Here is a 144,179-nt window from a genome sequence, read left to right on the forward strand (position 1 = left end):
AAATGTCAGATGTCAAGATCAGACTGTCATTTCATTCAACACTGTTTGGCTGCTTAGCTTATGTATTTGACCAACAAGACACATGTTGACTAAAGTACAAGACAAATAAGGCTTTATGATTAACCAATGTGTTCTGTAGGGCTAGTGGGACATTTACACTAATGCAATGTCATAGATATAGATAGATAGATAGATAGATATCATAGATAGATAGTCATCTGGACATACTAACAGTAACAGTTAACATGCTGCATAAACAATTCTTTATCTTTGGATCTTCGTTAATGAATGGTTAAAAGAAAGACTCTTTAAATATCGCTCTTTCTACATTTCCCATGAACAGCTTCAACAAGAAGAGATATCCAAAGCTTGACAGGCCTGCCCTCCCCATGTTAAGGCTGCTTAGCCATAATTTGACAATCAGTGTTAGGAGGAAGTGTTTAGCAATTAGTCAGTTATAGCCAGTGGCCACAAGTGGAATCGACAGTTTGCAAAAGACAGCATTGGCAGTTTCATTCTTGATTCTCAAGTAACACAGTTAGTCTTATAATTATGCTTTTTGCTTCTGAGAGTTTATTCCATTATGATGCAGCATTAGGAAGCAGCAAACAAATTGAGGTATTCCACCGTTAACAGCAAATATTTGTCCTTGTTTTCCCATTTTGTACACAATCTCCTGCTCCTGCTGTACAGTCTATTTTTTACTTTGTGCTTTCTTAAAACAATGTCTTACTTTATATTCACTTTTTGTGTTCAAGAAGTACTTGTGGGGAAAAAAATGATTTGTAATGTATTTTGTTCTGTTTGCCCTCCACCCACTGACTCAGCAAGTGTTCTTGGCTCATGCAATCTCATTCACATAAAGATGGAAAGAAAATTTAATGGGGAGAATAGAAACTCCTGGAGTTAATGAGAAACATTTGAAATATGCCCGATAAGCGGAGGAAGACCTGTTATACTTCTCAGTTTTCCACTGGCATTCATTACCCAGTGTATTCAGTCAACCCAGCTTCTCATGCGTGCCTGTGTATTCCCATCTGACACTTGTTGGTTGATCGAGTCCATTAGATTATCTCTGTTCATTTCCTTTTCTTGAGATTGGGGAGTCACTTCTGTCAGCAGCAGCAGGACGGTTCAAACACAATGGGAGCGCCGGATTTGGCTTGACAGGGCTGCATTTCATTTTCAGGATCAGGGAGCTTCACCTGACGCAAACACCACCTGGGCTGTTGGCCGTGCTGTTTGTGTTCACCTGTGTCTTGCAAGAAAAATAAAAAGCCGCTGCTTGTTTCCTTGTTACATGGTGGCCAGGAAACACGGGGGCTTGTTGAAGCAAACAGAATGCAGATGCTTGTGGTGTGGGAAAAAGCAATGTGGATAGCAGAGGCACAAGCAGATGAAGGGATGGGGGGATAACAAGCTCTTTGCCAACCAGGCAACCATGAGTGCTATTTCTCTGCTGGAGTGAATGCAACAGGCCTGGGTTTTTCAGCCTGACTACTGGAGCATGTGAACACACATCTTCCCCACCATGGGAGAGGAGACTGTCATGACAAAGCCAATGTCTTTGCCTTTTTTTTTCTTTTACTGTCCTTTCCTGCTCCTCATCTATGTCTCTGTCTCATCCTGTCCTCATTCCTGTCTTGTTTGTGCTTGCTCTCTGTTTGGCTTTCTTTATTTCGCTCCCATTGTATATAACACAAGGTGACATTATTTCCCCTCTTTTTTTCAAAATGGAAAGAAAAGCATCTTGGTGATATGTAGTCAAGGCTGGCTGTCGAAGCTTGGAATATTTGCCACCTTTCAAGGAAATCCTAATTGAAAACCCTGGCTCTGGAGGTACAACAAATGAAAATGAAACCAGAAATGAATACAGATGTGATCTCATATGTAACCGTAAACAGCTTTCTTGAATGGTGTGTCTCAATATGAACAAACAAAACAGAAAATTGTAATATTCCACTTAAATTTATCTTTTGTGTATTAAACTTACCCCCTGTAGTGGTGAAAAGTGGAATTAGGAAGTAGCTCCTTCACAGATGGTAAAAATAAATAAAAAATAGAAACAGCTCCTGCAATTAACTTCATGCACTTCCTGTCACTAACCCTGTCTGCTTTTTGCAACACAAAATGTGCAAATTTTACCAGGTGAAGTCTGCTGAAGTCACTGCTCATGGTGCAGTCAAAGTGGGCAGTCAAACCACCAGCATCAGGTTAGGCAATGAGTGAGCTAAGACAAGGTCATACAGTATATGACGTAGTGAATATTTTCATTGTTTCTGGCCACCTGATCTTCTTTTAACGCTGTTTTTGACTTCTGCCAAATCCTGAGTAAAATATCTTACTCCATAGCTGCTAATTGTTCAAAAACAAATTAAGAGCCAAAAAATGCTGTAACTCACCTTTTACAGTTATTATAGCTAATGTTAGCAATTAATTGCCAATTTATGCATCCAACAAACACACAGCAACATTCACTTTTAATCACTTGGTCATATTTCTGGCCACCTGACCAAACTTATGGCATACTTACACCAGTCCCGGTTACCTTGTACTGTGCCCGTGCTTGATGGTCCCCCTCCCCACTTCCCCACTTCTCTATGCTTATGTTACACTAGCTTGGGCAGGGTCAGTGTTCACTGTGGATGCATACTGTGTCTGAGTCCAACTGATCTGTGCCCCAGCCCACCTCTTCAAATCCAAGATTCATTCTCCTCTAAATTCGGCTTTTGATTTCCCCCAGTTAGTGGGTAGCGATGTCAGTCTACTGTTCGTAAGATTTCTAAGTCGGATTTGTGGGCTGTTGTGCTAAAAGATGTTGGCTGATAATTCTCTGTGTGTTTTCAGCAGCATTTCAGATACTCATACAAATATTTCATATTGTTTTGGGTCAGTGAGAAATTAATGGCAGCTGGTAGAGTTTTAAACCTCAGCCTCCATGCAGTGTATATTACAGTTTATTATGGTGGCCATGCTGACAGGGTGGATCTCCTCTGACAGCCTTATTTCCCTTTTGTGGAGGTTTTTGTAGGTGCAGATCCGAGTGTGAATTGAGAGCACAGCCCGAGCTGCCACGGCTCTCCCGCTCTGTGACACACAGACCCGCTGAATGCCAGCAAGTTGGTGTGTCATTAGGATTCGGATCAGGATGCTGCTTCAGTCGACACAAACTGAGGTGAATGAACATGTCTGTCTGCAGCGAGACGTTTCTCTTTCAGAACCTGCTGTGACACGTCTGGAGGGAAATTGCTGAGAATGACCTCTGTACTTGTCTGTTATCTACACCTCTTCTCAATCTCAAGTATTTACCTAGATTTTTTCCCCTCCTCTTTAAGGGCTCTCTGTTTCGAGCTTCTTGAGGAAGAATGAATGTCAGTTTGCTCTCATGATGAGCTTTGCAGAGGCAATATTGCCTGACGCTATATGAAAGATGCCACGAGTTCATGATAAACTTTCAGTAACATTGATTATTCACACAGATGCAGAAGATTGTCCTTGAAGAATGACTGTCTCTGCAGTGTTGGCAGCCAGTGTCACTAACCACCAAGTCATAATTTTGCTTGCGTGCAAAATTGCATCTGCAAGCATGACAACATTTTCAACACACTGTATATCAGTGAGGATTAAGACAATTTATATATGGAGGGTGTATGCGGTGGCACCGTGCTCTGCAGTATCTCCTCGTGAGGAAATATGAGAAAAAAATAAAATACCTAAAAAGAGAGTAGGGTTGATAAAAACCTGTTACAGTAAATTATTCGAAGTCTAACCCTCTGGAAGACAAGTTCTAAGCTGCAACTCAGCAAGATTGCCATTCCTCCCCCGTAATCTATTTAACCCTCAGGGAAACAGGAGAGGTATGGGCTAAATTAGTGTAATCTGAATGAGGGGTTTCTTGAATATGGTGGTTTCAGCCAGTGAGGGAATGTATCTGCCTCTAGCTCCTGTGGCCTGATAGACAATGAGGATATGACCATCTGAATCAATACAGCCAATCCACCATGATTAGGTCATCCATTAGTTCACTTGATCTTTCGACCCTCTTACATTGCATCTGATCAAAATGTAATCACTCAATACTCGCTGGACGATTAGTCCAAATCCCTGCTCCTCATAGAGGAAGAGCAGGAATGTTTTGATGCAGCATATGCAAAATAAGCTGGGCTTTTGTATTTTGGTCATGGTGCCAGAGTCAGGGGGACATCAACTCCCCGGCCTTGTCCCTTGAACATCAAGGCCCCTCTGCTGCCTCTGATCCCCAGCTCTCTGCAAACCCCTGTGAACTCCATGTTGTGAAATGCATGTCCACATACTGTGCGCTATGCTAAAAACCCATACTGGCTGAGCTTTGCTGAAACAAACACTGCTCCTGATGTGTCTGAGCTTAACAGGGAAAAAAAAATCAATCAACAGAAAGAATTAAAATAAAATAAAAAAACAATTAAGGGGGGCATTTTAACTTGTGTGCAAATGTCTCTGTGCAATTATAGAGTGGAGAAGAAGTCAGAGATGAATTAGAACAACCACTAAATGGAATTCAGTTTGAGGATAAATCAGGATCCCACTGTCAAGATCACGGTGTGAAAAAGGTCACTTGCTTTGAATCATTGCTCCGCCACCACTAAAAGAACCCGAAGGCCGACGCAGCGTAGTGAATTCTATTTTCATAAACTTAAAAAAACTTGAATCAAAATTAATTGAACTGGGAGTGTGAGGACATTTCCATATTTCACTGTGGATTTTCTTACCGAATCTGCATAATGAGGAGAACCAGATCATGTGTGGCTATTTCATCATTATTCTCCTGTTCTTGTTTACTGTGCCCGTGCCCCTGTTTAGTGTTCTGTCTGGGTGCCGTTGTTCTGAAAGGCTAACATATGTTATGACAGCTCTTTAGCTGTGAGCACAGCAACATGTTTTCTTTAAATGTTCACTGGGGAAATCAATACCTTGTTTAGAGCTGAAATTGGCCAGTCAATGTTACAATCATCTGTTTCCAATGACAGTGAAAGGCAGTAACTAGAATTAGAATGTCAACTGTCCGTTAGTGGGTCAGAGATTGACCAGCAATTAACATCATTGATCAATTAATCCACTTATTTTGCTTTATCAGCCCATATATGTCAGTGTTTTATGTTTCAGTTACAGTAGTAATATCTAACCAGGTGGAACTTCTGCACTTGCTGAGATGCATCTAGTAACAAATATTATGCAAAAATCAAACCTGGTTGTCCTTGGAGGTCATATTTTATTAATGCTCCATAAGCTGCTACAGTAACACATCCCTGTTTTTCTTGTTAGACTGTTAACAAAAAAGACCCATCAAGTTGTGTGTCACAGGGGAGCAGATAACTGTAGGCCAGGTGAGTGGAGGTCAGAGCATCCTAATGGGTGGTAGTGGTGGTGGAGGGGGGGAAGGGTGAAGGAGATGTAATGGAGGCACGAGCGGTTAAATGCCGGGGCCGGCCGTGAGATCCGGAGGGAGCAGGATGCGGGCCACATCACCTCGGGCATCTTCTGACCGCGGCTGATTGATGGGGAAGAGCTGACGAGCCAAGCTCCCAATGTCACTCTCCAATTAAATAACTCTCACCGCTGAACCCCCCCCCCCCCGCAGCCTCACTCCTTCACACTCCTCTCCCCTCCTCCTGCGATAAACCTCCCCTTTTTCCTCCCTTTCACCTCTCCCTCTATTATCACATACCCACTCTCCCTCTGCACTCTGTCTCCATACATCCATTAAGTTGAATTCTTACTTAGTCCGGCTTTATAAACTCTCCTTCCTTCTATCTCTCCTTCTCCATCCTTACATTCCCTCTATTCGCTCCTCTTCCTTTGCCTCCAACAACATTATTCTGCCTTTCAATCCACTGGAGTTTACTGTAGCTTATTATATTCTACCTGTGCATTGTCCAACGTCTCTAATTTCAGCTTTGCTAACTGCTCTTCCAGGTATGACAGACAGAGGCTGCTCTTTCTATTAGTTTGGGTCAGTGCTCCTTTCCTAAATGACAGAGCAGGGAAGACAAAAAACAGCAGCAGCACTGTTGTAATGTATTCTCTCAAAAAAATGCACTGAGCATGGAAGAAAATACAAAGAATGCATAATGCATCTGTAGCTAATGCCCTGGTTTATATTTCAAGTGAAATATAATGTAAAAACAGATGTATATACTTTGAAAAAAACACCTGCATGAAAACAAACAAGTTCAAACTATTTACCCTGGCAAGGCTTGAGGAGAATGTTTTTATTATTAACCAGATAGTCTGGTGCATGCTGTATGTTTACTGTCACTAATTAGGAATGTAACTAATACTGGTTCCTTTCAATGGTCTGTGAGCATAGAGGTGCTGTAGTTTAGAGAGAGGGCCCGGCCTCATGCTGCATTCTTCTGTCACCTCTGGAGCTCAGTTTGCAGCTAATTGGATGAAAAACAAAAACTGGGAGACACACATGCAGAAGTGCATTAGAAAAACTGGATATTTAAAAATTCTGTTTGGAGAGTGTGAATTATGTAGGAAAAATCAAATTAAACACAGATGTCAAATACTGTAGAACCTTGAATGAGAATATACATAAGACTCAACTTTTTTCCTCTTTTTTTGCTCAAACATCAAATGTAATCCTCTCTTGATTTCTTTGAGGATTTAATTAATTCTCAAGGTGAATGTGGGGATGCTAAATTCCTCTCACTGGTTGAAGGTGTCAAGTATTTTGTATTGATTTTCTTTTCACCAAGCAAGGCAATCATTTAGCAGTACACATGCCATCTGCTGCCAAAAAACTTGGCAGGTTTGGAAATTCGGCTCTTCATTCCCTCTGCCAAAAACGCTGCGTGTGTTCTCTGGCTCCCTCCTCGCCAACTTATTCTGGTCAAACTATTTCGATGGGCTCTCTCTCTCTTTCTCTTTCTCTTTCTCTCTCCACTCCAGTCGGCGGCGAGGAAGATTTGGCTCAGATGAGAGCGTTTTCCTGTCTCGTCCGGCGCCGCTGCTCTGACTCCTCGCTCGCTGCACGCGTCCCCCCACCCCCTGTTGCCTATGTAAAAGAGAGAGAGGGGGAGAGATAGATACATACCCGAAACCCTGCAGCTGGGGTTCCCTGCACAGAGGCAGCACTGCGTAGGATATACGAGAGAGAGAGAGAGAGAGAGAGAGAGGGAAGGAGAGAGAGAGAGTCAGACTTGCCACATCCCTGCCAAGGGTGAGCATTTTACGCGCGATTCAGTCGCCGATCTCCAACAGCCCCTCTCCGCCACCAGGACTAATTTCATCATGAAAACTTTTAAACTCTTTATTTCGACATAAGCTGTTTTCCTCCGTTTGATGCGTGGAGAAAAAAAAAGCTTCAACTTTTACCACCAGACACCATCCGTGCGGCGGTGAAGTTATTCCATCTTCTTTTGGTGAGTAGTGATTCCATTAGATTTCAAAGCTCAGTGAGGAGGTATGTGTCGAGTTTTTTCCATCCCCACAACGCGTCTCAGTTCATTTATGGTCTGCTTAGCTATTCTGTGCATTTTTGTCCCGCCGCTTATTCTGTAATTAGTATTCCGTGGACACAGGTTTCCTGCGGCGTTCGCTCACTGAGATGTTTGCTGTCGGTTTTTTAGTCTCCCCCCCGATTCCCCATCATGTGCTTTATTTGCCACCATCCTCATCCTCCGTCCTCATCTGCTTTATTTCTCCAAGCCAATGAAGTTGTTGAGATGTTTAATCGATCTGTGTTAATGATGCGAGCTGCTGTTTTTTTTTTTTTTATTGGGAAAACGTCTCCCATTGATTCGGGAACAGGTGCGTCCCTACGAACTTTTTTTCTCTTTCGCAGGTGTTGACAGTTAATGCGCAATGATTGATGCTTAACAGGAGGGTTAAAGCAGTCAGGTCACATCAGTGCGCAAAGAGCCGACGAGAGTGGGGGTGTGGGGGGTATACCTGCTGATTTACACTGCAAAGAGTCCATGTCAAAGAGTCTCTGAGTGCAGAGCTGATCTGCACAATCTTCTTATTAGTGAACAAGTGGAAAAACTGCACCCAGACTGCAACATGAACTCACTTTCAATCATATCAGGAATTAGGAATTTTCTAAAATTAAATAATCTGCCCTTTTCATGTTGTGATACCCCACATGTCTCAGGAAATTTGCAAGCTGCAGTGGGAATAAGTGGAAGCATCCCAAAAACTAAGGACAAAAAAATGACATTAGGGGTCAATACACAATAAAACATCTTATAAAGATGGATATTTTTTGCAAATGCAAGTTTATTTTCAGCAACATGCATTAAATTATGTGGGTTCCCTGACTGTGCAGAATGATTTACTGGTGCTCCGTGTAGTTTCTAAAGCTCTATACTCACCACAGTGATTGGAATATACAGCATGATTTAGTATTTAGCATCAGCAGTAATTATCTGAACATTTCTTGCTGTATTATCATGCTGCTGCAGGGTAGGGAGGGATATTTTTTAATCTCAGTTTAAAGACTTTTTAAAAACATTATTCCAGCAACTCTTTCTAAAAGAAAATTCATTACATGGACAAGACTGTTGCTTTTTAACAGGGGAAAATGAATCAAAATGAATGACCTTTTTAATTTACTGTATAGTTGCTGTGTGGAAGACAAGATGGAGCTTCATTCTGCAACTCTAGCATATTTTCATGAGTGATTTAACATCAACAAAAAAGGCACATTCCTGTTTTTGTTCACACACAGGTCTTCTAATAAACTACATAAGCAGAGGAATCACTGTCATCTACAGCTAGACGTCTCTTTACAGATGTTGCAATGTGTCTCTTTTTTTTCCGCGCATCATGAGAAACGTACACAGTGTCAGTCAGCTTCAGATCTACTAGCAAGGGATGCGGGATGAATTCAAATGACTGTGAGATGAGGTGTTAGAAATCAGTGAGTATTGGGAGACCACCCTTCAAACCAGAGGACTGAGGTTCAAGCTCCTGCGTCAGCAAGACTCTAGCCTTCGTGTACTCTGAGTGTCCTTGAGCAAAAACGATGAAGACCCTCCAGCTCTTCTTGTTGTCGCTCCATGCAGTGGTTGACCCTGTGCTCTCATTTCCGCAGAAACAGACAAACAAGGAGGGGAGATCAGAAAAATCAATGCAGTGCGATTTTATGTATATCTCATTAAAAACAGAGCTTCAAATGTCTCTAAAACACATAAAAGAGTTAATTTACATGCTGTTTTCCTTCAGCAAATTATTCTAAATCAAAGAGAATATACTTAAATGACTCTATAAACTGCCTTTATCTAGTGTTTTAAAACCATAATTAACACTTTATGTTGTATACTGGCCCATAAGTGACTCTGCGCTGAACATGCACAATGATCGAGGAGAATATGGATCAGAGGAAGCATGTGATTGGTTACAGAGCACTGTAGCACTGGTAATCCTGTTGTGAGACTGGCAAATGGGATTAGGACACTGTGTGTAAGAGAAACAGAGCCTGGGGATGACTGGGAGGCTTTACATTCACAGCTTTATCTCATATTTTCACTTAATTTAACGTCATCACTTTGACACTGGCCAACAGTGAAGTCTGCCCCCTCCTCCTCCCCTCCTCACAGCAACTGGAATATGGATTCTGACCATTTTGAGATGCTGATACTATTTGACAGAATCAGCCAAACAGTGATATTTTGTGCTGATATCTGAATATTTTTAAATGATAAGAAAAAAGTGTTTTTTTTTTCTTTTCTTCCCTTTTTTTTGTCTCTGCAGGGTGGAAAAGCAACTGAAGCATTTAGAGCATTTGGCACCAAAACACTGCCAGTGCTTTAAGGCAGTGTGACCCACCCCAGCTATTCAACAGAGGGGTAAAACTGCCTTTAAATGAAGAATAATAGATAGTTTGATATCTGGTGGTGGAAGCATATTCCCTATGTTTTCTCACATTTGTGCAAATCGTCGAGGTTGCCCTTTTTTAGTTACATTTTTCCCGGTTTTTGGCTGCACATCAGACCTGGTTTTTTACCTCTGCACAGTCCGAAACACTACTCCCACCCAGTGAGGTGATTCATCACACTAACCTGGGACATCTTCATTTGGTTTTTGCCAAAGTTTCCTCTGTTTTGTTGTCACGTCGTTGAATGTTTTCCTATCGGCACTACGTTCCATTACACTCTGCTTTCTGTCAATCACCTGACCCCAACAGGAAGAGGAAATGGGAAAGCGGTCATCATGAAACACTCCTGTCACATCCATCTCTTTGTTTTGCCGGCAGAGCAGCTAATTTCAAGCTAGATTTGACGCTGTGCGCTTTAATTTTTTAAAATGATAAACCATTCAAATGTATTGAATAAATGGATTTCGCTGCAGCACGAACTGCCTCGTAATTTGAACAAATCAACTCGACAGTAAATCAGCAAAAACTCATTTAATAAAAAGCCAATACCTCTCTTACTGGGGCAGACGACTGCACCCGCAACTACATTAGTGTTATCTCCTGCTGTCTCTATGTGACTCCCATCTCCTCTAGTGTTTAGTGAAATGAGAGGCATTAACTTGGCCGCTTGTCTCGAACTGACCCTGCGCCGATCTCCTCTTCCCACAATACCACCACTGCAACCTGCCTTCACAACTCGTGCTGCCCTGCAGCCAGATCTGCTCCACTTTCCACCTCTACCATTAAATTGCCATGCAGAGGCAGTGACTTTGAATCTGTGTGTAAATGTGTGTGTGTGTGGACATTCATGTGTTGTAGCCTTAGTGTGTGTTCTTGCTGTGTTCTCGTTCACATTAAGGGCTGCAACTTATGATGTGGTTTAATGAGCAGATTGTTATTTCGAGTCATTGTTTAGTCTGTCAAAAAATGGCCATCACAACTTCATAGTGCCGAAAGGGACGTCCTCAAATGTCTTGTTTTATTTGACAAAAAAGTCCAAATACCCAAAAACATTTACTCTACAGTGATACATGGTAAAGAAAAGCAGGGATTCCTTTCATTTTAGAGGCTGGAATTAGAGAATATTTGGCATTTCTTTGACTATTTTTGCTTGAAAAAATGGCGATTAATCGATGTTCAAAATGGTTGCTGGTTATTTTTCTGTGGATCAACTAACTGATTAATCAACAGATTGTTTCAGCGTTATTTGTGTTAGAGGCAAAAGCAGATGAGGATGAGTGTTTCCACAGCTTCATGGCTTCTTGGATAGAGCTTTGCCTCACAGGGGGTTGTGTGCTTTTTTGCTTCTTGACTGAAAGTTCCCAAAAAAAAAAATCAAGAATTGGAATATTTGGTGGTGATATTTAATATTTTCTCACATGATCAGCTTGCTTCACAATAACATGTCTGCAGAGGTGAGAATCATACTGTTATTTATTTCCGCGTTAATTATTAGCACTGTGGGTACTGACTTCGCCATGGAGGAGTACATTAAATCACTTCCACAGGATGTGTTGGTGTGCTGTTTTTTTTTGTGGTGTGTTTTTTTGTTTTTTTTTTGTTTTTTTTTTGTTTTTGCTAGAGGCTCGGGGGAGGGGGGGGGGGACAGAGAGGAAGTAAGAGAAGAGAACTGGAGAAATCTGTGTGGGAAGAAAGAGGTCACTGTATGCCAAAGCAATTACCTTCCTCGTCCGGGACCCTGACAATACTCAGCATTGAGGAGAGAGAAAGAGAGAGGTCAGCGAGGAAATAAATATACGTGCGGGCGAGCTCTCAGTTTTCTAAACGTCTGCTTTCAGAGGACCTCCCGAAGTTTAAATGCCATTTCTGAGCCAGTATCATCCCTGAGATGTTGCATAAATTTGCCAGAGTGCTTTGCTGCACATCATCCCTTCAAAATATTTATTGAGGGGAATTTGTCGAAGTCATTGTTACATATCAAATTAGACAGATAATACTGGCAATATTATGAAGTTTGTGTAATTGCTTAAGTGCTCATGACTGCCAGGATGTGTTGTGACATGAAGAGCATTATCTGTCAGGAGCTGATGCTTTTTCTCTACTTTGACAAGTCCTCATGTTCTGGCATCTTTGGCAATGTGTGTGTAGGGGGGGTTGGTGGTGGTGGTGGTGGATCTGTCACAGCATGACGACGGCGAGGGAGACAGATCCCCCTCGCATGCACCCGGGCCGGCAAACAAACTGCTCGGGAGTAGAGGTCAGGAGCGCTCGGGCCATCATGCTGCTGACAGCTCAGATTTATTTTTAATCTCGGTGATGAGAGCTCGCCACACAGATCATGTGGCTTGTTAGCGTTGAGTGGCCAGTCCCCCTTCAGCCCCACCCGCCACCATTATGCCATGATCTTATACAAAAGGAAAATGTGACAAAATAATGACCTTGGTGAGGTAAAGCCTGGATAATTGGGAGCCAGCTGAATGGCGTTTGATTGTTATTCCGCGCAGCCACTGTTGTTTCATTCGCTGTGAAATCTCTTTTGCTTGTGTGCTTTGAGAAGCCAGGTCATTTTCCCCTCCATCTTACCCTTATTAACATTTTGACCTCACCCAATTTCTCTCCAGTGTGTGTAGGTGAGAAGTGTGCCTGTGAAGGACGTTATGTTGATTGTATTTACTGTCTATTCATTTCTGACCAATTTCTTTATGATTGGTGAAAAATGTCATTATCATTGCATCAGCAGGCACATCACTTGCTGTCTAAAGTGACAGCGGTCACACAAGCAATTTTGCTGACAGTACTTTCTCTCTTCTCTCCTCTATGTCTTTGTCTCTCTCTGTCCCCCCACCCCCTCCCTCCCTCTCTCTGTTCTGATAGGTGCCAATTATACAGCCCTCCGTGTTGAAGCCTCCCCCGGTCGCCATTGACCCTGTTAGCCAGCTTTAATGTCAACTCCCTGGCTCCAAAGTGGAGGGAATTACCCCACTTTTAGTCTCCAATGAGGAAAAAAGAAGAGCAACACAGCAAAATGCAGAGCTTGACTCTTTTTCAACCCATGCGTTCTTTTCAGGGTCTGACTGCTCTTGCTTTCTGGTGAAACACAGGGTCAGGACTGTGTGGATAAGACCCTGAGGGTTTTGACATTTCAGCTTTTCTGCCTTTTTTTTTTTTCTTTTTTCTTTTCTACATTTTTGCTCCTCTGGCCTCAGTGCCTTTTGGAGGGGGGCCCAGATGATGATGGGGTGGTGTTGCTCAGGCATATGCAGAGCCCTGGCTCTCCTGGCACTCCTGTCTCCCTTGCGGGAAAGGGGCTGCTGGGGGCTGAATCCCAGCTCTGGGGATCTGGAGAAGTCCCCACACTCTGATCCAGACCCCTGGGAGGTCCTGCACAGGCACAAACGCAGCTGGGTATGGAACCAGTTCTTCGTATTGGAGGAGTACACAGGAAATGAACCACTCTATGTTGGCAAGGTAAGTGATCTGTGGCTGTCAGCATTAGCATGGCTTAACAGTGTATTGTTCCAGACACAAGAGAGTGCATTTGCAGAAACAATAATTTTTGACTGAACCTATCTCTAGTTAAAAAAAAAAAAAAAAGCCAAAAACAACAAAAAAACTTACCCTATTTTTGCAGATCTGGTGCCAGGTTTGGTGCACCTGTACAGCAATACACATATCAATAACCTCTTAGCATAATGACCTGCAAAATCTGGGACACAGCAGAGTTTTACAGAGTTGTATATATTCCCAGTGCCCTATATAATGTTAAACAAATGAAAAGACAAAACGCAGACAGTGTGGGAAGGTATTCTCTGTTTCATTCCAGCCAGGCTGAAGTATGTGCTTATACAAATGTGCAGTTTTAGTTTAGAGGCCGATGTTTGACATGACAAGGTAATTTGCATTCTAATCAGCAAGGTATATATATTGCTGAAATATGTCTTTGTCCAATCCAGTAGGTGTTCTGCTAAGGTACACGCAGATTGAGCAAAGTAATGCATGTTTTGGCAGGTATATAAGTATGAAACCCTCCCAATGACATTTAAAGCAAGGCGCAAATGGCATAGTTAACGTGAGGGCACATTGACATAGTGTCTAATCATGCATTTATGAGATACAGCAACACTGCTGTTCTGCTATGGCTCACATTTCCTCAGGTAAAGACCAGTGGAGGGAGAGGGATTTAATTACATTTATAAAATGAAACTTTATTCAAAAGCAAAAATGTAAATATGTGTTATATAATACAGGATACAAATGTGCTTATATGTGCTTAAAGCTACACTGTATTGTGTTAATATACACATTTAATACACAAAGGCAATTCAGAGTGTTTTACAGTACAGTGATTGTATTTTTTGAATGTACTTACCTGCATATCAGCATCTTAACATGTTACTATTTCAGGTGGTGATGGTGAAGCTATTAACTACTTTATATATGACTGAGTAGTTCAATGTAAAACATGTAACTGTACATGTCAAAAAATGTGTCATAGTAAAAAGTACATTAATTCCCACTGAAATGTAGTAAATGTACAAAGTAGCATAAAATTGAAATGGTCAAGTACAAGTAAATCAAAATGTACCCAGAGCACAGAAACTGCACTTTACATTCTGCTACTGAAAATAACCAGTAACTATAGATAAATGTCAAGGAGCCAAAACAACAACCTCAGAACTCTACTGTAATTTCAATCTAATCAAGATCCACAGCTTGTAGTTTTTTTAAGATCAAATACTAGGCACAAGTACCTCAACATGCACTTGAATAAATGTACTTAGTTACATTCTACTACTGAAAGTAATTATCAATTATAGGTGTCAAATAAGTAGCTGTACAAGGTTGAAGACAATTGAAATAGTCAAGTTACAAGTTACCTCAAAATGTCCTTCAATACAGCACCTGAATAAATGTACTTACTTACACTCCACTACTGGAAGAACTAGTACGTAGAGTAGAAGAGTAGAAGAAGAGTAGAAGAACAAAATAACATAAAATGGAAGTAAGATACAGGCACAAGTACCTTGAAATCTGAATAATTATACTTAGTAACATTCCACTAGTGGAAATAGCAAAAAAATACAGATGGCAAATATTATATGCAGTTTGATTTAAAAAGTGTGATTTCCCTCTGAAATGTAGTGGAGTGGAGGTAAAAAGTAGCATAAAATGGCAGTACCTGGGTCAAACAGGTACCTCAAATCTCGGCTGTAATACAAATCTAATTAATCCACAACTTCATGTCAAAGTTGGCTGTTGTAAAATCGTTTACAACACAGGGTTTGGTGTGCGCAAATGTTGCTCCTCTGATTTCAGAACCACAGTGTAAATGGACAGCTCCTGCCTGGAGAATGGCTCCAGTGTGTGCAGTGTGCAGGGCCAGATGGGTCTTGGATTGGTCTCCAGATCCCTGTTATCTTGGAGAATTTTCTGGTCTTATTATTAAATTAGTTTTCATCTTTCCGCTCATCTGCAGGATAATCATCTCATCTGCATGTATTTGCCGGGTCTGCTCTCGCAAGCCCATTTCCTTGCTGTCTCTGAACTGGATTATCGTCTCCAGCTAGAATTAGGATACATTTGACTGTCCTATTGTTCTCCTCTCTATTTTTGCCAGAGGGATGCTGGAGGAAAGCATCTAAATCAGAATGAGCATGTTTGTGACACTGCTGGAGTTCAGCTAAAGGTCATTTCTTGTCCGAGCATCAACGGTATCTTAAAATACTGCCGGACATCTCTTACATCTGACTAGTGGAGGGAGAGTGTTTTTGTGCTTGTGAACATCTGTACTGTGTTCTCTCATTCAATTGTTTTGTCCTTGTCCTGTGTTGCTCATTTGAAAGTTAAAGAGGAGAGGCTAGTACAGTGGAATTTCGAGTGCCTCTTTCCTTTTACACATGCTCGTGTCTGATTGCTTTTCTTGTTAGTAAATCCCACAGGACGTGAACAGACTGATTACTTATTCATAGATGTGTAGAGATCTGCTTATCCACATGGAATATACACAAACTAATTTGCCAGCCCTTTTCTAACAGGTAGTCTTTTTGTTTTTTCCTTTTATATATATTTATGACTTTATCGTGGAAATACCAACAGTCTAGGGCACGCATAGCAGCAGGCATGTAAAAAGTCAGACTGGCTACATCTGTACATCTGACCTCGTGCCCAAGCTCAGTCTAACCCTTTCAGAAGTATGAAAAATCAGATTCATTTACTCCCCGCAGGCTGAGCAGGCTGCCTGGTAGCTTGAGAAGCTGTCATATTATTTGCTCCCTTAGATCATAGTTGTCACATAGTGTGTGTTTGTTTGGTATCACAAGGGCATGCCGCCGCTGTAAAAAGTCTGGACGGGACACCCTGACCCTCGTGACTCAGTGTGAGCGACATGGAAGGTCCTGCCATGTCAACAAAATGACCTTACTAGAAATGAATTCTTTACGTAGCTGCTGCTGCAAAAAAAGAGAAAATAGATGCAGGTGAATGTAGTTTTTCATACTAAGCTCTAAAATTTAGCAGGTTATAGGCAAAAATGCCCAAATGACGTTACCAGTAATTTCTTTTGTCAGATGTATCTGAGTATCTAATATGACAAACAACAGGAACCTGTGTCCAAACAAAGGCACAGTCGCTGCACAATTGTGGTCATTTGTTTGGCTGGAAGCAAAGGGAAATATGATACAGTCAGTAGGAAATGGGAAGTCATCACTTTGGCCCTGGCTGCTCCCTTTGCATCTGCATTCTGCTTGGCTTTAATGCATTCTGTCAGATTCTGAATTTCACAACCAAATGTCTCATTATGCCTTGGCACTCTGCCTCGGGTAAGTGTACTGGCCTGGAATCAGCTGCAGTCGCATCAAGCCAGCGGAAACATACATTTAAGAGCCTCAGACTGCTGAACGGCCCCAGCCGCAAATTGGTGACACATGTATTTAAACATGCGAAAAACACTGGAGCAACTGATCCACTTAACAAACACTTAGAGGTAAACATGATGTGATTAAAGATTTCTGTGGGATATTCATGTGACTAAATATTTTCAGGTGTTGAAACATACCAATTTCTAGATTCTGCTGAGTAAGTGATGTTAGACGTTGTGCCATTTTGTGCCTTGTTAAGGTGGCAAATCAATGTTTAGATTTTTGCTTTGTTAAGGTACCAACTCTCCTCGCTTTACACTTTGGATTCAATAACTTTTGTTAAGCTACTGCTACATGCTATTACGGTCTGATTTTCATAGATCTGTTTATGTTGAAGTGACTGGAGAAATTCACAGCCTCTGAGGTCAGAGTGCTGCTCCCCATCACGGGAGGTACAAGTGCACAGACACAGCCCTTATGCTGAGTCTCACTTATTTATAGAGATGTCTTCAAAATTGGCAGTCTGACTAACCATCCGAGTAATGGATGGACTTATTTCACCTTATAATTCAGGCAGCATTCAGGCGGTATTAGCACAGGCTCTCCTGCTACACTCGCAAAGGGATTTCTTCCTGTACAAATAAACGAACCTGAATGAGGAGCAAGAAAATGAAAAACATCTCTTGATGGAAGAATCTTTCATAGCTTGTTGTCAAATCTTCAAGTGTGACTGAGGTAAAAAAAAAGGAAATCACTTGTCTCAAACACTGCAGCGCAGGAAGCAGGAAATGTTTTTTTTCCCTCTTTGCAACAAGTGTTAGCATTTAATCATATTTATTGCAACAACCGTCAGACGTCTTTGTGAGCAAGCATCATGAGTAATTTCTGACCTGGCAGCAAGAACCTGGTGTTGTGCTTGACAGTAATTCAGTTTAATAATCAAACAATATGCATCATGGGCATCAGGGATAGTCCCACAGATAATTACACCGGAGCGAACATAACATGTTACTATGCAAGCTACTTCATTAGCATTCTATTAGATGTTCACTGTCAAATGGGTTAGAATCATAGAGCACAGGGTGTTGCTGCAAAGGTCAGTCTCAATAGCATCTGCTCACTCTCGCTGGTGCCGCAAACACGTTGGTGCAGCTGGGGGAGTGGTGGAGAGCAGCATGTCGAGCCAGAGAGGAGGTGATTTAAGCTGACAGGGGGGACATCATACACACGGTACCCAGGGACAAGAGCTCACAGAGGGGGAGAACTCATGAGGCATCCTGGGGGCCTCTGGGATGGTGGGAAAGCCTTTATCCAAGCCAGGGAATCAAAGAGGATAAAAACAGCAGCGTAAACTAGACTAGAGGGTAGTTATCAGCAGGGCAGGGGAAAGGACAGAGGAGGAACATTGTTTACACTTGCACTCTCTCTCACATATAGGGCCAGGGCTGGAGTAAACATTGGCAGGGCAATTTTTAGATGAAGTCCAGTAAAGTTCAAGTCCAGACGGAGGTCAGGACAAAGTCAAGACCGGCAATAAAATGTACAGTACATTTCTTCCAGATACTATAAAGTGTAACAGTTTCAACAGAGAAGTAGGTCTGTTTACACGTCTGCAGTCTACCCTCCATATCCAGCTAATTATTGCAAAGGGAAAATATCAAGCTATGGGCTCAGTCACACTTCTAATTCAGTTCTACTGAAGCCCATTCATCTTCATCAAAGTTGTAGAGTTTTGACTTGTGAATTTGCACTGTTGGTACAAAAATATAAAGCCTTAATGCATCTTGTGTTTGCAAATGGAGCAGTGTTCCATCATCCCTCATTGTACTGTGTTACACCACCAGACTACACTTTCAGATTTTTTGACACCACAACCTGGTTCAGGTTGGGAAGGGGAAGTTTTAGGAAATGAAAACACAAGTCTGATAAAGAATTAGAGGTGCTATATTTAAGTTTTTGCTACTGGTACATAGCCAATGTTCGCATTAATGGCCGTTTGTGTACTCATCTTGAATAAATTCAGCATCAAACTTCATTGCTTTACTTGCTAAGAGCTGTCTTCAGCTGTGGAAAGCAATGCCAGTGTAAACTTGTTTTGCTTCTATTTCCATTCTTCTACTGAGTTTAGAATGCTATTCAGATACCTTTGGCCTCTTGTAATACCACTTTGCAATAGTGAGTCACCGTAGTATTCAGTCTGCCCTCAGTCCAACATGAGAGGATGAAGAAGTAGCACCACCCAGATGATGTATTCCAACCTCTTGTCCTTTAAACCAATGAAGGCTAAAGTAAACAGCTGTTAATGCTAACATTAGCTATGTAGCAATAGTATAAACTTACATATAGCATCTTTAATAAACTTTTATTCTCACATGTCATTAGGACTGAAACAGTTTACTGATTAATCATTTAGTTGATTGACAGAAAATTTATTATAAATTGTCATAGTCAAATAATCTTTTTAATAAATATTGGCAAAAATTGGCATTTTCACTCTTTTCTGACATTTTATTGATTTGACACGTAATGAATCAGTTAGAAAAAAGAAATTAATCAATAATGAATTAGTCGTTGGCTTACATGTCACAAAGGTGCTAAAACCTCTCACATGAAAAATGGTGTCTAAATTTAGCCAAGTGAAATACACCCTCACAGGTGTTTTCTGTTACAGTGACTGATTAGAGCTCCAGTCAGGTGGAAACTGGGTGGAGCTGTGCTGGGAATAATGTGATGATACCAGACTATATACACTACAGCTGTCAATCAAGCACAGTTCGTGGACGCCCACAATGTCCTGTGAAAGGTCCATTGAATCACTGAATACACCTGAGTGTGCATACTGTAGGTCTGCAGTGGCTTTCAGCTGATTCAGCCCATAAATTCAAAAGCCACATTTTCTCCAGTGAGTGGCTTACATTCCATGTCACTTGAAAATTCACTCTAAATATGATAAATCAGAAAATTAAAATGTTGTTGCCCAGATACAGTGCATAAAAACAGTTCCACATTTTAAACATGGTATCCTTTGCAATAAACGAAGAGATCCAAACATTTTGCAAAAAATAGTCTTGGTCTTGTACATTGATTTACTTCTCATATGTTTGCACTTCTTACAGAAGCTGTTTGTCTTTTTGCCAAACTTAAGTTATTATTTAGAGCTTGGATTTATTCACTCTCCCCCTGTGTCACCCTGCAGCGAGGTTCTTCAGATTTATGTTGGTCTGATGATGGCTTGGTAAAAACAGAGGTACATCATTTTGGCATTTGGATGTACTGTATAAGATAAACTTTCTTTATTGTAGCAAGTAATATTCTTACTTAATTAAATATTAAGGGCTATGGTGAGCAAAGGGAGTTGTGAAGTAGTTTGAAGTGGTGTATTTTATGTTTTGCTGTTTGTTTCCTCTTTTTTGTGCCTTTTTTGTCTGGATATTTGGTTGCTGAAGTTTCCTGAAGTGCTAATATATTGAATTTTCGACACCCCCAACAGGTCTGATCTTGAATAATTCAGGAGAGGTCCTCAGCCTGTGCTGAGAGTGTAGACATACTATGAATACATACAAAAAGTTAAGTTTTTAGATCTCTCTATTTTTTCCTCTACAAAGTGGATAACAGGTGGCCTGGAGACTACTGTGTTGATATCAACCCTTCTTTGCTACTTCAGTGAATAATGTAAGCTGAGCAGGGCTCAACTACATACAGACAGTTCATGTATTACCAAGAAATTGGTTAAATGTCTGCTAGCTGTTCCTGCTAGACTGTTTTATAGTTTAAAGAGGTGGGAAGACCAGTTAGCTTTTCTGAAATGTAAAACTATATTTAGTCAGTTGGAAAGCAGAGGGCATGTTATGAGAGGCATTAGGAGAGAGATGTTGGTTAGGAATTGCACAGAGGCTACTTCACCTCAAAATGTAATGAGGCATTATAGAATGGTGCTCATTTTTCATGGACTGACTAATTACATTTCACATGGATATCTGTATGAAATGAAAGCTGTTTGCTCTAAATGTATCTGAAGTTGGCTTTCATATAGCCTGATACACCAGAAGACAAGAGATTTGAGGCATTGCAAATGTTTCCTTAAGATTACCAAGATATTGAGTTTCCCCATCTCTATTATTTCTCATTTACTGCAGGCTCCTTCAGAGAGTTGCTCACTGTGTCAAGTGTGTTTTGAGATTGATTCATTATGTATTACCCTCTGCTGCGTATGGGACCCCAGGTTCAAAGTCTATCAAAACGCCATTGAATTTGACTCTAACAAACACTGAACCTCCATAGTAATCTTATTATTCTCCACTTTCAGCAGTAGTCTAATTTCAGGAACATCCATCTGAGTGAGAAACCAGGTTTCCTTTTCAGGTTGCAGGAGGAAGAATAATCTGGTTAACATGGTGAAATTTGTGAAGGTGAAACCTGATTACTTGACCATGTACAATATAACCATATCCTGGTTTCTTGGTGTTGTTGCATGTAATGTCATTTTGGAAGGAACATACTACGCCAACGGTTGAAAAGAAAAGACTGTGTAGTAGATCAGCTAACTGGAAAATCTGAATCAGAAATTATGATTTGGTTTTTAGAAAAATGCATTTACAGTATATTATTATATATTTGTGGTCAGAGGGGAAAATAGATGCAAATAGGCCTACAAATTGGCATGAGGTTGATATTCAGTATATGTATTGTATTAGCAATCAGTGAACTCCCACACACCTGAGTTAGTTGTAACACTTTAAAACTTAATAATGCCATTTGCCAGTTTGTGAAAGCTTGTTAGCAAAGCAAACAGATACATCTAGTATAGGAATGGATAAATGGTTGAAATATGCAGCTTCTGCCACCACTAATGAAAGAGTTTGTTGCAGTACTTCAAATTTAACCAAACTGACTGAAACAACGCACAAAACCTATAACCATGAAATTTATTCTATGAGGTTGTAGCTAAATGCAATGCAAATATAATTAAGCTAACATGCTCACAATAATACTAACCTGCTGTTTTTTAGCAGCTACAGCGTAATGTTTACTATATTCATCTAATTTTAGTTAAGCACTTAACACAGTGTGTTGGTGCTACATGAAATGTTAGTACAGTGCATCCCCAGTGCACCATGATTATCTGTTCTCATGGCTATAAATCCAACACTTAGCAAGGGGTTTCACAAAAAATCCAAAATGTCGACCTGGTAAAAAGAGATATAGCCTTAACATAATATAATAATTCCAGGCTCACTATGTCTTGTATATAAAAAATAAAAACCATTTTTATATAACTAATTAGTGCTGAATAACATTCAGTCTAGCGTTAAATAAAATCCATTCAAATGAACACATTTGGAACATAATGGTTGGTGTAGGTGAAGCGGTACTTGAGCTCATTTGATGGAGCTGTGAAGGTACATCAGGCAAAAAAAGGTTGGGAAACGCTACACTAACCCATCTCCTATTGGCAGTAATTATTAGGAAAGTGGTTGTTAAGATTAGGATGTATATCAATGGTAGAAAGCCATAGTAATAATATCCATGCACCCCATTTACAGTAGGGTTGTTCTGACGTCAGGGCATTTTTAGGAAAGGGTAGAGGGAAATTCATAAATGAGTTATCCGACTTTCTCACCTTAACCTGATTACGCTCAGTAATCTGCTTTTATGTGTGTGTGTGTGTGTGTGTGTGTGTCCATGTACATGTGTCCAAATTGCAGCTCTGCTAAAGTAACCTGAAACCTTCTACCTCCTCTCCTCCCCCATCCTCTCCACCCATCCACATACACACATACACTTTTTATTCAACCCAACCCCCTCACTCTCCTCTAGACATTTACCATCCAATGGATGAAGGGACCCTAATATGCTAAAACCGGGGATGCATTGGCCACCTCTCACTGTAATTAAATTCAGTCATAATGAATCATAGCCCCTAATCCTAAAACAGGCTATATTTCCACAGGGAGTAGAAATGACCTACATGTACTGGAAAAGCTCTTAGTATAGCCTTTCTACTACAGCGTTCTTACTTGGCATCTGCTTTGAAAGTATGACAAACACACAAAAACCTCACTTTGAGCTGTGTTGAACATAAATGACTAGTGAGGCATGCTTATTTCCATATCAGTACTGTTCATTTATATATATCACACAGGGTATAGTAAATAAAATCAGGTAGCTGCTTCAGAAGATTCACAGAAGTTTGTGAGTATTTCTTAATAATGTGGTCAAGTCTTATTTATTTATTTTAACTTTTTGGTTTCAGCTAATGTTTTGTGACTTTAATAGCAATGTGATGTGCAGTGGCTCATTGCTCTGTGGAGAAGAATCTGTGCATAGTAACACAAGGCAATTAGGGTATTGTATGAGCCAGTCATCGAACTAATGTTGGTGATTCACAATGGCGCCTCTGTACCTTTGCTCTTGGAGGTGTTTTTTATCATTTGCAGAGCATGTTGGTTGCAGCCCAAGATACTGTCACTGCTTCATTGTGTAAAAAATACACTTGGCAGCAGGAGAACACACAGATAATACGTACTTTGTTTTTCTGTTTTGAATGGAGACAGATTGAGAAGAAATAGTGCAGTGGATCCATTAATTACGATTTCTATCTTTGTTTCGCATGTTTGAATTATTGTGTTGAATTCATTACTGTGATTTTTTTTCTTTACTTAATTGCACATAGTCACTTATTGCATTGTAGAATGTAAAATTTCAGGTTTTAATTCAAGCTTTTATTCTTGCCTAATAATGGGCCTTTGCTATCAGTCATGTTGTACTGGAAAACAGATTTTTCATCTAGACTGATTGCATGGTGTTTTTTGGTAAACAATAGACTCTCTCCCCTACTGCATGACTTTCTGTTAGATAACAAGACTAAGGCTCCATATACACATGGTATTACCATGTATATCTGTATATGGATACATTATCTGAACAATCAATGGGTCTTTGCATTTACATCTGGTATGAATAAGCATTCTTACCCACTATTCTCCATCATCGTGATCGTAATCTTAACAAATGAAGAAATTAGGTGGGCTCGTGAGCTGCCAAAAAACAGGCCATGTCCCATATCAAGGAAGGCAATAAATCCCTTTTATGAGCAAAGACTTGGTCGCTTCTTCCACTACTTATAGTTTACTCATTACCTAAGTGTTTCATGGCGACCAAACCCATAGTTCTGCAAATATTTCACAAAAAACAAAAACAAAATGTCATCTTCATGGTAGTCCTAGGTAAAATGTCAGGGGATCACCAAAATCAGTAGCATTCATCCTCTGGGAACCATGAAAGTCTGGAAAAAAATTCAATCCATTCAGTAGTTGATGGGGTATAACAGTCTGGGGCAAAGTGTTCCCCCAAATGACAGACTAACATTTCCATCCTTAGAACCATGCTGCTAAAAACTATACATCTACTAACTAAATGACACTGGATCATGAAAATCTAGTTAGAGAAACTCACTCTGTTCAAAGGTATTTCATTCAAAGACTAACCTTGACTGCTTAACAATCTGGTAAATAATCAGAATGCAAGAAGTGACCTTTGCTGCTCTCTTTCCTCATCTGAGGTACAGGCACTGCTGTAAAAGCATAATTACTTGATTCAGAACTCGGATGCTCCAGTGAACAAAACTAACCCCTCTCATTACTGACTCCACATGACTGATTTTGGAAATTTGATCCAGTTAGGATCGGACTTTAGGAGCCCAAGGCTAATCTATAAAAAAAAACATAACCACAATAACTGTATTGAAAAGAGCCGGTGGCTGAATCAATTTCTGCTTCTTTTCATCCTCTTACCACAAAGCATTCATTCAATTTCAGGGACAACAGAGATATGTGGATCTTGTTTGGTGCAGAGCATGTTTAGTAGTATTTTTTCTTTGCTTTTTGTGCTGGACTGTAGGTTTTCTTTTTATGTCCATTAAAAACCAAGGACATTTTCTGAGTGAAAAATTTAAGCATGTCATTTGAATTTTCATTAATATGGCAATTCTCATAACTATCAACAAAGGTGTCTGTGATCCCTACCTCCTATTTTTGTTTTCATTTCCCTTTCTCTCTTTTTTCTACAAGAGTGATGCTCCCATCAAAATGTAATTTTCCACACTGAACTTTGGTTGATTGGTTAGGTCCTAAAGTATGAGTAATGCAAACTAAAGGTGCAAGACAAATTATTTTCCCTCCATTCAGACCAAATCTCATTCCATTTTATTCCATTTCTTCCTTGGCAGTGGATATCACTTTGACACAGCCGAAATTCTGTTAAATTTAGTGGCTCCAGAGAAGTTTGAGGGATTTCTGTGAAGATATCCAGTTCTTGGAACCCAGCCCATTCATTTTCTATGGAAGAGATGAGTTCGTAGTCTGACAGTGTTAAATTATGCCGAGGGGCTAAGGCTATGCAAAGACTATGGGGTGATTCAGAGATGGATTGGGCTATGATCTAAGGTTGTTATTGAATTTGGCTCCTGATATCCCTCAGAATGAAGAATGGAGTCAGGAGAGTGATTTGCTCTTTTTCTTGGTGCAAGACTAAATATATTCACTACTGCAGGGATTGTGTACACATCAAAAGTCTTCCTTCCCAAAGGCCCTCTCATGTTGGGGTTTAATAAGGTATTTTATTGTTTGAAGTAGTACTGCTTGTTTGAGTTGTTTATAATCCCTTTGGATCGTAGCAGCAGCGTTGGTAGTGTAAAAGAGATGGCATTATCCTTGTGTTTTCTTTTCTTTTGTGCTGGTACCGGGCTTCGGTTACATTTTCTAATCCAGGTTGGCTTTTTTATTCTCTCCCCAAAGAACTAAAGGAAGGCTTGAGTCACAAGGCTCAGGGTTCTTATTATGTTCCTCATCTGCAGTGGTATGTGATGGACATGTGTGCTGGTTTTAGTATGTGGGTGCTACACAGAGAATGGAATGTAAATGGAAAGCTGAGACAAGGTAAAGATGCTTTCTGTAATAGGGATATACAGTATGTGCAAGTCAAGGTGATCAAATGAAGAAACTTATGTCACGTAACTGCAGTCCTTGGCTGTCTCATGGTAGAGTGTGTTTACTCCACTGGATTTAGTCAGTGCGCAGTTGTTTCCCGCTCTTGTTTTTTGCAGCCCTTAAAAAGTTGCAGTCCTCTGATCTCAAGAAACATAAATCCAGCCAGTTCTTGCAATGTTTTTGAGACTGTGCATGTTTCCAAATTAACTGGAAACAATCTGGCCAGTTTAATCAATCACAACAGGGTCAGCGTTCAGAACCTCCTGTACGAACCAAATCAAGGCACCAATGCTGCAAACCAGCCTCCTTGTAACTATGTTGAAAAATGCAATTTTTTTATCACTGCCATGTGTCATCTCAGTTACTATTTACTAATAGTATGTTACTCTTTTCTGCTACTGTGGCTACTTACATAATTATTATCTTAGTTTCATTTAATTGATAAAAATAGGTCGAGTAATTCACAAACAAAGCAAAGATTAAAGTCGAAAAAGATGTATACTTCTGTTTTGCAGGAATATGCACTTTCTTCTTTCTTATCCTCTTAACTGTCTGGACTTCAAGATGGGGCCGAGAACCATTTATAATATTTACTGTGAAATTAATGCCTCATCAGTATTGAAGTTTATTTAGTTGTGAATTAAGTGTTGACTTGTAATTTTTAAATAGTAGTTGGCAGCAAATTAACAGAAAAATGGTACAGTTTTTTGCAGATTCAGTCATTTTGCAGCACAGTTATGACAAATACCTTAGTTTCAGATCTTAAAAGATGACTAAAAAGAGAAATCTGCAGGCATTTTTAAAAATTCACTGAATCACTTAAGTCACTCTGAAGTTATAATACCAACCAGTCCTTTATTTCAGCTTCTCATCTGTGAAGGTTTGCTGCTTTTCTTTGCTTTTTGTGATAATGAACCAAATGTTTTTAAGTTTTAATGAGACAGAACTTGTAATTTGATGGTATTACCTTGAGTTTAAAAATTTATATTAAGCATTTTTCACTATTTTCTGGATGAAAACATAGGAAATAATCATCAGATTGATAATGGTATAATGTGGGAGAATCATTCCACTCAGTCTTTAAATATTCTCCTATACATTGAAAACTTATAGAGGGCATGCTGCAGCACATAACTAGATTGGTCAGAGCTCAGGGGGTTGATTCCCACAGGCCAATCTAATATGAATTGGTACAGTTATAAGTGCAGTTTGACTTCAATCAAAGTCCAGCAGAGCAATATGTGCAAGATTTGAAATAGGCTCAGAAAAATAATATAATCCTAAACTGTTCCTGAGCTGAAAAATTCCTCACCTCTCAGAGCAAGAACAGTGGACAGCAGCAGCACATGATGGAGACAACACTGTCTGACTGAATCTCCAACTGTTTTGATAACCAAGTTAAATCGAGTTGTTCAAGTCATTTTTCATGCAAAAATGCCAAATTCTGCTTTCTTAAATATGAAGATTTCCGGCTTGGTTTTGGAGTCAAGACAGAACAAGATATTTGAAAACATTACCTTGGACTATTATTCTATTGCTAATAAAATATACTTATTTGTTAGCATTTATCCTTTTTTAAATTGTCCCTGAGATGTCTTTTTGTGTCAGGAATATTCTCAAAAATCCAATAATAGGCTCACAAAGGCTTACCGCAGGGAAGGCCTTTAACAAAAGAAAACAAAAGTTGTACTGTCTACATTGTCTGTCAGCTGATATACTTTGACTGTATAAATGTCCACAACAATAGATTCTTTTCCACTGTGAGAAACCTTGAAACCTAGAAAATGGACCTTGTTCTCTGTTTTTTTCTTTGTTTTTTTTCTACATAGCTTATCATGTTATATGTGGAGAAAAGATAGCTCAGTGTGATGTAGGGGATGTGTCACATGGTAGTTATTTAAGAGCCTACCATCAGCACACACTGATGTAGTATGGTGTGGACATGCATCAGCTCATGTTGACTGTGAGCTATAGGCTTTCATGATAATTAGCTGTGGACTGTAATTGTAGCTGGGTAAATGCTCTGTGGGGTCATTTTGTTTTATTTCCCTTAAAATGATCAAATCTATTTCACATCAATTAAAGTATATCATATAAAGTGCTCTGCCTGACAGAAGGCTGTTGCAACATTTACATATAGGGTGCAGATATACATGTGGTGAGAAGTAAAAGCTTTTGGTGTCTCTGCTCTTATGAATTTTACCATCCTTTCTGAGTCACACTGAGTGATGTGCTGATTTTTACTACATGTAAATGAAATTATTCTTTTCACCTCCCGAATTAGCACACTAGGTTAAAAGTTTGTGAATTTAATCACATCTGTCATGAGCTTCAAAATCTCTATCCACAATCTCCACGGATATTAATACTGACAAGATTTAATGCAAAAATACCACCCTGAGAGACTTAAAAAAATGTCTACAGAAGATTACATTTACAGATTCCCTTTTTATTATTATTTCTTTAAAGATCTAAAATATCAACCGTAAATGTCAAGAGAAATCAATAGACCAGAATACACTGCATCTACAATACATGCTGAGTCTTGCTCTTACTGTACAGATCTCCACCTACATATGAAAGACATACAACAGTTTCAGGTGTGCTGGATTTGCATTTTGGGAAATGTAGGAAATCATTTAGTGAAGCAGAAGATAACAAGGCCAGCTGGGATTAAATGGAAGAAGTTGTTAATAGTATTTGCACTGAACATTAATAATGGATAATGGATAATGGATGATAGACATAGTGTGAGTATATGCTTTTGTTTGACCTCTGCATTGAGTGAAATGTGTGTGTGTGCTGCATGTGAATGTATTGAGGTGCAAACATGCTGCACTTTTACCCCAACTCATTTGTATTTGTCAAACAGAATGAGGAGATTATTTAAATTATTAGAGACACATTACAGCTGATTTACTAAAGGAAAATCTACAGGATTTATCCACACAGTATTCAGTGCTCAGATAACCATGCCCTGTTAATGGTCCTCTCTGTGGTATGGTGGAGCACATTTTGAGTTATGATATCTTGTTGAAAATTAGTTGTACTTATCTCAACATAACTGAGCTGTCTCTAGTCCCTCTCTCTTCAACCATGCTGAAGAGTGTTAGGCTTCCCAAAAAATCTGAATCAGGCCTTTATAATTTGGTTTTATCCAGAATGTTAGAGACAAAAATTGCTTTTGGCAGATGACCTGCTTATAGTGGAATTCTCAAAGGTAATCAGATTTATTTATTTATTTATTTTTGGTTCAAGAGGATTTACTAAACAGAATGATGTCAATACTTTTCCCCAAAAGAAAGACTCAAAATGATTAACTGATCATCAAAATAGTTGCCTTTTAATCTTCTGTCAACTGACTGATGGATTAACTGACTAATCATTGCAGCTCTAGTTGAAAAATCAACTTGTCATCACTCTCTGGTGGACAAAATATGTAATACGTGATGTGTTGCAAAAAGCCATCACACACAAAAACATGCTTCATGTTTACCTTATATGTAAAATCTTTTATTTATTTGGTTTGTGGTAATGCACTTGTCCATCTACAGATGTTTAATTTCACAAAGAAGGATTTTATTTGACTTTACTACAGAATAATCTATGCAGATAGTTGAAATTTTACTCTTATTGTAATTACGAGGTCAAATGAGAGCATCTAAAAGGACTAACAAATGCAAAAATATAATTTTCCATTGGTTTCTGTTGGGTGAGACCACTGAAGGATTACTTTTTGACTTGAAATAGCTTCTTTCATGTTAGCAAGGGAATGTTTCACTCTGTTTCAGATAAATGAGAAGATGAAATGTAGGTACATGTTGCCAAGTCATCCATTTCTGGCTTGGAATTAGAGCCACGGACCACGAGGAGTCATGACATCCCTGCCTTGCCCAAACTTTTGCTGACTCTTCATCTCTTGGCCTCGGGGTCTTTTCAGCAGACGGTGGCATATACAGCAGAGATGTCACGCTCACTCTGGTGCTGTCTGGGGTACTTAGGGCGACGGCACGGCGACAAGAACACCACATCGGTTTCCCACAAGCAGCAGATGAAATCAAAGTTGACTTGTTCTTGACAGCGAGATTCCCAAGTGTCGTGTGAGCAATAGATGGAGCACAGTAGCCCATAATACTATATTTACACACAAAGGAAACACATGTACTGCACAAATGTCCAGGGTATCCGCACTGCTTAGTGTTTTCCTTCATATGTACTGGCCAGATTTTCAGGTTCAGGCTGTATAAGGTGAATCAGTGAATCAGAGGCTGTACTAATGCCATATTTATGTTATGGTATATATGGTAGAGATGGGAAAGATTCCTACATCAGGGACTTGTGGGCACGTCATGTCATGACCACCGCTCCACCACTCTGATTACAGATTTGATCACATAAGGATTAGAATACAGTGGATTGACAATATAAATTAACCATATCAATTTAAACACCAAACACTGAATGCTAATGTGAGGCATCTGTATTTGGTTGGTTTTCAGGTTCCTCCTTATTAGTAAGTTACAAGTTAGATATATCTAAGCTGCCAGAAAAATCTGGATCATAATTTGGAAGTAGATGCAAACACTATCAAACTCTATCTGTCAACTCTATAACTCTCACATGACATGAATGAACACATTAGCATTCATTACTAGCATGGCTAAAAACACACAAAGAGACACAGATATAAACTCTTCAATATATTTTATTTACCTTCCACTAGCACTTCTAATTGACAACTTCCTGGAAGTGTCTTAGTACAATCCCATTCCCTAAATAGCACCCTTCTGTTCTTTCTAAATACGATACTCTGCTGATTTGCACATGTCTAAGCAAATATGATATAAGTGTTTGGAAGTTTAGCCCTCTGAGGGCGCCTGTTTCTCAGCTGATGTGACTGATATATTGCTCTATTAACACACCAGCGTCTGTCTTATTGGCCCAGAAGATGGAGAAACTTCACAGGCTCATCAGAAAACCTCTTCACGCTTTAGCTATGACTTTTACTAAAGGCCACTTTCAATAAATGTCAGGCTCCAAACATTGGTAAACAGTTTTAGCTCTGATCAAATTCCGGAGGGGTGGTATACACGGCGAGGTTGCCATGTCTGTAGGATTACAAGGGTTCCACTTCGGAAATGGCACATTAAACAAATGGAGCATTTCCCACTGGTGATGGCAGTATTTATTCCCACCACTGAAGAGGCCTGCCCTTTCACTTCACGTCGCGCTCATCCAAACGTTGAACTCCTCCCCATTCCATCCCATCACTGATGAGGGCTTGTTTCACTCTGGTTACAAAGAGCAGTTCTGGAAGGGAAAGCAGCTCACTCATAACTGATGAAATCTTTATGAGTTTTTTATTATAAATCTTTTTGGCACTTCTTGCCCCCTCAAAAGAAAAGAAAAACAGCAAATTTTCACATTTCAGAAGCTGGAAGTTTTGCATTTTTGCTTGACAAACGACTGAATTGTTTATAAACATCTTTGCTGATTAACTTTCTGTTGCCAATCAATTAATTAATTAACTGTGGCAGTTCTAGTTAAATTACATTCTCTTGATCTACTGTACACACAGGATGAGAAAGTATATGTCCCCTACATCTCCCCTTGCCATTTTAGTGTAGGTTTGAAGCCAGACATCTTTTCCTCACTATTAATACAAAGAGCATGACATTTGCCATGTAAGAAATACTGATCTTTTTATTCACCATTATTTCTTCCCCACTTTGATTTATTTGCTAGTTTTTGGATATTTCAAAACTGGCAACAGAATGCAGATTTAAGTTTAGATGGGCAAATATCAAATTGATCTTTTTAATGTCAGTTTGAAGGACAAAGTTTTTTAAGTATATGATTGGGCTTGTTTGCCTGTATTAGAGAGTAGACAGTTGAAAGCTGACAAGAAATGACAGGAGACTGAGATGGAAGATGACATGCAACAAAGGTCCCAGGCCAGACATAGCAACTACATGGCTAATGTCCCAAACCTGAGGCCCATACAGGGCCAGGACGCCCCAAAGAAACAGTTTTGTCTGTTAAGAGTCATAAATGGTTAAGTCATATCAGTCCCCAGTTCTAGAAATGATTTATGGGTAATAATAAGGTGGTTATCATTCTCCTGATCCACATCTCCAATATTTGGATTGTTCATTGTCCTTGTCGGTCATCTTCATCCATGTATTGTAGGTGACTAGAGCCTGAGAAGAGATTATTGATGTCACTGTCATCAGGCGGTCACCTCAGAGTGCTCCCAGCGATGAGTGCTCTTCACTGAACAGGTTTTTAATCAAAATAATGTGTGTCAGACACCATCGAAACCCGTTTGCTGTAGAGAGCCTGAGTGCATGTGAAAAACAAGAGTAAACAAACATGGGCAATTATGCTCCCTCTAAGCATTAAAAAAATGACATGAGAACAGTGTTTGTCAAAATCAATAAAGAAAAAAAGGTTAGTAGAGGAATTTAAATAATGATGAATACTGTGGGCTACACGATCAATTTATAGTTATAATTTATTTTTTCACATGAATAAACCCTTTCTTTGTGACATGTGTTTTCTTAGACAATAGATTATTTTTAAGGCACCTAAAAAATATCTAAGCAGACATTAAATGCATAATAGATGTTGGAAATGATGATGTCATTAGTTCATTGCTGGTATTTTATCATAAACCAAAGCACTGGACAAATAAAATTTCACGTGATGATGGCACTAGAGAAAAAGTAAAGGGATCACTAGAATTAGTAAAATTCATCCTGAGGGGAAAATGAGTGTACCACATCAAGTAGTTGTTGAGACATTTCAATGAAAACAGCAAATGTCAATGTTTTGTTGACACTAGAGCAACAGTCGAAGGATTACCAAAGTCATAGGGACTCATCCTCTGGGAATCATGAATGTCTGAATCAAAATATTTGCCAATCCATCCAGTAGATGATAAGACATTTGACACAATAAGTGAACACTTTGACCGGCTGGTGATGCAACAGGAAATGTCAGGGGGTAGCCACAGTCTTCAGGATTCATCCTCTGGGCATCATGAATATCTGTGCCAAATTTTGTTGCAGTCTTTCCAGTAGTTGTCAAGGGATCACTATGAAAATGAAGATTCATCCTTTTGAGAAAATGAATGTCTGTACAACATCTCATGCCAGTTAATTGAACAGTTGTTGAGATTTCAGTCTGGACCAAGGACTTAGTGGAGTGACCAACATTTTCACTCATAAAAGCCATCTGCTGGCATGACAAAAATCTATTGGATAGATTGGTCATCCCTGCACAGATGAGTTCTGTGTATATCAAGTGCTCTCCCAAAATCCCTTCCCACCCAGTTGCACATCACTTCACAGTTTAATTAACGCAATTCTGATGAGTCTCAAGAGTGCCATGTCATCTCAATGACCCCAAACTACCTGCAGTGATTTAAACGTCCAGGAATTCCTCATGATTATCAGTCAATAGAGCTGATAACACCTGTAAGATGACTTGAAAGACTAAAACAGCAAATGCAGATGCACAAAAAATACATAACAATACCCATGTTACTGCAGTTATTTTAATGTTATCTGTATACAAAGAGTAGATCTACAGTTTTAGCCTCCAAAAAGCAGTTTTAAGGCATTTTAACAAACTGCCAGGGCCTTTTTCATACGACAGCCAATGGGGAGCGGCTGCAAGACAGATGGAAAGCAGCCACTTTGGAAGGGCCTGTCATCTTTGTTGGCAGAGGGGAGCACTTTCTAAAGTTGTTGAACATTTTTACTTTTTAGAGGACCACACAAAGTGGACTGTGAACTGCTGTTGTTGTGAGTGGAGGAAGAAATGTTATGGTTTTCACCTGACATGGTTTTCACATTACAGTAAGATGAAGGATGGTAAAACAAAGTACAGAAGTTTGTAGTACTTCTTTTGGAGCTGTGGCGCTCTGCTGTGGTGATTCTTTGACTGCTGAATACCTTTTGTGAGTCACTTTTTTCATACTTTTTGTACAGTATGTGATTGATATTCTCTATGGAGAGCCGGAACAAAATGAGGCTAACCTTACTCTGTCACTCAAATGTGAAATGAAATTCTAAATCATGAAAAACTGCACAAACCACCATTAGAATCACAAATGAATCACTTCACTTTGACCTGGAGGGAGGGCATGTTTAGCAGTGTTAATTACTTTCTTAACATGTATGTTCTTTGACATTATTTCCACCTTTGATCTGGCTCTATGAAGCCTTCAATTCCAACAACACAGATGTGTCTGGAGAAAAATTAAACATTTGTAGTATTTTTTTCTTTTAACTCAGGAAAGAATCAATGCAAAGCAACTCTCAATAAAGGAAGGAAGAGTGAGAAAGAAAGCCTTCAGTATATGGTTAGAAATGCCTGTCACAACAGGCATATACATAGACAAATTGATGCAAAGCTATTTGGAAAAAGTAAGATGTCTGTCTTACATCACTAACCATAGGATTGCCTTTTTTCTGTCTTATCTCATGTTCAATATAGGTTGTTTTCAGGCTCTTCTTTTGCTTTCACCTCTCTACCAGACCCCATGTGTAAAGTGACATTTTTCACCTCCATATAGCCATTATAGAGAACAGTGGAAATGCTGTTTAAATACCCTTCAGACTGACTGACATTCCCTTTGAAAGAGCTTGGTCATGGTCCAATTTTGGCTTTGTTAACTTTACACAAAATTCTAACTCTACTGAAACGCCGACCGTAAGTGCACCGATTAAATGTATTATTCAAACACATTAGAGGGCAGATAAGTTGACCAAAGTGCTGTGCAAACGTTATAGATTGATTCTCAGCTTTACATTTTAAGTAGGCAATCATAACGTTGAAATATAATGTGTCAAATTCTCATAAATTAGTAAAAATATTCATAATCCATGACTCAGGATGATAGTCAATAGGAATTTTATAGAAACACAGTATTGCAATTAATTCAGTGAGTTGAAACTCTGGATGAGCAGAGTTGGAGCCTGAAACTCTAAGCCCTGGACCAGAGGTTCAGAACAGTATGTCAAGTGATATTTATAGCCCACTGTAGCCTCCTGTACTGAGCTGTATATCCTGCACTTGCCCCTAGCAGTGAAAATTAGTTTTTTTGTCACTTTACCAGGTTTGTATGTGGTTTTGGCATTGTACAACTTCAAAGCAATGTCACCTGAACAAATGTCTCTAGTTTTCTTGGAGTGTACTTTGCAAACATAGTAAAGTTCTGTGATTGATACAGCTTACACCACTTGACCACTGGCCCTACAAAGTCAGAACGATTAGTGACATAGTTTGATTTGAGTCAAAACCTGGGAAAAGTTATCTTGAGTAAATCTTTATCGTTTAACTTAATCAATTTTCATGTGTTTGATTTATTGGTTATGAGGCTGTTGTCAGCTCATAGTTGCTGTCAGTTTCACAAAACACTTCACAGATGTCACTCATTAGTTGTAATGCTGTTCTATAATGAGCATCATTTCTGACAACTTCAAAATTCTGATAAAGTGCTTTTTTTCTAGGTGGACCTAAATTCTACATGCCTAAATAAGCCATCACAAGTCCTGACTGCCTCTACTGACATCAAATAAATCTTCATTTTCAAATGAAGATTTATTCTGAAAAACACAATGTGCAACACATCTATATGTGAAGAGATGAGAAACTTTAGTAGATATCTCTTCAATGCAGTCAGTAGACGTCTTTGGGATAATGTCAGAACTGTTATTTTTTCAAATTCTGCCAATAATTTTAGTTAATCTTTGAATGTTTTAAACTAATATTCTTATACTATTACTATTATATACTGTTATTCTTATAGTACCTTTAACCTGCAGACAAGAGAATTAACTGTCATATGTCTAGTATGCAATGATGATTTCTTGTATCTTGTGTATACCGCCTGATATGGAAATACACTTTCCTTCTCACTGTTCACTTTTTAATTTAGATCCATCCATCAATAGGCTGTCAGTTCTAGCCTGTACTCACCTGCACATGAAAAAAACAAAAAAACAACAGTCCTCGCACCGATAGCATCTGAGGATCCTTTTTTTGTGACAGAAGAGCTTTGATTCCCTCCCCCATAATACTTTGAAAGGGATGCCTATTCCTGTCTTCCGTTTATGTTCATCTCTGTGATGAGGGCAGCTGAATGCCACACACACACACACGCACACAGACAGACAGACACAAAATAAAAAAATAAGTGAAAGCTTTGCCCTGATTGCTAGCTTGATTACTTTCATTGATGTGGATGACAGATCGGCATGGTGGCAAGGCTGGCAAACCAGAAAAGGCAGCGGGGCACCAAACTGAAAGGCCTGGGCAGGACTCCTGCATGTCTTTAATTAACATGTGTGTGTCAAGGGCCACTCCAAACATGGCCTTATTGTGCTAAACTAAATTAGGAACACTTTTGGCCACATTTAGAATGCATTTAAAAGTTCTTGTTGGGCAGTAGATTAGCAGCTCTGATTTGATGGATGCTTGATCTCTTGCTGTGAAATGTACATGTGATGTGTGTGTATGCATTATGTGCAGTATGTTGTTAGGTGCACTGGTACCACACTATTTGTAGTATTCATATTGGTATGGATGCAGCTGCTTAGTATTTCTGTTCAACATTTGAAATAGAAATGTTACCATGAGTGTTACTGCTGTTCTGCTGTCTTTCACTGTATCAAACAATCATCAATCATTAATCAAAATATTGTCAGTTATTTCTTTTAAAACCTGGGATGTGGTTTGGACTCAAGCAGCCTGTTTTTTGGCTGTGTAACTTCTACCATCACAAGACAGAGGCTGCTCTATTGTTTTCTGTCAGATCTGATCGTTTCAGAAGCAGAGCCTCTTATGCTCTGCAGGCTATGAGTGCATTATATTTCAGGGTTATACTAAGCACAGGCCAACGCATGAATCCATGTAACTGATCCAGATTGATGTTAGTTTTGGATTTAATGGGGGGGGGGGTTGCATTATCAATCTTGACTAAAATTGTTTAGGCCTATAATAATATTCATTTTCTTCACATGGAAAGAGAGCCATTATCTCTTTGGTCAGCCAGCAGGTGCAGATTTTTGTCTGATGGAGACAAAATGTATAAATGGCAGTCATACAAAAAAAAAATCAAATCATTTCTGACTTTGATTGAAAGCCGGTTCTCTTATGTGAACAGTTGCCACGTAAGAGAGAGAGAGAGAGAGAGCAGTGAACTCTGCTGAAAACTGCCTTTCTGCATTTTCATATTTATCCCCCCAAAAAAGATCTATCTGCACTCGCTTTGTATCTTTTTGTGCAGGTTTAAATCTATTAAACTGCCTTTTTGACTCATTTTTAATCAGCTTATTATGGCTGGAAAACAGAATTCTTCCTTATTCAATTTCAATTTTCTTATTTAGTAAAAAAATGTGTTGCTCTTGAATTTTTTTCACTCTTTAAAATGACACTTCAGTTGCTTTAGCTTATATTTCAGCTGCTGTTACTGCTTTAACTGAACACACATTTGTAATGCTTTATCTTCAACTGACACTTGAACTGCTTTCATTTATTTATTTATTATTCATCTATTTATTATATTATTATTTAAACTTACAATTTAAGCTTGAAACTGAAAATTTCAGAAACACCTGTAATATTTCAATTTGACTAGGTGTATTCAAGACTAGTTTTTAGTTCTTTAGTGTCTGCGTGCAGTATGTCCAGGACTGACAGCTTATTGTTAATGGACCTCGATAGTTGTAGTCCTGTCTTTGGTTTCTTTTTGTTTTTCTCAATCCGGTTGAGCATTGGCTCCACAGCATGGTTTAAAGGATCTGCTGTTAATGTCTTAGTGACTGAAAGCACAGGGCACCCTCTGAGGTCCTGTAAAATCTGTGCCTCACTGGGTCAGAGCTGTTTTGGACTAATGGCATATTAGGCAGGTGGTCATAATATTTTGTCTCATCAGTGTATGCCTTAATTCTAGAATCTACTCATCTCATCTTAATTACTCAACTCCATATGGCACTAATCCAAACAAATACCATAATCACATGTCCTGTTTTTGTGTGTTTGTATGTATGCATATGTGTGCATAATCCATGTCTGATTAGCTTGCATATGACAAAAATGAAAATCTTTCAAAGCACAGCGCCAAAGTGCTTTATAAGGTGATAAAACTCTGATACATATTGAAATTTACATTTAGAACAAAAGCCTACAAATGCAAAACATGAAGAGTAAAAAAGACATGAGAGAACTTGAGGAGATAATATAATAATAAGATAATCCAAAATCAAAATTAGAAATCATTTATAATTATAAGTAGAATAAGGATAAATCTGTGTGTACAGATCCCATGCAACTGCACACCACTGTGTGTGCTAACAGTTTCTACATGGTGGCTGCTAATTCCCCACCTCCCAGCTTGAAATGAAAGAGGAGAGGCTGAGCCACTGAGCCTCTCTCAGAGCACAGCACCATGGCTACTCACCAGAACATGGCTGAGTGAATAGATGAAAAACCAAGCATGTCGGGAGCTGATGTCAGTGACAGCTGCACTAAAGCCCCCCCATCTACATTTTTAGCTCTTTTTGTGTCGCAGAATGACCCGTCTTTGCCCCCTCTGCTCTCCTTCTTTTATCTGAGCTTCATGTATGTGTTATTTAATGAGTCTGGGCTCCCTGCTGGCTTTACATATGGCCCATATTGTCCAATAATATTTACTTAAATTCCAGTTTTTTGGGGGATATATGGTCTATGATTTACACTATGGGAAGGATTATTGTGGGCAGGTTGTGCACCATCTATTTCTCAGGGAACATTGTCATTGTTTCACATTTTATTTTAGGGTTGTTTTTGATACATACTGCACTACCTAGCTTGTAGAGACCCTGTTAAGCCCCGCCGTTCAAGCTGCTCTGTGAAATATCTTGAGGGCGATTGTTGATTAAGGGCTCTTGAGCAGTGGCAGAGGCTGTTTTAGTGTACTGGATCCAAGATTGCTCACAGGTTGCCTGTAGGTATGGACTTTTGTATCCATTTTGGATTGTGCACAGTCCATTGAATAGAAGAAATTGTACTCAAGTCAAGAGAGACGTAAATACAAAGCTGAAAATGTGTGTTTTGGGGTGTGTCTTTTTATTTATATTTATTTTTGGTCTTATTTGAGGCCTTTATATTTTTCTACTTCTAGTTTTGCATAGAGCCAAACCAAATGAGCGTAAAGAGAAACAAAATAGAATTAACCAACCAACACAAGTTTTCATGTAGCACAGAGTGGCAAAAATGAAAATTCAAATGCAAGAACAATCTGAACACACTGTGCCGTAGTTATAGTGATAGGATAAGCATGTATCAGTGGGTTTGTTATGGGTTCTTTCATGCTTTTTACCCTTCTCCCTCGCTACAAGGTAAACAAGCAAACACAAAGCTAACAGGCTGGTCCCTCGAGAACTGCCTGCATACAAAGTGATGATAAGTGTCAGCACTGATTTCAGAAGGGTTCATGTTCAGATCCCACCCCACCTTCACAATCCCTGGGAGTGCCTTTGAGCTACACCATCGCAGAGTGCCGTGCTGCATGCTGTTATGCTCACCTCAAGGGAAGCAAAGAGAAGAATTACAGAGGAGTATTTACATTTTTGCAAGTGAAGCAACTATGGTGTTCAGTAAAAGTAATAAGAGTTGAAACTTCAAAAACCACCTGAAAATGAGCAGCGACGGTTTTAAAATGGGTTAGATTAATGAGCGAGAGAAGTATTTGACCAGGGTATACTTTTAATAAGCCCTGCCAAGCTATACATATTTTATGTAGTCCTCAGTGCTGATGAGATTTTGAGATAGGAATATGTGAAGCCAGTTGCTGCACTATTGTGTGTCCTATAGCCAGGCAGAGAGTGGGAAATGGAGCAAACCAAACAGTTCACTGAAAAGACCACATAGTGTGCTTGGCCTCTGACCTGGCTTGCATGCTTTGTGGCCTGTCAGCTTTGTCCTCCTTGTCCATGGCATTTACTGGAAACAAACCGCCATGGATGGCTTCCTCAAGATTAAATGTTGACTCTCCCCACGACTGACAATTTCCCTCAAGTTTGCTCCTGACAGCAGGAGATGGCGAATAAACACAGTGAGCTCCGTAAGAGGGGTGGCATATGCATGCTGAGGCTTGAGGACACAGCCAATGCAATCATCGTGCCCCTAACATGGCATCCATCAGCCAGCTGATGGATTCCATTAATAAAAGACCTTTCTTGTATCCTCTGTTCAGTATGTACTCCTTCAGCGCTACCAATATAATAATATTGACCTAATCATTCTCTACCCCTGCAGCACAGGCTTAGAACCTGAAATACCATTGTTATTTATCCCGTAATGAGATGTTGACATTTACAGATAAATTGAAAGAAGAGTTTCAGCAATAATCCTTTGTGACTATGTTGTATTATAAAAAGTAATGCCATTCAGTGCTCTACACAATAAACAACAAGAAGGGACAGTATGTAATTGAAAAGCATTGTACACTCTTGTTCCTTTTTGACAGTAAAAAATAATCAGAATGATACATTTCTTAAATATTACAAATCTCTAGAAACCTTTTAGGCACAGTGTATAACTGGGTATCATGCAGTGGTAGGAATACAGGGAAGAACTCCTGAACCCGAATGACATGAGGAAGGTCTGTCTGCAGACTTGTTCTAAGCCTTAGCCATCTCCCTGGCAGAGGTTAGTAGTAGTTAGAAAGTGCCACAGCTGCACGGTGCTGGGGGTGGAGGAAATTTCGCTTTGAGACGCAAAAGGCTCCGGCTGCTTTCTGGCGCTGGTAACACGCCTCTTCAGTGTCACTTGGAGTTCAGGAACAGTGCCTCAGGCTCCTTTAGGAAACACAGACCAATCTGACAAGAGTGCTGACAAGGAGGTACCAACTGATTGACAAATCTCAATTTCAGAAGGAGTATTGTGGTTTCTGTCCAGCTCCTGGAACAGTTGATCAGCTCTTCACAATTCCATGGAAACTGGAGCTTTCTTTGGAATTTGTCCATCCAGTTTGCATGTGTTTTGTGAACTTGGAGAAGGTTTATCTTAGTGTTGCCCAAGTTTTTTGATCATTTGCTGGAGGATTGTGAGGCATTGGTGCCATCTAAACCAATGAAAAAGCTGTGTTTGGATCTCCAGCTGTGCTTTACGAGCATTCTTATTGAAGATTATGCATTTTCACCAAATAAATTTCAAAGCACAGTTAAGGGGTAGGGTGTAGAACATCCAGTATCATAACCCTGAGTAACCATAGGGTCTCAACTGGGACAGAAGTATTTTTGCATAAAACATTTCCAGTGCTGCTTTGAGGATCAAACTCCCACTTGCGATATGCTACAAAATCTCTTTTGAATCTTTTGGATTCATTTTATATTTACATTCTCAAGATTTCTTAACAACAAACAAGTGAACTAGAGGTCCAAGGCAGAGTGAAAGCTGGCCATCATAGGGAGGGGGAAAACGTGACATTGTTCAGTTCTGACGGAGTATATCAGCCTCTTTAGGACTGTATCGCCCCTCTTTGAGGTAGTTCTGTTGGTTTTATGGGGCATCCACCATGTCTTGAGATGGTTTACACTGACAGTTCTTTGTTTGTTTTTCAGATTGATTTATAGGTCGAATTACACAATATTAAAGGGGCACTCCACCATTTTTACCGAAGGAGTGCTACTCCACCCATGAAAATGTGTAATATCTTTTGTGGCTCTGGAAAGAGTTTTCTAAAGTTGGACTATAGCAAACGTAGGATACATTGTTTTTGGAGCTTGACCCATTTTTGAGACTTGAATTGGGATAGCTTGCAGCATCAGCAATCAGCATCAGTTTTGACTATTCTTTTTTTTAATCTGCTGCAATACTTTATCCCCAGAGTACCCCTATTAGTTTGTTATGTTTACACTGTGATCACTGGCAGTGTGAGACTTTACAAAAACCATTGTCTTAGTGCAACAGGCTGGAGTGAGCCTGGCTTGCGAGTAAGCAGGTAAGCAGCTAGCCCAGAAGAGCAAATTTTAACAGACAAATACTCAGCCCAGTCTTTCCTATAATCGCTGGTTTGGAGGCAACAAGATTCAAAATTCTTGGTAGGAGAAGAATTGTGGAGATATTACAGCTTCAATTGAAGCTTTATTCTGTGCACATTTAACACCAAATATCAAGGATCAGGAAAAAACATTTCCTGAAAATATCCACTAAAAGCTCGCTCTGCATACTCTGCTGTTAATTGAGGTGTTCTGTCATGTTTGAGGTGATAGAGCAAAGGCAGAAATATGCACTCTGCTAAATGCTGACAGTTAAAAATGGTCCATCTGTCCATCTTTAAATACCAACAATGGCCTTCCCCTAAGATATATGACAGTTTTTGTGTTCACTCTGATGTTCAGCACATTGAAGGGATTGATGGCCATCAGACAGCTTTGACTTCAAAAAGGATTATTCAAGGTTGGTTACTTGTCATAGTAATTTTAATGCTCCAAGAAGCTTCAAGAGTTCTTTCTTTAGAGTTGTTCAAGGATTATTTTTTGCAGGTGTACTTTGAGTTGGGGTCTTAAAGTCATCTTTAAACTCGTGACTTGTTCTTCTGGGATTAAACCTCTGTCATAAGCAGAGGGTTGTTGTAGTGACTACAAAGGTTCACTGATCAAAATGTTGCTTGTCAGACTTCTCTGTAGACCTGTACGTCTTTCTATGCATCATTATAAATTCTATTAATATTTTTGCCTATTCTAGCTACTCTAAGAATCAAAACTTGAATTTCATAGGAATTATTCATTGAACTGAAAAGCTTTATTTTGAAGATGTGAACTCGTGTGCCACTAGTTTTAGAGAAGGATGGTTTATATGGCCATCAAAAAGGATTGATCTGACAGCATGGCTCTTCGTACATGACCTCAACTCTTACTATTGATTCTCAAGGCAAAGATCTAAGGAATCATTTTTGTCATCAGTAGAGAGTCTTTACATGTTGGCTACTCTTAATGGTAATTAGAGGGAACTGCTGAAAACATTTGAGCTTTAATATACAAATGTCATGTAATACAGTATGTCACTGAGATATTGCACAAAGAACATTGACTTCTTTCTAGCAACTAAACCATCTGTTCTCCTTTTTATGCCAGAGGGCAGAAAATGAATGAAAAGAAGTGCAACATGGAACACTGAGTCTAGCTTTCACTCAACAGAGCATTCACTCATTGCTATTGAAGTGGTGGTTTGAATATTGTATTCTTCACTATCTAAGAACTAACTACACCTGACATCAGTATCATAGCAAAGTGGTTGAACATAGTAGAGTGTCTTCTCTGGAGCAGGTGTATATTTTCTGAGTGCAGCTTTTTAAAGCAGATTTTGAAAGTTTTCTTATAAAACTTTGGCAAAAATGTAAATGATAAATGTTTTCTGAGGACTCATTTGACCTTGACATTACTAATGATAGATTTCTGGCTGGAAACCATGAAAACCATGGGCCCATTTGGTGAATCATTCATCATTGTGTTATTGATTCAAACACATTTTGTAATAGCTGTAGAATTTGTTTTTTATGTGAGATGAGCTAGTTTTTGCTGGAGGTTTTAATGGAAAAATTGTTAGTTTGATCATTTATAATGACCATTACATTAGTTAGCAAATCACAGTGGCATTGCAGTAAATGGCAGCATTTCATTTCATTCCATTATTTGTAGCCGAATGCAAATCACGATGGCAGTTTGTAACAGAATTCATTCATGCATAAATGGTGCATGTTTTGCTCTTTTGATCCAATTTGGATGTTTGTCTAACACACATGATATGTCTTTGCTTGTGTTGTTTTTATCAGCCTGACACAGAAGTGAAAATTCACATGGTGTAAATATTAAATATTTCATACAGCATTTACATATTTTAGTAGCATTTAATATGAGATATTTATACAGTATATTAAATTAGATGAGTGACAGGAAATATACTAAAATAAAGCCAAGTTTAAATTCCAGTTCAATCAGTTTAGCTTGTTATCTCTGAATAGGTGATGTGAACTATCTCTTTTGTGTAATCAGTATTTAATAATAAAAGACGGAAGCCCTCTAGCCAGTCTAGCATTACCATTAAAATATTTAGGTTATTTTTGCTCCAGTAGATTATTCACTTATATACCCACCATTACACTGATGTTGTCTTTTCTTCCAACAGCTACACTCAGATGTGGATAAAGGAGATGGCAAAGTGAAGTATGTGTTATCTGGTGAGGGCGCCACCTCCATCTTCACCATTGATGAGAACACAGGAGACATCCATGCCACAAAGCGGCTTGATCGGGAGGCACAGGCTTACTACACCCTCCAAGCTCAAGCTGTAGACCGTCTCACTAATTTACCCGTAGAGCCCAAGTCTGAATTTGTGGTCAAGGTCCAGGACATCAATGATAATGAGCCAAAGTTTCTTGATGGACCGTACTTGGCAGGGGTACCAGAGATGTCACCCTTAGGTAAGCCTCCCCATTTGTCTTAAATATAATCTCATAACGACTCCCCCTTTTTTCCAATATGTTCTCCATCCTTGCACTTTATCCTTCTTTTCAGCTCTCTCTCTCATACTCTGACTTTCTCTTTGACTTGCCCTCGCTCCAACATCTGCATTTGATAATTTTCCACCTCACTGAATTTGTCTTCATCTCTCTCAGTCTTTAGGTCATGGGGGGAATCGGGAAGTTTGCAATATTAATTTGAATCCAGGGTGTTCGCTTTGTGAGACTCAATACATGCTAATCACAGTGGGCATAATTTAAACTACATGAAGTTCTTCTTGTACATGAGCCCCACATCAATTGAGGTCCAGGTTATACCACTTGGATTTGGGAATCCATTAGCCAGAGCATGCAGCTTTATTGGCTTCTTTGTGCTTTTCACCAATATGCTGATACATAAGGCCATGGACTCTTATCCTCTTGAGGTCTTTGAGTTTTTAAATTTGATTTAGTTTTTGAAAGCATGATGATGTACAAAGATTTTCACTGCTTTGATGCCCTTGGAACTTTAGACAAGGCAAGCCAATTCAAAGTAGTTCACAAAAGATATTGTGAAATAACAGAAAGCAAAAGCAAAAGGGAAAACAAATAAGAGGCCAAAAATGTGCAAAAAAATGAAGCAGGCCAAGATCTAATCATGACCAATGATGTACAATGATGTTTAGGTTTGCAGTGTTGATTAAAAGTAGTAAGTCTCAAGTGTTCTGAAAGTTTCAGATATGTGCAAATAAGTGGACAGCAAACAGACGAGTGGCAGATACCCTGAGAGGTCTGAAGGGTTTATATTGTGTGTGGAAATCAGAAATATATTTAGCTTGTAAAAGATAAAGGTAATTGTAAACAGTATAAAGTTATTTATCAGGTCCATTAGAGTTATTAATTTGATATACACAAAATTTGTACATTGCAATTACTGACATCATGTTCAGCTTTCTGACCTCTAATAAGTGCAGTTCCAGTTACTCATTGATTGGTTAACAAGACTCTGAAACTTCTATCTATCTATATACATATATATATCCTTATATATATATCCTTTAAATTGTTTGATGACATGGTTATTAACTTAAAATAAGTAGATTTCCCTTAACTACATTTACAATCATAGGTACAAGACTTTAGCCATTCAAAATATCATCCACTAGTTACCCAGGTATTTCTCCAAAATTACAAATGTCAACCTCATGGTGGCACTGGAAGAAAAAGTCAGTTCGTTCATCCTCTGAGGATGTCATTGCAGTCTGTCTGCTAGTTGTTGAGATATTTCAAACTAGTCTAAAGTGGTGGGCCAACAGACTGAGAGACCAATAGGCCATATTGCTGTTAAAAGCATTATACAGCCTAATATAGTTGTCTGAAGGACTCAGCAGGTCATATTTCGTTGATTACATTAGCATTTATTACTGCAGATATTTTTTTATCTGTCTGTTATAAATGCACTCCTTGAGGAAGTCATCATATCAGACCCTGTCATTAACTGCCTGCATGGTCAAGATTTCCTCTAAGGTTTTGAACGAGTCAAGCTCAAGCTCAAAATGGGAGTAAATGCAAATGAGCGACAACAACATCCTGAGGCCTTTCAACTTAGCAGGTGTATTAGGAACACAGCTGGAGTGAGAGAGAATGACCTCCATATTGATAAGCCATGGTCTGTGTGTGTTTATATAGACATGAATATGGCACTTAAATCTATTTTATCAGTTTATCAAAGATGGTTTAAGTTATTTTTTCTTTCTAAGCATGACTTAAATTCTAAATTTTGGTCAACAGGAAATAGGTGGTGCTGAGCATTAAATGCTTTCAATATGCTGTTTCATGGTGGTTTTAGTCAGTCAGACACAGTGTATTGTAGTGTGAAGTCTGATGCATCTTAATTTACATATTTATCACCTCACATATGCCAGCACAGACCTCTAGGCTTAGAAATGTTGATGAATGACGCATGTTTAAAAACTGAGTCAAGCAAACTTAAGTCCTGAATCAGCCTCAAAGGCCACAGGCATTCTTTCCACAAATTGGGCTCAGACTTCATGCTAGCTAGTACTTACACATACCTGCCTGCTGAAAGTGAAGTGTGTCTGAAAAATGTCTTATACAGACAAATAAATTTCTATCCATCCATTATCTTGCCACTTCACAGTGGCAACACAGTAAGCTGAGCAGCACATACATCCTTAACTTCCTCCAGCTTCTCCTAGGGGTCCCCAAGGTGCTCCAAGGCATGCTGGGAGCTGTGGTCTAATCACAAGTTAGCTGTGACTGATGGGGTGGAGACAGACATTAACTTGGCTGTCAATACACAGAAAAAAGTGATATGGCCTTTTCATTGGATTTAAAAAAATACAGGCACAGAGTTTGAGATAACTTCAAACCTAGATATTGGTTTATGTGCATGATAAATCACATTTATTTTCTCTCGAGGTGTTCCATCCAGTTATTGATTATTTCTTGAAGCTTTTTCAGGTCATGAACTTTCATAGTCAAAATGCAGTGGCAGTGGTCCTCTGAGGAAATAGGAAATAAAACATGCTATTTCAAATATTTGATACAGATCCTGTACACAAACAGAAATTGACTATGTGAGGCAGTGCAATCTGCATAGTTCATTATCAGAATTGAGGCCTAGCAATCAGTCCTCTTAGTATGTTGAAAAGATGTAGATTTGCTACTCAAATTATGTCAAATTCATTGCACAATCAGCATAGCTTTATTAAAATATGCAAGAGAAGGTACAACAGGCATCATTAGCAAGTACCTGAGAATATCTTTAATGAGTGACTTAAGAATATATCTTCTTTGAGTTACTGAATTAGAAGTGCATCCACTTTTATACTGTCAACATACTCTTGTGCCTGTCTATAGAATAAAGTGAAATGGGAGTTCTTGGCTTTTTTTTTTTTAAAGAAAATTTAGTAATTCAAGCAAAACTCTATAAAAGTCTATGACGTTGCCTTACAATCTTTCCAGAATGTATAGAACTCCTTTTACATGTGTAGAGAGACTGAGAGATGGAGTGTCCGTGGTCATGTGGTAACCAGTGGTGGGAGTGTGTGCTCTGGCTTTGAATGCATTTTTTAATATTAAGGGGGTGCTTTTAAGCTAAAATAAGGTGTGAAGTTGCTCTTCAAACTTGCAATAACTCCAAATCCAAATTTAGCCTCTTTCTGAATTTAGGGATATTATTCAGAATTTAGGACATGTGTACACTACACATCTCAATTGGGGTTTTTACGGCAGTTTGCGACACACAGCCTCTCGCCTGTTAACGATCAGCTGTGTGTCTTGTACATAGACCAACAAGATAACAGTTGACAAGGCTGGAATATAGATGTATGTCCAGAAGAAAAGCCCACATTTGTGGACAAAAGGAGAAACACACCTATATTTTAACATTATGAAAGACTTGGATATCAAGTGGATGTATGAAAGGGAAGTGTTTACGTTAATCGAAGTAAGCATGGCTGCATATAAACAGGAATATTAGTGGAGGATTCTTTTTCATTAGCCAGGTAAACAGCCTAGCAGGAATATTGACTTTTTTGGAATAAGGGTAGTTAAACAAAACAATGAAGTTGTGGGCCAGAAACCCCCCAAAAATGATGCTATAAAGCTCCTTAGAGCTGAAGGAAGCTGCAGAGTCAAGTGACAGTTGTCTGTGGGTTAATGAGTTTGTGTAACCCCTTACATATATAGACTACTACATATATGATCAATTGTTAATATGTATATTTTTTTTATTCAGGGCTCAGGGCTCTATCAGTAAAGTATATGCAACCACACTGTACTTCCATACACCCATAAACACTGAGAGCTAAAAAAAACTAACTCTGCGTCTCACCATCAGTACCTCAAGCATACGTGGTACTGTACAGATGGAAATTAGAGTAAACAAAGGTGTTTATGGGTTTTTCAGAACCTTCAAAGTCAAAGTGAAAATTTGAGCAGGCGTACAGTCGGAGTGGGAGTCGTTCCAAGGGAGTGCTTACAACACAGGCACGGAGATCTCTGAAGGATTACACAGCCGACTGTCAACGGGGGGTACAGAGCTCAGGCTTAAGGAACCAGAGGATTAGAGTACAAGGGCTTGGAGTCTCGTGTCCAACCCGAGATAAGACAGCAACTCGGTACATCAACCACAGAGGAGGATGCGTTCACACAACGAGCGCCGAGATGCAGGGTCACCCTCGCCACTTTATTTACTCTGCCAGCTCCTGTGAAGGTCTTCATCACAAGTCGTGAGAACAACAGGAGAATAATGCATTGCCTTCCTTTGTAAATATCTGCTCAAAGCAATTATCAATGCAGTAAAGAACAGGGAAGGGCCAAGCACCTCTTGTCCTCAATAATTCCTTTATAGATGTCTTTAAATCATTAATGGTCACAGCTCTGCACTGCTGATGAATGGGTTCAATTTAGAGGAAATCATGAATTTAATTAATTAAAGTAATTAGAGGCAGGGCTCGTCCATACACACGGAGACCTTATGGCCCGAGGATCTCTGAAGGCTTTTGTCTTAATCACGGCTGGGATGTCAAATAAAAGACAAGAGAGCTTGAGGACAGTTGGAGGTGTGACAATCGTGAGCCTTGGCTCTGTCCCGCTGCACAGCGAAGGGCCAAAGGAGCAGTTTGAGGGCTCATTACAAGCATAGAGAATGTAATGTCAACCCAAGGCCACAGCTCTTGAATTTACTACTCACCAGCCAGCTGTCATTGTTCCTGTCTAATTCATGAGAGTGGAGATCAAGGATGGGATGGTCGTTTAATTCTGGAAATTAAAAAAAAAAAAAGTGTTCCTCTTTAAAAGTTGATTCTAATTATTTTCTCACTGTAAGTGGAGCTTTGGGGTCATGCTGATTTTACTTTGCATTGTGGGCTATGAAAAACACTGTGGCCACTTTATTAGGTACACCTTTACAATCTAATGCGATCCAATACAACTGCTCTGCCATAACATCTGTCTTCATGAAAAGGTGTTATTATACTGGACTACATTATATTGAGAGGTATTTCTAATTTTTTAAATATGAAACACCTCTGTTTAATAGTGGCGGAACAGCTGTGTTGGATTGTATAATATACAGGTGTACCTAATGAAATGGACACTGAGGTGCTGTGTTAAAACACACATAGAAAACAGCAGGAAGCTGGGAACTTTCTTTAAAAGTGTTGTCATTCATTTTTGCTCCTGCAGTTGCAAATGAATGTGAATTGAACTCTAAGCAATAATCCCTGCTTATCTGAAACAGCGGGGAGCAGGTGTGAATGTGCATGAATATAATCAACTTAATCAACGTTACCTTCTTTGAATACTCATGAAGGCAATGCAAAATTACTGGACCTAAATGAAATGTTTAAATTTATTTATTATTTTTTTATGTATGTTGCAGTTCAATTTTCAAGTTACAGATAATGGTTTCAAATTTGTTCACCTTCAGTCACATGAAAAATGATTTGTATTTCTACATGCAGAAGATGGCCCTTCATTTGAACATACATGCAGTATTTTCATATTAATATATAGAAGTTGTAAGTTACTATCTGGGTCACAGTCCTCACAACAAACATATTTTCAGAAATGCATATTGTTCTTGACAGCCTTTATATGTGAGTGGCTGAGGAATACCTGTCTCCCATTCAGATTAAGCATGCCACATTTATTTTCATTACTGGCAGATGACAGTTGCTCACCCAAGATACAGAATTGATTAGGAAACCTGTTTTGTGCACAGCTGTGGGGGAATAAATAAAAAAAAAGTGAAGATCTGATCCATCACATCAATGAAGATGGACAAATATTGAAGGGACACAGACAGGGCAAATTGAGTAGCAGATGACAGCCTTGTGGAGCAGAAACAATCTATTCAAATTTCAGATTGTTCATTGCTTTTTTTTTTTGACATCCAGCTCACCCAGCTGGTATTACTTTTCATTCCTGATATTATTGTTAGAACAGGATGTTTGTTGGACTCACAGGGCAAACAACCTGTAGGAAACCACTAAAAAAAAAAACCTTTAAAAGCTGTGCTCCATCCGAGTCCATATTGAATGTTAATTTACTGCCGTGCCTTGTGTGAAGTGATTTTAACTATCAACCTGTAATAGAGATTTAGACGTCGCCTGAGTTCTCTTTCATGCAGTCATCCTTTGACCTTGGTGTTTTAAACTACCTGTAATATAACCTGTCATGACTAAGAGGTGATGATATAATCTGGGTGTCCTTCTCCAACTGGCCTGGTGATAACTTCTCCAGCTTCACCAAGCTTTTTTTTTTTTTTCATTATATTGTTCACATCCAGGGCCAGAGCCTGTTAATTCTGCTTTACAGCCAGAATGGAAGGACTCTAATCTTCAATTTCCATGATCACTTCATTCTGTAAAAAGCCTGTAAAATACATCTCATGTTAGAAAGTGAGATTTTTATTAGGATGTTTGCTTCAAAGTAAAATATCACCAACTTGTAAGACAGCACTTTGTGTCAGATGCTACAATACAAGCTCAAACTAAGCCAGATACAGTAGTATGTGCAGCTAACCATTAAAGTGAAATATTCAAGCATAGGCCAGTTATTTATCTCACCTGGAAAAGACAAATGGAAAATGGTGGATCTTCATTTTCAAGGTTATTTCAACAATGTCTGTTGTTGATGATTTCACCCTTACTGTAGGCGTCATCTTTAAGACCAACTCTGACGTACAGTCTAACAGCAAAAAATAGCCTGCGCCATAATGGTTGTTTGTGATATTTCAGCTTTTTATTACATGGCTTTTCCTCCCAGTTATCAGATGGATATCAATTCTCTTACCTAAAATTTGCCTGAAAAAAAAAATGTGCCCGTGAAATGAGCCCAGTTGGAGAAACAAGGCTCATTTATACCATAATGAATGACCTATTGAAATTGATTGGCACTGATTGTCGCTGATTATGTTTTTCTCTGTGAAATCTTCAAACGCTTCTCTGCCTTACCTTCCAAGCCACGGCTGTCAGCTCAAGTCACATCAGCCGCGTTCAGTTGGTACATTTAAAGAGAAATGCATAAGGAGTCATGTCTGATGTCTTCGTCTCTGCCTCGGAGGGAGAGTGGGAGAGGACAATACTCCACTGCACGCTAAAACAACAGTTGTCAGTTGTCAGCAGAGTTCTCAGTCGAGTTTGAAAACAAATTTCCTGCTTGTAGGCTGGAGGGAAGTTTTGGGATTTTGGAGGGGGGGGACTGCTGGCCACTAAAACAAAACCAGGCTTTATAGCTTGGGTTTTATAACTTTATCTGCAGCACTCCACTGCATAATGTCAGTTTTTTCCCTGAGACTAAGGTGACATGGCAATAACTAATATTCCTCCAGTTCAACATAAAATAAAACATTTATTTTACACTGTAGTAACAGATACCTTCCCTTTCTATCAAACCTGAGCTATTGTCATATTTTTATGGGTAAATGATGTGCCCATAGTATAATACTAGCACATGGACTTGAACTTGTTGTATGGGCCTGTGTTTTTTAACATGTTGGTTCTCCTTCTTCCTTCTTAAAAAAAAACAAAAAAACAACAGTATTTCAACAGCTATTAACAGTGTGTGCATAAAAGCCTAGGCCCAACATCAATTTGTTTTTACCCCTCAACAGTTTGCAAACACTAATGCTGAGTAAGCACTGTATGGATTCGGTCTGATTTTGCAATTGGTCGGCCATGACAAATTTTGGAATCAGGCCAGATTTCGATGAGATTCGTTTTCATTTAAGGTGTAGTTTGAGCAAGGTCCTGATGCTTGATTAATCATTTGAATGACGACTGTGGTCTGGTTCCTGGACGACTGTTGAATATCTGGCATGTCCCAAATTTTGGATGACTGCTCTGCAGCATGAGCACACACAGACTGATTTATCACACGATTACTGTCAAAAATCTGTAGCGAGCTTGTTTTGGTATTATTGGAGATGTATTTAACATGTTACCTTATGTGACAGCGCTTGTTCGTATAGTTTCTACGAAATTATAAACAAATAAATGATGATAATGATTTAGTTAATTAATAAATCCCCGAATAAGTGTGGACTAGGCCATAGTTTACAAGCAGCATTCTGAAGGCTGCGAGTTGCTATGGAGATATGAAGAGACAAGTTTGCAGCTGACCCTGAGACAAGAAGTGATCAATAAGAGGAGAGAACAAAAACCCCAGTCTGTGATTAGTCTATTGACTTGTCTGCTGGCCAGTGAAATGAGCTGCATATTTGCTATGACAGCTGATGTAACATTTGTCTAATATTTCAATCAGCAACATCAAACATGTCCAAGCTTTAAAATCTACTTAATTTAGGCATTAAAATAACTCTTCAACTTAAGGTGTTTTTTTTTAAGTTGTTTAGTTTAAGAACTGTTTATATATCTTAGTAACATTTTAAAATGATTTCAAATTAATATGTAAGTTAAAGCCCCATATACAGCATAAATTATGATTACTTTTTTAATAAGAGGCTTTTCAGATAAGGGTGTATTTTTTTATTCTATCATTTAATAGATGGATAAATTAAGGGATGTCTAGCTACCATATCAAATACCTTAATTTCAGTGTAAATTAAGGATTAATTAATTCTATTTTAATTGATTTTTGTTTATTTATAATATTACATGAATTTTAGGCTCATTACATCCTTTTTGGATTTGTAATTTGTGTTGTTTTTGGTTAAATTCAATTCAGTTTCACTCTCCTAAAATCAGTACAATTCATTCACCCAACTGGAACACTTCATTAAATCAGACTGATCTGCCTTTCACTACCAGAACCAGAATTTAACAGAGCGTCCTAAACAAACAACATTTAGGATGTCTGTGCTACAAGACTGCAAACCTGCCTCTTGCCTTCGGATATCATTTTGTTTTCATGGTTACAGTTTCCCTTCTGCAGATCAACATCCTTTCCAGAAGCACTTTGTGGACCCTTAGTCAGTAACTGGGAGGTTACCATCTGTTCATGTTAACAAAGATTTTAACCAGAAAATAAAATGGTGAGCATTATTTTTTTTAGAGAAGAAAGGAAAGAAAAAATGTTTTCCCAACTGTGTCTTTTCTTAAAATTCTGTGTCATGTGTCATTTTATTGAATTTGATACAACACAAAGATACAGTGTCCTCCTGTGACATTGCTGGAGGGCAAATTTAAACTCTTGTGAAACCAAAAAAAGTTGCAATATTGGAATCAGTAATGATATGAGATACATTATAATTTAGCTTTGTCTTTTTTGGTGGGGGTGAAGTGCCTCTTTAACATGCACAGATGGGTTGCAGAACCCATTTGGCTGCCGACTTAGAATCAGCAGATTGAAGTTACCGGAAAAGATGCTGCTAACTGATCTGCAGGACACAAATAGAAACAATAGCGACAAAATGATCTCTAAAGGCTAGGAGTTACATTTTAATCCTGCAGCAGACACACTGCAAACGATGGCAACAACTGATAGTGTTATTTGTTTAATCAGAAAGAGTCAGTATACAGCACATGTCAAATCTTTGGTGCTGCTGAAGGTTTCTATGAAAAACTGCTTTAAACTCAAACATTTTGTATAAAGATTCAACTCAGTACAAAACTAAAGTAAACACCAGTCCAAACAAAGGAGGACTAATGACTAATGAGATTATTTACTGCCTCAGAAGTTACATTTTCATCGCCTTTTCCCTTTTTCCCCCTTTCAAGTAGAATTTGTCACACACTTAGTTGATATGATGACTATTTCCACATTTAGCTCTGTTTGACTTGGCTTCTGGATGTTGTCTTGGAAACTAATGAAAGGCTGTCTGCCCACAGGAACCATGGTAGTGCAAGTGGCAGCCACAGATGCAGATGACCCAACATATGGGAACAGCGCCAGGGTGGTCTACAGCATCATCCATGGACAGCCGTATTTCTCAGTGGAGCCCAAGACAGGTTTGTGCAACGTTTTTCAGTCCAACGTGCTTGTGATTTGTCATTTAAAGGCCCTAAAAACACTGTCTCAGTCAGATTTTTTACAAAGAGTGATGGGTGACTACATGAGCACACGATTTTTCTGCCAAAGCTAGAACAGTTTTGTTTATTCCACATGAAAGATTTCCGTTTGTTTTTTTTTGTTTTTTTTTTGTTGTTGGTGCTGCTCTGATTGGAGGCAGGGCTCAGTGGGAAAAGGTGATGTCTTGTACTTCCATGCACCAATCAGAGAACAAGACTTGAATCCATGTGTTGAAGATTGTGTAAGACAAGACCCCCTTTAAGATTTAAAATCAAGTTTTTTTGGGCTTTGTAATGTAAAGCACATTAAGTTTACCTGTAATGACAGAAGAAGATTGCCTTGTCAGTAACATAGCAAGATCCATTTAGACATATACCGTGTGTTTGCTTATATTGCTAAGATTAGCCACAATAATCTACTGGTCATACCACAACAAGTAAGGCTGTAGCTGCAAAACAAGTGTGTGTATGGAAGTGAGCAAAAGTATGCTCTATTGCTTATCATTTCAGATTTTCTAAGAAGAAAACTTTTATTTTCAATAGTGTCACTTTATGCATTGCTCATACTAGAGAATACACTCTATTGCCTTCATGCCGACAAAGACATTTGACACCTAAATTTTTCAATCATCAAATTAAAGGACTCAATTTCATACAATGCAGCTGACAACCAAATACTGCACATTTCATTACTTAGTGTAATAAAAAATAACAGCAATTAAATTAGAAATCAGTTTAAAAAGGACCTTAGAGAAGTGCTAAAATAAGCTGCATGATAAGATTTGAGGATGTTTGTTGACTTGTAGGCCGTTTTATCCTGAGAAGTGCAGTGGCAGTCCTCGCTACATCTTCATAGCTGGCTCATTAGCCACTGCCCTGCTAAGGCTCGGCTACTTCATGCAAAGCGCTCTCGCCAGAAAACAGAAAAATATGGGCCATCCCATAATATCAGGCTTCATCCTCTGCTTCAAGAGCAACACATACACACATGCTGGGATTTTATGAATGTAGTTCTAATTCATGAACTGGTGAAAGCCACTGCAATGCAGGGATTTATGTTGTTTATTTTTCACACTCAAGCAGACATAGAAATAAGAGGGAGGCTGGTGGGAAAAACTCCACGGTGACCCGTAAGGTTCACTGTAAACATTCAGTAAGCCTAACCACCGGAAGAAAATGGAGCAGTCAAGAAAAATGAATGTATATAACAAGAAAGGAAATGGCTCCGTAGTGTTTTGGTGTTATGGATGTGGTGTCTGAAGAGAAAAAGATGTTGTGAGCATCAGAATTTCAGTACATTTGGCTGTGAAACCTGCACAGTATCACAAAATTTCTATGTTGTTTTTCACTTTCTAGAGACCTTCGACTAATGAAGCCTCTCGCTGCAGCTTTCATTAGGGATCATTTCCATGTTTCCATGTTTTGGGGGCTAGCATTTACATGTTTTATACACTCCAAATGAAAAAGTTCCTCATGGATACTTTAAGCTCTGACAGGTCCACTGGGACCTCTCTGAGGCTGTACATCTTTGAATTTAAGGGAAATATTCCTCTTGGTTCCTTTTATAAGCTAAAACATTTGTGGGCCAATTAATGTGATCACCTTCCTGAAGATGAGTTTGGTTTGAAACTGTGAATTTTTACCTCAGTGTTTTTCCTCTTTTCATTTTTAAGCCATCATTAAGCAAAAAATAGTTGGTAATAATTTGACTGAATTAGAAGATTGACTCATCACTTTACAGTAGTGGGTCTTTTATGGGTCTAAAAGTTTTTCCACCAAAAGTTACAGGAACTTTTACTTTCAAACTACTGATGTCCAGGAACCTTCACAGAGGTAAAAGCCTGGACTTTGTTACTGGTCCATCAGTTTTAAAATCAATTTGGCTGCTCCATCCTAATTATTCTTTGTCAAAAACTGTAAGTAAAACAATGTATTTGCAGAACTACAAGCTCCATCCCTAAAGTTCCTGAATATCCAGAAAGTACTACCCCCAGTGCAGGGACGTTTTTGAGTGTGAAACTATCTCCCCAGAATTTAGTTTAGACCCTGGTTCTTCAGTGAAAAACGCAGGTAGAGGAATTGAATTCCTCAGAAGGTTCATATTCCTGCGGTGAAAATGGTTTCAAAAGAGTTGCCTGTTGATTCTGGAAGTTGAGCAGTGTGGCAGTTAATTGGTGGTTTGATTCCTGGCTCTCCCTGCCCACATGTCAACGTGTCCTTGAGCAAGACAATGAACCTTTAATTGCTCCCGACATGAAGGAAAAAGTCAGTTTTCATAAAGGTGTCTGCCCAGTGATTTTTAGGTTTAAGTGCAGAAAGTTGCTTAGTATAGCTTTAAGCGTTAAACTTAAAGCACACAGATAAATCCCACATCGGTACTCTCTCTGTAGGACAATGGCTGGTTTATTAACCTGTCACACAAGCACACACACACACACACACACACACACACACACCTAAATGTGCACTCAGATACAGCCCTTGGGCCCCTGCCAGCGCCTTGGCTGTCTGCTGCCCATCTCTGCCTGACCATGACCGATTATACTTGGCTCTCTGTCCGTCCACGCAGAAGGTGATTGGATCTCATGGTTATGAGATGCAATATTGGTGTCTGAATTGAATAGCATGGATGGCCGTCAGAGAGGTGTGACTCTATGTGGGACTTGACGCAGGGAAGCATGACGACATGCTCTCTTGTTTGACAGGGTTAACGTTAATACAACCTAGTGTAAAGAGTTCTTATAAAACAGTAACTGTGTGTCAAGGGGGAAATGCTGTAGGGTTTTATAGCAGCATTGATGCTGTCTCAAAGTCTCTGTTGGTTTCCTGATGAATTTCCTGGAGATTTTTTCTCTTACATTGCTCCTTGAAAAAGTATGACACACAACTGTAATTGAGAGAAATATTAGAACGTGTTCACTCAGTTACCTTTGTCTTCATTTTCATTTAGTTACCTTTCAAGAAGAACTACCTTGGGGAAATAAAAATTTATGCTACTGAAAATGCTCTGCTGGTTTCCTGTAAAAAAACAAGATCCTGTTGTGTCATCAACTTTTAACACTGCCGCACCTTTTACAAACTTGCCACTAACAAACTACATTTGTTGATCCACTGTTAGATATTATATCCTAATTTATTACTTTTTATTTTAGAAGAAATTAAGAGTTTGGTCATGAAGACCTTGAAATTACAGGGCTTCATTTATCATGTAGTGTCCAGCAGAAATTTCTAGAACTGGCACAGGACTGATGAAAATTTGACCACTTGCCTCTGGGCATTCAATGATCTTTAACAAAGTTTGCCAGAACACTTGAACCCATCGATGAGTCTCAAGTGAGACTTCATGACACCAATACCAATTAGAACGAGAGCAGACATTTACTTAAGTGATGTTCAAACAGCATGTCTGCCCCATAAAGACCCCATTACTCTCATATCATGTTTTTCTTGGACCCATTCAGCTTGATGACAAGAGCTCATGCTTTCACAGCCTGAGTTAGTGGTGTGTTTTTCATTAAGCTAAGTGGATTCTTTGAATCCTAAAGTTTATATTTCAAAAGCCTTAATGGGTTATAATTGCTTAATGTAAGTGGCCTGTGCTCTCTTACAGTCGATTGTGATGCTAACCAGAGTTCATTTCTGCTACATACGTACTGAGAGGCAGGGAGGATGAGACACGATACAGAAATGTCATCAAATAATGCCAGTCTGTCTACATCCTGTCTTTTGTATTGAGCTGTCAGTGGGCTTAAAGCGTTTGTCGTGGAATCTTGAGATCATAAAGCGTGGCAGTAACTTACATGTAGATGTAGACATTTGTTTTCATCTTGACACTGTTTTACTGATTCTGATTTTGTATCACAAAGAATTTAGTAAGGATATCTGTGCTGAAATATGTCAGTTGTGACAACACACAGCGTGCTTGAATATTTAACTCTAAACTATATGCAAGTCTTTTGTTTCACATTTCTTCCTTTGTGTAATTTATTTGCCAGATGATTGTATGTAAATTTTACAGGAAGAAATTACAGTTATCCTTTTACAAATGAGAAATGTAATTCATAACCACTACACCATTGTGCAATTAAATTTACTTAGTGGTTTTAATGCTGCAGCCTCACATGGTCTGGTATGACTAGTAGCTTACAATGTTAGCAATGTAACAATGTTAGCTAATGCTAGCATATAGCATTTACAAATGTCAAATCCTATGAACAAGAAATTTGCATTTTTTGATAAGGCTTCACAAAAAGTAGTTGCTGCAGCGCTAAAGCCCCAAAAGAGTGAATTGAGTTTTATAACAAATTAATTTAACGTTAACTTTTTTCTTTTTTCACTTTAAATGGCATATATTCTACAAGTGTTAAATATTGTGTCCACCTTCAGTGTTGGCTGTGAGAGGAACCACATTGTTTGTGTTAACTGTTAGTTTTTAACATATTGTCAATACCATGTGTCTTACAGAATACACTCAGGGGGTGAGACACTAGCTTTTAGACAGTGGCCTAGGATTGAGTGTTGCAGGATGAGCGTTGTTCTTCTGTCTTTGCAAGTTACTAATTAGTCCCATTTGCAGCACACGCTTGGGCCATAGCAGAGGGTGACTTTGACAAAGTGCCTGGGCTGAAATACACTCTAAGCTCCACACTGCAATACTGCACTAGCGATTAAGTGGCAGAGGGCTAATGGTCAGAGGGGGGAGGAGGATGCATCTGACCCAGTGTTAGGTGGGTAGCATCCTGGCTCTCTTTCGTCTAACAAGTCTCTTTACTCTGGTTCTTAATCCCAAATTGAATCTACAAGGTGCCCTTGGGAAAAGTACTTAATCCGGAATAGCTCCAATAACTTCCAAGCAATGCATAATGTCGACAAATTACATAAGTTGCAACACCTAAAGGTGTTCCGTTAAGACAGCATTTTGTAATATATACTGATTGATAGCTTGTAGTTTAGTTTGAAGGTGAAGCTGAAATGGTAATGCTGTTAAGGACTGCATTCTAATTGATGGCAGGCTCAAGGAGGTTTGAACAGCTGCCTTCAGCTCCATACACCTTGGCGATATGGCAAGTCCTTTACAGACAATTATCCACGCACATTAACACTGCTAAGCATGCATGCATGCTCGCAAACCTCAATGGGTGGAATAACAAAAGAAGAATTTAGTTAGTAGGAAATGCCAGGTGCCTGAATGAGAGGATTAATTACATTCTGAAGGGGGTATTTAAGATGTAACATGCCTTGCCTCTCAAAGCAACACGAGTATGACATCTGAATATGACAGGGACTCAGGTGATAGAAGGCTAGACGGACTGAGCTTTGTCTCAGCCTGAGAATCTAATTAAAATGAAAACCTTCAAATAAAGGAAAATGCCAGGTCCAGTTCTCGTGTGCTCTGTAGCTGCTCTGGCTCATCGCATGTGAAATTTCAACACTGAGGTCAAGAGGAGACGGGCTTGATGTGATCAGCATGTGATTAAGATATTAGCATGGCCTTTTAAAAATCTTGTGTGTCTTCTTTAGCTCGATCCTTAAAGCTGTGTGTCGTTGTGGCTCTGTGCGAGATTCTTGTTGTGGCGGCTGCACTAAATTGAGAACATTACAGCTGAAGGCGGGATATAAATCTGTCTGCCTCCTGCTGTTCAGGCAGGTAATATAGAGAGGGAGGTGCAATTTTTTAATTCTAATCACAAACACCACACACACTCAGATGTGTGTGTTGATGAGAACACTCTTCCTTTCAACTTAACATCACAAATATCATGTTCTATCACATTCTGGACTTTCTATAACACTTTGTGCTGTCGCATCATGGGGTCCTCTCTCACTCCGTGAGTCCCTGGGTAGATATAGTGACCCGTGATTAGAGCATGATCCTTGAATGTCACTCAGTAATAAACTACCTGGGCTAGAGGTTTTATTCCCTGTTTGTATGACCTGTTTTTGTGTTATGGGATCTGCTCCTTGTAAGTGGACCGCCTGAGGGTTCAGCAAATCACATACGGCACCCTTCATGTTTAAGTGTTCATCACCTTCATCAGTACCTCTCATAGCTGCACGCAGAGCCAGAGGGTTCCTCCAAAGTCTGCACTTTTATTTCGTCTTTCCAAGACAAATGTCAAGTATCTGGGCTTTAGCAGGGAGCATGGCCCACCCGTCTGCCGCCAGTGGTGTGGAGACAGCTAGATAAATGCATGGCTACAATGCGTCTGGCTTGCACCGGAGGCAAGGAGTCACGGCGCAATGCGAGGCCGTGCCGCAATAGCGACAGAAGGATTTTAATCATCGCCTCTCCCCAGGAATGACACCAGCACCGCACGGGGTAACAGAGATAGAGAGCGAGGGGGCTGGCACCCAGCAGACAAACAACAGCCTTGCAACATCGCCATGTGGATTAGCAGTGTCGCTCGGTGAGAAGTGTGTGCTTCTGGCCAGGCGGGAGGAGAAGCATGTCGCTGTTTTTTTTTTTTTTTTTTTTTTTTTTTTTTTGTATGTGTCTGCGTGCTGGAATCAGGATTCATGGCATCATTAACCACAGCCAATATCTCTCAGGCTCCAACACACCAAGCTGATATTAAATAAGTATATCAATTGTGTGTGAAGCCTATCTATGGTTTAGTGAGAGCATTCATTTGTCTCACTGCTGGCTGCACAAACTTAACATCTTTTTATTTCACCTTTTAGGAGCCATCCGTTGCAGCTGTTATTATAATCCAACCATTATCCAGCTTCCTCCTCAGCTTTACTCCTCCCGAATGTTTAAAGATGCCTCTTTCAAGTCTAGACATCCACACTCTGTCCCTGTGGTAGTGTTTTATGGAGTAGAGAACAGAAAAGTTTTGTTCTGTTTGTGTCTAGCTAGTATTAAGGGAGCCTTGCTGGATTGAAGGCTTGAAGTGAACCTTTCTGATGCAAGTCAGTAAACAGGGTTCACAGGTGTCACTGCAGCAGGCAGCAGAGCAGTGGTGGTGCTCTTTAATTGGCTACGAGGTTACACTGTGGAAGAAGCAACACAGAAGTGATGAATGGATGGTTGGAGGAAGGATGTGAGGGATAAATGGAGCAGATGGGTGAATATCCACAACACAGAGATAGATGCCTAAATTCTCAGCATAAAAGCATTAAGCTTAAAAAAGATGACATGTTTTGACTTTGTCGTTGAGGCCTAACCATAGGAGAGAAAGGAAACTGTGTTTTCCTTCTGTGCTCTATGAGAACGTCCCTCCATTCATTATTTGATGCAGGAATGAAATGGCATGTTTTGTGGAGCAACAGCAAAAAGATTATTGCTTTATTGACCACAGTCATCCCACTATAAGCCCACTGGCAGGGACTTGGGAGAAAAGAAGTGGACAGCTCACTATAATTTAGCTAACTGAGCCATTTAGTTAGAGCAGCCAGTAACAGTTTTCAGCTAGAGGGGCTGTAATGACATTAATAAAGGATGGCAGTGAGAGAAAATTAAACACCTAATGGAACTGTTTATTTTCAAGTACAGCTGCGATTGACGGTCAAAAAGCATCTTCATTTTTTTTAAGTCTTTTGACCCACTTTTCTTGATTTGCTTGTCCTCCCTTCCTTTGTTCCTTGGTTGAGTTTAATAGTGAATTCTACATGTGTGTGTTAGAGAGAGAGAGAGAGAACGTATGTGTGCCTCTATTCTTATGAGAACCAGACTTAAAAATCTCACTCAGGTTAAAGGAAGAATGGGGCTGAGGTGAGGCATGCAGTGATGAGGGTTGTGGTTTTGGGGTTAGGGAGGAGAGGTTTGTGTGTACAGATAGCATTTTATATTAAGTATTGAGCATATAAATCACACCTGTCCTTCTTAGAGTCATAGTCAAAACAGAACACACAGTCCTCATACTAATACTGCTGGAATTTTTTGGATCTTAATTATGGTTGTGATTGTGATGTCTTCCTGTCAATTAGAGGTAAACATACATTTATCCATTTAGAATTAATGAAAGAAGAAGCCTCCTCTAATTTGGATTTTTTCTTCAGTATTAAAACTAATACTTTTTATAAAAGTGATTTTTGTCTTGCCACTTGGGGGCGCTGTAACAAGCTGTAACACAATGTTGACATATTATCATCTCATGAAATACTACAAATTCAAAAGCAACAGTTACAGAGCCACATGAGCATCATTTGGAGTTGTCTTCCTGGCACCCTGATGAATATAAATGCAATATTCACCCTCCTTTTTTCTCTGCTTTTAGTCTCCACCAGTTCTGGCTGTCTATTGGTAAAATGCTCCACTGTGTTCATCAGCTAGTTGTTAAACTGTCTTTCTGCTGTTTAGAGGCGAGCACTGCACAGCAGGTTGATGATTGTCTGTAATTTGCCATGACAATGCACACTTTCTGTAGAGTCATTTAGCCCTTTGTCCACATAAAATATTGCTTAATGCAGCTTTGAGTAAAAAAAATAGGTATAAATCTATTCTTTGGATTTGTCAGTGATGGCTGAAAACAATTGTGGTAATGCCATGTCTAAAAACAACACAGTTGTTGTCAAGATCACAGCTGATTGAGAATTCTGCAGTACATGTAATGAGCAAATAAAGACAGTGTTTTCTTTTTCTTCCTGGTGAGTGTGGACCTCAATTACATGTCAAATTTCTGTGTAATTTAAAGGATTATGAGAAATTCTTCAGGTGCAAGTTCTAAGCAAGAGCCCCCTTTTGATCTGCTTCATCAGGCTGTGAGTGCGATAAAGCAACTAAAAATGATTCATTTATTCAGGAACTGTGTGCTTTGGCTTTGTGAGGTTCTTAATGAGTAATCTTCCATGTTCTGTAGGAATCTTTAATAAGTGCCATTTAATGAATGAAACACATTGTGTGGTAAGTCATTAACTTTGAAAGCAACAGTGATTGCTTTTGAAGGATTAAGACATTTTTCTTTGCATTTAAATGCATGGCGTTAATTTTTCTGGAATTATCATCTTTGTAGTCAAGAGATAAAGTTGAGATTAGAAAAAATGGCATTAATGAAAGAGATTTCTCTACAAGCTTTTTAGTATTTTGTGCATTTGTACAACAACTTGGCTTTACACTTGCTGTTATATGCAGCAGCTCAGGTGCAAACAGACAACTACAGACAAATGCCAGTCATTTGATGCCAGTGTTGTCACATCTCTGATTCTTTTCTGATACAGATCAATCATGACAGGGGGACAGACAGATAATGCCTCCCCTGGCAGCTAAAATGTCCCCTTGCATGTGTTCTTTTTTCTGACAGCGTCTTAACATTAACCTCATCATATGTCAGACTGCTAAACTGTTTGGAATGACAGCACATTTGAGGGCACAGAAAAGTCACAATTCATTGCTGTTGTGTAAACAAGCTACGAGCCATTATGGACACTCCACATTAACCTCAAGTCACGTTTTCTTGTAATTGCTACTTGAAGGATTGTTGTGAACAGGTTTTTCCTACTTGAATCCATATTTTTAGGCCATCCATTTTGACATGAATAGAGCTTCTGGTACTTGAGTGGTCTACTGGCCAGCTGGTAGTTTTAATAATTTCAGGGCATGACATATAATTTTGCTGATGTCTTTTAGTCATTTTTTGTTTGATACTGACAATTTTTGTATGCTTTATACACAAACAAAGAGAGCTAGAGGCATTTAAAGCTCTGTGGGGAAGTACAGTTCTGACGACAATCAGTCTTTTTGAAGGAAGAAAGACTGCAGATGAAAACAGAAACATAACCTATTTATGCAACATATTCTTGTCACCTAGTGATTCTCAACTATGGGTGGTTGTACCCCAGGAGGTACTTAAAGCAGCTGACAGTGGATATGTGGAAGGAGTAGTTTGGAAAAACAGAAATTGCTATTTGATTAAAAACAAAAATAAAAAGTCAAGGTATTGAGTCAGCTGTGAGCCATGTGAAAACTGGTTAGCAGGCAGAGATGTCTAAATAGTTTCTAAACAGTCCAAATAGTTAGGAAAAAGTAATGGATTTAAATGGTTGAAACAGTTTTACTAATGGATAAATCGTTGAAAAATATCTAAATGGATAAATGAACTAAGTACTCGAAATATGGATAAATGGTTGAAAGATGTTAAAAACGAACAGTGCAAATATGCTAAATGTGATGAATAAACAGCTGCAATTCATAACTGAAACATCATAACTTGATAAAATGCTTAAATATACAGTAAACAGTTGGAATAGTTACCTAAAAGTGCTGGATAAATGGTTTGAATATCTAAGTTAAATACTTAAAATATAGCTAAAAGTAAACAGCTGAAACATCTAAATTCTGCCACTATTTACTGTAAAGTTGACCAAATATACCAAACACTTTTAGTTCGTATGTATGTAAACAGTATTGTAGGCTATCCACTTTTATGACATCTAGTTCAAAGGCTATTCATATAAACACAATTTAGAACATGACAGATGGTGTTGATGAACTGGTACTTGAGCTGATAATGTGACAGGGGGTACGTCTGACAAGAAAAGGTTGGGAACCACCAAAGCATCTCTCTCTCTCTCTCTCTCTCTGCATCTTTTCAGGTGTCATCAGAACAGCTCTGCCCAACATGGACCGGGAGACACGGGACCAGTATGTGCTCGTCATCCAGGCCAAAGACATGGTCGGCCAGATGGGCGGCCTCTCTGGCACCACCTCTGTCACTGTCACACTCACTGACGTCAACGACAACCCACCTCGGTTCACTCACAGTAAGACTCCTGATTGTCTCTATAAGGACAATTAAGGTTTTCATGTACAGTACATGCCATTTTCTTTCCAACTCAGCAATCAGAATAAACCCACCAGCTCCTTGCTTCATTTGTGGTGGGTTTTTTTTGGTGCCGGCTGAGTGGGCATTTAAAGATCTAATATTGCTGAAAAACCACTTGAACTCAGAGAACCAAATGAGAGCATACTTTGTTCTGTATGCAGTGAATACAGTGGTACAGAAAAGACAGGGCTGTTATTCCACCCTTGAAAAGAAATCATTGGAAAATTTTAAATTTGTTTTAATATCTGTAACAACACTGTAGAATTATTTCTCCTGTAATGTATCATAGAATGAAGTTGAATAGAAAATACTTATCTTATATCTTCATCATTAAACTTTTTCTGAGGTCATGTTGTCTATATTCCCAACCCCATTCTCTCTTCTCTGTTACTTCCCTGGATTTGTATTTTCAGCAAACATTCAGACTTTTTTATGACCAAATTAAAAAAACGGCCTTCCTGCAAGGTGTGCACCTCCCTGCTTTACTCTTCATCAGAGCTGGGGGCTGCCTCGGCGTTGGATACCAGGATCAATAAGGCTCCGTTTTTTGTTGTCAGCCTATTTCACGGGCAGCTAATGGGTTCCAGGCCGAGCTTTAGGATTCAAAGGCATGCAGTGCTTCTCATGATAATCCGAAGCGCCGGCAATCGGTTTACCGTTGATAGCCCAACCACTGTCTGGCTGGCACACTCACCACTGGACTGCCATGAAGCTGAGTCAATTTGCTGGCCCCTGGGGGGAAAAGAAAGGTTCAAGTTTGCACAACAAGTCATCAATGCCATTTTAACCCAGTGCTGTCACGCTGGGAAGAAAGAGACTTTGGAGGAGTTCTGGGTTTTGCTCCTGCTGTCGCGCTCGCAGGGTCATGGGTCAGAATCGATAGACCATTATGGAGCATCAGAACTGATAGAGTCTAGGAGCTACAGCTAGTCCTTGGAAGAAACGAGGGGAAGGAAGCCAAGGTTAGCTGGGGGGGTGGAGGGGGCTGCAGGGGCAGGGGCAAAATGGAGGGAGGAAAGCAATTTTTTGGTCTTTTAAAGAGCTGCTATTCCACGGCAAATTAAAAAGCCATTATAAAGATTACATGGCGGCAAACAATGTCAGGCAGATTAGCATTTAGACGGTGGCTGAGGGAGACACTGTGAGGAACACAGAAAGGTCTGGTAATGAGCTCTGCCATGGTGATTGGGGAGATTATGATTATGAATATGATTCCCTTCTTTATTCTTATAAGAGTACTTTAAATCCGAAGGGTCAGACAAAAGCTCAGGAAACACAATGGAGAGTTTTGGAGTAATAGAATCTTCGAGTGGACATTTCATCCTGTGAAAGGTACCAAAGGGATCTGACTGTGACTCCTGTTTTTTTCTTTTACATTCTCTTTTTTTGGTTGAAGGGACAGCCCATTATATCGAGACAGCATTTAGTAAGGTCTATAGTTTGCTGAATATACTCTTCCAGCTGTAAAAGTTACAGAAATGTAAAAACAGAAATTGGTCCTTGCTTTTTTAACTGCATATTTTACTTTTCCACTGCATTCTCCACTGCCTTTGCTGCAGTATAAAGTGGAAGCAAAGTGCTTTATTCCATATGTGTCAGTGCTGCTGCCTGTCTGTGTTATGCAACATGAATTTGAGGAGCCGCACAAGCCAAATCAAAGCTGAAGGGGTATAACAAAAGCTGAGCTGCTTGAAGGTGAGTTGGTTGCGAAATAAGCACATCCATTACCAGCATCCGCTCCTGTCCTTCCTTTTCCAGAGAGCTATCAGTACACAGTGCAGGAGTCGCTGCCGGTGCAATCTGTGGTGGCCAGAATCAAAGCAGTGGATGCTGATATAGGCTCCAACGCGGAGATGGACTACAGAATCATGGACGGAGACGGGCCCGGCATGTTCAACATTACAACAGATGAGGATACACAAGAGGGGGTCATCATTCTGCTAAAGGTACAGCATGAACAACGGATGATTTTTATAATTTAACAGAAACGTACCAGAAAGGAATTAAGAATCCCAGTTCAATCAGACTGTGAACAGAGCCTGTGGAGAATATTTTTGTCAGAAACTGAAACATGTGTACCATGACTCTCTGCACTGAACCCTCACTGCTGAAACTTAGTGAGATGTAAGTGGAAAGTTTCAAGCTGTTGGGTAAAATTCTGTGCGTATGGCATTAAATTTTGCTTGGAATATAAATTGGAGTGGTGTAACTATGCATATACAGTTAACTCTGTGCAATCTATTCCCTTAATGAGTCTCTTCAGTATTGCATATACTTTGTCCAACTCTTAACTCTTAAATTTGGGCAACATTACCAACTTTGTCAGCTTACTATCAGAGCTATATTTATTTATTTTAGTTCAGAAGGCATTGCTTACATATTATACTGTGGAAAAAGTAAAGTAGCTAAATCATAGATTAATATATATTTACTTTTCATGGTGAAATATTTAAAGATCTGGCTTGCAATATTTAGGGTTTTTTTTCCCAATCATCAGCAAATCTCACAAAGACCAACACCAATAATGAAGTGATAACAAGAATCCTGTGTGTATCTAATACATAATATACTGTAGCTCATTCTTCTGTGGCCAGAAACCTCCATTGCTCTTCAAAAACTATTAAAAAGACATCAGTGAGTCACACACTTGCACTAGATGACATGGAACTTTATAACGATGGACATCATGGGCACGTTTGTTTTTGAGTCAGTCCCACATACACGATCCTGCTGCTGTAAATACACACAAAAGCACCAAATGTGTATCAATCCACAACTGAAACTGTTTGACTATTTTCTGGAGAATAAAATTACCCAGCTGTTAAAGGGTGACATGAAAATGGACAAAGACATTGTTGGTTTTGGTCCAATAATGTAACTTTTTTAATCTTTGAAAGCATTATAAAAGCATTGAATTTTACACAAAGAAGCATTTAGTTGAACTTAAGGATTGCCTATTCAAATCTGGATAATACACTGGCACAAAACTGGTGTCACACAGGGAATGGTGCATTTTGTTGTTATTTCTAATAAACAGAAATAATCTAAAATGTTGGTAGCATTTCACAATCCACTGTGATGTGTAAGCAGCAGGCAACATATGCTTGTTTACTGGAGGATATTAGTCTAACTGCCTCTCCCAGTTTCCCTCTCTCCTCTTTGCCTGTCTCGCTGTGTTTGAAAATGTGATGATCACTAATGACAAATCAGCATCGACTATCTCCAGCACCTTTGATCGAAGTAAACATCCTGTGGTCACTCAAAAGTTTATTACCACAACAGCTCCAGACTCGAACTATCTGCAGAACTAACAGACAGTACAGAGATCACTGTAGTGATTGATAAGGGGAACAGAGGGATTTTAATGCTCTAAGAAAACAGTCTTCTCACCATGGCAACCAAGATTCTATAAATAATGTCATTGACATCCACCTACATACTGTAAACAAATAAAACTTCTCAAGTTAAATGTGTAACAAAGCCACTTATTCATTTATACAGGAAATTTATTGCACATTCTTGCCTCATTTCTGCATGCTTCAGAGCTCAAGGCTCATGCCTCACATTTTCAGGGTGTCAGAGGACTTGAAATGGTCTCCTCAGGCCACATGGATGTGACAGTTCATTGCTACAGCTCTTTTGTGGGAGAGAGAGAACCATTGTTGGGCACTAGCAATTCTTGTCAAATGGGCCAATTTGACCCTTTGTTTGTTTTGCACCAAAACTCAGACAATTACAAAACTGGAGAGTCACCAACAATGAAAGTGTCAAATCAATGTTCTCCTGCAGTATATTATGTGTTGCATTGGGGAGTTCAATAAGCCAGACAAAATGACAAAATGTTTCAAAAGCATTCATTTCACAACACTTTTCACAATATGTTGTCCCTTTCTTAAAATCAATATAACTGCTTTCACAGCACAAACTAGCTATCCATCAGCAAATGACTTTGTTTAAGTCTGACTGTGTTTTAATTTGTAATGGGTCTTTAAAGTCCACATCCTTAATTGGGATCAATATCTCAGCATTTTATGGATGATTTACACATTTAGATACATATATAAACTGCTCCTTCACCCTTGACCGCCTGAAAATGAGGAGCAGCTCTGTCAGTCTAAACCCTAACACCTCAACAAAAGAACACCTCACAGCTCACCTCTTATTTTGACAGGAAAAGTGAAGATCTCTCACGTGTGCTGTGTATTCTTCCTGTTTGTCTCCTCCAGCCTCTTGACTTTGAAACAAAGAGCAGCTTTTCTCTGAGAATCGAAGCCACAAACAGGAATATTGACTCCTAACTTCTTGAGCTTGGGCCCATTCAGCGACACCACATCAGTCAAAGTGACGGTGGAAGACGTGAACGAGCCACCCGTCTTTTCCGCGACACTTAGCAGGATGGTTGTTTCGGAGGATGCCAAAGTGGGCACCTCGATCGGGAAGGTCTCTGCCCATGACCCAGACACCTCCAACAGTGCCATCAGGTACAAACAATTTGCTCACATGAGTGCTTTGAATCTATCTTTTCTCTTAGCCACTTTGATGAGACTATTTTTCTCAAGCTGCTTGTTAAAATAAATGGACTCTGAGATTCCCAAAGGATTCTAATAAAACCTAAGTAAGGAAGACTTAATGGGTTAATCCATTCAGTTACTCCACATTATCTTGAATCATAAACAATCTGTAGACCCTCAAAAGTTCCCATGTGGCTGTCACACAGACAGTGCCAGATGGTAGGAGGGCCGAAGAGTGCAGCATTTGCAAAAGTGAAATGCCATCTTGAACAAGAGAAGGGCATTCCTGCAGGAGGGTCAAGGCTCAACACTTGTGCCGTGGCATTTATGACTCAAAACAAGCACTTGCGTTGCCAATCTGTGCGGTGTCACTCTCAAGATCCCTACCTATTTTGCATTAATTGAATGAATATTGTATGGTATTCATGCTTGGTCTGTTAGGATTGTTACTAATCTTAATCAGAAAATCAAATTACTGCACCATTGTAGCTGCAAATTGCCTCTTTTTGCTCCTGTGACTGTTATCAGCGTCTGCAATATATTTCACTACATCTGTTGAAATTAAAATTATTGTGGAACTAATGCAGCCACAAGAGTCAAATTACATTGCAATAATACCCTTTGGATGTAGGCTAATTGAAGTTGTAATTTTCTCTAGAAATACGAGTTGCTGTGTATTGAAAGGGTTTGATCAGTGTTGTGTGCTGAGGGACAAGTCGACAGCCTTCAGTTTTATCAAAATTTAATGGGGTTTTGTTTCGCTCATGCTATAAAGTTCCAAGTTCCTGTTACATCTCTGAATTTCAAGTAATCTCTGCACTTGTGTTAATTATTTGTACTTTTTGGACACTGATAAATAAAAAATATTACATATTATATAAAGCTAGAATACAGCTTATTGATTGGTTAAAGCTTGTAATGTATCACAGAGAGTGTCCAGTTTGATGGAAGAGAGCTATCATGATTTTTCCTTACAAGTAGAAGAAACACTGAAATGTCAGATCAATACCACTGCCCACAAGCAATTTTTAAAAGAATGATGATTGTGTGTGTGGTTGTGTGTTCGTGTCCAGGTACTCCATAGACAGGAACACAGACTTGGAGCGCTTCTTCAATGTGGACGCTCTAAGCGGGGTCATCAGCACAGCCAAGCCTCTAGACCGAGAGGCCAACTCGGTTCATAACCTCACCATCTTCGGCATCGAGAGCCGTAAGTTTACTTACAGCAAATCTGCAGGACTAGTCAAAGTTGACTGTTCGCTAAACCCCTCTGCCTAATAGTGACTGTTCAATCAATACTCTTATTTTAAATAGTGTTGAGGGTGTTGTTTTTTAGCCTTTCCAAAGCTAAGCACACAAATTACAAAAGTGTAAGGAACTGATTTAAGAGGGTGTTTATCTGCTCTAAAGTACGCTACATGCTTCAATTGATAGCATCTCATCAAGTAAAATTAAGAAGTCAGGCAACATTAAAGAAGAAAGTAAAAACTCTGTGTATTTCCCCACTATATATGGAAGCTGTTGTAGGTACCAGATGTGCTCAGCCTGCCAGATCTGCTTGGGGTCCTAAGTATATATATATGTACAAATGAAACAAACAAAGAGCACAAGGAAGTGCATGGTATTTGTAGACTTTCTGATGTACAGCCAATCATATATGGCACCTGCACCAGTTCTGGATGCTATTAGAGTTTAGGCTATCATTAAGGAACTCTGTCTGGAAGTTTACACTCCAGTAACCCCAGCCATTGTTACCTTGTGGCTACTGTATGGCTGTATACAGTATATGAAATGATTAACTAGTTCTACACTCCAATACATAAACAATGCTATTTCTTTATTTTCATGTCTTCTGCATGGATCATCAGCTGGTAAGGATGTTGGTCTTTTTGCTTGGAACCTCTTAGCTTTAGCCTTGGCTTTAGTATTATAAGATATATGTAACCATCAACTTCTTTTAAAACCAGTCAGCTAGAACCTGTCACTGTCACCGGCAAAAGTGACAGTTGCCAGCTGGAAATGAGAGAACTGCTTTTGTCTACCTCTGCCTGAAATCAAAGACGCATTGTAAGGATTTTGAGTGGAAATCTGCCACTGGGGTTTAGCGAATGGTCAGTCCACTTGTCAGCTTGTCACCTGAGAAAGTATATGAAACTTTCATAGATCCTCTCTGTGCTGTTATGCTCTTTATAATATCCCATAGCCTTCTCTGCTATGGACAACACAATTGTTGGGGTCATTGTAGAGCTGTCAAAGAATGTTAATTCACGCACAGGACGGTCGTTTTGACCTCCATGTCTCCCTGAGCCATGGGGACGAGATGCTGACTAAGGGTGGGCGATCTCACCCATGGGTGAGCTATGTTAATGTGATGTGAAGAAGTGCCATGTGCCTTTTTGTTCATCTCTCAATGGCTCCAAGGACACGAGTGCCTTTTCTCTCTTTCTTTCTCTCCCAGAATTCCTATCATTCTACCGCCATCACACAAACACAATAGACAACAATCATCTGCACACGATCCGCTGAGCGCTCTAGACAGCTGCATCACATCAGTATAAGTTAAAAAAGACAACCAGCCTGTCAGCCTGGCAGTTCCTCTGCTTTCACATCTTCAGACTGAACACAGTGTGAAAAAGGGTATTCATTTTTAAAAAAAAAAAAACCTTTTTATCTCTCTTTGCTTCAAAGATGTGTTTTTATTTACATCTAACGGCACACAGACACACTACTTGGTTGATTCCCGAATGTGAGCGCTTGCCTGATATAGCAACAAAGAGAAAGCAGCATATAATAATAGCCATATGAAATGTCACAACAGTCCCTCATGCATGAGGTACTGGCTCCTGACACATAGTGACACTCGGGCGCTGTTTTCATCTGAGAACATCTTTGAGTTCATGGACTGGCAACAAAATCCACTGCCCTGTATGCTTTATGACAGTATTTATAGTAAATGGGTTCTTTGTAACTGAAGAGGGTGCAGGGACTCTTTGGTTGAGGGATGTTGTGCATTTGAGCTGCAGTCACTCACATTTCATCCACTCTGCCCAGACCACACCAATGACAACAAGTCTGTGGCCCGAGGCTCCACGCGTCCTTTTTATCACCATCAAATCAGCCGGCCCGAATGTCAGCGCGTCATCTCTGGCTGGCATGGCGGCGACGCCAGGCTAAATCATCATCTTGCACTCAGACGCAGCCATTTAGCCATCAGTGTGTGTCAGGCAGACAGAGGCGTGAAGCCCACTGTTCGCACACACACACACACACACACACACACCCCAAACAACAAGCCCGCACCGAGTGTAATCACTTTGGCTTATCCACAGCAGAGTGGGTAAGGACGCCAGCTGTTGGAAGCACACTGCATATTTCATTACAGCAGCACTTTTTCCCCCCTCCTCCTTTGTGATTAATTAAAACACATGAGAAAGATCAATATTCCATAATTTGGCCAAGTGCATCAACGCAAAGTTGAGGCGGAATTAAAGTGTTTAAAAGAAAGTTTGCTGAATACTGTGACATAAAAAGAGGACTCTCTCCTCTCTCTCTCTCTCTCTTACTCTTTCAGAGGACCCAGCCCAAATTGGAAAAGGCATCGCTCTCATCACAGTGCTGGACATAAATGATAATGCGCCGGTCTTTGCCATAGACTATGAAACTCTCCTCTGTGAGAACGCCATGCCAGGACAGGTAAGACCCAGAAATGTCTCTACAGTTGGTCCAGATTCTTCCCCTCCTTTTTCTCTCCCCACACTCGCTTGAAGTTTGACTCACAAAGACAGCCTGCTGACTCTCAAAGTCATTAAAACTCTTTCTTGTTCCTCAAAAAACAAGTCCACTGTGCATATATCCGCTCCACAGCTTGAGGTCATTCCAGGGAGACAGCATCATTAGTATGAGACACATCCTAAAGATTTAATAGCAGGTATTGTAGGTGTTATCATTCATTAGAGATGTTACTCTCATTCCATACTGTCAAAGCCAACTAAATTAATGATAGTGCTTGACTCTGCCTGTGGTCTTAATCCACAATCATATCACAGTGTAATATGATATCTCATGCTGGGATGGAGTGGTGTTCTGCAGCGGTTTGACTTTCCGTTCTGAAGCCCTTTGTAATTAGATGATCACCACGGAGGCCGGTGGGGCAGAAAATGCATCACAATATCATGAAAAGGAGAACCTGGGAGATTTCAGGGCTTGGAGATTTGGTCCAGGAAAAGAAGCTGTAGTCATGCATCGCATTTTCCCCCGTGTTTAGCATTTGGCCTCATTGTTGCTGAATGACTTGTGTGTCTGCAATGGCGATTCATCTGCTCTTGGCATTTGGAAAATACAATCAGAGGCGAAGGGTAAAGGAGGCGTGTAGACCTGAATAAGTACAATTGATCAGAATGATGCATTGTTTTGGAAATGGCTATTAGGCCCTTTTAAATATGTTATTTGCATTCATATTTTGGAGTTGTTTGTCACTGTGCTCACGGTAGGGTGAACAAAAATAGCAAATGATTTCATTTGCAAAAATGAGAGACTATATTTCATGTGTGTATTTGGTTTTTTTCTGTGTGCATGATGCTTGACCCCATTGTGGCTCTTTTTTTCCATGAGGTTACAGTACCAGTACAGGTACTCTGAGTATTCAGGCTTTGTTTGCTGCGTTCAGTTTTAGAGGTATGCTCATATTTGTTTAGTGCTGGTTTTGTTAAAATCACAGAAAACAAAGTGAAGTTCAGAGAATACAGTTCAACATACCTTGAGGTATTTTGAGATATTGCTAAATTTAAAATTAATTCATCAGATTTTAGCCTAAGGGTACAGAGTATTTGCTGGGATAAACATAGCCTCTATATTAGTAGTTATTGAAGAATGCATTCTACCAGAGCTGAATGTCTATTTTTGGTTAATGATCCCGCCACTTATCCTCAGATGATTGTTGTTGCTCAGTGACATCAAATATAGAGCAACTCAAGCAACCATCTATTGCCCATCAATACTCCCTGACTTTCAAATTCAGCAGATAATTTGTACATTTCTCCGCACTAGCGCCTGATAAATTATGGCGCAGAGACTATGACAATACTGAAACAAACTCATTCCCCAACAATCAAACCAACCCCCAGGATATTGCAACAGCCGTGGCCCATGACAGCATCATCAGCAGGAAAAGGTACAGCAAATCTGTAATTACTCAGCTGAAGTAGAGAGATTGCTTATTCAATGCCAGTGATAGCTGAGCTGTGAGGTCCCCCCTAGGTGTAGCTAGGAGCTACTCCGCTGTAAAGTGAGGAGTGAGGCCTCTGTCCTCATCCACCCAGCAAACTGACGTGTCGCATTCAAATTCTGTACATACAGTCATAAATGGGCTGCCATGCTAACAGTCAAGGCACCACCAACATACAGATTACTGTGAGTATGGAAATGTTTTACTTTCATTCCAATTCAACCAAAGTGGACGGTTTCAAAGAATTTGACAAATGATGAAAGTAGACAAATGATTACTCTACCACAGATTAATTTAATTAGTCCTCCAGTTAGCTAGCTAATAAGCAAGTTAGTTAGTTAAGAGCTTCAGCTTCAGCTTCAGGTTCAGGTTCGGTGAAAACATAATTTGCAGTATATTTAAGTGAAAAGGGGCAATAATGGAACTGTATTTAGTATATTGATTTGTTTTCACATGTGATTTCTGACAGTTCGTCTGTCAAATATGAATGTGAATTGTATTCACATGGTGAATTTGTGTTTCACATGTGATACACTTGTGTGTGTTTTTTTACCACATCCTTCACCATAGTGTTAGAGTGAACGACTACTACAGACACTAATTCCAATTTCTATTCCATCCCATTCAAATACAGCCCTCTGTTGAAGCAACACTAAAGTGTACCGGTGGGATTGCACCTTCAGACTATATAATGAAGGCAGGCAAAATGAAAATTTCATGATGAAATTTACACCCAAAAACACATACAGAGCAAAGGGAAAGAGAGAGGTTGACATTTGAATGCAAAAACACTGTTTGAATTACAACTAGGTGTGGGCTGTTTGTTAGCAGACAGACTGGGTGGACTCGTAACCTGTCAGATCTGTGCTCCACCACCTCCCTGATTCCTAATTAATTAAAATGCTCCTGTTGTGTACTGTATGTCCAGCAGTAGCAATGAACAGTTGGTTATACGAGCTGCGTCTGCTTCCCTGTGAGCTTTGTTAAAAATCTTAGTCCACCCACTAGCTGTCACGCCCATTGGCTTATTCACAGCTGCGACAAAGATGAAATAATATTTGCCAGTTGGGGCCAGAGTTGACTCTGCGGCTGTGTAGCACAGATTAACAGGGAGTGCAGGGATGGAATAACCTGCCATTTTTCAGGCCTAATTAAGGCCGTCTCGTGGCACTGGGTCTCTCCAGAGATGCCACTTGTTACGGATCATCGGTGCGTCTGTCTTCTGCCATAATATTAACTGATATTATGATGGGGGGCATTGGGGCAGGGGCAGTGGGGATGGTTGGGAGTGGGGGTCACACATTGTACAATCACTTCAGTGTAACCATTACATACATGAGTGGACTTGGCATTCTGCTGCCCCCAATCTGCTCCTCTGCCCCTCCCTGCATTCTCGCAGCACCCCGAGGAGGCTTGGCATCCCCCTAGACATTTATGAATGTTGGGTAATCAAGAACAGACGTTTAGTTGAAGTGTTAGTTGAGACAGCTGGAGAGGGAAACTGAATGTGGTGAAAGAGACAGGTACACGCCACTGTTCTAAAAACAACAGGAAGTTAGTTACTGGCATTTGGCTCATTTGCTAACATGGTCAGCTGCTAGAGCTTCAGCAGTGGCTGTGATACTCAGGTCATGGAAGCAAGTGAGGTACAAAACCCTTAGTGTCTGATTGCCATAATGCAGTTCAATCTGAACACCCAGACATGATAAACATATTTTTAGATTTAATATGACTCACAGTTCCCGAGGATATCGTTATCTCTGATGTCCAATGGGAATAAACATTCAGAAAACTGCTTACAAATTATAGAGAAAAGATGCTCTTTAGAACTCAGAACTTGCCTGACTCATCAGGATTTTAAGATCAGTATCAAAGTAATCCAGTGATAGTTTCCTGCACTTTCATGACTACACTGCAGATAGTGACTGCTAATAGCTAATTTGGCATGACTTTTAATGATGCCCAATTTGCCAAAATGTCAACAAATGTAGGCTAAAAAATTTCAGGTTCAAGTTGTAACCCACAACTACAACTCCATGACAACATTATACTACCTGTTTGGAATACCTAAAATATTATAAGAATTATGGAGCCAAAAACCATATTTGTAGTGTACAGATTATCCCCAAATAAAACTAAGAATACATACACATACTACTACATATTTTTTACATTGGATCCCCAACATACACCACCATCCATTCATATACTCATATCTGCCCTGTGTGGAAAACCTATGAACATACAGAGAAAAACCTCACACTATGTGAAATTGCAGCAGTGGAAGCAGGGTGTTGGGTGGTGCTGCAGCTGCTTCGATTTTGTCTGAGGGGAGGCCCACAGTGTCAGACTTTGAAAACCCCCTTGTTGTGAACATTTCTAGTGTTTTTTTTCCCTAATCAAAACTAAATCAAAACTTACAACTTCTTACCTACTGCCTCAAGTGTCACAGTAATCACACAAACAACAAAAATATCTTCCCACCTTCAGCTGAATAAACATCCATAAATCTGTTTAGAAATCATAGGAAAAAGAGGCTCCTTAGATCTCCAGAACATGCCTGAGAATTATCATGTTTTTTCAGTTTTCTTCAGTACCAAAGTAATCCAGTGATAGTTGACTGTATATCCATGGGTACACAGCAGACAGGAACTGCTAACAGCTAATTTGGCATACTTTATATATTGGTATTATAATTCTACCTGTTTGCCTTCCCCAAAACATTATGGGAATTGTAGTTTCACAAATTGAGGCATGATTATCCCCCAAATAAAAACAACACAAAGAATTATCATAGAAAAAAAAACATTTCTAGGGGTTTTTCCCCCCATTTCAAATCTACTTTACTTACTGCTTCTTAACTACTGCCTCGACTGTCACATCAATCACACAAAACAAGAAAAAATATCTTCACATCAATGGTTGTCATTAGAGGTGTTGCATCAAGACAGGAGACGAAAACAGACATGTCAAGGCGCAAGGGATGTGGAAAACATTAGTGTGTGGCAGCACACTGTCTTGCTCTATAAAAAGAAGGAACATGGAGCAAATTTAATATCAGCTCTCACCAGGAGATCACTTTAGCCTCAGCAGTTCTGGCTTGTCAGGATCATGCCAACAAACCTGCTCGTGCCTAGATTAATCTCAGATAATCAATATGAAATGAGAGAGCCAGCTTAGAAAAAGATGAGAAGAGATTGAGAACTGACATTTGTTGAATGGCACATATTGATTGGCATTAAAATGTATGTATGTGAATGTGTGTGTGTGTGTTCGTGTTTGTGTATGTTTGTGCATGTGATGACAGCGGGGTGGGATGTGCGAGCAGGTGCTGTTGATCTGTCGGTGAACAAAGTTACACGGGTGCCGCATGAGGGTGATGTTTGGGGCGTTGCTGTCATAGGAAGCCACAGCAGAGCAGCGGAGAGCGAGGGGTGTGAAAACCGCAGGCCCACCATTTCCTTCATCAGCACAACCCCTGGTGACAGCTGTCATATCGCCATGGCAACGAGTGCCACCTATTTGATGCAATGCTTATTTATACTCTTAGTTCAACTTTCAAGTGGCTGGCTTGATCTTATTGTATGACTCATCTGCCAGCAAGGCTTTTAAGTTGCTTAAAATGAAAGTCTCAGCTATATCCGGTTCACAATCTGTTAATTACACTTTTAGGAAAAATATAACACTTATAATCAGTTAGAAATAGATTTTAAAATACAGTGCAGTGTTTATTCTGCTGGTGTCAAATAGAGGAAAGTGTTATTCAAGCTCGTTAACACTCCAGTTTTCTCACACACCAAAGTCTTGGTCTAGCCATGCTACATTAGCTGACATTACTTTCCTCATTATAGCGGGCACATTTCTAACTGTCTCTCCAGTCAGAGTCTGAGTCGGCACACAGACTCAGTGCGGCTCCAAAGAGGCACAGATGCTATGTGTCATAGGTGCAGTGAATTATGGTCACTGTAGTTCATTAACACACTTCAGGTGTGTTTCAGGGGAATTAAATCTTGACTGTTTGAGCCGCACGCTGGTGAGAACAGACGCATTTTAGTTGGCAAGATGTTATTTGTGGAATTACAGCAAGTGCTTGAGTGAACAGTCAGTATTTGGTCTGTGAAGGTTCAGCTTCATCAGCCAGGTGGTGCAAGGTCTGGAGAAACTTAAATCCAAATTACTAGACTGAAGTCTTTAATCAAAAAGTCCAGACTCAGAATGTGGCTTTGGATTAAAGACAAAAACATTTTTAAGTTACACATGAAGCTCATATCTTTGGCCGGGTTTCATTTGATATCAGTATAATACCTGTGTTTTGGTACCATTACCTTAGTGTGGAGAATATACATATACTGTTTTTATATTAAACAAAACACACTGAACTGTCAAGAATTAAAGAAAAAGTAAGACTTTGTCCAAGTACTGTTTTTGATGCCAACTTTTGATACTAATTTCAGTTGGTACTGTACAGATATTGATAGTTGATATCCAGCCCTTTTCTCCTTCTAACAAAATATACCAAACTTTTAATAAAGAACTCAATCAAATACAGGCTAGGTTTTTCTCTTTCCTTTAGGAAATATTTGACTGAAGATGAAGATTATGCTTATTAGAACATACGTCCGTTAAAGTTTTGAAGTTCATTACTCAGCCTTACTCATATCTGAAGTGCTGTTTAATTATCATACCACCACACGCATCTATATGATGAAGTGTGGTACAACATGTACCATAGTTCGACTGCTAGCGAGAGGTGTTGATAAGTGTTTGTTAGGTGTCACCAATCCAGTTAACAACATTAATACCTTCTTTCATCACTTTATTTTTTAAAAAAAGTTTAGTTGTGTCATGTTGCATGTTAGTTGTTGACTACAAGGTGAAACAATGTGACACTAGAGGCTCTGTCATTTTTGTTGAAGTTTGAGTTTGTGGGAAGTTCTTTATCCCAGTCTGCTGTGCTCTTTTTGCTTGGTTCCCACTCCCTGTATTTACAGACAAATGGCATTTCATGTTGTAGCTGGCCGTACCAAATGTTGTTATTTTCAAGTTAAGTTAGATTACTCAGAAAATCCCATCATTGTTGTGTTATATGTTCTGGGACAGTGGTTCCACAGGGGTTGCAAGATAAATCTCTGGTGTCTTTTAGATTAATGGAAGAGTAAATTGTGGTTTGCATTTGACTCTCAATTTTACCTCAGTGAGTTACTCCAGTGATTTAATATGTCATGTACATAAAGTTGGGAGGTTTACTCGAGAGAGATTAAAAAAGAAATGGTCTAAATTGAAGCAGTAGAGGCTGAGATATCCTGACTTTAATCCCCTTTATCCCCCTTTTTTGCCAACCTCCAAAAACACTGAATCCTACATTTTACATTATACTACTGGATAGGATTTTTCATTAACAAATCCAAAGGTTTCGTAACAAGACTGATGTTTATGTCATCTAATTTTTTAAACTTCCAAATAGCCCATATTGAGTTTTTTGTATTAAAAACCCAGTATGGGCTGCACTATGGTGTTTCAAGAGGTCACAGGTCAAAAATGTTGGGAATCACTGTTTTTATTATTTATGTGCAGAAAAAAGCTTTTCACCATTTTAAATTGTTTGACTTCTTTGTCCGTATTATATGTCCAAAGGCTTTAAACACATAGTAGATCTCCTTATGTGTCACATTAAAATGAAAATCAATATGTGTGTTCTATCAGCGGCCTCTGCAGCCATAGGTTGTTACAACCCTTAGATGCAAACAGCTCATGTACAGAAAACAAAGCCTATCAATTGTTAAGGCAACATACGTAAAATTCATTGAAAGAGGTTGATAAAGGAAAGAAAGACTTACTGAGCTAGCTTCTTCTCCGTGTGATGTAGTGCTGTAAAGCGTTATGCTCTTCTCGCTGGAGATCATACCTGTTCAACCCAAGTTACAAAGTGCAAAAGCAGAGTGGGAATAAAAGAGACGACAGTTTTGCCTATTACAAGGCAGTGTACCATCAAAATGACTTTGAAGCTGTTTTTGTAAAGTTAAATAGTTGCATAATGTTGCTTTAATGATGTCGTATCATCATATTGTTTTCTTCTGCAGTGGGTAAATAGCACCCAACAGGAGAATTAGCGCCACCAACTCTTTATCTCTATTTGCCCAGTGCCTGATATTCACATAATAGTAATTAATTCACACGGTCTTTTGCCAGTTTTATTGCTAAGGTGCTTAAATCTGGATGGAAACTTGACTAAAGAATGCACATTTACCAAATATCCTCTCTAGATTTGCAGTAGCAGTGAGTGTGTATGGGTATGTGTGTGCATGCATGCCTCTGTTGTTTGCTCATTCTCCTCCTTCCTCTCTAAAGCCTCAAATAGAGACACCTTTGTCCTTTTATATCCTTTTTGATCTGACACGCAGTCATGTGTAAACTCAAAAAACCTTTAATTCTGTGATTCATAGGCCTCCTCAGTCTTGCCTTGCGACAGGCACCAGTCTGCTGCTGCTGTTAATGTCTTTCAGCAAGAATTTATGTCTACATCCATGCCTCTCTCCTCCTGTCTCCTACTCAACCCATTAGAGAATTCCCCACCAAAGGTTCTCTGGAACGCCTTGCATCAGAGCCACACTAATGAAAGGCATTATACATTACAAAGTGTTTGATTTAAGGATGATTTACAGTCCTTTCCCTCAGCAGCCGGGAATGGAAACCTTCCTAGAGATAAGCTCCCGAATCCATCAGCAATATTCAAAGGACATCAAAGGGTTCAAATTGTGTATAGGATTCATCATCAGTGTAAGAACCACAAAGAGAGGTTTCTATCAGATGTGAAATTTCCATAACAGAGTGAGAGGCATGTGAGTTATTATGATCCTAAAATCAATGGCAGCTTTCATGATATGCAGCCGAGCATGTTTAGGTGCTCAATTGTTGCGTCGTACCTGTCATTGATCTGGTGCTGACACAAACATCACTTCTGTCTGTATACGCTCATGAGATATCCCAAACCTTCTAGAGCAGATAACCTTTCTCTGCATTTCCTGCTCCTCACATAAATTTCCCTTGCGCTGCAGTACCAAACAGTTGTGATTACTTTTGCTGATGAAAGAGCAACTATTTTAATTTTGTTAAGAAACAAGAGTAAAATATTCATGAATTTTCACCCTGCCTGCCAGTTTTAATAATTGGCAGGATGTCGTTTACCACCTACACCAACCCCTAATACCTGACAGCTTGTAACCAGCAGCATTTAATCACAGCTGACAACTGATAATCCATGTCTCAGCACTGATGGATCATTGGCTTTTATTTTTTTCCTTCTTCCTTGCCCCCTTTTTTTTTTTAACGTTTTTTTTTTTTTTTTAATTTTGTTTTTGTCTTGATGTTAGACTCAGAGCTGGTTGGGGCTGGGATATGTGATAATTTAGTGTGAATTGCTTTTAAGAACCTCCTTGGATCCCGTCCTCGGGTGTGAGTTGTCACAGGGTTGAGTTTCTAGATTGCCTACAAAGGATTCAGGAGGCTTGATCTAAATTTATAAGGACACTGCTGCAGTAACACCCACTTTGATGGCCGTCGTGGTGGCTATCATTCGTCGTCCATATGGCATGTGTGCGTGTGATATGCTTCTCCTGTACAGCATGTACTGAGTGAGATTTCTCCTTCTTTTCTTTGCTGCAGCTAAGTGTTGCTGCACAGAAGATGCTGAAATGAAAGCTCAGTGGGGGTTTTTTGCTGAAAAGAGATAACTTGATTTTCAGATAGCATGTTTATATGAATAAAAAATCATTACAGCACATGCTGCTGGGTGTAAATAAATTGGGTTATTTGTTTGTTAATTTCATTTACTGCATTATTTATATTTGTCAACAGTGCTATATAATAAAGGGAGTAAGCTTCTGTGTAGTCCTGGGTTCAGAGGCAAAATAAAGTGGGCCGAAACAAATAGCATTCACTTGTTTAACTCACAGATATGAATGCTCCTCTTGCATTGCCTCAAGCAAGAGCAGTTCTTATCATGAGTCATTTTTATACTTGTAATAATGAAGTAGGAATGCCTGACTCCGTAACATATGCACTTATTTTCAGCATAACATCCAGTGGACTGACCTGACACTAAATTTATTTTTAATATGGTCAAAGCAGGCAGGTCTGGTTGTATTTTAGATTTTAGAATACAAAGAGTGGGTGTAATACATGCATTAACCCTTTAATGGTCTTCTCAGCTGTTTAGCAGGATGTACTTTGAGCTGCAATGTCCTGTTGAAAAGTAAGTTGCACTGAGCTTGACCTGACTGAACCCTCTTTAGCGCTTGATTGAAGTATGTTAGGCCTAAAGACTCCCAGGGTGCAAAGCAGTTTTCCAAACCTTTTCAGGTGACTTCATGCCAAGAAGTTAGCAGCAGAAAAAATAACTCTTACACCCCATTCAGACTTGATTTATTTCTCCAGGGGAAGTGGGTTTGGTTTTGACATTACGTACGCTGGTGTTTTTAGTCCTGTCCAGAGCATGTATGTGGGTAATCTTTCACTCTCACCTCAGTAATAATTAGAGATGCAATTAGATCCTGTTTTTCAGCAAAGTAGCTGGTTTTGTAATTTAAGTTGCATACAGAGTGACATACTTTTATATTTGAAATATAGTATACACAGAACATCAACATACAGGCCTATTCAGGAACCAATATGACAACAGATAGAAATTAAATCCATCAGAAGTGCAAGACCCAATTAAATGTGTTGTTTTAATATCAGCTACACGTAGATACTCTTTATCTTCTTCTGTTAATGGTAAGAGTAAAAGAATTACTCAACAACCACAAAAAGGTGAGATTAAAACTACAAAGGAAAAGTACCAGTGGGTGCTGTCTAAATCAAAGAAATACATATAACCAAAAGACAACTCTCAAAAAAAGAACACTATCTCTTAAATAAAATCAAAAGTGGAAATAAAAGCCTTGCTGCCTGAATTCACAAACAAAACATAACAGAGACAGCACAGTGTATCAAACAAAACAAACAAAAAAAATCGGTATACAAGTAGCTAGTTAATCAGTTTTTAAGTCTAATACTTTGCCCAGTCCCAAGATAGATGTACGAGTGACTCGGATAGTACAAGTTCCTGTTATTCATCAAACACCCAGAACAGACACAGCTGTGGTCAGACTGGCAGGTTGGTCGAGGGCTCAGTCCCCAAATTGCATCCAAGTGGTTGGTGGAGCGGAACTGTGAGGCACCAATCAGGAAGCAGGAGGCAGGAGTTAAAGTGATCAGAGGCCACGCCTTCCCAACTGAAGCCAATCATGAGCCGGGGACCGCAAAGTAAAATTAGCATACAGGAAACAGCGAGAAAGACTTATATACCTGGTTGGCAGTAGCGCCAACGACGCCATTAAAAGCATGCCGAGTTAGCGTTAGCATTCTTTTTTCGTCTTGTTACCACTAGTGTACAGACAACCGTCACTGGATTATTTAGATACTGAAGAAAACTTAAAAACGTGATGGTTCTCAGGCAAGTTCTGAAGCGTCTGTTTTCTGTGATTTCTAAGAAGATTTAAAGACATTTATTCAAAATACCTCAAGCGTACGTCAGAACAAATGTTACCAGTATCCGTTTCACGTCTGTATGTTCAGATTTGACTGAGTTATGACTCTGAGAAAGAGAGCCTTTCACCTCATACAGTATCTTTGCCTATGTGCCTCCCCTTAAACTGTCCCACACCCGTTTTGGAAGGCTTTCGGTGGGAACATTAAAGAGTTAATATTGAACCTCATCACTATGTGCGTTATGGTCTAGATACTGGGATTGAGAGAGTAAACGCTGGACAATAATTTACTTTGGAGAAATCACTTCCCAAAAAGAAAGCACTTCATCCGTAAGAGGTTGCCAAGCTCTTGCCAAATAAGCACTTACTGTACTTTCAGAGATAAACGACTGAAAACCACAGCCAAACATTGCAAAGACAATCTTTTCCATCAATCAGAATCAAGCTGATTTTCTTCAGTTTACTCACACTGTTTCTCAGCCTCTTAAGAAAGATTTATGCCTCTGTGTTAATAAATCTGTGACAGAGTGAAAAGTGATACATATACGAAAGGCTTGATGACAGTGCTTTCCTCGTGCTGATAACACGAGGGACAATAACAGCCAGTTCTGACTGCATGCACACATTAAACAATTTACATGTTGAATTAACACCTCATCAGCCAGTGAGATTGGATAAAGATCAGGAAGGTAACTAATCTTGAATGTCTTTTTGTATTCCTGTTGTCTTCAGGTGATTCAGACCATCAGTGCGGTGGATAAGGACGAACCTCTGAGCGGTCACCGCTTTTATTTCGCCCTTGCTGCACCTGTTGCCGGGAACCTCAACTTCACTCTGCGAGATAACAAAGGTGCAACACCTCTCTGTGTAATGCCTTGGTATTGCCTTCAGGCTACCTTTTCTTACTGTTATTTTGTGATTATCTGGTTATATGAAAGTGTCTCCCAGCCAAATTCACATAGAAATCTGTTCGTCTGGGGTATCTGCAGGTCTTGAATACATTGATATCAGGTCTTGGTTTGTTCAGTGCCTTTTTGTGCCGTTTCAATGGCATCATCAGACCAGTAGCAAACATTGTCACTACTACTGACTACAGAAGCTAGGAGGCTCATCCTCTTATGATGGGCAAGTGTCAGTTTTCACAAAAACTTAAATACACATAATTACTTTGCATTGGTTAATCTATCAATTTCATCCAGTTTATCAAGGCCCAAGTTGAATTCATTTAATTAATAATATAGTTAAGAAGTGCTGAATGGTCTGGTGGAAGAAGTATCCAGGTTTTACCTAAGTAAATGTAGAAATTCTATAATGTAAAAATAAAGTAAAATTCCTGCATTCAAATGTACTACAGGTATTTAAAGTGAAAGTACTAATTATGCAGAATGGAGGCTTAGAGTACAGTTATGGAGTCCCCATAGGATTTGTTTTATTGTTGCACACAGAGCGTAATTCACAAATTATATCATTATCTTGTGAAACAAGATCCCAAAACAAGTCTTAAATTATCATGGCGAACTCTGCAGAAACCAACATCAACTTAGACTAAGTTCCTACGTCCTTGTCAAAGCCCCAGGTGTCAGATCAGCCCTGCTGCATGTGGCTGCTAAATCAAAACCTCCCTTGAGAAAATTGCCAGTGGCCCTCAGAGTCTGTAAGAGGTGTTGGTCAAGTTAGGTATGGTATATTTGCTGCTTACTTCCTTCGAATTGAGCCTGGCAGCAATGCAATTGACACTTTGGCCATTGCTCACTCTGGCTCTCTATATCTGCCCTGCATTTGTACACAATCTAGTCTGCAGTCTGACACTAGAGAAGAAGTACCAGAGTAACCAGTGCCTCCCGGCGTGCCCCGTTGTGCCAAATGAAAACATAATTCTGCTATGACAATGCCCTCTGTACCATTTTTTTGTAATTGTTCATCGAAACTGAATGCAAAAACAAACTTTCCTCTGCAACTGGAGCACATCTGAGATAACTCAATTTGTGCCACAATCCACTACACCACAGCCTTGTTCTGCTTAGTGTGGGGTCTCTGAGTACTAGAGCACAAAATATCATAACCTTAGCACACAAACTAAAACTGCCTTTGTACTATAATCATTTGCTCACCACCTACACGCAAAGTAGTGGGTGGTTGAGGAAAATTAGCTTCTCCTATAGGAAAACTTAGGTGTTCATTGGCATATAGCTTTTTAAGGCACAAGAAAATTGTGCCTGACTTTATAATCACTTACTTAGATCCCTGCTGCTTTAAAAACACCTGCAGAGCTGATACACTCTCTGAAGTAATGCCCTGTGTTGAGTGTTTCGTTCACACATGTAGGAGCTCAGCTAAGGCTGCCACCTTACATTTTAGAGGTAGCAACAGCAGCCAGGTTTTGCCACACTAATCCGTGCGAGTGCAGACCTGTGTTACATGTTTGAAGTTACCTCTTAGCAGATTAAGAGCAACTTGGCTAGAAGACAGTGTTTGATAGCTTTGTCGAGGAAAGGTTCTCTGTGAAAACACAGTATGCTTCCGCGTGTTTATTTTGATTACATTATGAGTATGTGCAGAATATGCACCCCTATCACCAGGCGAGAACATAGCTATTGGACAATTTATGTTCAGTGGTGTTTTTTGATGCCAATGTTGTTACGTTTAAGGTTATGGTTAAGCAACTGAAACACTCTGCTAGAAGTAAAGGAACAGTTCAGAAGTCACATCCTTGGAGAGCGTTAGATGAGAGGATTAATATCACCAGGCTAGCCATTTCCCCCTACTTCCAGTCTTTGTGCTAAGCTAAGCTAACTTGCCGCTGGCACTAGCTTCATACTCAACCAACACTTTTCATTTAAGTCTCGGCAAGAAAGTGTATGCAGGTATTTAAAAAAGTCAAACTATTTCTTAAAGAAATGGTTAAAGTACATAATTTATTTTGAAAAATTAAGTAAGAATCAAAGTAAAACAGACATCTTTAGGTGTTGTTTAACCAAAGAGAGCACAGAGAAAGCAACAAATACAGAAATCTGATGTGAAATAACCAAACTTTTGTAAACTATGCAGAAAACACTGTATTTTTATAGAGTCATCATTTATAGTAAGTACCTGACTGAGAAAATAGGTTTTCAGGACCTTAAAGGTTAGGCAACTAAAACATTTTGGTAAGGAAGATTAAGCCAACTTTAAACCCCATCAGAAGTGCTTGTCCGATGGTCAAAAACCACCTCTTCCCTGTGCACCAAGTGAAGTCAATAAAGAAATACTTAGAAATAGTAGTCTGGTGACCTCAACCCCACGCAGCACCTCAGGGATGAAGTGGAACGCTGACTGTGATTCAGGCCTTATCTGCCGACATCAGCGACCAACCTTACTAATGCTCCTGCTGTCGAATGGGAGCAAATCCCTGCAGCCAGGGTCCAAAATCTTGTGGAAAGCCTGAAACCAGAGGAGTGGAGGCAATTACAGCAGCCTGTAGTTTTGGGACTTAATTATTCAGTGCTTACATATAGTGCTTATACATGCAGCCTAATGTCTTATTTTTACTTGTATGTGTTTACTGCCCTGCTGCACACAGATGTCCCTTGAGGACAAATAACAGGCACGACAAAATGTCTCATGCTTAGTACAAGAACATATTTATTTAACATTTTGAGTGTTTTATTTTGAAACCTGTCACAGTTGTTACCAGCCAAGTGTGTGTTTTTCTTCACCCATAAGAACATTTAGCTGATTTTACTAATGTGGCATTTACAAAAGAACCCATCTCTATATTCATTTTCACCTTGTTCTCAGACTTCAGAGAGCAATCTGAATATCACTCAGAAAAACAAAGGAGTTGTCCTTCAAGGCAAAATCTACATTTCAATTGTGACTGCTCAGTTTGAAAGTGCATTTCAATCTATTGATATGGTTGTCATGAAGCAGCTTTTTTTAGCTGCTGTAATGGCACATTGTTCTCCTCTGGCTGCCTCATTCTCTCTCATATGCTGAGATTTTATATAAGATCTTACCATCAAACCAAAGCTGTTATTAGCCAACAGGTGGTCAAGACCAGGGAGAGACGCCACAGTGTGTCATGTAATGAATTGTGTTAATGACACCATCTGTTGGCATTTCTGCTTATAATACTGTAAAATCATTCCAAACTGCACAAGCAAAGCACAGCAATCATTACAGAACAGAAGTGAAGCCTCTTGCTAGTGATATATATACGCAGTTCATTGTTCATTTTAAGCCAATAAACTTGATATGCAAATGAAGCCCAGGCTTTTTTCCTCACATGTCTGACCAACGTACGCTTCTACTCTATTTTACAGACAACACAGCATCCATACTGACAAAGCGAGGTGGTTTCAGGAGAAGGGAGCAGCCTGTTTATCGGCTGCCCGTGCTTATCGTGGACAGTGGAAGTCCTGCCCTCAGCAGCACTAACACGCTCTCAGTGCGTGTGTGTGACTGCGACTCTGACGGCGTGGCCTTGTCTTGTGGAGCCGTGGCCTACACTTCGACTGGCCTGAGCACCGGTGCCCTCCTGGCTATTTTAGGCTGCATTATCACACTTCTAGGTAAGATCCATGACCTCAGTGTCAGAGATGCAAAGTCCATGTATCTACTGATGGGTTTTTTTGTAGCTGAGAGGTTGGTGTAAAGCTCAGAGTGATGTGTGCCATTTTTGTAGAGGTCATTGATGCTGTAGTTTTTACAACCTGGATTTTATTTTTGCAGCTTTGGTCATGGTTCCTGTCAGATATAACATTTTATTTCACTATATAATTGTGGTTATTCACCAATATAACTTGTATATACAAGTTGTCTGATCGTGGCATTGTTGAAGTGTTTAGATCCTTTATTTTAGGAAAAGTAGCCATACAGGAAAAGCAAAGACATCCAATCCAAAAAGCCAATCTGCAGGAAATCAATAGAACAAGCAGTAGTGTGAGCAGCTAATAGCTACTGATGTTGCCAAGCACACAAACACAGACTGAGCAGAGCCAAGACGTTGACTGTCGAAGTACATATTAGTATGAGGAGCAAATATTTAGCTTGGTGAAGCGAGGCAGTGATCCACGGATCTCAGCGAAACCTTTGAGGAGTCAGTGCAGTCACAAGCTTCTGACAGCAGAGCAGGAAAACTTCTCTTTCAGTTTGAAATGTGTGTTTGTGGCCAAGCCCATTAGCCTTAACAGTTAAGAACCTGAACATAGAAAAGCACAGCACAAATGTAGTTATGACCACACAAAGCTCTGAATAGTTCTTAGAAAAGTAGTGGTAGTAGTTGCTTTAGAAGCATGAAACATACATTATGTTGCTGATAATACTTCTGTGCTTTTATTTCAGTAGGATAAATGAATGCAGAACTTTTACTTGTAGTGGGTTAACACAGTTTGTGCAGTTCAGATTTAAGTGGAGGTAATGTAGGTACAGTATACAACCTTGCAAACAGCAAAACACTGTTCACCTCAGTGTTTTACAACCCATCCAGACTTATCTTTTCTGCATTCTTCAGGCAGTTGAGTGTCTGAGAGGAGCTTTGTTAAAACAGAACTGCATCTTGAGGTCTTGCACGGGTCAAACCTAGGGGGAGATATCTTCCCCTCATTTTTCCTCTTTAGTAAATACATGTGACCTGGGTCAGACAGCTCTGAATAGCAGCAGGGATGTTTACAAGTAAAATACCTCTGAAATCCTGCCAGCAGGATCAATTAACTACAGCCGGTATAGTGCACTTTTAGGGGAATTTTTATTTGGTTAGTGTTTAGAGCACCCTTTGGACTTTAGCATTCATTCTATGGGTTGTTCTCTAAGAAAGCTGGTAAGTTAACTTCATGTCAGATATTTAATTTTGTTTGTCCAACCTTAGGGGGATGTAGGAGAGCAAGATTTTTTGTTCAAATGATGCTCAGGCTGTAATGGAATTACTGTAAATTCAGTATCTATTTTTGATATTTAAAAATATCTAATACAATTAATTGGACACATAGATAAACACAAGTCTTTCTCCCAGTCTTTCTATTGCAAAGTATTTGTAGTTTATGTTTAAATCTCCACAAACTTTTTAAAAACCTTCTACTGCCAATTATGATTATGTGTCATTTATGTGACAGCCAGCCCCTCCTGTCTTTCAGCACACTATACTAAAACAAAGTGCAATGACGTGCATTTTCATTGAGAGAAAGCAGTGCCTGAAGGCAGCCTGAGTCAGTGATGAGATTTGAGATTTGAGATCGTTTTCCCTTCTCTGGGAGCTACACGTACATGTCAGTGTATTTTATTAACTAAATTAGAATATTTCATGGAGGTCACAGAGATAAGTGCTATATGGAATGCTGTGTTTCAAGGACAGACACTGCTTCTGTTTTCTGGCGTTACACCATATGTTGAGATCTTAGTAAAGACACTTGTAAATGAGAATTCATTAACATACCCTTAAAGATGATGCAGCGCTGAGCCATCACCTCCAGGCTGCATTATTGCTCATAAAACCCACAGACATAGCGTTACCCCATCAGGGCAGAGTCATAGTTTAACGCTTAGGTGATCTTCATTGTAAGCTGAGGAGGATCTAAGCAGCATATACAATAACTGAAATGAGTTCTTTGATGGGGTCAAACTTTGCTTTTTATTCCACTCCCCTTGAAGTTTGCCTTCCCTTTATTGCGACAGAGAATACTTTTAGTGATAAATGAAAACTTCAAAAGAGCAACAGGGGGAAATACGTGGCTGCGCAACCCTGAACCCGGCATCGCTAATGAAAACCAGCTCTGCTCGGCATGGCCTCAGGCCACAGGCTTAGAACTAATGGCCTCCAGTTTAATATACCTCCATGATGCCTTGTTTCTGTGTGTGTGTGTGTGTGTGTGTGTGTGTGTGTGTGTGTGTGTCCTTAGCTGTCCCCATCAGTCTGTTTTGCTCAATTGGATCAGCCTCTTTGCTTCTTTTCTCTGTTTCTTCTTTGTGCATATTCGTTCCCCCCATCAGAGCCCCTCCTCCTTCCCTTGTATTAACAGCCCATGCGTGACTGCTCTGCCCAATCCTTTATTCTGATCTTCCTTGATGGTCTTCCATCAAGACCTCTTTCAATCTGTAGGTAGCAATTGCAGCTGTGATTGCGTGTGATTGTATTGTTTTGGATGAGACACGAGCCGGAATAAGACCTGAGCTGTGTCTCACTGCTGTCATCCTGAGGTGCGGCCAGTCTGATATCTGCTCCTTTTTCTCTCTCCCCTCCTTCCTCCATCAATCTCTCTCTTTCTCATCAGGTGAGAGGAACACACACTCCCACCGGCAATACTGATTCTAGTTATCGGTCTAATAACTACAATACTTGTTGTTGCTCATGGAGAACTCTTCAGAGTGCCACTCTTCTACTTGTCTGAGTATTCATCAGTTGTGTCTCAGAACTTCAGTCACAGTAGCTGATACAAAGTGCCCAGTTTCCACCTGCCTGCCTATAAACCACACAGAGCTGTGTGCATGTTAGCGTTGGCTCTACATACTCATAAGCTAAGTGGTCATTAATCATAAGTTGATATTTTTAGATTTAATTACTGAGCTTGTCCTCTACTCTTAACTGTTATATTCTTGAAAATGTCTGGGCACAAATGTTTTTTTTTTTTTTTGAAATGTCATTTAAAATCTTTTTTAATGATACAGTCACTTTTGGATGATAAATCCAAACTACTGAGACGATCATTATCTTGTTAAAATCTGGTGCCTTTTTTCCCCCTGGTGTAGGTCAGGTATTGCTCAATCCTCCAGAGGGCCAATTAGGACATTACGTAGCCCTCCAAATCTCCAGACAGTTATTTCTGTCTGAGTATTGCTTATCAGACTCATTCTATAAATCACCATGTCCATTCATCTGTCTCTTTATTTTACTGTCTGTCTCCTGTGTTGGCCCTCTGTCTGAGCGTCTTTATTTATGTGTCTATATTCAGATCTGATCTTTAAGCTTGGCTGTGCACATCGTAACCTGCGGATGGCTGCATCAGATTTGTGTTTAAACAGTGTAATTGTTTGCTATCTACAACCAGTTGATGTGCTGAAAGTAAAAGTAGAAGAAAAGGAAATCAGCCCTTTGTTTTTTAACTGAGCAAGTCAATTAAGTGCAAATTTGTCTTCATAATGACAGTCTGGCAAAAGCTAAAAAGACCTATTGTAAAGGAATTGGGAGGAAACTGTGAACAGCTTGTGGAAAGATCGAGAGAAAATAAAAACAGAAATGTTGATAAGACAGTAAACAGGGACATAAACTAGACAAATACACAGTGAACAGTGTGATAGATAACATCAGCAACAACAAAGACACCATAACAGCTATTTGAATCATGGAGCAAACATACAGCAGCACCGATAAAGGACAAAATGTAGCCAGTAACATGGAGCTTTTCTTTTGGCTGATTCTGATTGTTTCTATGCCCTTCATCAAGTCATTGTGCTCAGTGTCATCCATGCAGGAGAGTGATATCTGTCATGTTGTTAAACCACAAAGAGACTTTATTTGTCCAGATGCCTTTATTTTCTTACAGTACATATACATACTCCTCCATGCTTGTTGTTCTCTTTTCACCCTTGTTACAGTTTCTAGGACTAAGATTTGTCATTGCACTTTGAGGTTTCAGAAAAGTTCTTCTTGCACATGTTAAAGTCTTGGTGACAGGTGCGTGGGATCAAAAACATTGACTTGAAAAGAAAACCAAAGAATACCCGCACACTGTCCAGCTCTTTGGTCCTCAGACCTTCAACAGGCAGAAATTCATACAAACAAACAGCACTGTGCAAACAACACTATAGAAATAAAGGCTACTGGCTTTCACCTGCGAAAAATCTGCCAATTAGAGCAGCAACACTTTCTGTTATGCATACAAATTAAGGGCAATGAGTTTCTCAATTACAAAAGCGATGCTGAGCTCTTACAGTTGTAAACATAAATTAATAAATTTGCCAATATTATAGAACATTGGCTCACATTATACAATAGAGAAGAACATTTTTTACAAATAAATCCCATAGCACACTATGTAACCTATAGTCTCTCAGAAGTAGAAAAAGTCCTTAAAGGCAAAAGAGCAAAAAAATATTCACAACTCATTCATATCTACAAGAGTACAGTGTAAGAAAACATGTAAGATATGATAATGCAAGGCAACAACATTGTCTGATTTCCAGCTGCACTCTTTAACCAGTGAAAACAGTACAAATATGGAAATCTCTCATAATCAAATAAAATAACCAAAACCCTTTTCTCTTTTCTAAACTCTGATGAAAATTGTGTTCATGTAGGACCAATTATCACTCATACCAAAAGCTGATTTAGAAAATAGGTTTAAGGGCCCTTCTCCTAGGAATTAGTATTTATGCGTACAACTTCCTTTTATTTCAGACATCACAGTCTCTGATTAAGACCTCCCTCAGACATGGCACTGTAGCACAAAGGCATAGGAAGTGAGTGGGCGACAAAATGAGTGAATAATCAGTCCCAGGTTCACCAGAATCACACAGCGCATGAAAAAAAATTCTGAGAGTACATTCAATGATGCATGCTGGTGAGGAAAGGGCAGCACAGAAAAAACACCTTGTTCACTATCGATTGTGCAGAGGTAGATCATTTAAACAGTTCAATTACAGCAAAAGCCTTTTGTAACACTAAACTGACCTTCCTCTCTCCTGTTTTTCATTTAGTGTACATCATCAGTAAGGTGTTATGAAGAGTGGGACTCCTGTCATATCATGGTTATGTGTTTGCTAAATTGTCTGGGCTGGAAATCATTTCTTACAGGACCCTTGGTACCTGACTGAATATTTGTATGCTCAACCATCCACCTGCTCATCCTAGTAGGATGTGATTGGATGTTGGCCCGTTTCCAGGCTGTGACGCATCGTGGCTGCCTTCTAGGCATTAAACCCTAAAGAGCTTTGTTGGAAAGCACTGAGAAGATTCTATTTCAACGTGCCACTGTGTAATTCACTTTGTAGAAGCCTTTCTGAATCGAAAAGAATTTAGAGTGACTTGAGTTCCTAAAATCAGAGGAAACAATGTTCCACAGATATATTTGGCATTCTGTCTCAAAGTACTAAAACAGTATCATGGATAATAGTAGAGCATTTAGACTGGAGGGACTATTTCAAGTATTTTACAAAAAACTGTTGTGAACAGTGCTGCTGTTGAAGGGTACCAGCAGTCACCAAATAGCCAACAGAGAACTACCCATTCATCTCCTGCAGCCTTTCCATGTGACACTTTCCTCCCTTCCAACTCCTCCATTTGCTCCCTTATTAGAGAGTGTGAAGTGGTGTTTGAATTTGGTTCCTGGGCCTCTTTCTCTGCTGCCTGCAGTAGCTCAATGCTGAGAAGGAAAAGAAATATGGGCTCATGGAACGATATTTCACTGGCACCAGCTTGACATTGATGGATAGAGGATCATTAGACATTTGCCAGTTTGCTTGGGCGTAGAGTTATTTTCAGCAATAATGTATGGGAGAGGGAGCAGGGGCTGGAGGAGGGCCTCTGGTAAGATCTCAGAGGGCCACAGATTCCAGTTTGGTGGAGTTTTGTAAAAGTCTTGAAGCAAAATGTAGGTGGTGGAAACCACAGAGGGGCACAATATATTACATTGCAGGTTTAGTTTAGTAATCTCTGATAGAATTTGCAAAGCACTGTCACTGGTTTCCTAAAGCAGCGATTTCCAACCTTTTATGTCAGACATACACCCAATACCCTGTCAGATGAATGCCCACTCACCAACATGATACATTATTTTCCAAACATACCAGATTTTAAACTGGATGTTATTTAACGCTGTTAATTTAATAGTGGATATTGTTAGTATTTGGGTGGTTTAGTCAAATTTGCATTTGTACCACCAGCTGCAGGTAGATGTCTCAACCATTTATCCTTCACTTTTAGCTGTTTCTGCTGTTTCATTACTTTTAATGAACAGTTTCAATAATTTACATCTCACTATTTCAACTGCATTTTGATGGAGCCATTGTTTATCCATACTTAATTGCAACACACTCTTAACTGCAGCATGTAGTGTGTAATTTATATGTTTGCCAATTTAGGTAATCCACTGTGCGTGTATCTTCTGGGGTAAAAGTATCAGTGGTTGGGAATCACTGTCATAATCTATCAGGCTTTTCAAAAAGCCACGTCTCTGCATCTTTTCAGCTGACTGGCACAGAAAGTGTGGTTGTTGTCAGTCAATATTGACTCAGACACCTCTCCCTTTTTCTGCAGTGATGGTTCTGCTAATTGTGACAATGCGTCGGAGGAGGAAGGAGCCTCTGATTCTGGAGGAGGAGAGGGACATCAGAGAGAACATTGTCCGTTATGACGACGAGGGCGGGGGAGAGGAGGACACAGAGGCCTTTGACATGGTTACCCTGCGCAACCTGAATGTCATCAGAGACCCCAACGTACGGCGAGATGTCACACCAGATACACCTACCTTCTTCCACTACCCATCAGCTACTCGCCCGTCCTATAAATCCCTGCCGGACAATGTGGTGTTTCGAGAGTTTATTTGGGAACGACTTAAGGATGCTGATGTGGACCCGTCAGCTCCCCCATATGACTCCCTGCAGACATATGCTTTTGAAGGCAGCGGCTCAGTAGCAGAGTCACTAAGCTCACTGGAGTCACTAAGCACAGACTCAGATCAGAACTATGACTATCTCAGCAACTGGGGACCACGCTTCAAAAAGCTGGCCGACCTGTACGGCAACAGCGACGGCACCAGTGTGTTCTCATAGCCCCGAAATGTCTCTCTTAACATTTAAATAAGAGTAATTTATTGTCACAGAAAATGATTTTGTCTGCCTTAGTGCACTGGAGGAAAAGATTCAAAGACAACGCAAGAGAGACTGAAAGATAAATACTTTGACTTCAAAGATTTTTGGTTTGTTTACCTCCTTGTATGGATTTTCAAAAGCGTGCCATGGTGAGTTTTGACACAGACTTCAAAAGTGGCTTGAGTGAGGAGGAAACCTTGTGTGCAAAAGACATTAAAGGTTTCAGATTTTGGGCTTGAGTCCAACCGTTGACTGCAGAATGCATACATGTTGGAGTATTTTTACGGGGAGACACCTGTCCTTTCATTCCAGCAATGGGCACGGGCCCACTCTTGCAAGCACTCTTGCAAGCACTCTTGCTTTGATGCATTCCTTTGCTATCTTTGTGCTAAAAAAAAAAAAAAAACATAGAAGTTTCTCATGAAATGCTATGTCCCTGGTGGCTAATCAGTAGTCATTTGACTGTTCATAAGAAATTTGACAATTTCTATGGGGGTTTTGTTTCTTTTCTGGGTTTTTTTCTTTTATTGTTGTTGTTTTTTGGGTTGGTGGGGCAGGGTAAGGAGGGGCTGTTTTTCATAAACATTTAAATACAGAGCCACATTAATCATGGACTCAGTCATACATCTCAACACTATATGAGAAGTGCAACTGCACACACACAGTATAAACACATTGTAGATGTGCTAAGGAAGTGATGTGAAGACATAAGTTGTGCAAATAATGAAAAGAACGACACTCTGTCAGTTTGATGTCTCCACTGGGTGAAACAGGAAAGCATATAATTTCTCTTATTCTCCTAACAATACATTTTGCAGATGTTGCAATGTAGTGTTTGTCTGAGTCTGTTTTTTCTTCCGCCTTTCTATTGCCAAGTCCAATGTATGATTTCTGAGCTATAAAATGTCGGGATTGAGTTGTTCTGCTTTTGTACGAGGCAGGTGTGGGGGTGGGGTGCGGGCTGGGAATGTCTCCTACATCTGAAAGCTTCACTGAAGGATCTGTCCTCATTGTGCTTGACTGCAAAATTTACGCCACCTAGACTTTAGAAAAAAGAATTTGTTTCTGAGCAGTGACTGTCCTTCCCTGGGTGAAGTTGCAGTTTGTAAGTAAATGAATTTTGCTTCTGTAGTTTGCAGAGTTCAGCATATATTGTCATTCAGAAATGAAACCAATAATGTTCATGGTTTGTTTATTGATGGTGAAAGGACACACTGTATGATAATCATATTGTGACATTTTTTTCCAGCTTTTACAAATTCTGTTAAAATTGGGTGTCGACATGTACAACCGATATGTATTATTTATTTTGAAGAGGCAGAATTGTGCAAATGATGTTTTTATCCTTTTGCTGAAAATAAAATTGACATTCAGTTCCTTAAATGACTGAAGGGGTTTCTTGCAGTCCATCTGAACCCGGGGTGAAAGGTAAATACACAATAAGGGATTATTTCTGACAATAAATTACAACAGGATCTGACAATAATGATTGATGCTTTCAAACGTGGTGCCTTATTGTCTGTGCATTTAGAGAGGTCGAGGAACCAGTGAGGGGGCTGGAAAGGGAGACGAGAAAATATTATTTTTTCATAACGCTGGGTAAGAATCAGACTCGAATTTTTAGTTTCAAGACCCAATACAAACATCCAAAGGCTGCAGGAAATAAGCGTTCAGCATCAGATCAAATGGCGCAGACGGCAAAGACGCCTAATTGGTAACTGCGGTTGCAAGCTTAATGTTTACCAAATATAATGAATTTTGAAGTTAAACGTCAAATATGAACGCTCAAAGGCTCGAAAACATTAGTGTTCGCTATCTTGCCACATACAGCAATACATTTTCCTACACCAGGTGCTCTACAGTAAATTGTCCAGATGATTAGCTCAGGCAAGTAAGCATCTGCTTGACAATGTGAAAACCACGAGTTCGAATCTTGCCTGCAGCAGTAACTTTTGCGGTCATACAAACAAATGCAAATACTCAGAATCTAGAAAAACTTGGAAAAAAACATCCAGCTGTTTAGCTCAAGCTGACAGACGTTGGATTTGCAGACCAAAGACTGAGTTCAAATCTTACCTGAGGCAGACAAAATTTTGAAGTGCAACACCCAAAGTGGAGGTTTAAAGGCTCTCCGAAAGCTGCTCCGTGCGAAGGGTTCTGGTGGCCTAACGAGACAAGCGGAGACCGTAGAGAGAGTTATGAAACAGATGAAAAAAAACAGCAGCTGAAATTTTACAAATAAATAAATAAATAATGATAACAATAATAATAATCAGCTATATATTATAATTGCTGGACATCAACGCTGCTAAAAAAAAAAAAAAACAATAATATTAGACAATTATATTAGACTACACGACTATATTCTACTGGACTGCGTGATTACTATATTACTATACTGATACTATTAATGAATACATACAATCACACACATCTAAGAAGTAGGTAGACCAGTGTAAAAGTTCCTTACCTTGTCTAGCTTTCGCCTGAAGATCATCCATTCTGGTTGGGTCCCGTTCCAGGTTAGAGTCCATCCTCTTCAGTGTCATGTCTGAGGAATTAGTATCAGTGGATCATTAGTTACAAACATTCTGGTCCAATTCAGACAAAATGAGTCAGTAACGAGTTAGTAATTACTGTTAAAAAATATTTTTTCAAAGAAGGGGTTAATGAGAGCCCGCGGGCTGTTAACGGCGCCGCTAACGTTAAGTTATGGTGTTTCACGTTGTTTCTATACGTTGTTTCTTTAGGATTCCTTCAGTGTCAAGGTAGTTTGTACTGGAAGCTGAATTATCCACAGAGGTCTCATTGAATAAAGCAGTTTCACATTTTAAAAAAATAATAAAGTTTCTCCGTGACGCGGACACAGGACGCTGAGACCGGCTGTTTGCTCAGCTCGTTTCTCTACAATCCTGACTAAAACTCATCACAATCTTTAAGTCACATACTTCTATCACCGCGTCAATCACTCCTGTTCACCCTAAGACATTAGGATGAAGCAGGTAAACATAAAACAAGAAGAATATCTAAATATTAATTCAATCAAAGAGGACGTGTCACCAGGGGGCCGTCAGCTGCCCGGATAAGATGATCAGATTGGATGGAGAAGGGAGAGAGACCCAAGTCTCTGTGTCAGTTTATTGCTGGAGACGTCTTGCAAAGTAAGAACATCAGTACGTTTGATTTGGAGTTAGTGGCACTGAACGATGACTGAGGTGTGCAGTTCACAACAATGACACATGGTATTGACGGAAGCATTTTTGCACATTAAAAATATTTAGGATTACAGCAGGTTAACCTTTACAGACCAGAGTCCCTTGTGCCCAAAGCAAAGTTTGTCATTTCAAACGCACACACATCAAGACTGCATCAATCAATCAATCAATCGCGAGGGTGAACGGCTGCATCGTCCGGCGTCCCGTCAGCAACCTGACGGGCGATGCGCGGAGTCGCGAGGGCCCGATCAACGCTGCTTGAAGGTTTAATCACTCATAATGAAATCACAGCTGGTAGAGTGTAAAACTAATTTTAACCACACATTTATCAAGGTTTTGACTGAAACCTGAGTGATATGAAATCAACAATAGCTATAAAGTGGTGAGGCCAAATGTCTGAAGTGACATAACTTGTGTCTGCTTGCTGCTGGTGGTGATGTCATATAGTTTGCAGACATTGTAACGCTGCATGTTTAAGTGCAGGCTTCTCTGCTTCTCTCGTGTTCAGTATCTAGAGCCCCGCGCAGCACCGCGTTGTTTCTCAGGCGATGGCCCGCAGATGCAGCTGGTGAGAGCAGCACCTTTCCCCTCTCCCCCTGTCACTTGTGCGCCACGTTGCGCGGTCTCCCGCAGCAGCTAGAGGCGTGTGAGCGTAGAGCTCCGAATATTCAAAAAGTAGACTGATTTGTTGCTCAGTATGGGCAGATTAGCATACTATTTCTAACTAGTCTGAGGTGCGTTCTTGGTGAGTGGAGCTTGGGACGAGTCTCTACGTGCATCTGTACACTGGCGAAGAAAACATGACATGACAACATATTCCCATTTTGGTTTGGGTGGACAGAGAAGCAGCGCGAACAGAAGTGACACATATAGCAATGTTTAGGAAACACTGGACCCTAGAACAGGGTTGGGGGCATATTTTCATGATGCACTGGTGTTCCTACTCATAACATTTAGTCAGTACTCCAGCAGCTACAACAGTAACGAGCTGCTGTCATATCTAATAACATATCAGAGAGACCGTAGCTGTACTTTTACTTTAGTCCTTTAACCACAACTTTTGACTTTTACCTAAAAAGCATTATTTACACACTGATATGTTCACTTACCTTGTCGATGATGTAACTCGGTAACGTCCTCCAGCTCTGGGTTCTCGGCTGACTCATGGAGATCCATCAAGACCTCTGTACCATCTCTGTCTTCATTGATCGTCTCTGGACTTCATCCTGTCTTCTCGTCCAGCAAGACCTCTGCACCACCCGTGTGTGTCTGTGTCAGTGTTTTGTCTGTGAACTTCATCCGCTGCTAAGCATTAGCCGACTTCCAAACTCAGGTGAAGGCCGCCATTTTTGACGCTGTTCTTCGGTCAGTTTCTTGCTTTTTTCCCCTTCCGAACCACATCTTTTAGTAGGAGTCGATAGTTTAGAAAGATAGATAGAAGGTTTCACAGTTTGATCGATTTGACCAACCCAAACGTAAACCACAGGTACTTTGAGAGCCTTCACGCGGCTGTTTACCTTTTCCAAAAATCACTTCCTACTCTTCAGCTGTGTTTCGCTGACGTCATTCACAAGCAAACGATTGACCTGGATTCTGTCCAATCACAAACAAGCACTCAATTCAACTAAACTCAGCTTTATTTATAAAGCACTTTAAAAACAACAGAGTTGAACCAAAGTGGTGTACACAAACAAAAAACAAAGCAAATAAAAAACAATAAAAGCCAATAAGATAAAACAAAAGCCAAAACAATACAAGCCAACATCTCAAACTGTGTTAAAAGCCAAAGAGAAAAAAAATGTTGTAAGAGAGGATTTAAAAACAGGATGTGAGTCGACCTGTCTGATGTGCAAAGGCGACTCATTCCACAGCTTCGAGGTAGCGACCGAAAAAGCGCGGTCACCTCTCGATTTCCGAGCGTACAGCTGGAGCAGGTCGGACAGATACTGTGGGGCCAGGCCATGAAGACATTTAAAAACAGAGAGAAGAATTTTAAAATCAATCCGAATATGAACTGGGAGCCAATGAATTGATGCTAAAATTGTGGTAATGTGCTCCCGTTTTTTAACACCTGTTAAAAGTCGAGCAGCAGTGAAAGAAATTGTTTAACATTTGGAGAATTGTTGCAATAGAAAAAAGGCTGGACTTAACCACTAATTTAATCTGTTTATCAAATTTGAATGTGACCACCCTTTCCCAACCTTAAAGTCATACTATGCATTATTTATGCATAATTGACAATTGTAAACTGTTTCTGATGTCATTAAAATCCCTCAAATCAATAACATGCAGCACGTGTCATCTGTCTCTTCAGTAGCTAAAGACTACAACCATGACTTAATGACTTTGTTATATTACATTGTATTATTTCCACATTTCATACATTATTATTTATACATTAAATACATAAATATAGTTTCAATGGCCTTCTTATAGCCTAAAACATGAGAGAGTTCTGTTGGTTCTCTAGCAAAATTGGAGAACCAATTGGTGCAGAGTGTACAACACACTAAAACTGTTCCCTGATGGGAAGTCTAGTCTTCTTTCTGTATAGGGGATTGGACAATTAGGCAAAAATATACAAAAATATTAGAATAATCAGATATAGCCTTTGTTTGCTATTTTTGGTTAGTTTACCATCTTGGCACTCAGAATGTGCTATGTCTTGTTTTTTACCTTAATTTACCCTGAATTCAATCAGGTGGAATTTCAGCTGAAAAAGAGTCCATATGTGAAATTCATTCTAAAATCACACTTGTTTTTTCCATTTTCTAATTTTTGAGTTACTGTAGTGACCTGTGACAATGACCCACATAACATAGGCTTTAGTTAAAAAGCAGCGGACTTGCGTCTCCTGCTGTTGCTGCATTTCGACAGCACTCAGAGGTTCATGAATACAACTGACAGTATAATTCATGGTGATGCAAGAGATTGCAAGGGACTTGTTATGCATCTTTGCTTGGTAAATATGTCGTCTCCTTACAGGTATTGACATAGTTTCCAAAGCTTTGAACCTGGCAAAAACAAAACATCTGAGATTTTTTTAAGTGTGATTCAGGAGTAACCAAGGTCACCATGTGTGCTCATTCTGATGCAGTTCACACAAAACTACAGGAGTGCAGAGTGTTCTTTCTTACAAATTCACGGGTTACCGTACATGATATTCTCTTGCATCGCGTATTCACAACCAGAGAGAACACTACACATAGCAAATAGAAGGATTCTTGTGGAAATCAATAGATGAATATCTCTTATAGTGGAATTGGAGGACATATGCAGTCAGAGCTGAAGTTTGAATATACAAACATTTCTTCTTAACACTTTCAGGAGTAAATAAGGTGGCTATAAGCAATAAAATATATGATACATATTTGCTAAATACAAAGTATACAGCTGTTATTCAAAAGGTCACACTTATGTACTCTTAAAAATGTAGTGTTGAATTTCCATTTGTGCTACTATACAAAATGTAAGCATATGAACAGTAATTTAGCATTTAGCCTTGACTCATAACTGTCACTTGCAACCAAATTAGCCTCACTTTAAAACGTATACTTTAAAAATGTTGTGTTAAAACTCAAATGCAGTTCTCCTCTATCTCCTCAAGTTTTATGAACAAGCAAGATACTCATCTATATGGATTTTTTTGTGATATTATAGCAAGATACACCTTGCAAGTTACATACAGAGTTCATGAGATTTCTGTTATCTACAGAGATAGATAGAGGCCTGTACACAGACATCTGATGTAAACTCCAGCGCTGATAGTGGCTGTGACCAGGTGATGATTTTGATTGACCAGCTGTCAATCAAAATCAGCAGAAAGTGTCTTAAATGCCTGGTGCCTGGGGGTACTTATGGGCAATCAGGGACCCTCTGCTATCAGGGGCTCAATCTGGACCTCAGTTGATTACTCCTGTTGGCCCTGACACCTGCTTGGCTATAGGGAGGCCCTGGGCAACTACAGATACTTCACTCAATTTTTATCATAACCATGCATCATCAACAAATTGCCCTGACAAAGAGGTGCCCATTTTCAGAGACTCTCAGTGAGATGAGGAACATGCTTTTCCTCAAATTGTCTGCTGGAATATCGCTAATGGAGTCTGACCTCTTGGCTGCCTGTTAAAGAAATCATTCTCTGCAGTACTCTTTTGGCTGCATGTGCAACACAGGTGTCTGAGATCATTTATCATACAATTACTCTCTTCCTTTATGCTCTTCTTTGAATCACAGCACTGTCTGTACTTTCATGTGATTTACAGCATGATTGTTTTAATTATGATGTGGTTTTGTGGGTATAGATTAAATGAGCATGTGGTGTATGTGCCAGAATATAATGCCTTAAATCAACAACCAGAAATGTGTAGGAAGTTAATCATGAGAAGAATTCATTATAGATATTAAGGTGAAAAAAATGTGCTTTAGGTATATTTTTCTGCAGGGGTTCCAGACATTTACCTCAAGTATAAGATGTTCTCCTATCTAGCGTTGTGGCTGAGAAATGAGTTGAAATATAAGCTTAGCTCTAAGCCAACTGGGGACTAAGTCCCCGCATATTTATGCATGTGGGTGAATATTTATTTCTGTGATTACCCAGCATGAAACAAAACTCCAAAGAAAGTCTGTCTCCGTTTTCTTGTTCACACGCAGAACAAAAATAAAAATAAATAATCCTCTGCTCGTCCATCCTGGCGTGCCTGTTGGTGGCAGAGAGATTGGGCCCCATGCACCGGCATCAGCTGGACGACTCCTCACGGGTCCTTTGAAAAAGAGAAAAGGAGGGAAAGGAAGATCAAAGGCCGTTGCAGCACCATGTTTTATTCTCTGTCTCTCTCAGCAGCGCTCATACTTCGCCTGCCTTCAGCAAGAGAAATGTCAGACCTGAGGTTTGTGTACTCTATAGTTCCACCCAAATTAGACTGGTCCCAGACCTGGGCAATATAAATAATTCTCTTGAGAGGTATGTGTGTGAGTAGGAGTGCAACAGCTTGCTCCTCGAGTGCCTGGGGAACGCAAGGAGTGGAAAAGTAGGTCAAAGTGGCAAGATTAGGGTAATAGCGTGTAAAAGAAGAGAAATTTAGGATAATAACTGTAAAATAACTCAGAATGGATTTATCATTGATGCAGCAATATCCAAACGAAATTGGAAAGAGTTGTAAAGAGGGCTGCGTGGAAAGAAACAAATATGAAACGTGATCATCAAGATCAGCAAGCTGATCAGCTTTCAGAGGCTGCCACTCTGCTCGTCTCAGAAAGGTCAGAAACAACGAGATAATTGTGAGAACAATTCCACTCTCATTGAAAATTCACTCATGTTAGAGGCAAGGTTTTACAAGTCCATACACATTTATCTGGCTTGACATAGCATAGACATGCACTCATTTAAACAATGCATTATACTATTTATTCCTCAAATGACAAATTTTAGACTGCATCTAAACCTAGAAAAGCAATATTTAGTTTACTCGCCCTCTTTCTCTGACTTTTAAAAGCTTGAGCTTTGAAATCTCGCCCTAGAAGAAAATACAACCTTATTACATCATCAAATTTCTTTGCCTTGAAAAGTTGAAAGAAAATCTTTTTGGAGCAAAATCTCATACAAAATACAATAAGAGCCAGTGGACAGACAATCTATACAGAACAATCTACAAAAGAAAGAAAAAATAATAAATAAATAAATAAATAAAAACACACCAGGTTTCATTCATATCGGGTCCCCAAATTTCCATAAACATGTGACCACTTTGGTACAATGATGAATTAAAGTAATTAGAAAATGATGTACCGAAGCCCTCTCCAGTGATGATTGGCAAAAACATGTCAGGGCAACATCAGCATTAATGAGCCATAATCGACATAGGCCTAATTAGCAGCACTTTGTACTTTTACGTAGGTTTATCATCATTAGCCAAGCCTGGTGTGATATAGCTCTGAATATGTGGGTGGCATAAATGTTTGTTTATCATGTAGACATGGAAAATAGTTACATGCTACAACAGCCTCAGTGGAGGGAGGTGTTTCTTTAGGCATTCGTGTGCCACCAGGAGGGGCTTCAGGGCTAATTAGATCTCAAAAGACTCTGGAAACTGTGGAAGGAAACATGCATATTTAAACAAACAGCAAGATTTACTGTAGGTGTTTGGGGGGGTTTCAAGTGAATTATACATTCAAATCAGGATGACTAATAAATCATCTATCAATGGGACTATTACATCCTATCAGCAAAGGTTTAACACCACTTCTATGCATTTTTTAGCATCACCATCATGTTTAGATATAATCCAAGAAGGAAAAGTTCTCCAGTTTGAAACCATTGTTTGAAACCATGAAGACTGCTTTCTGGTATTCCTCTCTCTGCCGATCTTAGAGTGTTTGTCTGACATAATTAATGAAAATATTCATCGATCATGTTGTCTGCCATTCACTAATTTACATATTTTTACATGAAGCAACTGAGCACACAGTCGACTCCCCTGCTTAATAATTCACTGGCTGTTTTCCCTTTCTATTGTCATTTCAAGGTGTGAGCATGCCGGGTTTATTTTTCTAATAAAACCGAATGGCACAATGAGAGGATGGAATTATCCTGGTTGTATTTAATTGAGTTTGACCAGGTCCCTGCTCAGTGTCGGTCTAATCTCCCCACAGCACTGTAGTCTCTCTCCCAGGGAGACAGGGGAGGCCGATAAACTTTGAAGCTTGCGCTGAGAACCTGCTCGCTGCACCCTCTGCATTATTCATGATGCAGGGACTAGAGCATCTTCAAATGGCCTGTCATTTCCTTTTACCCTCCATCACAATGGCCATATGCTGCAACACACTAGAGGAAGGGATGGGGAAAAGCAATCTGCAGCTAAGCCAAGCCAAACAGGAACACATACATACTAACAGATACATTCACAGGTAAACCCACACAAGGGGATATGTACAAGTGGGAAACCTTGGGAATTCAAAAATCTGTTGTGGCATATTTCAATCTTGTGCCATTCAAAACTAACCTCCTCCCACTGCTTCCACCCCACGCAGCTACTGCTGCTAAAGTAAACACGATGAGATCCCCGCATCCCTGCCAAACTGGAATCTGCGTCAGTGGCGGAAAAGTTATGAAAGGACAAACAAAGGTAACAATCAAAAGTTTGCAGCAATATTTTCTAAGATCTCTCTAGTTTTGTGACATTTTTGGAAAGGTACTGGCATAATTGTTCTCATAGGAAACGAAAGATGTAAATCTCTCCCAGTGAAGTGCACTTAATTATTATTTTTTTGTTTGTTTCCACAGCTAAACAAAGTGTGGGGGCGTAATCATTGTTCAAGTATAAGCTGCATGGTCTTCAGTTTCTCAATTCTCCTCTCAGATCCATGACATTTTGTCAGCCACCCCTGAGTCCTTTCAGCCACTGTTCCACATGTTATTTGTATTTACAGAGTTTGTTTGCGTGACAAAACCGCACAAGGCACGTCCCTCTGAGGTAATTGGGATTGCCGTCATTTGGCCTCCCTAATGTCTGCCATTCAGCATTAACATATCATTAGTTCTTTCTGGGACCGTTCACTCAGAAAATTAGAGGCCTCCGTAGACCCCCGGCTCCATCAGTATGGCAAAACCGGTTGACACCTTCTCTTTGTAGTTCTCAGGAGGGAGAAGCAGAATGAAGATAGGCGTGGGAGTGAGTATGGATTTTTCTTGATTATATTAATTAGTAAAACTTTGTATTTGTGTCTACAGTTGATGGAATATAATACACAAAGAGTATAATTGCCATTTCTCTCCCTGACCTTCACCTTGAAGTAGAGAGATGCTTGCTGACAGATTGTGGAACGTGATAAAATTGCATATATGGTTCCCGAGGGCTGACGTGGATTCTCCTAAAATAACATCAGCCTTAAAGTGATTCATTAAATGCTATTGTAAAAAGCCTCGTCCTTGCTGAATGGTGGAGATGAACTGCACTGCCTTGATACCTAATGACAAAACATCTGGTAGATTGTTCCTACGCTGTGATGGAATCGCTGCAGCTTCAGCATTTAGTCTTGGTAAATACCTTGTTTTGACACCTATAATGGCATGAAGTCTAACTTGTTTTTGTTGTTGTTGCGCTCACTAAATAGGTGGCTGATTATAAAATGAAGCTGTTCTTCTTCAGGGTAATTAGAGGTTAAATTAAATTGAAATAGGAATAAAAATGTGCATTGACACAAATGACTGTCTGACAGAAGAACAGTAGTTCAATGTTAATGTAAAAAAACAAAAAAAAACAAAACAATCCAAGGTCAGTGTGGTTTAATCAATGCCCATTTCACCCTATTTTCTATTTTCTCCTATCTCCTGTTAATAAAATTATTTTGAGGAGTGTTAGAAACAGAATAAAGTTACTAGTGGTAGTGAACTAATAGAAAATAAAAATAAATACATTAAAAAAAACACTTCCTCGGAAGTCCTTGGGTTTTCTTTTTATGACAAATGTTATTTTTTTCTATTGATATTGAACTTTGAAAATATAACAAGTACTGCAAGCACAGCCTGGAACACAAAGGATAATCATAATTATATGAAGTACAATACATATTAAATATTCATATATCATATTAAATAATCTAATGTATTAAATATTTAAACATGAGAACATAACAAATAAATCCTTGAATCTTGAATGTTAATTAAGAGAAACATTAAATAATACTGTCTTCCTTTGATAGTATCTCCCTGATTTAAATGTAACTTACACTGAGTTATATACTTTCCCATTTTCCACTTATATGGAACAGATTTGAACCTGGTATTAACAGTTAAAACCTCAGACTGTAAACAAATGTTTCCTGTTTCCTCCCCGCCTTCATTATTCTGTCTTCAATCACTCGTCCTCTACTTTCTGATGAATTGTAGGAGTGGGGAGTAACAATGAATAAAGATTAGATGTTTGGTGATTAGCATAAAATTTATCTTTCATTATCATTATTTCTTTTTTCTAAAGGGGTGAAATAAGGTTTAGCTCAAAACTTATGTTGTTTCTTAGCTGTAAAATTCTTTACTTGTTTTTTGAAAAGTGGGTTTATACTTATTTGGCACATGGTAGTGAGAGTAACAGTAGCAGTAGTAATGATTGTGGTTGTAAGAGGAGGATTACAAGAAGTAGCAGTGGTAACAGCAGCATTATTGTCATGAACTATCAAAATGATTAAATAATATTACATGTGTTTTCTTGAGCTGTTAGCGAGGGACCTGGTCAAACACAATTATCCCTGTAATACCTCCATATGGAATGGCAAATCTATGTGTTCAGAGAAGGTGAAATGTCTTCAAGACCCTCAAGGAAATCCAACTGTCTTTGTACAGGACTTAGAAATACCATTACCTGGATGATCTTCATAGATACTATTTTTACTGCATGGTATTACTGATATTATCATACAGCAGATACCTAACACAGTCAGAAGAAAAGTCAGAGCTGCTCAGATCAGCTTGTCTCAATCAAATAAGGAAAATATCCTCAAGGTTGCCTCATGGCTGGCAGCTAAATGAAGCTATCTGGCCGTGGGACAAGTTCGGGCTCCTGATGGGCAGATCAACACATGTGAGACAGTGAGTAAATATTTCCCATGGACAGCCATTAGAAAGTCACTGTACAGTGGTAAAGGCTGTCTAATCCCTGCTGGTATGTGTTTCAAATTCAGCAGACAGAAGGAAGCTGATCCAATTCCCTGCATCCTGCAGGACACAGATCTGCATTTCCTCTGCACTTTGATGAAACAGCAGCCAAGCTGTCCGCCTCCATTAACAGCCCCTCTGATTTTACACAGTGCTCTGACAACTCTGTGTGTGTGTGTGTGCCCTTGTATGTGTGTCTGTGGGTGCATATAATAAATATGTTTGAGTGCATATGCCTGTGATGTATGTCTTGGGATATGTATGTTTATACTGCTTTATAGCAAGGAGCTGGAGGTAAAGTTTCATGACCTGTGTGTGTTTATTTTTAGAGAATATGGACAGCCTTAAATCTGTTTATGGTAATAGCAGAGACAAAAAAATGATACATAAGCCCCATTTAAAACTGTAGTAACCTCAACATGTAAATTTAGAATATACTACAGTTTTGGAACCTGTCTCAGCTCTAAAATCAGTCTGTTTTTGCTTGTCTTTCACATCTTTTACTGTATTTCTAGGTTTATAGACCTCGTTTACATCTGGTATTAAAATGAAATCTGTATCACACGTTAGTGCAAGGTGTGAATGTGTTGCAATCAGAATGTGAAAAGATCCACCTGACCATTTCTGAAGGTAGTCTTTCTGATGTTCTGACCCGTGACCCAACCATTGACTCTGAGTAGCACTGGGCACTCCCTGCATCAGAAGTTAAATCGATGGAAATTTAGAGAAAGAGGGCTCTAATAGTTACAGTGACTGGTATAAATGAAAGATTCTCGTCCTTGGAGCCATCAGGAAACAAGATACTTATTGGTGTTGTGGGGTGAGAACACTGTCTAAGCAAAACTGGACAGAGATAGGTAAATGTACAAAGACATTTTTGACACCTACAGCTGTTTTGCTGCTACCTCAAATTACTCACATGCAGGTTTTGTTTCAGATCACAGAGATTCGATATCAATGAACATAATAAGAATGCATTAAAACCAGGTATAAATGAAAAGGCAAGATAAGATCGTTCATTACCTGGGTAACGATCTGATAATGTAGATTGCATTTTAATACCAGGTGTAGCTGGGGCTATAGTCACAACATGTGTCACCCTCAAATACCATGTATTGTTATTTTCAGAGTAGGCTACATGTTAATTACATTTCATTACAATTCTATTACACCTACTATTTATATCGTGCTGTAATTACTCCAGTTTCATCAATTTCAATTCCTTCACCTTGTTTGAGAGCCTTTTTTGTTTGTTAATTTTGGAGAAAACCTGTCTTTAAACAACAACAAACTCACAGTGGTACAGCAGTGTTTCATCCTGAGATTCCTGTTAAAGAGAGAAGCTTAACCACCTGCAGCCTGTGACAGCAGGATACTGGATGTAATAAAACCAAACATGCTGGTATTTTTATTGTTATACGCTGTCACCTCCCAATACATGTGTTATTAGACAGGGACAAGGACACTGTAGTGTAAACCAGTCTTGGTGCTTTTGTCTCTGTACTATTTTCTAGGTCACACCCCTCTAACACTGTGTCAGTACAAACATGGCTGATGGCTTGAATACTCAGACTTCAGGGTCTGCTAAATGCCATGCAGGCTTGTCACAGTTATGCATAACAGTGATCCAGACAGCTTGAAGGGCAGGACAAGGGAAAAAAAAAAAAAAAAAACATGGCATATTTTTGTTCCACCTCCCTGATGACGTGTATACACAGGATGGTTAACTACGATAAATTGGCCCGAAATTGGCCAATGAGTTCAGATGTGCTTGTAATGTGGCTTAAATTGCATGCCCTTTCAGGCAGGGGAGCAAACCTCCTCAATGTCAGCGCTCTCTCCCACATGTTGAGTGCTTAGTTTGCCATGCAGTACAAGATCTCCAGGCCTGTTTAGTATTCACCCACTTGAGTTTCCTAAAGGTTACCAAACCTAATTAGACATTTATGCAGGATCTTCAAAGGTCCCTCCGTTATTAATGATGTGCTACTTCTGAGGACTGCATCGATGGCTTTTTTTCTGACTCGGAGAGCACACTCCTCACAATATGTGCATACACAATGGAACACACTGGCATCCAAAATGCAAGAAGAGGCTGGTGGCTGGTTGGTAGTGATGACTAAAATTGCTTGTATAAATTACTACACTAAAACGCACACGCACTGCACGCATTATTTTCCTTTGCTGTGGTTTAACACAGGGTCAAATACACCGAAGAAAGACTATCCTACATGAGCCAACTGTAACATGAACTGTAACAAAACTAAGGCCCCTTCAAAATAAAAGTTGTGTCCCTCCGTTACTGGCATCTTTAGCTGTTTAAACACAAAGAGAAAAACTGCTGATAAACTACAATGATTAGGTGAAATTTAGGGTTGCAACAAGCAAGACATTCATCGTTTGGTCCATAAATTATCAAAAAAACATCTTTCCATGGTCCAATGTGTGTCCTCAGTCTAAAAACCCAAAGATATCCAGTTGTATATTGTTGGTGGAAGATGTATTCAGATCTTCTACTTAAGTAAAAAATAGTACTATCGCAATCTAAAAATGATTACTTACAGGTTAATGTCATGCATTCAAAAATCCTCTTGAGACAAAGTATTACCAGCAAAAAGTAGCTGAAAAATATTATATCTCATTAGATGATTAAATTATGTTTCTTTGTGCACAATATAATAACTGATGTGCAGTCATTATCTTATGCAAGAAGATTACAAAATGAAAAAGATGTTTCAGCATTTCAGGTTCTAGTCTGTTTTGTCACATATCAAGTTTCAGCTTTATCACTGTCATGTCCAACCTGAGCAGATCTAATCAGCCACATGACCCAAAACATCCCTGTGGGCTGTATGAGCTCTAATCTATAATAATGCATCATATTTTATATGTTGATTATAAGTCAAGTAACTATGTAACTATAACTGTTAAACAAATGAAGATGATTTTAAAAAATGCAATATTTGTTGGAAATACTTAAGTAAAGTACAAAACAAAAAGACTGAGAGGCTGGAACTAGGTACTATTTGTCATTTTTGTCTATAACAATAACAATTAATCACTTATCATAATAGTTGCAGAGAAGCGCAGTGCAAAACCAAGACCCTGGTCCATCATTTTCTCATGACCAGAATATGGAAGTACATCAGAAAAATGAAAAATGTGTAAAGACTGGGGAGGACATTTATTTATTTTTTTCTGAAGCCAAGTGGCACCTCCAGCCTCTTTTTGCTCTTTAACACGATTAACCAAATCTGATTGGCAAATTATTTTGCAATTTTGCAGCCATGTTTACATCCAGTCTCAGCCATGCCCTAGGTAAATGTAGTTGACAAGACACCACAAATAAAATTTAATTCCCATTTATTATTTAAGTTTGGAATTTAATCAATTATGAATGACAGCTAATTAGTGGTGTGCTGGGGCCATCTCTCTCTAGTGTCAAAGTCTACTAAATGTACTGTATGTCATGGAGTGTGGACATTGACAAAAAACCTCTCACTACTCTCCAGATCTGGGTGTCTTTTTGCTGAGGAGACTTCACTAATCATCTGTGAAAGTGCGTGCTGTGTGAGTGCGTGCAACACGCGTGCTCGTGGGTGTATGAGTGTGAATGTGGGGCGTGCATGTGTTTGATAATAATAAGGCAAGTGAAAATGAAGAGGAGCTAAACTGTGTAAGTCATTTCTCATTTCCTTGCTTCAGTGCCTGTCAGAAGAAAGCCCTGCATTTTGAATGATGGCTCAGACAACAAAAAGTGAACAACAAACCCTGTGGCTCTGAGGAGAGAAATGGAGGAAAAGAAGGAAAGAAGGAAAAAAGTAAGAAAGAAAAGAGGGAAAGAGAGTAAGTAAGAAAAAAAGCGTGCAAACATGCTTAGAAAAATGACAAATAGACTTTTTAAAAAATGACCAAACCAACAAACAAACAAAGCAAAATCCCAATATCAATGCCTTGATAATACCACTGAACATGCCCTGAAAGTGAAACATAATAGAGAAAAAAATTACCTATACAGTTGGCACTCGTACAGTTTTGGAAGGACCTTTCAAGGGGCTGATTTAATGTGAGAGCATCAATCCTTTAGCAGCACAGGGCCTTGACAGCAAGTGAAAGTAATCTCTTCTTTATTAATGGGACTTTTCACTTTGGACCCGAGGCCTTTGGTATTCCATAATAGTAGTTCCATGCTACAGACCTAAGGAAAGAACAATATGAAATCAGATCAAGTGGATGTGTTATGAATGATAAGTGGAAAGTATTTCTTTCTAAATTCAGCAGTGCCCTTTGAGAAGAAGGAAAAAAAAGATGAGATGTAAGCAGCTAAACTATGAAAATAGCTTATGGTACACTGTGTATTTTGATTGAACAAAGAAGTCTCATGGCATATGTGGAGAGGGAAAACCTTTGTTGTGGCTCATCACATTATTTAGTTGTTTTAGTTCAGGAGCAGTTAAGGAGTAGTAAATATATATATATATATATATATATATATATATATATATGTGTGTGTGTGTGTGTGTGTGTGTGTGTGTATGAATGTAATTCTAACTTTAACTCTATATGACATGAAGTCATCATGTAAACTCATAGTTCAGTAATGGATCCAGCCTGTTAGGGACTCAGTCAAAACTCTTTGACCCCTGACTTTGTACTTCTTTCTCATAGTGGTTGAGCTACTTGAGTCCATAAGATGTAAAGCAACATTTGTTGGGAAATGTTTTCATCCTAATACACTTGTGTTGGAACTATAGATTGACCTTCCTCTACACAGGAACACTGGTAAAGAAATTCAATATCAATGTCAAAATATTACGCAAGTTACATGCCAACTTGTTAACTCTTATGTAACTACTAAAGGGCCTGAGATCCTAGCTTTAAATCTTAAAGCTGCGCTAACTGGATCAGACCTGAAATGTTAAAAGTGTTTCTTGCAGTGACAAAACCACCAGACCAGAAAATTATTAGCAAATTCTGCAGCATCTTTAAACTTGTTTTAGTTTTCTGATGCACAAGTTTACAGTTTTGGTTCACTCTCTGTGGGATAGATGCTAAATGCAGAGAGTACCTGCACACAGCTTTTAGCTTATTAGTGATGTTTTGACCAACTACAATTTAGCTGTGATTTCAGTGAACCACTATGCTATGTATTATTACTCTCAGAGCGTTGTTTTTTGGCCTCAATAGGCAGCTGTTTTCAGCTAAAGAGGCTCTATGAACCCACTGTACACTAAGTGACCAGCACCAAAGGGCAGACAGACACAGTTAGCAACTAACTTGTGAACATAATGGAGCATTTAGCAGCTTAAGTCAAAATAAAACAGAGCAGAGCGAAAAGGAGAAAAAAATGCTCTACTTAGATTCATCAGGTGTCCACTTCAGACCAGTGAGAACAGCACAGAAAAAGATAATTAAAAAATACATAAAATCTGAAAACGTTAAATAACCCAGACTTTTCTAGTGTGCAGGAGCAAGTCAACTCACCCGTGGTGGGCTGCAACATGAACACATGTACTTCAACATCATAATCAACATCAATACCAGCTTTGCAGCCTGCACAGCAAGGAGAGCTAATTTCTCTCTATGTTTAATGTGAGTGCAAGGTTAATAGTGGCTGCAAAAATGTGCATCCCAACAAATAAAAGACAAACAGGAAATTACAGAAGCACAGTAAGTGGCATGCACACTTTGCCAGTGGTAATGATGGCTGTGATGGGGCTTGAAGCTGAGTCTTAAGTCCAAGAATGACCTTCGTACCATTCAAAACACCACTCGATTTCCTCTTGTGTGGCTTGCTGTTGAACTTTCATGAGGCGGTGTGAATTTCAATCTGATTTGTCAAAGGAAATGGCAGGGCATGTTTTTATGTTCATTTTGTGTTGGAGTCAAAATGATGATTGGCGATTAGCAACAGGCTCACTAACTCTACAATCACGTGCCAGTCAGCTCTGCTTTCCTCTAATTTCAGGAAGAAGTCAGTGATGTGGCTAGTGCTTAGAGATATCTATTTCCTAAATTTACATCATCTATATTACAAAGCTGGAAATGCCTAACCTTAAGTGGATGTTGTATTGTGGTGTGTTCAATGTGGGCCAGTAACAGTCACAGTAACAGTATATCACCAATTCTTATGCAACTACATAGAATACATTCTCAGATTTTTCTAGAAATAGTACACAGCAGATATGCTAGTCAGAAATGGGTTTCTAAGGCAACATTTAGTTACTATTTAGGTAGTATGCTTGTTAGCAAGATGTGCTAACAAATGCAACTTATGTTGCTTTTCTTAAGAGGGGATTAAAAAAAAAAAAGACACCACCCTCCAAACTCTTTTGAAGAGTCTCTCTCTTACTACAGCCCCATCTCACCACTTGGCACATGGAAAAATCTAATTTTTGACAGACCTGCCGTATTATGACTGAACACTTGCTGTACATGGAAGAAGACCAGTTTAACAAATGGTCAATTTGCAGTGTAAAACCAAAAACAGAATCCAGCTTGAGCAACCAAAAGTTTTGAAAATAATCCCCATGGTGTGATATCAAACTGTCGACTGTCCTGTTAACGGAGTGCATATTACACCCCAAAACAGCCACCAATTAGCTCTTGATGAGCAACAAAACAAGTTTCCAAAGTTTTTGCACTGTGATATTACTTTTTAATTTCATTTCAAAGTGTGACAATCCCCAAGCCTCATAGCAATGAGGGGAAGCTCATTAATGGACCAGAATAGTGAAGGCTCACATGAAATAACTTGCAGGAAATGTATTCTGTAAATCCTAAAATATTAAAGTTTGCATAATCTTTTAACACATTTGCTGTCAGACTTGACTCTAGCACACATGCTGGGGTGATAACACCCTGATTGTGTGTAAAAACTCACACATGGAAGTAATTTCTACTGGTGTCAGTTTGCTTGATTATCTTGTAGTGAGTGTGGTTTGATTATTGTGATATTTAGGCTTACTGTCCACATCCTAATATCATGTCCTGTTCCTGCTCAGTCAATTGTAAACTGACATCACTGGGATCAATAAAGAATTGTAATGTATAGGCCCTGAGCATATATTCACAAATCCACAGACAGTCAGCTAATCTTTATCTTCCCACACATTTTACTATACTAGCAGAGATAAGATAAAAGCTAGAATGGCTGTACATAGAGATCCTTGTTACATTACATTATACTTCAAATCCAGTGGCATAAAATTTAACTTCTGTTGTATATGTCTTTTTAGAAGAAAATTTAGATATTTAAGTAAGTAAAGTACTTGAGTAAATGTACTTAGTTTCATTATACCACTGGTTCCACTAAAAGTTCCTGGAACGTTGATTTCCAGGACCTTTCTCAGGGGTAAAAGTTCCTCCAGCACATTGTGATTTGCATTTCCACAGCAGAGCCAAAGCCCTGAGAAGATTAAGCTGACCTTTCATGTCATTTGTTCAAAAATGGAAAACAAAGCCTGGAATTCGTCGCTGATCCATCGGTGGTAAAAAAAAAAAAAAACTCTTGGGCTGCGGCACTCTGATAATTCTCTGCCACAAACTAAGAGAAAAAAAAAGTTTGCAGTTGCTAGTTTTATAAATGCCAGGTGTATAACAATACTGTGGAAAACTCCTGCGCACTCGACCATTCACCCTCCCTAAAGTTCCTGAACCTTCAAAGAGTACCACCCTGAAAGCAGGGACTTTTTTTGGAGATAAAACTATCCCTGGTTCCACCGGGGACTGAGTTCCTGGCAAGTGCATGTACCTATGGTTGTTCAGCTGATTCATTTATTTTTTCACTTCACTCAACCTATGGTCTGTGTAATGCTGATTTTAGTTATATTCAGGATGTGACATAGAACATAATTAACTTGATTACTCATATTCCTGCATGGCTCTAACATATCCAGGTTTCTGATTGTCTGTGCAGGAGCGTCTGTGACTGCTCCACATTCCGCAGGTATTATCAGTATCTGACTTTCACATGTGGATTATGATCCAAGAACTACTTTATCTCTGTATGAGGAAAACATACAGCTTTGCTTGGAGGGATTACTATCAGGATTACTATAATATTTTAGTGTCCTGTAGTATATAGAGAATGTCAGGATGGCCCAGTTAGGATTTAGACAGATTTGGCTTTAGGGGTGGCAATGTTAGTCTGTGGGTCCGTCAGTTGGTCCGCCACTTTGCTCCAGACTGAAATATCTTTGCAATTATTGGATAAATTCTGTACAAACATTCATGGCCCCCCAGAAAATAAATCCTACCGACTCTGATAACCTTGACTTTTCTAGAGCCACCAGCAGGTTGACAGTTTTGGCTTTTGCTGAAATATCTTGACAACTACTGAGCTTTCCATTCATGGTTTCCCAGATGATGTATACCGATGACTAGAGTGATCTTCTGATTATGAGGTTAGAGTTAATCTGTGTCCCAAATCTATACTACATACTAATCATCACAGTATACTGTTTTAGGAGTTAGTATACAAACAATCAACATACTTAACTGCTTTATGCTAACAGGAAATAACACAATACATACATCCTTCAGACATCCTTCAAACTGAATGCTAGAATGCCACTGCCAGTAAATCTAAACACAAAATGTGTTTCTTAAGATTCATTACTAATTTTTTTGTTTCCCAAAATCCTTCACGAGCTAGTTCACCACCTGCTGCAATTTATTCAAATATTTCTTCCAGCCATGTGAACAGCTCCTCCATTTCATGTGCATTGTATTGTTGGAGAATAGTATCCATCAACAGCAAAGTGTTCAAAACCTGACTACTTAGTATGTATGCGGTTTGACTATATTTCATTTTGTCACTTTTTTAGTGTGAACACACTGCTTTAAATCAGTATGTAGTATGGATTTGGGATTTGTATACTACACATAATGTTCATAGATCGCAAACATTCATTCAACTATCCATTGATGGGTTTTGTTGGATGACAGCTGTTATATGCGTACACTAATACACAATTGCAATGCTAAGAATATCATCCAAATCTTAATCTTCAAACTCTGTAATTATGTTCACAGCACCAAATTGCACATGAAGGATCTGATCTCTCGTCAGCCAGACCTTAAGGCATACATGTTGCTAATGATTCTTTTTTTTTTAAAAATGGCTCTCAAAATCCTTTCAGGCATCTTTTCAATCAGCCCACTGTCTGCCAAATGAGAACCCCTCTCAAAGACCCTCCAGTGAGCATTGTGGCGCTCAGCGATGAGTTTGGCACTGGGTTTAAAAAGAAGAGCTGAATCTATAACCTGTGCGGGAGAGGAGAGGACAGAGACAGTTGACAGAGTGAAATTCTTCACATTGCTGTAATGGGTATAATTACACAAAGAAAAGGGCTGTTAGGTTAAATTACCCGTGATATTCACCATGGGTAATGACAGAAATTCAGAAGGTTAAATGACACCAGGAGCTGAATGACTTTTGACATTAAGGTACCATTGAAAAGGGAATTATAACAGAGCCTTTTTGGGCAAATCCAATACCCTACACGTTGGACTGCGGAGATTGGTTTGAAAGGAATTTAAAAAGGCCTTTTTTGTGAGCACCTGTGTCTTTAGAAGCCATTGTGAGACAATGATTTAGTCTAAAAAGCACTGGCCAGATAGATTGTTTCCAACAGTGGAAGCTATTTGAAGCTCACTTTGAGCTGTAGTGATGTCTGGAAATTGTCCTGCTGAGTGGCGCACCCACTCAAACAAGTAACCACGGCAGGAAAGGAAAAGCTGAATAGATTCGAGCAATTAGTTGTTTCTCTCATATTGTCCATTACCTAGAGGCATTCCAGCAACTTTCCAAATAGGTTTGTGTATGAAATTCTTCAGCTTTTCCTTCAGTGAGACTATATTCTCTCTGGTCCAAACATTGACCTTCACAGGTGGAATACAGCCCAATTAGTGGTTGAGAGGGTGAAGGGGGCTAGATCCGATCACCATGCAATTACTTCAGGTCACCCTGCAAGCAGCCGCCCACACAACTACCAGTGAGCATGTAGTGTTTGCCAGCTAATACTGTAAATAACTGCAAGGAAAGAAGAAAGCCAGGCACTGTTACAGTATATTATGAGCTTTTTTTCCACAGTGCTCCAGCTGCAAGAGTTTCACATCCTTTATACATTTGAAATCAAGCTTTGGCTAACTTCTTCTCCTCGCTCAACCTTTGGTGGAGTTTAGCTGCTAGTCGCCCATGTGTGCTCTCTCAGCTGCTGATTGGCTGACAGGAGTAGTGTGATGGTCTCTCTGGTGACTCAACAGAAAGCAGATATCATATCATACGGCATAATACATGTTAAAGATTTGACAAAGATTTGATATTTAATGGATCCTTGTCTGTATATGAACTTTCATTTCTAATAAGGATATAAAAAAAAATCCATTTAGAAAAATATGTTGCCATACATATACCAAGGGAAGTATACATTAATTTATATAATTTTAAAATGCAAAAAACCAAATACACATACAGTACAAACTGTTATGAAATGCCAAATATAAAACAGCAACATGATAATATTACTAATAATATCAGAAATTAAAAATTCACAGGTCAGTAATACTGTAGGTATTATAAAGTGAGTATAGTATTGTCACACTGTAATAACTGCAATCAGTAAAACATAACTCATATTGTACTCTACAGCCTTGCACTCTCTTATGTCAGTGGCAGTTATGGCAATGCATTCCACACATGACTTTTTGAAGGCATATTTACATTTTTTGGTTTGTTTCTCTGCTTCATTTAGTCATTTTCAGACATCTGCTAAAACAATTTTAACTGTGACCTCTACAAGTGTGCATAGACTCACCTGTTCACTCACTGGTGACTAAGTCTCAGTGTGGGTGAAACAAGCAAACAGCATAAACACAGTAGCTCACTGCAAATACAAGAAAGCAGGAGTTAATCCAGTGAAGAGTAAGTGAAGTTTTGCAAACAGTATTTTGTCTTGTGGACATGATAACATATGTTCTATTTCTGCTGCTGTACATGCAACAAGTACCTGCAGCACATAATTGGTCGTTTGACAGTGCCTTAAAAAGCAACCCAAGTTCAAAAATAAATCTGTTATCTTTTTGTGAAGTTGTTCTTGATATATTGTGCATTTGACAACTTCAACTTGAAGTCTGGTTTAGCTAAGGGAGTGAAAAGTACTAGGTTAAAACTGCATGCATCAATATTATTTTACAGTAACAATGTATAAAATGTGCAACGTTAAGAGGTTGCTCACAGTGACCAACCAGATTTACATTTCCCCTCAGCTTAAAGAGTGCTTTAACGACTTAAAAGCCATTGTTTTGGTTTTCCAGCTTCTCCTCTACTAAACACACTAAATGCCACCTGCCCAGGACAAAACAATAAAGCTGCCAGCTGGTGAGTATAGTGGTGCAGCTACAAGTTAAGTAAAAAATGTTTCTTAGTGGTTGGTGGAAAACAAAACAGAGCTAGAAGTAGAGTGAATATTGGACCACATTCATCAGTCATTGTGACTTCAAATGTTGTTGGTCCTTGTTTGCTAGATGTCTCATGAGGCAACTGTTGCCATAACAACTTCATAAGCAGAAAATGTGTCATTATTTTATGAGAAATGATGTAAGCTATAGTCTCTGGGGGTTTAGGTCATATTCTGTGTGCACCTTGACTTCTTTGTGAACAGGTTTTTCAGCAGTATGACATCACACTGCTACAACAAGGTCACTTGTCAGGAGAACATAAACACTGGCCATTTTTAGCATTTTAGACAGCCTTGTAAGGTATATAAATACATACACTGGATGGGATTTGATTGTTGCAGAATGGTGAGTCTAGGGAGAAACCCTCAACCTTTGATTTTAAGGCATAAAGTCTGACAAACTTAAACTCTATTGTAGCTCTAAGTTATGTAATCTATGTTGGAATAGTTATACACTGAATAAATACAGCACTCAAAAATGGGTCCAGTTATAATAAGCATACCAACAATAGCTGTTTTTTGTAGGGTTTGATTTTATCTGTAAAGGATTTTTGACTTGATTTATTTAATACACTTACTCGCACTGTTGCTGTCTGTGTGGTAAATATGAAGGTACAGCCAGCAGATGCTTTGCTTAGCTGGAAACAGTGGTAAACAACTAACCTACCGGCCCCTCTAAAGCCAGACGTGTAAAGACAGAACTAAGCTCAAACTATTCCTGCAGAGATTTAGAAGAGGAGCTTCTCAGAAGATGGTGTCCTCCTGTCCTCCACCATACCAAGGGGTAAGTCTCACTAAGTAGGGTCTGGGATTACAAACAGGCTGCTCAGGTACAATCTCTAAAGTAGAAGACTCCAATGAGCTCAAGGATCCCGTGGGAGACCCTGACCCCTCATATGCATAGGTCCTGAGGCAGTCAAATGGGGGAACGCAAGGATCCTGATCGGCCTCTGCCAGCCTGTCCAGAATGAACTGCCTGAAGACCTCGTCCTCTGGCCCAATGAGGTGCGACTCTCGGAGAGACATGCGTATGCTGGCCCTGACGTCCTCCCTCCGCAGCCTCCTCTCCCTCCTCCTGTGGGGGTGGTGGCGCAGTGGAACAACGGGCTGGCAGAAGTCCAAGTCTGTACCTCCGCCCCCCAGTTCTCCGTAATACAACACCTTCTGAGACACCGTCTCCGGCAGCTCCAGCTCCTTCACCTCCACCTCCTGCCCCTCCTGCTGTTTCCGCCTGTGTCTCCTCACCATCAGCATTAGAATTGACAGCACTGCAGACACAACACAGTAGGAGATCATTATAGTTAAACACCAGGGCATGAGCTTAGTGATAAAAAAAAAACATCTAGGGTGCCTGGTGGAGCATGCACATAGAATATACAAGTGCACTGAAAATAATAGTAGCCGGATTTGTTTTTCTGGAACTTGTTGTGGATGCAAAAATCAAAATGAGGGGAAATTAAACTATAAATTATCTTTTGTAATCTCAGCTCAAACATAAAATATGAATTCTTTTATTTGCTCCATGTGGCACAGAATACTAAAGGAGTGTTTATTTTTTCTGCCGTGTTTTCACCGGGTATTGTTCTCATTCGACAGAATGTTAGCATAGCAGGTATTGTCATTAATCTTTCATGTGATGGGCACAGGGAGGACACAAAGCAGCCGAGGTCATAATAAAGCTCTTCACTATGCAAACCCATCAATGTCCCAGGATGGCATTGCTACTGATGTATTGCAACCAATAGGCTCATTACCTGACATCATTGCTCTGCAAGCTTTCAGCATTTTAAGAGTATGTGTTAAAGGCACGCTGGTGAGTTTTAAAAAGGGGGATTCAAATCAAAGTGCAAATTTGTTAATGAAAAATCCTGCTGTTTAGCACATGTTTATATACTTGCCAAAATGAGGTGAGATGGAGCTGCTCTAGCTCAACAGATCTGCTGAAAAAGAATGACTTTTTAACAACAACATATCAGACAGATAACACACTCAGGATTTATCAATATTTCCTGGAGTATTATGGTATAACGGGTTTTTGGGAGTTTGATCCATTGGTCACCTTATCAGTTGAGTAGCCATAGATATCTCGCATTATTCAAAGTTGACATGTTTTTGTCCTCTGGAAATCTCTTTGTGAATCCAGAGTGCAAAAACAATCGTCTCTTTAGTTTGCCTCATTCTTTTGGTGTGAACAAAACAAACTACAATTCCAACAAGCCTCTCTGTTCAGACGTCTGTTGTCAATCTTACTGAGATTTGGAGACACTCTTGCCAAAAAATTGGCAGAGCATGATCTTCGGTCAATCCAAGGGTAGCCTTTTTATCGGCTGTTCAAAAATCTAAGAATGCCTAGGTCTAGAAACAGCACCTCGATGATTTTCTGTAAATACTTTGTAAGTCTTCTCTCTAGTGTAATTTTATTGGTTTTACAGTAAATATACCCACAGCCCACTGTATCTTGGCCTTTTACACTTGAATTGATCCCAACCTCAGAGATCTAGAGGATGGAGGTCTGGCCATTTTGGGGCTTCATATTCAGAACTAATCTTCCATCTTTAACTTCCTTTTCATTTCCTAATTTGTACGACAGACCCAGAGATTATTTTGATGTGAGATGGCTAAGACTTGCAAGAAAACAAACTCCAAAAAAAAACACTATATTCCCTCATATGAACCCTTATCATATCATAATCTTGTATTCTGTCTTATGATGGATGTAAATACAAGGTTTGCCATGTTTGCTTACCTGTGAGTGTGACCAGGCAGACAAGAAGCCCTAACAATGTTTGCAGGCTGACCCCCATAGATAATGCAAGGGCCTCCACCCCTCCTGTGGGACAATGGCCAGCGGGCTGGCAGCTGCAGACGCTGATGGTCAAAGTGCTGGTGCTGGAGAGGGCTGGAGAGCCGCTGTCTGTCACCACCACAGGCAGAAGGTACTGGGTTCGATCCTTGCGGGTGAAGGTACTCCTGCGTGCCACGATGCCAGCTGTATTGTCTAAAAGTGATGTCAAAAGGGAGAGGTGCACTTTTCAGTATTCTTAAAAAAAACATGAGTAGTGTTTGCAGTGTGAGTGAAATTAAAAATAAGCTGAATAACAAGTGAAGTGACACACATAATGGGATTTAAAATACAATCCAGGCTCTCTGAAAAGCCTGAGCACCTTGTCAAATCTAATTTTCAGTGTCTACAAAAGTAAATTTGGAAAATCTGCGTCAGTTTTGGTTGCACCTGTAAGACTTCATCAAGGCACTGAACAAAAACGGAAGTCAAATATGCCTTGTGGCATATGGAAATGCGCTTTATTAAAAGTGTTCCTTCTTGATTCATTATTCATGTCCTAGTTGCTGACTGGACTGCTGTGCTTGCTTGGATAACCACCCATACACTGCACCTGCACATATTTCATTCTAACTTATTCAATACATTCAAACATCCCTCTGCTACACACTTTAACAACACTGTTTGTTCGATTTTTAATGCCCATTTTCATTATAAACTTTGAAAAACGGTCAGCTGCCCACAGACTAGAAGGCAAACACTCTTTCACTTTACTTACTTGAGAGACTGTCAGCCACAAAAACCAGAACCCAGTGATGGATTTCATCCCAAAATGCTACCAAACACTAATGGGGAATACACAGTCAATACAAAGTTAATACTATAATAAAATATCCCTTTATTCTGCTTTCCTCACACAGTTATAACACAGCTTGTACAGGCTGTGGTTTAGCTGCAACTCACCATCATTATTCCAGTCACCAAACAGAACTTTAAGTAATTTCAGCTTAAAGCTCTTAACAGAACGTGTCAGTAATTTGAAATATATATTTTTTTGTTTGTTTAATTGTACAAATTAAGTCCATTTTTAGGGAGTCAGTAAATCAGTGTCTGGAAAAAGTCTGAATTTTTGGAGTTGGTCCACTGACAGCTAATCTGTGACTGACTGTTGTTCTATCAATGTTGCAAGTCAAATCAGCATAATTGCTGCCTTAGCTTCCTAACAGTTGTTTAAAGGGGCTATCTGTAAGTTTTCTCTGCTGCCATACCGGTTTGTTGCTGGGAGCGAGTGGTGATGATAATGTGTGCTTGCCAGGAGCTTCAGCCATTGTTGCATTTATAATACAAGAAGTTAGAATACACATCTCCAGGTTAGCTGGTTAACATGCTAGCTTCAGTAGAAGAGAAGAAGTGATAGAACTCGGAGCAAAATATTGCAGTTGCTTTCCACCAATGGAGACAGTTTTTGGCAGGACCTCTATTCTGGGGTATGTTGTATCTTTAAAAGAACAGTTTGACATTTTGGGAATACGCTCATTCACTTTCTTGCCCAGAGTTAGACAAGAAGATGAATTCCACTTTCATATTAGTACACTAAATATGAACCTAGAAGCCAGCAGCAGCTCAGACTTAGTATATTCCTTTAAGCACAACTAAGCTCAGAGTATGTTAAACAAGAATACCCCTGTGCAAGTTGTGGAGGTCCATTGCAACATCTCCATCAAGCATATTTAATGTCTAAAGTCTCCAGAACTGCGCTGATACTTCTGTATCAGTGGGTGACAGCTTCATATGACAGTTTCAGCTGGTTCATTTTTGTGGTTCTTACCTCCATACTCTCAGGACAGTTTGGTCTAAAATGGGCATGTTTGGTGTTGCAGTGGTATTTTATCACTCTCCACAGTGACCAAATGAAAATCACTTGTGCTACTTTCAGAAAGAATGAGTGAATATTTCTCCGACTTCTCATCTTTAAATGCACATTTTCACCGACAATCTCTCTTTTCTTTGCATGGCTAGTTCTTAACATGTCATTTCACTTGTTTAACTTGCACTCCTACCTCTGATGAGGCTACAAATGTGGCTACTATCTGAAAGAATCCGGGTAAGACGGTGAGATTGCAGTGTGTTCACAGGCAGTCTGCCTGGAGAATATGTGAAATGTAAAAGAAGCAGAAGGAAGAATAGGAAGCATTATTTGTGCCTTATTATCTAAGTGAATACAACCTTGATTATCTCTGATAGTGAAGTTTGGATTGATGTGCTTCTCAGGGACCATAGAGAAATAAAATGGTGTCCCTCCACAGGGTCATCTGGATCAACAGCACTGAGCAGCTGAATAACCTGAGAGATACAAAGACACATTATCAAAGAAATAAGAACACCACAAACAGTCATATATATGCCACAGATTTTCTAGGACGTCTAGATAATTATCATTTTTCTGTTCTCAGAGGTATGACACTAATAGCTAACAATGTTATGAATGTAACATGGCATTTTGCTGTACATTGTGAAATAGGAACAACTTAAGTCCTTTATTGTGTAAGAAGATGTGCAGAATAACAAACATGTTTTGATGTAATATGACAAAGCATGGAAACCTTTACTGTCCACATTAAAGGACATATCCATTGCCACACACTTCAAAGTAAATCATAACCATCAGTGCATCATAATACACATACTTCTCCCGCCTGTGTCCCCTCACAGATATATGGCTGGTAATCTCTTGCAAGCCTTGGCACATTGTCGTTTTTGTCCAGCACTTTGATGAACACCACCACAGAGGAGGATAAATGGTTCTGCGCTGCAGTAGTGAAGATAGACATTTGCTGGAGTCCACTGGGTGCATGTATCATAAATGCTTTGTAAAAGCTCTGTCAAAATAATACTTAAGACTGATTAATGTTTCTTCTTCTTGAATCACGACTGTTTCAAACACACAAGAAAGGATGCTGACATTTCATTGCTCTCTTCAAAACAAGATGCTAGACTGAACAGTAAAGAACAGTGAGTAATGCCTTCCATGGAAATCTAAGGATTTGCATCACCATATATCAGTGGCTCCCAAACTTTTTCTTGTTAGATCTACCGCACGGCGCTGTCAGATGAGCAGTCATTCTTGATTGCCATCCATTATATTGAACTGATTTTAAACACTTTTAATTAGCTGAATATTTCAACCCTTTATCTAGTTTTAGTTATTGGGTTAGTTACCTTTCTATTTAGGCCTTTCTGCTTGCTTGCTAACCAGTTTTCATGCACTGTCCATCACACAGAGTATCTCTACTGTTCAGGTGTTACAGCTGAGTCAATATTTAGATATATTTTTAAATTGATTCATAATTTAAAAAATTACTTTATCTTCTTTTCACGTATCTCCTACAGAAGTACCCCATGGGGTCACTGCTCTGAACAAATATTTGTCATCAACCTGCCCTGTATACACTATATTCTGGACAGGTTTCTCCACTGAGTGAGGATAAATGTGCAATAAGTTGGCTACATAAACAAGATACTGTTGTACAAGACATGAAATTCTCCTTACTCGTTTCCTTGGCTTCAACAGTCACATTGTGCCAGTTTGTAGTCTCTCGGTCCAAAGCTCTAGCGACAGTTATAGTTCCATTGTTTGGGTCTATTTTGAAAGCTTTTGTGGTATCGCTCCTTTTGTCAACTGAATATCTGGAAGAAAAAAATCACAGAGATACACATTTAGCAGGCAAGGTTGTTTTCTGGGCAAACAAAACATTGCGATGCCACAGGGAGATTAATTAGGCAAACTGCTCAATTTTTTAATCTGTTGACAGATATCCAACAAAGAGAGTACACACACAAACTAGTGTGACAGTGACAACAACGCTGTCAAAACAAAGCGCCTCACACAGATGGCATAGACACTGTTTTATGTATTTTTTTTCAGCTATTTTAATTGAATACTATATTTAATGTGACCACAGACGTTTTCTATTTGTCATGAGTGAGGAAATATCTGGTGCAACTGTTGTGACAAAATACACATCCCTGTGACTTGTTTTCAGTGATAGCAGGTAACAAGTGCAGTTCCTGCAATTCTTTAAATGTAAAAATAAACTCAGTAAAAACATATATTTGCACTCCACAGACCAGGCAAACAGCATGCTCTATTAAGGAAATGTTTGCTTGTTATTGCACAGGTCTTTCACATCACTATACCTTTAACACTCGTTAATGTAAGTGATTATAAATCCATGGTGAATTAGGGTAACCAGGAATAAAAAACACTTGGAATAATGAATCATTTCTGTGAGCCACTTTGCTGATAACAACACAGAAAATAAGCCAATTTGACCAAAGCAGACATAATCATATTTACTAGAACTGTGGAAACCCCTAAAATGTCAGCCTGAATTTATTAATCAATGAGACACTGTCACCAAAGGGACAGTAATAGACACTAGGCTGAGGATGATATGCAGCACCTGCCACTCTTAAGCTCTGCTGAGATGGACTACAGGCACCAGTAGTGCTGCTGTCTCCTCTGCAACGTGCCCCACTTGCAAATGACTGCAAATCTCAATTCCATATGCCACCTCGTATGGTGCTTTATTACATTCCCACGTCCTAGTCACGTCGCTTTGTGATAATACCACGGCAATAGATAGAAAAGCCTGTGAGGTATAAAAAAAAATCGTCATGATTTATTCAGCAGGGCTCATTTCCTACTAAAGTAATATGAGATAAATATGACCATGTACAGGGTATCCAGAGATCAAGGGTAAAAATGGATGCACCGAGCCAGTAACACTATTTGAAATAGAATGATTTTTCACCCTGTGGAGGAAGCTGTCTAGGGCAGGCTGTCTAGGGATGTTCCTCCCCCACCAGCCTGGGTATCTGCCTCGTCATTATCGCACTGGCAGTTGGGTGGCAGATGCCATTCTTCCTGGTTTAGATGGTTCGCATTACCTGATGGGATTGTTGACTGTGTCAGTGTCTCTGGCACTGACACTGCCAACCACAGTTCCCACAGCTGCATTCTCGGGAACTTTCCATGTGTAGACTGGTGAGAGGAAGACGGGCGGCTCGTCCACGTCTTCCACAACAATCTTGAGTGTTGTCCTGTCCCTGAACTCCTCCAAAGGCAGAAAACGTGTGTCCACATGATCATTCACTGCCTCTGCGGCCATGACAAAACGTCTCTTTGTTTCGTAGTCCAAAGGCTATGAGGGAAAGAGATACCTTTCACAATTCATATTAAAACAGTGGCTGTTATAAGCAGAAAACCACCTTGACTAAAGAGTAACAGTTTTTCAAATATGCTTTCCCAACTTGTGCATAAGACAGATGATTATTCCGCTGAGAGGTGGAGGCAACTTGGACTGGATGTTAAAATTGTTCAGTTAATGTCAATAAGCTACCAGCTGTGAGCATGCACTTAAATAATACTTGTTTTCGATTAACATTATGATGCTAGAAATAAGAAAACAGCATGCAAACCATTATTGTGCTCTCAGAATGATTCAGAGATAGATTCAATAATGCTTTTTTTAAATTTAATTTCACTATCTTTCACTATCTCAGTGCTGTGCAATCAAAAGTAAGCTATACATTGTTTGTCCTTGTGTTGTAGCCTACAGTAGCATATGGTAGTTTATTGTGTGTACTGGCTGAGGCTCTGCTCCTATATGTGTGTGACCTGCGCTGCCTCTGGCAGGTGTGTGACTGTGTGTGATTACTGGGTCCGTGTGCCAGGCTGTTACACTGTTGCACCAGTTATTAAGAATTTGGATCCGTGTGGTATAACGTTGTTGCTCCTGTGGTTGTGTCTGCCAGCTGCTTGTGTGTGTGCACGCTTGCCTGATTCCAGAGGAGTGCCAGGTTATGCTGCCATACCTGCTGTCAGGTGTAATGATTTTTTTTTTTTTTTTAATTGTGTTTGCGTTGGTGTCTGTAATAATAATTAAATCTTAAACACCAGTGATTAAACAAGTTTCTCTAGTTTCTGAAATGTTACACAAGCTGATGGTCTCTGTGTCCTCCCACACTGATTCTTGGCTACAATACTGCTTGAGGCATCAGATTAAAAATTTATATAAATTTAATTGATATAAAAGTTAAAATATATAGAAAATATACCTGCCATAGAGAGATATGCTGTGAGTGTATTCACCTTGGCTAGCAGAATCACTCCCTCCTGCGTCACTGGATCTGTTTTGATGATGAAAGTGGAACTTTCCTCCAGGTCATCATTCAGACTGTAGGTCATTCTGGCATTGATGCCGATGTCTCCATCTTCTGCCATAATCCTGCCCACTGTGGTGCCCACGGCTGCATTTTCAGGAATGGCGAAGGCATATAGGTCTGAAGACACAAGAGTGGTTTAAAATCATTCATATTGACACCATTAGCCCAAGAAGTTGAACACTGGTCATTTGTAAGTGCATAATGGGAACTTATATTTGGAGAGGAAAAAAAAAAAACAACAAATAAAAAAGTTTCATCACTAAAACATCGTCTACAGAGCTTGACAGTAAGTTCTTAATAGCTAGTCAAGAGAGTTTGCTAGTGTGTAAAGTGATAAGAACGGAGAACATTGTGGTGAAGGGTCAATTTGTGTGAGTCACAGATAAGTTGTGGCAACTCCACATAATCCCAGCCTAACTCTAATAAGAAGATGAGAAAATGTGATTGTGTCTTTGAGTGACTCCATTTGGATGGCTGCCACAACTGGGAGGAAACTCAATAGGCAACCAGCTGCTCCTGGGAAGAAAAAAAAAATTCCTACTGATAATAATTTGCAATTATGTGACAAAACAGAGGGCACAGTTCAAAGTGAAGTGTGGCCATACAATATTTATAGGGCCTTTTTGACTGAACATAGAATCCATGGGATACAGTAGCACCTGCAATGAATGTGAATGTGACATTAATAGTTAAAAGTATCATCCTCTGTCTCATACAGAATTGATTTCTTCCCAGGGCATTCATTTAGTGAGGTTTATCGCTGAGAGGGCTAGGTTTGTTTCCAAAGGTCATGACAAATGTCCTTTCATGTGTGAATGATTAAATTCATCCAGTGGGCGAAGCATGTACACGTGCACCCGCAGAACAGAACATCCCCACCCCCTTTCCCGTCTCTTCCACTCTCACTCTCTCACTCTCTCTCTCTCTCTCTCTCTCTCTCTCTCTCTCTCTCTCTCTTTCTTTGACTGCCTCCTTTTAATTTTGGCTGCCGGCTGAATAACAAGATGTGTACAGCCGAACGTAGCGCTGGCGGCACAAACCACCCACTTGAACCAGAGAAGTGTGATCAAATAAACACCTCTTAGGTATAATATTAAACATGTCCTCACACTCTGCAACGCTTTGTACCCCTCCACTGATTCCCCGAGTGTATGTGTGGTTTGCATTACGGTGAGTCATATAAGTGACTCACGGTGCTGGAATGTGGGTCCATTGTCGTTGACATCAGTCAGGCTGACCGTGACAGTGGTGGAGGAGGAGAAACCATCGCTCAAGCCCAGCATATCCTTCACCTGCACCACCACCAGGTACTGCTCCCTGGCCTCGCGGTCCATGTTCGGCCAAGATGTTACAATAATCCCTGCAGGTGGAAGAGACAGACAGAGAGGAGGTAGACAAGAGGAGAGTCAAGTTCATTAAGACAGCATGAATCTGTGGGTGGATTTTTATTTTATTTTTTTTAACCAAATGTGAATAAACAAACTTTGCCTCAAGTAGTCTTTGAGAGTGCTATGCATTGTGTGCAATAAAACTACACTACAATAAACCTCAATACAAAAAGAAATATCAAGAGGGCTTTCAGATGACTTAATGCTTCTTCTGTCTGGCCAAAATGGAGGCTGAGGGCAACAGTAAACAGATGAGCAATCTGAATCAAGAGAATTAGATCAACCAAGTAAATTTATATTATTTTTGCTTTGGAACTCATATTTCCAACCACTGATTCATCTACAGTAGTGTTGAGTTTAGATGACATAAGCTTTTCAGGAGTCATTTCCTCCCCACAATGTCTAACCAGCCAAATACCACTGCAGTATTGTGAACAAATCTGTTTGTGCCAAACATGCAGCACTTGTAGAGCTGTGTAAGCCACCTGGCCAGGTAACAATGCTAAGAACCATCTGTTTTTTCAAGGATAAGGCAAGTGTTTTTCTTTATTTTTACCTAGGAATGGACCAAAACCAACAACTTGTTTGTTGTTCTTTCAATACTTTCATATCAGTCAGTCCCAAGCCAATTCATTCCTACTAGAAATGGCAAACAGGACATATATCTGTAGCAAAATTATTTCCTTAAACAGCTAAGTACTGTAGTTTTTGGCAAACCCTACTCAAACAGGAATAAATTGTCATTACACTTATTATTACACATACACATTTGGTGTTTTTAATAGTTTCCATTTTAATAATTTTCCCAATGTCAATAATGGCATGTCCACCAACTCTTCACGGTTCAGGTCAACAATGTGTGTGGGAAGTGCTGTAACTGACCTCTGAATTACACAAGAAAATAATATAAATGTCCACACACTGGCATCAGTTGAACCGATGTCCTGTCAGGATGTAAACACTTTTTCCAGTGGTCTAAAAAAGTAGCGAAAATTTGTCAATAGTTTTTTTTAAGAGCTGAAACTGTCAGGGGAATTTAGACAATTTTCAATGTGGGAAGTAGTCTCAGACTTGTCAAAAGTGACTATGACCAGAGGCACAAAGCCAAAAGACAAGATAGTTTCCTGTCTCAGCAACCTCAAATTAGAAGGACTTTTGACCTCCTGCCTTTATGAAGCCCACATATTTAATACTGCTAAATGCTTAAATACAAATTTAAGTATTTTTTCTGCCCAGTAAAATCGCTTGTGCACCTCCCTAAAAATCCAAACTATGGTTTTTGACAGACTGGTGCAGCCTCCACTGGTTACAACAAAAAGTGAGTTCAAACTAAATGCCCATGTGGCTGTTGGAGTTACCTGTCTTTGGCTCCACAGAGAAGTACGGCTCCCCCTGCAGGATGGAGTAGATGAGCTTGGCATTGTTTCCAAACATGGGATCATCAGCATCTGTGGCTGTCACCTGGGCCACTGTGGTCCCTGTGGGGGGTGAGAGGATCACACAGTCAGAGTTAGCTCAGGAAGCAGTTCCAGTCGACGGGGAAATAAAGTGATTATGCCACAGTCCCGCAGGGTCTGTCTGTCTGGCTCAGGGGGGGGCGGTGGAGATGGAAGAGGGTAGGAGGGGAGGTTGAGGTAGGGTTAGACGAGGGATGCTGACAAAGGGGCAGGGGTTGGGGAAGTGGCGGTGGGGAGTAGCGTTGGCCTTTCACAACTCAGTAAGGCTGTGCAGGTGTGTGTGACAACCTCTCCAGCCCTATAGCGACATCTCTCTCACTCTATCCAATTGCCCCTTGTTTTCTCTCCTTCGCACTCTGATTCAGTTTCACCTCTCTATCTTTCACACTTGCAACCCTTTTCTCTGCTGACCATATCCTTCTCCTCACCTTGCTCTCTAGTGTATCTTTCTCTCTCTCAGCCTTCTTGCCTATCTCATTCTTTTTTTCCCAGAGAGAGCTCTGTCTTTCACACAGGCAGGGATTTACTGCAGCATTTCTCATTCGCCCGCTCTCCAACCTTCCCCTCTCACTTACTCTTTTGAGTCAAATGCATTATGATTTATTACGAGTGAGATATTATGCCGCAAAAGCAGATTACATATAAATTGAAATGGTAATGTTTGTGGTATGAAAAGGGCAGTGGTTATAATAACATTATTTAAGAAATTTAGCCATAAAGGCATCCAAGCAGCAGAATCCAATACTTTTAACTTCCTCAATAGGGACAGATGACAGACAGTCATATAACCTTTTGTTTATTGTCTTCAGTCAAGATTTAAGTTAAGAGAAATCATTTAAAAAATATAAAGTCAATAAAGCAAATATATTTGTTATCTGTAGAAAATAAAAAAAGGTAAAATATTTATATTATTATTGAATACATTTATATATGTATTTATATTCATTTATATAATACTGAATCTTCAGTGATGCCATTGTTTGGCCTATAGCAAATTCTTAATACACCATTCAAAAACCATTTTTTCAATTCAACCTTTAGGGAACAGTCATTTCTGTAGAAAATTTCATGGAAACTCGTCTAATGATCGTCAAGATACTTCAGTCTGAACTAAAGTTGTTGAATGACCGACACTGCCATTCACTGCTAGCATGACTCCAAAAATCAACAGCAACATCTCTTATTAAAATCAGTGGAAGTACTCTCGATAAATCACAGACCTTACTGTGTCCTGGTTATATAAGGACCATTTATTTGGTACAATGCAGTTTCTGTGAAAGCTGTTTACAGCGAGTGAGGTCTGCAGTTTATTCAGAGTTACAGGAACATAGATTTTGGAAGGACATGTCACTGTTGAATATTTAAAAATGTAATTTTTCATTGCTGTGAACCACAAATTAAATTTCATTCATCTCTGTTGTATTAGGATGAAGGCAGAAATCTCACAGACAGATATCTCAAAACCTGAGCAGATCATTTTTGTTGTTACTCTTTTCTTTGAGGGGACATTTGAGTCAACTGAAGATTTAAATTCAATTCAGCCTGCCTGTATTTTCAACTCTTGTTGAAATGTGAAAGGGGAAGTTTTTCCTTATCTTTGTCAGACATACCGGGTGGACACATCTCAGGGATGCTGGACACATATGGTTCGTTCTGGAACTGGGGGACATTGTCATTGATGTCCTGCACCTTGATTATAAACTCTGACTGGGGCTCCTCTGGTTCGTTGGACCTCCTGTTGATAGCCTGGGCTTGGAGGACGTAAAAGGCCTTCTCCTCTCGATCGAGCTTCTTCAGTGTCCGGATTTCACCAGAATACTCATCTATCTCAAACACATCTCCTGCGCCTTCCCCTGACAATATGTACTTGATAGAAAACTCGCCTCGGTCAGAATCAGATCTGAGCTGCAAAAAGAGGAGAAGAAGTATATGAAAGCTTTACCGAGAAAACATGCTTTTTCAAAGGGAAGTACCATATCAAGGACATGGAAGACATTCAATCTGAAGCGGTACCTGGCCAATAACGCGAGGAGTGGGATCTTCCTCGGGGACAAACAGCTGTTTCCAGATCCAGCCTCTCTTCAGGCGACGGTGCAGATGAGTGGACCCCTGGGCCAATTGTTGGGCTTCCAGACCCTCAGTACCTCTCATATCGCTCAGCACCCCGCCAGGAATCATAGAAAAGACAGTCACCACGGCCAAAACACTCGGCGTGCTCATTTTTACTGTCCATCCATGCATTTCCTCTGCACCTCCCATGGTTAGTGGACAGTAGGTGGAGGTGACACTGGTCTAGTCCTACCAATTCTTCATTCAACAGCACAGTAATTCATGATCCCGGCAGTGCTGTATCCAATCTTGTTATGGTGTGGTTTGGATGCATGCTCATATCTATATAAAATAAAAGTTAAAAGTTAACAATTGCATTCATGGCTGCAGTGAGAAATTTCCAGCAGTGCGCAGAGATTGCAAAATGAGAAAATCGAGTGTTTAATTACATAAAGCTATGAATACATGTGTTAACCAGTCTTTATTTGTTTGTTTTGTTTTAATTACAAAGCTGAAAATTGAAAGTGAATTACAGGCTGAAATTAAAAGTACATTTTGAGTATATAAGGCAAAGCTAACTTGACGGGGATTGCATGAAGTAGATAAAAAAAATGACAAGTCTTCTGTATCAGTGATTACCAACCAGTACAAGCAAACAGAGACAGTTGATATTAGCTAAATAATGCAATAAATGCAAAAACACAAGTGGTTGATCAAGACAGCTAAAAGTAATGGATAAATGGTTTGAATAAATGCTAGAAGTAATAAACAGCTAAAAAAATATTCTATAGACAGTTGAAATGGATGAAATTAAAAGTAGAAAGAGGTAACATCTATCTAAACACTGACAATTTAATTGTATTAATAAATTAGTGTAGACTAACACTGCCCACATTTATATAATTAGTAGAGTTTAACACAGTAAACATGACAGGTGGTATCAATGAAAGTTGAGTAGAGCTCACCTGACAGAGCTGTGGAGGTATGTCTGATCTTTTTTTGTCTGTCTGAAGAGTTATGTCAAACCCACTGCATAACAATAATTAAGATGTATAACAAATCTGAGCAAGAAAGCCAATCAAAATTCCATTCTGCAGGAAAAAGACAAACCCTTTGTCCGAGCTCTCCCGTTTTTTTGTTTTGCATCCTGCAGTGCCACACAGGCAGCTGAAAACAGCCCTCTGTTTTGAATTCAGACAAGGCGCTGTATTGTGTTTCACGGGGGGGAGCAGGGCCTGAACATCATTCCTTAAGCATGACACTGCACTCTGCAGCTGACTAATGAAGACTTCTAATTAGATCAATGTCTCCCCAGACATGGAAAACAGAGACACACATGCCTCTGACAAACTATGAGTCGAATCGATGCACCAATTATAATGTGCACCAAGATCAGGGTCAAGAGTGTAAGGACAATGAAAGTCAGATAAGACAGCAAATTAGTTAGGACCACACAAATACAATATCCTGCACTGGCAATCCTACTAAAATTAGCAGACTTGAACTCAAACAACTTCATCAATTTCCATTATAAATATGGATTAAATGTGGTGTCTTTTTCATTTTGTTTTTCTAGCAGCAATAATAACCACCCACTGTCAACTCTGTGCAAGTATGTCACTGTCAAAGAGACAGCTTGTCATCTTATATTATGGGTGGTGTCCAGGCTTGTTTGACTTCTTTTCACTTAATAAATGAACAATTTCTCCTTTGAAATGAGAATATCTTTCCATTTTTTTTAATTCTCTGCAGCGTAGGTGGGATTGGCTTGAACTTAAGTATGCTGTTTTGTTTAGCTATAATTGTAGACTTGTGCATTATAAAGTCTGTTACTTTTAAAAGCAACACATTAGTCTTGACATGAAAACCTAAACCCAGCTTTATACTGCTCTCCAGTTAAGCAGCAAATCAGCACTCAGTGGGATCAGATATTATTAAGGGCTAGAAGTCACAACAGCCATAATTTTTAACAATTTTATTTTTTTTTTTGACACTGTAATATCAGCATATAATATATACAGTCCCACAATATGTACACTTCCATCCATAGAGCCGCATAGGAACGCAAGTGCATGCCTTTCTAGCATGGGTGGTCCCAATGGAAATTTAAAATATGGAGTATACTGCAAGGAGTTGTTTCAGCGGTTAGAGTAGTTGCAGTATTAATGCTTTAACAGCTCATAATGTTCATGTTTAATCTTGTAAAAGTAAATTAACTGTCAAGACCCATTTGTAATGAGCTGGTAAAATCAATTACTGATGTGGTCTTTCATTTCTGAAATTCTGTTTCGATACAGAACATGGAGGAGGGTACGTGTTTGTGCTTATGTATGTCTTTACAGGCCGTATTCATATCTCTGAGCATTGTGGAGTGACATTCCAATTAGTGGCCAGTGAATCGTGAGCTGTTATGGTCTTTCGTAGGGCTGCCAAGCACGCGCCCAAACTGAACGCCTTGAGCCAAAACTAGACAACAGCCCTCAATGATGTTACTCTGAGCAACTGCTCAGCTGCCAGCATGCCAAGGAGGTCTGCTTAAAAATCTTCCTGGGGGTATCAGGCTTTACTGATGTGGCTGGAATAGTGCACAGGTCAACAGATGTTTAGGTGCCAATTTAACAAGATGGGCCTTTCTAGAAATAAGTGATGCAATTCTGGGAAAATAATGGGTATGCCAAAAAAAAAAAAAAGCTGCAGCTCCAGGTCTGTAAATAGCAAAGGTTTTGGGGAGCAAGTAAAACACATGTCCATGTATGACAGCTATCTTGATAGTGCTTGATAATAATGGTGACCCTGCCAAAGTCTGATTTTAAATGATCAAATATAATGATAGATATGCTCCATATCTTGTCTTTTATAATACAAACCCATCACCTATCACTTACAGGTGAATGGGTTCTGAGAAAAATGAAAGGAAACGAAGACTATTAAAAAAACAACTATTGAACTCTGTGGTCAATTTTCTCCTTTCAAAAGAGATCCTCATTTCTATATGACATGCAGTACATGCAGAGTGCCCTGTGGTTGACAGCCATTCATTACCTCTAATAGGCCTTCCTCCCATTTTCAGCAGACCTCCTGTAGCCTGTATGTACAGTACGCTACTCTGCCACATGACAGAATGACAATGATCTGCAGTCTCACAATGTTAAGCACTAGATGCGCTGAGACGGTCACATTATTTTCCTATATGGTGATGTGCTCGAGCTAATAAAATGTCGCTCTGTTGTAGTAATGGTTTCAGGATGCTATTAAAATGTGTCTAATGTGCCAATGCAAATGTTGAAATGCAGTAATAAAGGCAAAGCAGCTTCTGCTTGACACTGTGTATGACACGTCAATATCAATATGCCCTGCTGACACTAACTGCTAAGTAATGCTGGCTTTATAGGAGCATTAATTAGTTTGTTTTTTATTCATCAATCTTATGACTTGGTCTAATATATGATCATTGAAAATAGTGATGGGTTAAAAATATGAAAATGTGTAAAGCTTATCGTGATAGTGGATCTTAAATACAGACCCATACCTCTAATTTAACTACAGCTATGTGCGATGTTGAACAAAAAACCCCATCTGTTAAGCCTTGCCTCTTTAAGATCACCCTTCCGAGACAAAATGTCCTTAATTGGTCATTTGGGAGCCTATCATGGGACTTGCTGTTTACTGTTCAGCTCTGTAAAACAATAACACTGACATGTAGTTTATGTTTCCTAATTCAGGACCTCAAGTGAGTCCAGAGACTGAGCTAAAACAACAGGGGAATGTCAAGTCATCATGTACTTGTTAGTAAGTAATTTGTTTGATTTTGTTATGAGCAGAAGTGGAAATCATTACCATTTAGCAAGGTGTCACGGATTTCCACTAACATTTATCAGCGATAGCGCTACATCCTATTTTTGTCTCCTCTCTTTTTCGTGGAAAACAATTAACTGATGCTGCCAAACGTATTAGTAGAAAATATTTTTTTAAAACAGGCAATTATCTATAAAAATGTAATTATGATAATAAAAACAAGTTTGTTTCACATCAATTTTCAAAGAACATCAGACATAGACAACACAACATGAGTATCTACTACGCTGTCCCCCTAGTTCTTTCAGTCATGTGGTCTATAGGCCTTTGGCTGGGGAGAAACTGTAATGCCATGTTATGTTAGCATTTTCCATACATTTTATTGCCTTACTAAGGTTCCCTCCTCATATCCTAAGGATGTTCAGCAGTGGCAGGGTGAAATTCCCCACTTGGGGAATGGAAACTGTAAAATAATCAATTTCTTTAAGCCACATTTTGAATAATCTTTGAAACTAATCTTTTTCTTTCAGTTTATAAAGGTGGAATGTGATGAAAGCTTGTGTTTTGTTGTTACATATTGTAGACCAACACAGAGGCCAGGTACTCAATAAGAGAAATTTTTAAAAGTGCATATTTCAATGAATACATTGTCAGGTATTCAATAGAAACACCACAACGATCCAAAAAATTTTTCACAACTAAATAATTTTGTTACACTGAAAGTCTTTCTTCAGCAATTTAAAACATCAGTGACAGTTATTTCAGAAGGCACAACACTGTTAAAATGCCAGCAGCCATTTTAGACGATGCAAGAAATGTACTGACTTCTTGCTGTGACAAATACAAAGAGCCCCTGGACTCATTTAGAATTGATTGTATTCACTTATTATGAATTTTAGCCTCTCTGCTGCTGCTTTTATGTTGAAAGGTTCTTGTATTCCTGTTTGTATTCTTCTATACCTCTTGTTGTAGATAATATGTAAAATTACATTTAATCTCTTTCTGACAAAGGATAATCTCTATAGGATGTATAACGTCCACCACCACACCCACCTGTTTGTGTGATTCTGCTGTCCCCAAAGCCACTTGTCACCAGCCGCCATCAAGAGAGATCATCGTGGGGTGTGAGGAAACACAATCTGCTTAACTAAATACCCTGGTACTGGAAAGCAATTCAGTCACCACAATAGCAAAAACGAATGCGCGTGGTTCTCACAATGCGTAATCCCCTCCACTGACGACCTCCCCTTTTCTTCTTCTTCTCCCCTTTTCTGTCCTTCTCAAACTTCCCGGGGAAGAACAAACACAGGCTCTATTGTCTGGGACTCGCATCTGAAGACTGCAGAACACTCAGGGCCTTCATCGCCATGCAAATAGTCACAGCCCAGACTTACAAATGGATTTCTATCTGTTCACTCTGTTTTTTTTTTTTTCTCCCCATTTTTGTGAACAATCCAGCGCTTATTAGAGTCGAGCTGGAGCATGGAGGGGATGGTAATTCATCCACTGTAAGGCCACTATTTCTGTTGGTGATATGACGGCAACAGTCTGTTTTTTGACATTCAAGCCGAGGGAGCGTGTGGTTCCCGAATGCCTCGTACTACTATGGTCGCATTTAAAAATTGACCTCCCATGACACCGAGTTGCAAAATCAGTCCAGATATTGTTTTTTGTACACATCCTCCCAGTTGTTTAGCTGTACTGGTAATCAGGGTTCAGTGTCTCATATGTAAATTACATATTTTCTGAGTTTTGGTTTGCTTTGTCTTTCATGTTTTATTAATAGGGTATGATTTTAACTATTGTTGGTTTTATTTGTTGTTGTTTGAGTGTGGACCTCAGGAGGACAGCGAGCTGTAGGGTCATGAGGAATGGAAAGATGGACCCATCAATCTAGTCAATCTATAGACAAGTGATAAATTAAAGGTAAAACCAACATTAAGTGTCTTAGTAAGATGCTGGGCCACAACAAGCCACCAGAACAACTTCAAACTGTCAGAGAGAGCCAAGTTTTTGTGTATAAGTGTAAAGAATGCTAACAGGGAGCTGAGTAAATGCTATTTCAGAATCTGAGGGGTAGGTAAAAGTACATAATTACTGTGGTCACTCCAATTACCAGGGGTTAAACGTTTGTCACTCTTGAGTCATTTTTGATTTGACGACAAAATAACCTTTAGGATAAAATACCCAAAGAGGATTCATTACATGCTTCCTGTAAACCTCTGAGGGCTAATTACAAACCCTAAACAATGCTAATAGATTCAATCGTTAGAGAGTGCTAAGAGGGCCAAGCTAGCATTGTTGGGTGTAAATGTCTCCAAAGTGGCCGCAGCAGCCTTTGCTCAAAGCTCTGTGACAGGGTGGAATTTGTTATTTCGGAAGTTGAGATTAGTTCTCCCTGTGAACTCCATGGCTCCCATTCTGATTCCATATCAAACAGAGAAATGTCAGGACCTGCACTGTGACATTTCAAACCCCCATTGTAGACCTTGTCTAATTGAGCCTCCCTCATTATAATGATGGAGTGTGGAGCGACCACTGCAAAAGAACATCAGAGATGAAAGCTGTAGTTTAGTGCCGGGAAAAATTATTTACATTCCCGCTCTCTTCTTCTCTCCGAACGCAGCGGTGTATCCGACTATCTCTCAGTCTGCAGTGACATTTCAGGCCTGTCAAATAATGGGCACAGAGTAATGGTCAGCATATTTGCAACAAGATAAAGGTGAGTCTGGTCAAATCAGCATTCACCAGGATGTCATGTTGTATAAATAATGTAAGCTGTAATGGTGATATACTGCTTGCTTATATCCTGTATTACTCACTATCAGTAAAGACATCATTCTCTTCACAGGAGTCTCAAAGAGAAGATAATGTGACTCTGACATTAAACTGATGATTTGTTTTTCACATTTTTCCTTCTACTCTGCACTTCTGAGGAATGCTTTTGAATATCTCAAAGAAAAACAAGTTATTTTCTAATCAAACACTACACCAGCGTCAATATAAAGTTCACAAGTTCAGGCTCGCGAGAGATGAAGTACTGAACTGTTGAGGCTTCGTCATGTTACAGGCAGATGTGCCCTTCACGGCTTACATTCATATTGTTGTGATGTCTCACTGTAATTGGAAGAAGAATAAAGCGTCCTTGGCATTCTGCTCAGTCCACTGTGGTGAATTTGATGAGGATGTCACATTAAAAATGCATGTTCCTCATACGTTCTTTGGCCTTTGTCTTTAGCCATGGGAAACAGCGGACACTTATGACAAATAAGGACAGAGCTGACACTGCCTGAGGTGGATCTCTATTTGACAGGAAGCATCAGCGTCTTTTCCCAGCGTCTGGCTCCTCCACATGAGACCAAGCATTTGTCAAATGTCTGGGCTGATGGAGGGGAAAGGAATTGGGGTCAAAGTAGAAAAGTTGTATAGACCTATAAACATTATTCAAAGAAAAAAAAAATCTTTCACCTGATAAGTAATGATTTTGCAGAAGGGCTTTCTTAGGAAATGCCCAGCTAAAGCAAGCTTTTCACATCACTGTATCTATATTTTTGTTGTAATTTGTTTTGTTTGTACTCATCTTTGAAGCAACAGTTTGGACAGCTGACTGGTGGCCGGCAGCCAACTGTCGACCAGCTGCTGGCCGATTACTTGGGAGATATCTCAGGATCTCCTGGATCCTCCATGAATCTGCTACAAATGAGCTCTAGCTCTGTACTCCTGGGCAGCTAGGGAAATCTCTTGGAACCAGACAGCAACATTTTGTTTGCATGAACATTTAAAGTGGCTCTGTTCATAAAATATATTGTCTGAGCAGGGAAGTAACTGACGTGTGTTTGATCAACCAGAGCGTTTCTTTTTAGAAAACTTAGAAAGTTAATGCGGTAATGCATTGCTAAAGATTATCCTTAAACATACATACATACATACATTGGAGAGTGGCCACAGGTATACTGTATATATACTGTGCAATATTCACTCCAAATGTCTCAAGATGCATAGAAATAACACCACAAAGCAAAACCCCTGTGCTGTTGAGGGTGTTTTGAAGTATCTTCTGTTGTCTGCTTACTTACCAACGAATACAATGCACTTTTCTTGAGATTAGTCTACATGGTGTTAAGTACTTGAGATGACTAAAAGTAAAACCACCTATGCTAGCCGCTGTGGTAAGAAAGTCCTATCTCTGTTTTTCTATTTAATGTCAGCAAAGTTTCATCTTCTGAGAGTGAGAACTGACAGCATTTCTCAGAGGAGTCACTCAAGAAACGAGCAGACTCCTCTCTGTTCTCGGGGGAAATATAGTTTTGAGTTGAACGTGCAGTATCCATCATTCTGATGAAATGCATAATTAATTCTCATCATTCCTATAATCCTTCTCCAGACTTGACCGCAAAGATGAAAATTACAAGCTGGGCCCATGTCAGCAGGCTGGGTGAAATGTATTGTAGTTTCTCACTCAGTGGCAAAGAAATGCAGATGATGAATCGGCAAGGTTACAAAGTATTATAGTATACACAAATAAGTTGAAAACAATCGATCCGGTGCACCACACTGTCATACCCTTAGGGATGTGGTTCCCCTGGAAGAATGCACAATCCCCCTGGCCAGGGTTCATTTCAGACGCAGATTGTGTCTGATTGATCAATGAGAACCACTGCTGAGCCATCAATCTAACAGGAGTGGAATAGGAAAAAGGGAACATTAACATGTATAAGCTGCCGTGTCCCGACAATGTCCTCTACCTTGAGTTGGTGGGAAAGCAGCCACCTCTAGGGACATGAGCAAAAGTGGTAAGTGTAAGACCTGCGACAGGAAGACGTTATATAAAAACAACAGGGACAATGTCAACATTTCAGCTCTTTTGTGATCTCATCTCTGTCACAGCAGAGCCTCCCTATCTCTGTATCTTACCAAAAAATATATCTATCACAAAGCTGCTGCTGCTGCTGCTGCTGCTACTCCTGCTCCATTTTTTTAAACATAGGTTAGAGTGTTAATAATCTCTGAATTGTATAAAACTTCAATATCACCTCCAAATGCCCTTCTGGTAATCATCACCGTAAGTCGCTAATGAAAGCATAAAATTGCTGGCACCTTTTTGGCCACCTCTGTGCTGCAGTATTTAAGACAAACAGGTGATTAATGAGTGATTTGTGCTGGTATTGCTGGTAGGCAGCTGTTCCATATTGCAGCAGTCACTGGGCGGAGCAGTTAAGAAGTGTTCGTCAAGGTCTTTCTGTAAAAGTGCTTCTGAGATCCATTACCTGGGAAATGCCTAACATGTTTTGCGAGAGGAACTGACAGTTGGTAAATTTTTACAAAGTGCTCAGTATGACAGACACACTAAAGTACACAACACACATCCACATGCATCCACATCCTTATGGTCAAACTGAAATAAAATAAATTCTGTAATTTTGTCATTTGTGTGTGGGAAAATGTAAACTGCAATGACACTGCAGTCTATTTTCCCATTTTTTTTTTTTGCAAACATATTTCAAGATACATTTCTAGACATATCTGAAGTCTCTAAGCTTCAGGCCTCTGGGTGGGTGTTTCTGATGGCAGAGGTTGACACATTTGAGAGCCAGCATTGCCAGCAGATACATTTTCAACTTTTGTGTTGTGCTAATGACTGGAGCAGGTCATTGGCCTGTAAAGCTGATGTTGATACAAGACGTTTTTCTCCCTTTTTCAACAAGCACAAGAAGCATTAGTTATTTACCGTATGTGATTTAAAGGTTCCCTGAGGAGTGTTTGACCTCTAGGAGGGCTATGGTTTTGTTTATCTCAAGCAAGGTCTAAACCTGTCTCCTAGAAATTCAACATTCAAATACTACTAAACTGGATTCCTAATTATATTGTGGATGGCTAGATTAAGATCAGAGAGGCAAGTTTCACAACCAGAGCCCTGTGTGGCATCAAGGTTTTGGTTAAATATAAATAAACAGGTTGTGTCTGGAGTGTCTGTGAATTAAATTAGCTAAATATAAATTTAATTTCTAAAACACAGGGCTGACACACTCATGACTGTGCACCTGCACATGTGCCTACACAGCTGACACAATAAACATACCTGCAAATAGTTCACACTATCACACTGATCTACAGCTGGCAGTAATATGCCAAAAGAACTCCACAGAGCACC

General features: G+C 39.5%; 2 protein-coding genes across 2 annotated transcripts; one reads left to right on the plus strand and one right to left on the minus strand.

Moving 5' to 3' along the window:
- Positions 1 to 7,139: 7,139 nt before the first annotated feature.
- On the plus strand, positions 7,140 to 96,240 carry LOC108900029 (cadherin-7). The gene is given in 13 exon segments (XM_051066851.1): positions 7,140 to 7,406; positions 12,737 to 13,330; positions 43,887 to 44,181; positions 54,021 to 54,140; positions 64,734 to 64,901; positions 66,722 to 66,909; positions 69,190 to 69,258; positions 69,260 to 69,444; positions 70,548 to 70,684; positions 73,046 to 73,167; positions 84,958 to 85,075; positions 88,527 to 88,775; positions 95,450 to 96,240. Coding segments are annotated over 12 exon segments (2,406 nt in total). The 5' UTR covers positions 7,140 to 7,406; positions 12,737 to 13,090; the 3' UTR covers positions 95,965 to 96,240.
- Positions 96,241 to 119,170: 22,930 nt separating this feature from the next.
- Positions 119,171 to 139,282, minus strand: cdh19 (cadherin 19, type 2). Its single transcript, XM_051066852.1, is given in 13 exon segments — positions 119,171 to 121,597; positions 123,076 to 123,327; positions 125,338 to 125,400; positions 125,403 to 125,454; positions 125,799 to 125,920; positions 126,662 to 126,798; positions 128,062 to 128,315; positions 129,266 to 129,456; positions 130,532 to 130,699; positions 132,086 to 132,205; positions 133,795 to 134,089; positions 134,198 to 134,575; positions 139,082 to 139,282. Coding segments are annotated over 12 exon segments (2,424 nt in total). The 5' UTR covers positions 134,444 to 134,575; positions 139,082 to 139,282; the 3' UTR covers positions 119,171 to 121,073.
- Positions 139,283 to 144,179: the final 4,897 nt, after the last annotated feature.

The sequence above is a fragment of the Lates calcarifer genome, linkage group LG24, assembly GCF_001640805.2.
Source record: "Lates calcarifer isolate ASB-BC8 linkage group LG24, TLL_Latcal_v3, whole genome shotgun sequence".
Lineage (NCBI taxonomy): Eukaryota > Metazoa > Chordata > Actinopteri > Centropomidae > Lates > Lates calcarifer.